The sequence below is a fragment of the Tachysurus vachellii genome, chromosome 9 (genome assembly GCF_030014155.1).
Source record: "Tachysurus vachellii isolate PV-2020 chromosome 9, HZAU_Pvac_v1, whole genome shotgun sequence".
Classification (NCBI taxonomy): Eukaryota; Metazoa; Chordata; class Actinopteri; order Siluriformes; family Bagridae; genus Tachysurus; species Tachysurus vachellii.
This window is the reverse complement of record NC_083468.1, coordinates 17,417,151-17,535,391: the sequence shown is the minus strand read 5'-3', so window position 1 is coordinate 17,535,391 and position 118,241 is coordinate 17,417,151. Positions and strand designations below refer to the sequence as shown.

The window sequence follows — 118,241 nt, the reverse complement described above, 5'->3', positions numbered from 1 at the left end:
GGAGGGCTGAAAATGGCTGTATAGTATACTATGACATTTAGTATACACTTAGGGTCCCTTGGGTCATTGGATATTAATATCTGAGTAATACAACCATCCTAACAAAAATATTTAACATGTATTTTATTAATTTCTCAAGAAAAAGGTCCGTCTTTCTGCCTGTGCAGCATGATTAGCAGGTAATTGGTCTAACGGTTCTTTCATTGCTGGGCAGCAGGATAACATCAATCATGGCAATGTAGGAGGTAATCCATTGATAATGATTTTCAGTATTGTCATAGGTACCTTTAATGTCCTTGGGTTTAAACAATTCTTGCATCAATGTGTGTGTGTGTATTGGGACCGGAGCAGCTTCAAGGTACTCTTCACTAATCTGAAATAATTACAGATTAATTTGGTTCTACTGATTAAATTTCATGTTATTATATATGTCTTAGCATTTTAAAGCTATGTCATCTGTACACAATAACAGCACACATTTTAACAACTAGTTCACCTACAAGTATGTAAAGGCACTTTTAAATAAATAGGAAAATAATTGAGACTAAACAGGAGAACTGATGGAAATGTATAAGCAAGGATAGGAACATAAACACCTACACGGTCTTATGAGGATGAATTATAGGCAGTATACATTTATTTCACTGTGTGATGGATAATTTTCCCTGTATTACATTAAATTTAATTTATAATTGCAGGAATGTTTAATATATCAAGACACATTTTCTCATCATTCCTGGAATCTAAAGAACAAATTTCAGTAGCACATCCACCTCTTTAAAAGAACACCTGTACAAGGAGTGATGAACCAGCCTGCTTTGTTTTAAGTGGTTACAAAACTGTGTTTTTTCTATAAGTATTATAAACGTGTGGGAGTGAGGAACTACATACATAATAAATAGTAGATGTTCTGCGGTGTGTACAAAGTAAGACCAATCTCACAGCCATTTGCTTTTCTTTAATTTACTCAGTCACCCCACTGAACTCTGAGACTGAACATAAAAACCTGAATACTACTTTGTCAGGCACCAAAACATCAGAAAGTATGATTAGAAGGAACTTATTTTAACCAATATATGTCCAACAAACATGTGTAGGTCTCTGGAGTCAGGGCAAAACCACAATCTTCTTCTCCAGTTTCTGCTGAGGGAAAATAAATTTCCTCATGACATCATCAAGTTCTTCTAGGGCCAGTTGAGCATGTAGTACAGCCACCTCATCCGAGTCAGAACGCACCACCCACTTCAAAGCCCGATACAGCTCCAAAAGAACATCTCCTAGAACCTACAGAGGGAAAGAGAACACAGGTGTCAGGTGCTGAAACAGTAAAGATTTGAGAAGAAGTGGTTTCCTGCAGTACTAAGACAAAAAACAGAACAAAATCAGAGACAAGATCAGGATCTGATGAAGAGCACTCTCATTTGCTTTACAAACCTTTTCCCCATATCATTAGTGAATGCAACAGCTGCATCCATCCATCACTGTTCCGATATTGATCTGCCAAGACACCTATCTCAAATTGATCCTTAGTACTACTGAAATGCCAACATGTCAAGCTTTTCCAAATGGTCAAGTGCTCTATTTACAGAATGCTAGGTCAAGGGTCAAGGTGGTATCTAAGGTGATGGCTGGTGTTGTAAAACAGGTCAGATGGATAAAGGTTCTTTTAATGTGTAGTTTTGTTGACCATGCTACAGCCAACAGACCATCTCTGGAAAAAAAATCAAATGGGAAGCAAGTGTTTGGACAGCAAAGGCTCCATGTTTAAACCAGAGCTCCAGCTGTTCTGAACTAATCCCTGGCCATTCATAAAAAATGTACTTTTCATACTGTCTGATGGTTCTACCTTTGTATTAAATAAACAGTATTACAGTCTGGATTAAGATTTCTGTATGAGGATGCTGTGCTTAAAACCTTTTTATAATACAGTACTACTGAATTCTCTAATCCCATTGGCTAAAAGGTGTTGCTATGTAACAGCATGGTAGGGACGGGAGTACTGAGGAATGTTATTCTGTTTGTTCAAACATGTTTTCGTAATATAACAATTTGCATACCAAATGCTTTACATAATCTAATATACAGATTAAGGTGTGATTGTTGATTTAGTGACATTTTCAGTAAGAAGGTAGTTAATAAAAATTTAAAATGGCTCATGAGAGAAGCACTATTGTTGCTGTCTAACTTTATATTGAATAATAATTGGAAATCACTGGCAAATTGCTGTGGCAATAAAACACTGCACGTCAAGCTGTTACAGAAGAACAATCAAACTTTGGTTTTAAAAAAAAAACATTTTTTTTTAAATATTTAATGTTTTTAACAGCACTCTGTCATGTTTTATTCATACTTGTGGATGTGAATCATTTTACTTTATATTGTCTGTGCAATTTCTAACATCCACTTCACTGACAATCCCCTTCTCTATTGTGGAGTTCTTCTTAAAAAAAAAACAAAAAAAAAACCTTTTTTCAAACAGAGAAAGAGTCTATAATCACTGGAGTACGGGTTAATTACCATCTTCTGACTAGCTGTCAACGTGAAGCCTAGACACCAGAGACATGAAAGCTAAAACACAATACTTCCCACTGAAATTTGCTAATAGCTATGTGCCATGTTCAACAATAGCAATTGTAGCACGGCTGAAAAGCAGTAGTAAAAGTGTTGGCACAGCTGGACCTTTTGTCCTCAGAAAAAAATAAAGCTTGAATATCACTAAAAATACTAAAATAACTAAGATCACTAAAAGTACATCCTAGTTTGCTACACTGCAATCAGTTTCATTTAGTTTTTCAAAAATGTCTCACTAGAATGATACCCACATAACATTATGCTTTGATATGATTTATCATTTGAAAATGAACCACAACAATTAAACTGGAAGAGTCACAATTTCTCCTGAGACATACACAGTCACAAACTCTTCTAAAGCTGCAACTCAAGGTATCTCACCATTGCTTTATGGGGTTAAAGGTTTCACCAGTGTGCTGAATATTTAGCTGTCGCTGGGACACAGGGAGCAGTTCTACTCTGTAGCTTCTGGCGCTGCTTACACATGACACGTCTGCATTGTGCCAGTAGCCCTTTATGTCACTTCTAGTGACATTTGAGGCACAGGAAACTGACCACAGGTTTCTTTCTTTCTCTGCTTTAAGCAACCAGATTATGCACTGTTTTAAACAGACTCAACTAGTTTAAAATGCACCCACAATCCTTTTGTGGATAGATTAAAAAAATTTAACGTCTCACTGCTTCATATTTCTTACTGATTAAAATCCACCATGATTCTTCTTTTTCCAGAAAGTTTTGCATTAAAGTTTTGTATTATTTATTGTATTCATTAATTAGCCTTTCTAACATTCTTTTGGTACTGACTCTTGTATTATTCTAACTAAACTGTGCAGGACTTCTAGTCATTTGGTTATTAATGAATATATTTTATATTTATTTTTATCTATATTTTATCTGATGTTTGCACACATTTTATTTGTAGTCAGGCTAATGTAAACATCACAATGTAATAAAATTCTCAAATCTGATTGGTCAGAAGGTGTTGCTTGATTTTGATGGTGCTGGTTGAACAGTATACAGGTTGAAAGCACTCGTTCACAATGGCTTGCATGAAAGACAATCTATGTAATTAAATCTGATTGAATTAAAATGTGGGAAAACATACATGTTCTGGAACAAAATGTTTAACATGTCTAAAAGGTGTAAGCTTTTTATTATGTTTTACATGTCAAAATTAGCATTTATTTATTCTCCTGGCAGATAATTTGGCTTCTTTCTAAAAATAAATGCTAAGAAGTAAAAAAAAAAAAAAAAAAGATCTGCATAAGTACGAAGTTAAAAAAAGAACTTTGGGTTACTTAACGTAATCCCCGGTTCTTTGATAACAGAGTGAGGTGTTTCACTATGGGAATCGCTTTGGGCGTGACCAACTACGGAAGCTCTTATGACACCACGTCTGTCTTTGACAGACAGTTCGACCTGCGACCAGGCTCCGCCTTGCCTATATCAGCCAGGTCGACCCCTGTCTACGTCATTAACGAGATTTCTTCCCGTCCAAGTGCAAGGAGGGAAGTGCTGGTGAAACACCTCACTCTGTTATCAAAGAACCGGGGATTACGTTAAGTAACCCAAAGTTCTTTTTTTAACTTCGCTTGGTGTTTCACTATGGGAGATAAAGACAGCTCCCGGACTGCACCCATACTACTGTTTCCAAATGGGTACAGTAGTACCAGCTCCCAGCACTGCCCAACTCGCCCCCAAGCAAATGTCCAGAACAGAAACTCCTCTGAGTAAAGCCCATGATGTGGCCATACCCCTAGTGGAGTGGGCTCTCAAACCCTTATGGGGCTGAAGACCCCTGCAACCATAAGCCACAGATATCGCCTCCACAATCCAGTGGGATAGCTGCTGCCGAGATAATGGCTTCCCTGTGTGAGGAGTAGCCCAAGACACAAACAGCTGGTCACAAGTTCTGAAACCAGCTGTTCTGTCCACATACGCCTGAAGAGCCTGCACTATAATGTATTAAGTTTCTGCTCCTCCGGAGAAGAAAACTGAGGAGGATGAAAAGCCGCCAGTATGCGGCGTGCCCCCTTCATAAAACGACTTATTAAAGGGTGCTGGCCTGCCGACTTTTCACCAAAACCTACATGGCAGCCTGAAATAGCTGCCAGGTACACCTTAATGGTGGAGAAAGCCTTCCGTTTATCAAGCAGATCTTGGAGGAAGCATAATATATCTCTAACAGAGCCCTGAAAAGGAATAATCACTCTCCGCCCACACCATTCTTCAAGAACACGCCATTTATTGCTATAAAGAACGCGGGTAGAGGAGGCTCTCGCACTCTGTATAGTATGTATAACTGACGAGGGCAAGCCAGCCGCATTCGGATTCCACCTCTCACAGGCCAGGCCCAGAGGGCTAACATGTCCGGATGAGGATGGCCCTTTAAGGACGCGTCCGTTGTCATAGTTACTCTCGATGACACCGCCCCTAAGGGAATCCCCTACCTGAGCATCACAGGACTTTTCCAGTGACTGAGTAATTCGATGCACGCATGATTGACTCTCATGACAGTCGGCTGAGATGCTGGCGAGAACACAGATGCAAACGTGCGATCCAGCGCTGAAAATCCCTCATTTTGAGTAGCCCCAAATGCACTACTGCGATCACCGAAGCCAAAAGCCCCAGCATTCGTAAGCACAGTCTGTACTGGACCACTCTGAAAAGCTATTCTCTCTTCCGTCAATGTGACTTGATACGAAAGGGAGTCCAAGTTGAGCCCTAAATACTCTGTATGTTGAGAGGGCACCAACCGGCTCTTTATCATGTTTATCCTGAAACCCAGTTCTCTGAGGTGATTCAGGACAATCTCTGCGTCTTTTATGGCTTGCTCTCTTGACGACGAGCATATCAGACAACCGTCTATGTAAGACAATATCCTTATGCCCTTGCCCCTCAACGGGAACAGGGCTGCCTCCACACATTTGGTAAAAACCCTCGGAGCTAACGACAGCCCGAATGGTATAGTTTGAAATTGCTGTGCCCCGGTATGCAAACCTGAGGAATTTCCTGTGTGAGGGATAAATGTCTATGTGGAAGTATGCGTCCGCCAGATCTATCGTCTATGGTGGCCGAGAAGTGCAAAACACATTAACAAATCCGAAAACACATTAACAAATCCGAAAACACATTAACAAATCCGAAAACAAATGAACAAATCCGAAAACAAATTAACAAATCCGAAAACACATTAACAAATCCAAAAACAAATTAACAAATCCGAAAACAAATTAACAAACCCGAAAACACATTAACAAATCCGAATACAAATCAACAAATCTGAAAACAAATTAACAAATCCAAAAACAAATTACAAATCTGAAAACACATTAACAAATCCGAAAACACAACGACAAGTCAGACAACGGAAAAGGTAGGTATAGTTTGCGAAAGGAAACTTATCGATCATCAAACAAAGACACCTGTCATTCACCTGTACATCTTGAATGACAGGTGTCTTGTCCAATGATCGGTAAGTTTCCAATGATCGGTAAGTACCTACCTCTTCCGGGTTGTCTGAATCGGTGCACGAAACACTAACAAATCCGAAAACACATTAACAAATCCGAAAACAAAAGAACAAATCCGAAAACAAATTAACAAATCCGAAAACACATTAACAAATCCGAAAACACATTAACAAATACGAAAACACAACGACAATTCAGACAACCCGGAAGCGGTTGGTATAGTTTTTGATTGGAACATGTACCGATCATTGGACAAGACACCTGTCACTCAAGGTATACATGAAGTTCAACAGTCTGCTGCAGGGAAAAGTTGGAATGGATGGATGGAATGGATTACTGTTGATTAATTCTGTTATTTTCTTATATTTAAACTGAGAACTTTACACATTACACATAAGATTCCATACCTGTATATCTTGAGTGACAGGTGTCTTGTCCAATGATCGGTAAGTTTCCATCCAAAAACGATACCTACCGTTTCCAGATTGTCTGACTTGTCGTTGTGTTTTCGGATTTGTTAATTTGTTTTGGGATTTGTTAATGTGTTTTCGGATTTGTTAATGTGTTTTCGGATTTGTTCATTTGTTTTGGGATTTGTTAATGTGTTTTCGGATTTGTTAATTTGTTTTCGGATTTGTTAATGTGTTTTCAGATTTGTTAATCTGTTTTTGGATTTGTTAATGTGTTTTCGGATTTGTTAACGTGTTTTCAGATTTGTTAATGTGTTTTCGGATTTGTTAATGTGTTTTGCACTTCTCGGCCACCATAATCGTCACAAACCAATCGTTTGGGCGAATCAATCGACACAGCACCTTATGTGTCAGCATTTTGAATGAATACTTTCTGAGGTGCTTGTTTAATATACGCAGATCCAAAATAGGACGGAGGGCTGTGCCGCCTTTCTTCGTAACTATGAAATAACGGGAATAGAAGCCCTGACGGCTTTCCTCCCTGTGTACCACTCTGATTGCCTGCTTGTGCAGGAGGGTTTCGATTTCGGCCGTCAAAACACGAGCCGATTCTCCCTCGGCCACTGACATGATCAGCCCGTTGAAACGAGGCGGTTTCATTATAAACTGGAGTCTGTATCCCCGTGAAACTGTTGCTAAAACCCACGGATGAACCTCGCATGCACGCCAGTTGGCTATGCGGGCAGAGAAAAGGCCCCCGTATACTTCCGCCCCGCCATCGTCGCGCAGTGATGACATCATCGCATGCGCCATGCGGGCTCTGGCTGACAGGGAAGCGAGCGCTGCCCCCAGCGGTGGGACTGGGGGATGCATTTCGTGTCTTTGCATTTTTCGGGGTTTTTTAAACATATCGCCCTCGGCTGTTTACCTGGCTGCGATAGTGCAACATTTATTGATATGTTTCTCGAGCCTGGGAAGCATATCGCCCTCAGCCCGTGGCTTGGCTGCGATAATGCATGTTTTATCATCAATTCCCCTGTGTGTGTGAGTGCTTGGTGACACTGCACATGGCTCTGACCTCCCTCTTTTCTCTGAACTGGAGGAGAGCGAACATAATGAGCCCTTATCAAACTTAGAACAGAAGGGCTGAATTCCCGCCTTCTCTTCGCCAGAGGAGAGAGAAGGACCGAGGAAAACCTGTGTGTCAGGTCGCACGCTTTTTCTTCCTTTCTTCGGGGTGGGGCAGACGGTTCTTAGCCGCTGCGGCCGCAAATGAATGCTTTCCCCATGGTCCGGAGCCATCCAGACGCAGTCGCTGACCGACCTGTCCGCTGTGAGCAGGTCTCACAGCTCTCGCGGTCATCGGCCTCCCTCTCGATGCTGCGGCTGCTGCGAAGCCCTGCCGCATCGGCTGAGAGGGTGGTCGCGCCACCTGCTTGCGTGGCAAACAGAGGTGAAAAGCCTCATCCTCCTGTTTTCTGAGGGTGCTGGTTTCTCTCATTTTCTCGAGAGCGGGCCCGAATAAACCCTTAGTCAGGTCGTAAGGAGCATCCATCACCTCCGCTTTCTGAGCGTCGTCCAGGCCTGACAGGTTTAACCACAGCGCTCTCTCACCTGACACGGCCAGGCCCATTACGTGGCCGCAGCCCTGAACCTCAGGTCGTTCACGACACAGATTTTGGCCCGGAGTGCCGGGTTCGGTACACCTGAGTCCAACTGCTGCCCCATCTCCTCCAAAATCTCCGCTTGATATGCTGACAGTAAAGTCACAGCATTCAGCGAGCATACGAACTGCCCCGCATATTTGTACATCCTCTGAAAGGTCCGTCTTACAGACGGGTAAAGGTCTGAAAACGGTCCGTCTTACTCGGCAGTGAAAACTGCAATGAGGAGGAAACAGATTGTCGATTCAGATGGAGGCAATAAGCCACTGAAGGCTCCACTGCTGGGGGTCCGGCCAACCCCAGCTCCTCCATCCCTTGAATCTCCAACATTGAGTGTCCCTTGGAGGGGAGCTTGCTCTTAAAGGGGCTAGACCAATATTGAGACATCTCCTTCATGCACGCAGGCACGGCAGGCAGGAGCTGTCTCGCTGGCGAGTGGGTCGGCGGCAGCGTTTTCCCATCGTAAAGGTCTCTCACGGCTCCTTCGACAGCTTTGGCATCTGGCCAGGCTAGATCCAGCTTCGGCACGGCCCGTTTGCACACCTCGTGCAGGCTGCTGTCAGCAGGGGGGCTGAATCGTTCGTGCTAGGTGGTCTAGACTGTTGGACTGGGAAGGGGGAATTGTCTTCCTCCTCTTCGTCATCCATGCCCAGATCGAGGAGGTCAGAGTTAGCATCGCCATCTGCGTCCTTGTCCCCCAGTTCGTCATCCACCTGCATGAGCAGGCCATCGAACCGCGGAGGCATGTCCGGGGATTCGGCTTCCATAATGTCCGCCCAGCTCTTGCTAGTTCGCGGCAGATTAGCTTTCACCGGCAATGACACACAGTGAGCGCATGTCTGCGGGTCCGCTAGCGACGTCTGAGCGTGCTTTGGGCCCATACACACTATGCACATAGGATGAGGGTCCCTGCCCAAGATGGTAGCTCCACATGATGATGGAAAAGGGCGGGTTACTTAAGTCTTCGACTCATGCCCTTTGGCGGGGGTAATCACCGTCGACATAGCGCAGTCTAAAGACTCGTCACAACACGTTAGCCTGTTAGACTTTGGATTAAACATTCGGTAGGTCCGCCTTGATGCGTAAACTGAAGCAAATTAGATGTTTCCTACCGCTGTAACTAAATACGCAGCAGGAGATCAGAATAGCTCACCACGACGCGGATGCTATTCCAAATTTAGGGTTGTCACTCACCACAATCCCTCTACTGATGTCGCGTTCGGCGACGGAATCCAATGGCGGTCCGTCTATTGAACAGTTAAGCGAGATCAGCAAGTTGGGATGCGCTGAGAGAGCTTGCTGCAGTCTCCCACGAGAAGAAAGTGCGAATGACGTAGACAGGGGTTGACTTGGCTGATATAGGCAGGGCGGAGCCTGGTCGCAGGTCCACCTGTCTGTCAAAGACAGACGTGGTGTCATAAGCGCTTCCGTAGTTGGTCACGCCCAAAGTGATTCCCATAGTGAAACACCGAGCGAAGTTAGAAAAAGAACAGTAAATTGGCAATAAATAAGTCTAATAATCATATATGTTGTTTATAAGACTCTCATAATAAGAAATATTATTTTATTTATTATATTAACAAGTTTGCCTATATTAAAGATATTGCTAAAATGTAATCTTTTTTGCATCACAACAGAATACCTTAATTTAGCTAGACTAGAAAGCTGTGTGACTGGCCAAAGTAAGCCACTGTTTGATGTCAGTTTCAGTGTAAACACACCGACTGCCAGTATTAACTCCCCTAAACCATTTCTCATCGGTTAACATTTCTCTGGGTAAACTTCTGCTTTCTTTCTCTCGCATAGACTCTCCACACTCTACTTCAGTCCAAGTAAACTATATTCATCACAGTGTTAATGATATAATCGTATAAAACTTCATATAACCAGAGATGATGCATCTAATTTAGTATGTACTATTTACATGAGCATACTACATGTAATAAGAAATACAATAATGCCACCAACTGGATGCTGTAGTTTTAGTTGCTGCATAGTAGTGGCCAACAGAGTGGACTAAATAATAGGAAAAACATCTTAAAAAATACAGAAAATTAGAAAAATCTCACATTGTTTGACATAGGGGTGAGCTAAATGAGAGACTAGTGGCTTTCAAACCATCTGCCTCATCCACACTTCTAAAGCTGCATGCTGAATCATTCTCTTCAACCATGTTTTAGACACAGGTGTACCAAGACCAATTCACATCGAAAGGGTTTCATCCTGATGCTTTTCTTCTGCTTGGGGCCTCTATACTTCCTGCTGTTGTGGATGGTCTCATCACCTCCCCTTAGCAGTTTATGCCCTCATTTCACCCTTTTTCAGGGTATAATCTCACCTGGATTCTGTATCTTGATGACTACCCATGTCCAATCCAGGACTCCAATCATAATATGCTCATACTGACAATCTGTTCAATAATACAACTGTATACAATTGTTGTATAATTGTAGATAGTATTATTAATACTACTACTACTACTAATAATATATATATTTTTTTAATCAGTGTCATACAGAATAGAACAGGATCCGTTTTGTGTCCGGTTCCTTTCAAGGTTTCAAGCACACTGTTGTTTCAACTATTACCACTTTGTGAGTTAGACTGGAGGAACGATCACATACATTATGTACGTGAGTTTTAGGTAACATTTCATGTTTTATTCAACACAATATGGCATTTTATGATGATTACACTAATTCTCATATTCACCCACCTGAGTGGATTTATCACTGAGGCCTCTCAGTAATAAAGCAATGACGTGGACTGCAGCTCTCCGTACTTCTGCCTCTTTTTCTGTCTTTATCAGGGACGTGAGACACATGCTCAACTATTGAATTAAAAAAAACAAAAAAACAAAAAAAAAAAAAATGCATTTTCATGAATGCAGTACATAATGCAGTAGACTCCAGTGCTCTACTCCATGCAGACACAGTAATGAAAGTCTACTGGGTCAAAGATTACACACACTCTTACACCCATAGATGAGAGTAGCTTGTTCATGAATAAGCAACCCTGTTATTCACAGTGACAGAGCCGCTTATTCATGAAGAGCTCCGACATGCCCCACCTCTTTACTACTGAACCTCGGCCATGTCCAACCGCTTACTTAAAAATCTGATACATAGAGAGACTAAGTAAAGAAAATGTGTACAAATTCACATAAATATCTAGTCACATGATGTACTGTATTTACACAGCATAGAAATAAAAAGCATACTAAACAGACTCATGCTAGTAAGGTGGATCTCAGGTATTGCTAGCTCAGTTATCGACAGAATTAGACACATAATAGGTTCAGGTTTACCCCCCGTCTTTCTTTTTGCCCCAGCATAAAATAAAAATTAAAGCAATGGGGAAAGGTGAGGCAGTTGTTATTAAAAATGCATAGATATAATATTTACAGTCAGGTCCATAAATATTGGGACATCGACACAATTCTAATATTTTTGGCTCTATACACCACCACAATGGATTTGAAATGAAACAAACAAATTGTGCTTTATCTGCAGACTGTCAGCTTTAATTTGAGGGCATTTACATCCAAATCAGGTGAACGGTGTAGGAATTACAACAGTTTGCATATGTCCCTCCCACTTGTTAAGGGACCAAAAGTAATGGGCCAATTGGCTTCTCAGCTGTTCCATGGCCAGGTGTGTGTTATTCCCTCATTATACCAATTACAATGAGCAGATAAAAGGTCCAGAGTTCATTTCAAGTGTGCTATTTGCATTTGGAATCTGTTGCTGTCAACTCTCCAAGATGAGATCCAAAGAGCTGTCACTAACAGTGAAGCAAGCCATCATTAGGCTGAAAAAACAAAACAAACCCATCAGAGAGATAGCAAAAACATTAGGCGTGGCCAAAACAACTGTTTGGAACATTCTTAAAAAGAAGGAACACACCGGTGAGCTCAGCAACACCAAAAGACCCGGAACACCACGGAAAACAACTGTGGTGGATGACCGAAGAATTCTTTCCCTGGTGAAGAAAACACCCTTCCCAACAGTTGGCCAGATCAAGAACACTCTCCAGGAGGTAGGTGTATGTGCATCAAAGTCAACAATCAAGAGAAGACTTCACCAGCGTGAATACAGTGGTTTACCACAAGATGTAAACCATTGGTGAGCCTCAAAAACAGGAAGGCCAAATTAGAGTTTGCCAAACAACATCTAAAAAAGCCTCCACAGTTCTCCACAGTTCAACATCCTATGGACAGATGAGACCAAGATCAACTTGTACCAGATTGATGGGAAGAGAAGAGTATGGAGAAGGAAAGGAACTGCTCATGATCCTAAGCATACCACCTCATCAGTGAATCATGGTGGTGGTAGTGTCATGTCATGTATGGCTGCCAATGGAACTGGTTCTCTTGTATTTATTGATGATGTGACTGCTGACAAAAGCAGCAGAATGAATTCTGAAGTGTTTCGGGCAATATTATCTGCTCATATTCAGCCAAATGCTTCAGAACTCATTGGACGGCGCTTCACAGTGCAGATGGACAATGACCCAAAGCATACTGCAAAAGCAACCAAAGAGTTTTTTAAGGGAAAAAGTGGAATGTTATGCAATGGCCAAGTCAATCACCTGAAATGAATCCGATTGAGCATGCATTTCACTTGCTGAAGACAAAACTGAAGGGAAAATGCCCCAAGAACAAGCAGGAACTGAAGACAGTTGCAGCAGAGGCCTGGCAGAGCATCACCAGGGATGAAACCCAGCGTCTGGTGATGTCTATGCGTTCCAGACTTCAGGCTGTAATTGACTGTAAAGGATTTGCAACCAAGTATTAAAAAAGTGAAAGTTTGATTTATGATTATTATTCTGTCCCATTACTTTTGGTCCCTTAACAAGCGGGAGGCACATATGCAAACTGTTGTAGGAATTATGCATTATCCATTGTGGTGGTGTATAGAGCCAAAAATATTAGAATTGTGTCGATGTCCCAATATTTATGGACCTGACTGTCTGTATACCTCCTGTGCCAGTGGGCCGAGGGAGAAATGTAAGCGCTGACACAGCTCCCCCAGGTTGGAGAGACAGCTGGCACGAACGCTGCTGTCCTTGTCTCGTGTGCCTCTCAAAAATGCCCCAATCAGTGGGATGCCATAGTGTGGTGCAAGGTCACCTGAAATGGAAGAGTGACCCCAGAATAAAAACAAAGGTAAACAGACACTAATTTATAACAGATAAAGATGGTGGTGTTTTTATTCTGAAAACATAAAAGCACTAAACACTAAAGCTCAGTGAGTAAGTAACAGATAACAAGTAGAAATTAAAAGGTACGAACACCACAATGTGTATTGCAACGGTCTGTGGAGATGGAGATGTAAGGCTGTAATGTATTTTGACTGGTTCCACCACAACCCTGACCACATTAAAGCTGTTATGTAAGACAAATGAATTATTTTTTTTTTTTTTAAATTAACTGTTTGACTTTTATCATATCAGCTGTAGAATAAATGTAAAGATTTTGTGTCATCCAGACTGAAAATCATCTGAATTAATCAGATGAAAAATTAAAATTAAAATTAAAATTTTGTAAATATTAGTAGGTAGAAAAAAAAATTTTGTATAATGGCCATTTTTTTTATCATAATCCTGGGACTTCATGTCTCAAGGTCTCTTTCAAAATTGGAATGATGAAGTTCAACTTGTATTCATAACTTTAGCCTGTTGTTGGTGCTAGAGTGTTCAAAGAGCACAAATTAGTGAAAAGTCTTTAGACCATGCCAAATCAGAACGTCCATATATCCATCTTCTATGCAGTTTATCCTACACAGGGTCACTGGGAGCCTGGAGCCTATCCTAGGGGAGATAAGGTGTTGGACTCCATGAACTGGGGAATCAGTATATCAAATTTCATTTTAAAAATATGCCTGCAATAGACCTACTTTATTCATGTGTTGTTAGGCATGAATCAGCCTCCTCTTGTTCAACAGGAATACTATTGCTATACCACAAAGCTTTTGGACAGTGGTAGCTCAAGTGGTTAAGGCTCTGGGGAGCACCGTCACTGCCACTGTTGGGCCCTTGAGCAAGGCACTTAACCCTCCCTGCTATGCAAAGGAAGAATTTCACTGTGCTGTAATATACATGTGACAAATAAAGGCTTCTATTCTTCTTTACTAGAGGATATCAGCACTATAATACTTTTTTCTTACCATGACAGTTCTATTTCACTTGTTTATGTAGTGGAGTGGCCAAATTCTAGGTATACAGTAATCCTGAAGGGGCATTTTTACCCCTCATGGACTGCACCTCAGTCTGTTACACACTGAACACACATCAGCTAGAAATCAACACAAAATCTAAAAAGAAGTATACTTTTCCATCTCCTGATCCACCACAACCTAGCCCTACAACTTGCAGAGATTTAACCTTGTCCATCCTGTCTTCCCAAAATATTATGCTGCTTAGTTACTAATATTTCCTCATTTTAATTTGTTTGTTAATTAATTTGTTTCATATCTTAAAGCCGTTCATGGCAGTTTTATTTAGTGGTCTCGTTTTCAGTGACAGCATATTTTCTGGTTTCCTATACACAGAGCTGCTCTACTTTACCAGCTCTGCAATGGACACTTTTCTTTAGAGATCTGAGTCCCAGTCACACAACACAAGCCAAGGCGCTGAGAAAATAAACACAGCACAGAGTCCACAATTTCTCTACATCCTTGTGTGAAAATGTGAGAGTTACTTAATGACATACCTTATGCATGAGTAAATGGCTAAAATGGTATTAGGAAAATTGAAAGCAATTACTTTTTTGGAAAAATGTATTCTTTTAAGCATTGTGTTCTTCTCTTTTCTTTTCTTTTTAAGAAAAACTTGAGGGGCATTACTGCTACTTTTAAGTTAAACCTCTATTGTCCCGATTAGTATGAGTCAATTGTAATTCAGGGTTAAATGCTTGGTATGTGGGTCCAGTGAGCACGAGTCTCTACAGGGTCTCTGTTAATAATGTTTCTTTACAATATTGATAAGTTTAGAATGAGCATCTGTTTGAGCCTATTAATTAATCAAACAAATAATTTCAAGACACTAGAATGGAAACTTCTGAAGCAGCACCTTCAGGCTTTGATATTTAGCAACCATAATCTTTATGTTAATAACTACTGTAGAAATGTTTGTGTTAATAGACATAAATTATTTAGATAATTTTTACTATTTAATTGCATCATGCCAGAAGCAGCAAAGTTTAAAAGAGTGGCATAGAGACAGTGAGACAGTTTTGGGTTGCTGGTGTAGTGCAAAGGAGCTGACGGGGGCAGTCACAATGTGTGTTTTTGGAGACGGAGTGAAGCAGCTGTTGGATCTTTTGAGAGCAGGTTCTGTTAGATGTGAGGAACAGTGCCAGACCGAGACACCCAGGACCAGGCTGAATAACACAGACACAAAGAATAACCCCATGCTTCTGCCAGGAACACTGCACTACCCAAAATCTGGCACAGAACATAAGAAGGGGGGGGAGTTAAGAAAATAAGCTTCGGCTCTGAATTAAAGATTAATATTAAAAGTGTCTGCTTGAGTCTACTTTAAAAAAGAGAAAGAGATGCGAAACACTAAGATCATGCATCAGAGAGACAGGCAAACAATGGATTACAAACTGTACCCACCCATTGATCTACTAGCCCGCATCAGTGCCTCCCCCACCTTGAGGCGTGTCTCCAGACATTGCCCCCTGCTGGAGGAAGCTGCATTTGGAGTGGCCTGATATTCTACCAACAGCCGCTGCAGGATCTGCTCAGGAAATGAGTCAGCCAAGAGGACCAGGCCTACACACACACAAAAGACAAACAGACATTGAAATAGGTTTTCATTCAGCCTTTCAGATCCCCATACTGCTTTAGAAGGACAAACCATTGTTACTAAAATGAATGAATAAAATCAATAAGAAGACTATAGTCAGGAACTATAAGAATAATAAAGAAAAAAGAAAAGTTTTACCTGTGAAAAATGACCAGATTGAAATTAGCACTTTATTGCATCTGGACAAATATAGCTAATAATCTGCAGTAACTACAAAAGCTAACAAGCAGTAAATATTACCCCAGAAGTACTGCAAAAATTGTGCTGTAGTGGAATTCATTCATCTCATTTAAGGACAGAGTTCACTGAAGGATAAACTCTATAAATTCTGTTCAGGTATGGTTAAAAATACAAGCACAATGTACATTTTTACATAATTCACTGTAATTATTATGTTGACTGTTTTCTTACAGAAAAACCCAACATAAGTACTTCTGTGTGGTTATGAATTACTGATAATAATTAAAACTAATATAACAAATTCATTTAATCTGCAATATTTTATAAACAAGTGCACTATATCCATTAGGGTATTCTGCCAATTTAAGTGTAATTGTAATTCTCTTTTAGTGAATTTCACTACACCAATCTCTGGCATATTACCCAGGATAATAGCTTACAGGATAGTAATTATAATTACTATCAAACACTTTTTCACACCATGTGGGTTTAGTGTTTTCTCTTAATAACAAGAACCTTCATTTAAAACCTGCATGTTGTGTTTACTTGTGTTATCTTTGACTAATATTTAAATTTGTTTGATGATCTGAAACATTAAAGTGTGACAAACGTGCAAAAAAACCCTACTCCAACACTTTTTCCACACCACTCTCTCTTATATATAATAATTATAATAATTATAATAATATTATATATATATATATATATATATATATATATATATATATATATATATATATATATATATATATAACACTTATATATATATATATATATACACATATATATATATATATATATACACATATATATATATATACACATATATATATATATATATATATATATATATATATATATATATATATATATATATATATATATATATATATATATATATATATATGTGTGTGTGTGTATATAAAAAATCTAACATCTACCTTGACAGAAACAAAAATGGAGACTATTTCCCTGTTAGTGTACTTTAAAATTTCAAGGCAGCAGAGAACAATTTTTTTTCATCTCAAGGACCCTATATCAGAAATGCTGAAATGTGTTTAAAAAAAGAGCTCTCAGCACTGAGCAAACAAAAGCTTTTCTTCAGCTGATGTTACAAAATTTAGTCCCCAGTGTCCTCTCAAGTACATTTGAGGTTGGTATCCACATTAATAATGCAGAAAATAGCAGTGTCTGTTCAAGTTTAGCTTGGAAATGTAAAAATAAATCACCTCACCAAAGCAGAAACCTTCTACAGCTCATTAGTATGCCTGGCATAATATGGCATAGTATGTCTTCTTAAAGTAAACAGTCTTTTTTAAACTTGTTTTCTTATTGAATCAACAGGATTTAGAGGTAACAGGTAGTGTGTATAGATTAGTCATGTGGCAAAATGATAGTATTACGCATTATAAAATCCTATATACACAAACACCCCTTAATATATACTATATCTGAGGTATGACTGCTTAATTCATTGTATGAGTCTGGTAACAAAGCTACTGTTTACTGATGTTTTACACTAGTGTGGAAAACTTTACATTAAATAAACATTATTCTGCTGGGCTATAATTCACTAATAAAGTAAAACTTTAGTTTGATCACTGAGACTTTTTCACTATTGCAATGCTTTGCTCTGACACTGACAACCAAACATGGACAAGGGTTCGCTATTAAAGAGTGAACATGTGAGTATGATATGTCTTTATTTTTGACTCTCATAACTTTCCTAAATGTAGTGCATTTGGATATGGCCCAATTAATCAAAGTATGCAGATTAAATCTCTCACTCTCACATAATTGTGTATAAAAGATACTTGGGAAGCAAAAAAACATTTTTTTTACAGAATTAAATCTATTTTCATTTAACATCAATTTCACATACCTTGAATGGCAGAAAGGTACACAAATGAGTCTTCATGCTCCAGGTTCTCCAAAAATATCTGAGAAAATGCAGACACTGTGTCACTAAGTACTGTGACAAAATTAAGTGAAAGTAATTTGATTATACTTAACAGTTGAGCAAGGCATTACCATTTTTAGAACATATTTAAGATAAACACAATAATGAATACTAATTAAATTCACTGAACTGGCTATAATTGTTTTTTTACGGCTTGAGTTTACTGAACATTAGAACCCTAATGCACCAATATACTCTTTTACAAACCAGTACCGTTTCCAAGTACCAGTATCAATTATTATATTTTTTTATAAGTTTATTACTTGATCATTTTACACCAACACTGAATTTGAATGCATTGTACAGCATTCCACTCTTTACAATCTAAAATAATTATACTCATGCACCGACACACGTGTAAAGCCATGTAGAAATTTAAAAAGACTTAAAAACCTTAAAAAGACAGGATTTACACGGTAACAGTAAATCCTTCTTCTGTGGCAGAGTGTGAACTAGATGTGTGCAGGACTGTTTGTATATCCCACACCAACCTGTAAAAAAATATCTAACCAATCCCATCTGCTCCTGCAGTTATTATTTTTGTACCCACAACTGATAAATCTAATAAACTCAGCTGGTTCTGTTTCTGGAAAATATAAAGAAAACATAACCATGATGTCCCTGACTGCAAAAGGGTGTGCTGTGGATTTTTGGTAAAAATCCATTGGATTTTTATACAATGCAGTTGGCTATATACGTGTCAAATAACTTGTTTTGTCCAGTTATTGTGCTAAAATGATGTTTGATATGATATTTAACCACATCTAATCAATCTGATACACTTCTGTGTTAATGAATATGGTCTTTCTTTATCTTGTGAGATTTTTAGCTGTTTGCTTGCTCCTGCTCACATGAAAGTAAAAAAGAAAAATCCAGGGTCCTGAAGCACAACTCTACTGTAAACCCACAGCAGGGAATCGCATCATAAAGAATATTATATTAGTTACAGGATAACAAGCAATACCCAGTAGACCCTAGTGTGGCTTCAGGGAATTTCTTGCCATCATCTCCACAAACATCTGTAATGCATATTTCTTTTTATCACCAACACCAAGAGGAAGGGAGGTGTGCCCTTTCACAAGAATAGACTAGTCAACCAGTGTCGATTACACTACACAAGAAAAGAGAATTAAACCACAGAAAAAACCAAAGACAGAAAAATGTTATTAATTACAGTATTAATTACTGAATCTAAGACTTCACCTATTGCAAAAAATCCATCTATCAAGCACTTTGAAGGAATTCAGTTCTTCTTGCATTCAGTGTTTTGAGAACTAGGACTTTTACTAACCAAAGAATCCTTGAGGAACCATTTTTTGGCTAGATGCTTAGCAACAGACAGACAATCAGAAATTGAACAGCACATGCCTCACATGTGTTTTGTACAGTCACAGAAACCCTATGTGTTATATAAGCAGTAGTTGCAGAATTTAATGGTAAAACAAAAAAAAAATAAATAAAAATGTAAAAATAAATAAATGGAGATGAACAGTGGGTCAGTTGGAGCAAATGTTTGGGAATGTACAGTGTGAAATGTCTGATTACAAATACCTAGGAATTGAACACTGGGAATGAGTAGCGTGAAACATGAAACGAGATAACCAAGGTTCCATTTACTAATTCTTTCAAGTGTGAAAAACCATAAATAATATATGTGATTCACTATTGTCCATTTATCTCAGGTATTCGTGGAGTCTCATGTTGGTACTACTACTTTTTTACTCACCATTAGAAGCTTGTCTCGGGCTAGTAATGCCTCCTTGGTTCCCTCTTTTACACACTGTGTGAGTGCCCGCAGAGCCATGGCCCGTGTTGGTACATCAGGGTCACAGGCCTCCATCAGCCACTCAGAAAAGACCTTTTCTGGATTGCTGGCAGCAGACTTCGGTCTAAATGATTTACATTTTTTTTCATCTATATGCTGAAAACTCTTGACTTGCTCCCTCACTATTGCAGATGTGCTAACTGTGCCAAGACAAGCTGTATTTTGAGAATGTGATGGCATTGAAGCAGTGGATTGTGCACTGACTGAACAGCAGGTAGGTGGAATTGTAGGTGACTGTTGACCGACATGCTGCAGCATCTCAATGTTCTGACTAACATGAGCTTTTGGGCTGTCTGAGGCGCCACTAGGTTTGACAGGATTTCCTTTGGTCTGGCTTGTCCCTTGATTTTTTGTTTGAGCATAACCACTATGGCTGTAGCATTGTGCAGCATTAGTCACAGAGTCTGAATGATAAGCTCCTCGTGTAGCTATTGTAGCCCGCAGATCTGATGCCAGCTCCTGGATCACCGGCTCTGGATGTTGCTGTGAAATCTGCTTCAGAGGTGACAGCAGCCTGGCCATAGAGGAGTAGTCCTCTGGAGATAGCTGAAAACAAACACAACCTTTTACCTAGGAAACAATTTTATACATAAATAAATGTTAACTTGACCCCACATTGGCTTACTTTAACAGTGCCCTACTCTAACGTGCTCTTACTGTACATTTAAGGAAAATTCTGTTAGTATTCTGGAACAGAGTAAAATTGCATTTTTTGACTGATTTGTTATCATACTACACACATTTAAATATACCATAAATTAATGTTTAAGTTTTTAATTCATTCATTCATTGATTCATCTTCTACCGCTTATCCGAACTACCTCGGGTCACGGGGAGCCTGTGCCTATCTCAGGCGTCATCGGGCATCAAGGCAGGATAAACCCTGGACGCAGTGCCAACCCATCGCAGGGCACACACACTCCCATTCACTCACGCAATCACACACTACGGACAATTTTCCAGAGATGCCAATCAACCTACCATGCATGTCTTTGGACCGGGGGAGGAAACCGGAGTACCCGGAGGAAACCCCCGAGGCACGGGGAGAACATGCAAACTCCACACACACAAGGCGGAGGCGGGAATCGAACCCCGACCCTGGAAGTGTGAGGCGAACGTGCTAACCACTAAGCCACCGTGCCCCCTAAGTTTTTTATTTAAGTTTTTAATTCACAGATGGCAAATATGACAAAAATATAGTTGTACCTAGTTCCCTCTTTCTAACTCTGTCCACTGTTGGCGATAGGCATGAAACCACACTGTAAAACTGAACAATTACAGCTATAAGATATTTGACCTGCACTTCTGCTTTATTCTAAACTCTTTATAAAAACCAACCAAATGGTGAAGCTGTTGGTGAACCAAATGGTGATTTGACTAAGTCAGTGAAGCGTATTCTGGCAAATTAATTTTAAGTCTTAACCAGTTTTTACTTGTAGGTCAGTTTTTCTCTACTCTCAACTGTGTGTAGTGTATGAACGCAAGTAGGAAGGAATGTGAAATTGTTATGATTGTGGGCTCCAGCTTATCTGCCTTAGCAGAGTGAAGAAAACAAGTGATGCAAAGGCAAGAAATAAAATTGAGGTGAATAGGACTTTAAAGGTCAGCAACAGAAGGAAGGAGTGAAGTAAAATAAGGTTTAAATATGACCAGAGAAGCATCTTTATTTATTTTCTGTGACACTTTCCCTAGTTATGTGCCAGTTCATCTCAATCCTGGATAAAAACAAAAACAATAGCCAAAAATGTGTTGCCTGCAAGTACACTGTATGGCTAAAATATGTGGACGTTTCACCATTACACCCATATGTGGTTCTTCTCCAACTGTTTCCACAAAGTTGGAAGCACACAATTGTCCAGAATTTCTCTATATGCTATAGCATTATGATTTAGCTTCCCTGGAATTAAGATGCCAAAACCTCTTGCAGCATTGCAATGCCCCTGTGCACAAAATGAGCTGCATAGTTTGTCAAGGCTGGAGTGTCCAACCTCATTAATGCTGAATGAGCAGACCAAGATGGCGCCAGTGTACAGTGATGCCTTGAGATATGAGTTCTCTGACATACAAATTTTTTGAGATAAAAAAAAATTATTGGCAGTATGGTTCTGTTCTGGACAAGAATCCACGCGCCCGTCCGTGCGCATGCATGGACAGAGCGGAGAAAGCAGCGAAAATAGAATAGACTCCCGTATAACAGAACCACTAATCAAGCATAGTATTAGATATGCTCGCTTACGCGTTTTTGGAAAGTAATAAATGAATGAATTAATAAATAAATAAATAAATAAATAATTGGAGAGAGAGGGAGAGAGAGAAAAATATGTGATTTATGACGTAAACTGGTACAAAGAACACAGGTTCCGGCATGGTGGAGTCGGGGTTGGAGGAGGGAGTTTAGATCGCGGCAGCTATCTGGGAATTTAGATGGTCGGGTAATATGGATGTCGTGACCGGATTGGTGCGCGTTGTGGACAGCTGATTAACAGCTGATGCACACTTGACGACGTGGCCTGCCAGAACTAACGCGATGCTTGATTTAAGTTCGTTAATTTTAGTGAAGTTTAGTTAAGTTCCATTTAAGTATAAAGCAGCATTAAGAGTGTACAGTACCGAGTAAGTGAACGAAAGCGAAAGTGTACGTACAAGACAAAATTCCTCCTGTTTACTCCTCCCTCAACCTCTGTGCGCATCTTCCGTAAAGTAAAACCAGTTTATTTATTTTTTAACATTCTCTTTTATTACTGTATGTTTTTATACAATATTTGTCATTTATAAATACAGGTACTATTCATATTCAAAACACAAACAAAACAACTGGAGTGGAATTTTGCGAGCTGGAACGGATTAATGGGATTTCAATTCATTTAAACGGGGAAAATTGTTTTGAGACACGAGCAATTTGAGATACGAGCAAAGTCACGGAACGAATTAAACTCGTATCTCGAGGCATCACTGTATATGGCCGGCCGTCTACTGCTCCTGGTTGTATGGATGTGCATCGTGTTTTTATTGACTGTTTTAAATACTGCAGACTCTCTATTGGTGTATGATCGCCAAAAACTTCTTAACATTAGATCGGCTGTTGAAAATTCAGCGATCTATAACGTTAATCAGGGTGGAAAAAACTACTCGCCCCCTCCTCCGCTCCTGTACGGATTACCTATCTTTGTCGGACCCTATGCTCTCCCAGGAGGAAGAAGGGACCTAGACGCCACGGTAAACGCGGTGGTCTACTGGTGAGAGCTAGGACCTTGATGGCCTTGTTTCCAGGGGCTGATCCCCGCTGGATTTTGTCAGAGCTTGGCGTGGATTGTTGCCGGTGTGTGCTCCGACGCTCCTGGAGACCCGCGTGTGGGTGGCTGGTGCCAGTAACAGTTTCCGGCATGGATGGGAAGCCGTCGGCAAACATTTATCGGCCTCCTCATTTTAGAAGAGGTGGTGTGGACGTCTCTCTCCTCCGATCCTTTGAGCGCGCACCTCCGTTGCTGAAAGACCCAACCCCATTGAGGTTTTCCTTGGTGAATGCTAGATCACTAGCCAACAAGTCTTTGATTTTGAATGACTTTTTCACTTCCAAGGACCTGGACATGTTGTGTGTGACGGAGACGTGGATTGGTGTTGGTGAGTCAAGTGTATTTTCAGAAGTCGTACCTACGAATTGTACTTATTTTAATTCTCCACGGCTTACGGGTCGAGGAGGTGGAGTAGCGGCTATTTTTAAAGATCACTTAAACTGTCGTCATCTGTCTGCTTACTCCTTTTCCAGCTTCGAACTCAGTATTTTTGAACTAAGCTTGAGTTATCCGGTGTTGTGCACTGTTGTCTATCACCCACCCAAATATAACAAAGACTTTATTGAGGAGTTTTCAGATTTGTTTGGCTGAAATTATGCCAAAATATGATTGGGTCTTAATTGTTGGGGATTTCAACATCCATGTGTGTTGTCCTGTCAAACTCTTGGCTAAAGCCTTTCTTAATCTGGTGGAGTCTTTTAACTTAACTCAGCTTGTGGCTAGTTCCACACATGTTTGTGGTCATATCTTAGACTTGGTTTTATCATATGGCTTGCCAATTGGTAATGTTGAAGTCAGTGATGATGTTTTCTCTGATCATTTACCTGTTTTCTTTGAGATATGTATTACCTGTGATCCTAAAGTGACTGCTCCAACCCGTCACCATAGAACAATTAATTCTTCTACCATTCAATCATTCTCAGAGGCTTTTAATGCTATTGACGATGACTATTCAAGGTCTTCATACGACCTTAACACTGATGATCCGACTTCATTGTTCTCTTCAACTTGTCTTAATATCTTGGATACTGTGGCTCCTTTTAAGATGGTTTGAGTAAAACCTAGAACCCAACGATGGCTGAACGCTACTACTCAAACTGTAAGGCTCAAGTGTAGAAGGGCGGAACGCCGCTGGAAGAAGGATAAATTGCAGATTTCCTTTGATATTTTGAAGGAGAATCTGCTTAAATATCAAAAAACTTAAATCTGAGAAAAGTATCTTTCTAGAGTCGTCTGTAATAACTCCAACAAGCCAGCTATGCTATTTAGCACTATTAACTCGGTTTTTAACTCGGTATTAACTCTAGAGCCTTCAGCCGAAAAGTGTGAGAAATTTTTAGACTTTTTCATTGACAAGATTGAGGCTGTTAGAGCTAATATTTTGCTCCCTTCAACTTTGCTCTCCTGTTTTTGATCAGTTTGAGTCGTTGTCTCTTGATTCACTGAAAGAGACCTTTGTTAAAATGAAACCATCCTCATGTGGTATGGATGTTGTTCCTCTCCGTCTTTTTAACGATTCTTTTGAAACCATTGGTCCTAAAATTCTTGCAATTGTCAATAGCAGCCTGGCTTTTGTAACCAATAATCAAGAAATCTCATTTGGATCCATCAGTTTTTGCTCATTATAGACCTCTCAAAACTCCCATTTCTATCCAAACTATTGGAGAGGAGAAGTTGGTATATGGACAATTAAATTAATTTTTAGATTTACATGGTACTCATGAAGTGAGCAAATTTATCTGCCCTTGAAGTCGCCTTGATTGTTGTAACAGCCTTTATTTAAGTATTAGTCAGGCCTCTCTCTCCAGACAGCAAATGGTCCAGAATGCGGCAGCTCGCCTATTGACGGGCACACAAAATCAGGAACATATCACTCCCATTCTCGCGTCTCTTCACTGGCTACCTGTCCATTATAGGATTCATTTTAAAATTTTGGTGCTCTGTCAAGAGCACTAAGGTCTGCTGACCATTTTCCTTTAGCTATTCCAAGAGTAAAACTGAAGAGCGGGGGGCCCAAGCCTTTGCAGGACCGGCCCCGAAGCTCTGGAACAGTTTGCCTCTCTACATTAGACAAGCTCAAACACTTGAGGTCTTAAAATCTGGCCTAAAAACTTATTTTTACAGTCTGGCGTTCGATGCCATGTGAGAGCTGCTTTCTTTTATTGTTTTATTGCATTTTAAGTGTTTTTCTTTTATGGCACTGACTGTTTGTATTAATGAACATTAATGAACAATATTAATGATGTTGTATTTACAGCACTTTGACAAACACTTGTTTTTTTTTTTTTAAAAAGGTGCTTTATAAATAAACTTTGACTTTTGACTTTCAACAAAATCTAGAAAAAAGACATGCTCCTTTTGTGACACACAAATGCTCATCCTGCATCACAATGCAAAGTAACACACTTGGATGAAACTACCCTCATTAACATACACAAGCTGACAGATTTCCAATGCTGCTGTGAATGACAAAGGAGAGTATGGACAAATTTGTTCCCTGAACTCTGGCATGGGTGTGGCATGGGTGGGATCCAAACTTCTGATCTTCTGTGGAATGAGGAACACTTTTTCTGGTGCACCACACAGGAGCCCATACTCAACTTAACAGTGTCCAAAACAAAGAGACTTTGACTGTGGAGAAACCCAAAGGAACTGGTGGACCCCATGTAAAAGGATGGAAAATATGGAACCAATCAATCATATAATAATATAGTACTATGAACTGCTTAAATGGAAAACTAGAAAAATAAAGCTGAATTACAATATGAAGTAAAGCAACTTCAGCTCTGGCCTGATCCCTCTCTAAACTCCACCTATGAACAATAGGAAATGTATTTCATGTATTCTAATAAAATTCCTATTCTATCTGTGTTCACTTTTTTACAGCTCTGCCTGCAAATTATAGCAACATAGATTCATTTGCTGTAGCTGAAACTAATTAGTATTACATTTTGTTCTCTCTGAAATCAAACTGCACTGAGGACACCATCTCTCTCGCTCATCAACTGAGGTTATTGGCTTTTTTGATCAAATCATGAAACTGGCCTAAGTACATAGCACTGATTAGGGAACAACTCCAGGGTTTGAAATTGAAGGTACTATACCTGTGCAGCTCCAGACAGCAGCGTGGCCACCAGCCCCATTCCCATACTTAGAGTCTGACTCTCGACTGAGCTCTCTGAGCCATGTTCCAGACTCAGACATGCCCTCTGTAGCATGGCCTCTATGAAGCTCACCACCTATATGAAATGAGAAAGTATTTTTTTTTTCACACATACTCATATTATGGGCTGAAATTGGCTGAGTCCCTGTATGACTCTTGGCAGGCACAGAGTGCACAACACACTTTACTAGAAATAGCAAAGGTATTGCCAGAGACCAATAAATTCTGTGCTATTTTTAAGATTAAAATGTGACAAATGCCCTAAATCCTCTTAATCAGGGCTCCCAATAGAACCAGGCCACCACAAATACAGATATAGTCATTCAAGGACAGATGAGGGTTCTACAAAAAGAAGCTTAAATGGCCAACAAACACAGAGCATGCAATGCTGCTAACACCAAATTAGGTAAGGAGAGGTGTTATGTTGTATATGGGTTTTAGATCAAATTTGGGCAATTGGTCTATCTAGAATCATATTAAGAACTCAATATGGCTTAAATATGGATTAAGTAGTCGTTCGGGCACGTTGGGTTGGAGTGTTTTGGCAGTGGCACAATGGAGTGCCAAAACACTCCAACCCAACGTGCCCGAACGACTACCGCCCTGTAGCACTGATACCTATTGTCATGAAGTGCTTTGAGCGGCTGGTCCTGGCATACCTGAAGGACTCTCTGCCATCCACATTAGACTCTCACCAGTTTGCCTACCGCAGCAATAGGAGCACAGAAGATGCAGTTTCCATGGCACTGCACTCTGTGCTCACACACTTGGACAATAAGAACACTTACACAACTGTTTGTTGACTTCAGCTCAGCATTTAACACCATCATTCCATCCAAGTTAATAGCCAAATTAGTAGATCTGGATCATGGGCTTCCTGACCAACAGACCCCAGCAGGTTCGATTGGGCTCCATCTTCCCCAACACCATCACACTCAACACTGGTGTACCACAGGGCTGTGTGCTGAGTCCCTTCCTCTACTCCCTCTTCACCTCTGACTGCAGGTCTGTGAATGGATCTAACTCCATCATCAAGTTTGCAGATGATACTTCAGTGATCGGTCTCAACACCAACAATGATGAGACTGCCTACAGGGAGGAGATCCAGCACCTAGCCACATGGTGCAATGACAATAACTTGCTCCTTAACACCTCCAAAACAAAGGAGCTCATTGTGGACTTCAGGAAAGAGACAGGAGGCACACACGACAACATCCACATCAATGGGATGGCTGTTGAACGCGTTTCTAGCTTCAATTAGGGATACACATCTCGGCGGACCTGTCCTGTGGACACTAAAGAAAAATCAGCTCTCCTCGGATATCCTGGTGAACTTCTACCGCTGCACAATAGAAAGCATCCTGAGCAGCTGTGTCACAGTCTGGTATGGGAGCTGCTCTGTTGCAGAGCGCAGGGCATTGCAGCGGGTAGTGAAAACCGCCCAGCGCATCACAGGGACTCCACTTCCTACCATGGAGGACATCCACAAGAAACGCTGTCTGTGTCGAGCTCGCAGCATTCTTAAGGACTCCTTTCAACCTGCCCATAGACTGTTCTCACTTCTACCCTCCGGCAGGCGTTTCAGGTGCCTCCGGACCAGGACCAGCCGACTAAAAAACAGCTTTTTTCCTAGAGCTGTCTCTTTACTGAACTCTGCCCCTCGCTGATCCTACTGTCCTTCATTCTACTGCCAACCTCCACCCCACACACAGACACACACCTCACACTTCGTTATTGCACTAATGGACTGTCTACACAAAAACCTATGATCACTTTTGCTCATTTCTCACCCCACAATTAGTTATTGCACTAATGGACTGTTACATAAAACTATGCTCATTTGCACACTTGCTCTTTTTTTTTGCATTGCTGCTCACCATTGCCTTACATTGTATATACCCACCTAATTTCTACTCATAGTAACAGCAATATATTATATTATGTTCATAGTACATATCCCCCTGTATATTTCGGTTGTAGTAATAACAATATATTGTTTATAGCACACACCCCTCTGTAAATTTTAGTTTATAGTAATAGACATCTGTATATTATATTCATAGCACATATATATTCATTTGTATATTATATTCATAGAACATACATATCTGTAAATTACTGGTTATAGTAATAGCCATATATTTTGTTACAGCACATATCCTTCTGTAAATCTGTATATTATGTTCATAGTACACACACATCTGTAAGTCCCTTCCATATTACCACTTTATTTAACTTATTTAAATCCTGTAAAAAACTGTATATCCTGCACTTGCTACTATTGCACTCTGGTTAGACCTAAACTGCATTTTGTTGCCTTGTATTTGTACATGTGTAATGACAATAAAGTTGAATCTAATCTAATCTAATCCAATTAAAGTGCTTCATCTAGCTTTGAAGTATAAATCAGACAATCAATCACACACCTGTGTAACCTTACGCAGTAGCTGGGTGTGTGGCAGAATCTCACACATGACAGCTAGAGTCTGTAGGAGAGCCAGCCTCTGATCATAGCCACTCACACACCCTGTGAGGTGTTTCTCCAGCTCCAGCAACGTCATGGAAGATGTGTCTACATCCTTCTCAGGCTCCTGCTGCTCTGCTGCCAAGTCTGTCAGATCCTGTATAAAGATAAAAATTGTTACCTTCTTTATTGTTGCAGTATTTCAGTATTCTAGTTCAAGCAGTATCAGAATTCTTTTTAATCTGATTTTCTAAGAGATATAAAACTACATTGTAAATGTATGTAATTCTGAAATATATTAAATTATAAATACAATTCTGTGAAAATTATAACAAATATGATAACATCGCTGTATAGCTTGCACTTGTACTGTTTTTATGCAATCTAAAAACTACTAAATTAGAAATTCTGTTTGTGTACCTGACTTTATTTACAACAAAATGTTTTCAAATTTTCAAACAAAATTGCTCATTTACTGCTCATGAAAATGAGGGAAGTTTGTAAAATATGAAGGGAAAGTTCATGAGAAAATGAGTGGTGAGTTACACCACCATTATGCCTTTCAAACATACCTGCAGGAGCGAGAGTAAGAATTCTCCAGGCAGATCTGCATCCTTCATTTGAGCCAAGAGCTGCACAACACACTCTACTTTCCACTGATCCCCTGACACTTTCTCATACAGAGCATCATCCTCATCACTGTTTACATTGGACAGACCAAATGATTAGATATTTTGGAATAGTGGCCTGATAACACTTCATAACCCTGTATATCAGTCACCTGACTGGGTCTTTTCGTGTGAGCCTGACGCCTCCTTGACTGCCAGGTGAAAAATGGTAGCCAGGCGCAACTCCACCTCTAGCTCCACCTCCCTGCATGACACACAGGTGTTTGAGCAGTAAAACTGCTGCTGATGGCTCCACATGAGACAGGTACCACTGCAAGATCTCCTGACATGGGATGCTGTTGAAGATAATCCACATTAGGGCAGTTAGGTTTACCATATATTATAATATTACCATAACTCCGTCTTTTACTGACCGTAGGTGAGAGACATTTTGGTTGGTATAACAATACAGGCTGACGATTGTGGGAATTACTTCCCCAAGAGCGTTTAGCAGCTTTCCTGTTGGGCTGTTACCCACCACATAGATCTGTCAGAAGGGAAAAATTGCTATTGTTAAAAGTATAGATTTATAGATTTAGAAAATAATTTATTTTACAGTTGCACACCAAGAAAACAAGAACTATAAAGAAATAAAACCCTTAAGTAGGATGAAAGCTAAAAAATTTATTTTACTGCATCTAGTGACCAATCATGTGGCAGCAAAACAACACATATAATCATGCAGGTACAGGTCAAGAGCTTCAGGTAATGATTGCATCCAACAGCAATGTGTGATCTCATCGACTATGGCTGTCACACAGTTGTTGGAGCCAGAAAAGCTGTTTTTAATATATTTTTAAGAAATCTGCTAAAACTCCTGAATTTTTCCCAAAACAACCCAAATCCACAAGATCATTCAGTGAGCAGAAATGGCCTTTTAATGAGACATGTCATAGAAGGGCTAATCTATGAAGTTCATAATCTATGAAGTAAAATAACAATTCTTTACAAACATAGTGAGCAGAAAAGAACCTAAAAACACATATCACACTTTGAGGCAGATGAGTTACAACAGCAGAAAACCACATCAGGATCCACTCGTGTCAGCCAAGGACAGAAAGCAGAGGTTTCACTGGGCGGTTGAAGAGTGGAAAAAGACCAGGTGATGTTTTTCCAATCTTTAATTGTCCAGTTTCAGAGAGCCTGTACCCAAACCATTCCACAGCACTGATGAGACTAACTGAAGCTTTTCAGCAGTATTCTACATGACTTTATGCATTATGGCTGCCACATGACTGGCTGATTAAATGTGTAAATGTACTGGTGCTCCTAATCAGTGTATATGCAGATGTACTTAATAGCACCAAGCAGCTACATGCACCTTTGGCAGACAGAGAAACAGAGAATGTATTTGTACCTAAGACGATTCGATGAGTAGAATTCTATCTATTATTAACATTTTAAAAGTAAAATAACAGTTGATCACCCAGCTCTACAGGAAACATGTGGCAGATGATGATGATAATTAAAATATGTCGCTAGATTATTGTGATTAGTGATCTAGCAATCATGACACCATAGTAATACATTTCTTACTTTATACACATCCTCCACACAACAAGTCAGCGCAGACTCAGGTACTACATCTTCTCCTCCAATCCATTCTGCTTCTAAAATATGAAAAAAAATAGCAATGTAAAATATAATAAAGGAAAATATAATAAATTTTATTCAGGACGGTGAAGATTCAATGTCTACTCCAGTAAAGATTTACCGTGATGACTTGGCACCATCAGTCATGTAACTGCAGGCTTTGCTGGACATTTTAACAGCAGAGAAATCTATACTCAATCAGTCACAAGCTATTTAAAGAAAACTGCAGTCTCTACACACATGAACACACACAGACCTGGGACTGATGCACACTGCTGTAGAGGAGAGAGGAGAGGAGACAGTAAGAAGCGCTGGGCAAACTCAGGCTGACCCTCCACCATGGTAAGCACCACCCTGGTGGCAACTCGCTGGAACTGCAGTGCCGTTACCTTATCCTTAAAATGGAGAAGACCTAGAACCTAAACATGCCATGGTAATAAAATTAGAGAATTAAAGTGCAATATGATTCCAAGATTGTGAGACTATCAAACCAAAATATAAGGAGTTTTTTATTGCTTGAAATTATATATCACTAAACACAGCCCACAACGTACAGAAAGAGCTGTGTGAATATGATGGGAGTTAAACATGATTTAACGATGTGTACACAAGATGACCACCTTGTGTATTGGCAAATTGATTGTGTATGCGTATACTCGTCTTCTGCTTCCACATGGTGCCAGAGCAATGTAAATTGTTGGAGTCGGTATAACTGCATTTGACAGAACATTAGCAACACTATTTACTAGCCTTCACAATTAAAAAAAAATAAAAAATAGAAGCACCTTGTTGATAAAAGAGTTCAGAGGAAAATGGCCAGATTGGTTTACCAGGAAGGATATAATAACTCATATAATCACTCTTTACATCTGTAGTGAGTAGAAAAACATCTCAACATCCACAAAACTTCAACCATAAGGTGATGTTGAAGACCAGATTAGGTTGCATTCCTCTCAGCTAAGAACAGGAATCTGAGGCTCTCATGCACACAGCCTTGCCCAAACCGGACAACTGAAGATTGGAAAGAATGTCATTTTTTCCAGTCCACAACTGTCTAGTTTCAGTGATTCTGAGCCCATGATAGCCTTAGGTTCTTTGTTTGCTGAAAAGAGAAAAAACTGATGTGGCATTCTGATGTAGCTCATCTACCTCAAGGTCCGATGTGTCATTCTGAGATGCTTTTCTTCTCTCTATGATTGTAAAGAGTGATTATATAAGTTTACATTAAGTTTACATTAAGTTATTACAAACTTCCTTTCAGCTCTTCTCCTATTACCCCTCCCTTCAAAGAGATTTTTCAGCCTGTAGACCCCGCTCACAGAATGTTTTTGTTTTTTTACACCTTTCTGTGTAAACGCTAGAGACTTATTTTTTCATGTTTGAAAATCCGAATAGATCATCAGTTTCTGAAATATTCAAACCAGCGCATCTGGCACCGAAAACCATGGAAAGTTTCCATAAACCAACTCTACAAATATGCATCCCAGTAACCTGGTGGCTAAGAATGTTTTAGCTTTGATCTGCACTCTAGCATTTACACCTCTTAGTCTTCCAGATTCACATTATGTACATAGGATTTTATATTGTGTGTACATAGCATGTTGTGTTATTATTACCTAGTTATCCTAGTGAAACGCAGATTTATAAACTGCTGTCTGTTTCGGCATTTTTCGACAAGTCATGCCATTTTTCACTTGAGCACTAAATCCATCTTTACCTGTGGACACACTTGACTGTAATAACTCTCAGTAGAGAGCGACTGTTGGGGGCAAGTCGCCAGTATCTTGGCTATAGCATCACATTTTCTCCAATCTGAGTCTCCACCTAGTGGACAAAATCATGGAATACAAGCATGAGGTAATTCAATACAAAATTAAATAAATCCTACAAACAAGTAAACCCATATATTGTATTATACCCACAATATAACAGATTACTTTCATGAATAAAAAAACATTGTTGCCTATCTGTAAGAAAAGTCCATAATACTAATATGAAAAGTATTTCAGCTCAATTACAGCCTTAATTACACCATAACTAAACCAAAGTATCTTTAATTAAGGCTTTAATTATTTATACTCTGATATTTAAACAAGATTATTCCTATTATTTCACACTACTGCCTCCTTAGCACCAACACTACCTCCCAATCCCTCCAGGATGGCCCTGACCACAGCTTGGACCCCATGTGGCTGCATCAACCGCTCAGAGAGCAGCTGGCCACAAAGACGCCTCAACCAGGCTGGCGCCTGAGACAGCCTAGAGCTGGGAACTGCCTGGAATAGAAGACCCACATAAAACAGTGAACAGGGTGCATTTATGAAAAACTCAGCTCAAAAATGAAGAAACAACATACCTTGAGGCCCCCTTGAAGAACCAACAGTTCCTTGATAACAAGTGGCTGATAAACTCTTCCCAAAAGACTCTTAAGCTCTTGTTTGCACGTCTTCCGCTCTTCCACTGTGAGGCCCTGTGAAAAATATTAAATACTAGAAAATACTCCAATATTAATGGAGGTTGAGTTGACAACCCCAAAAATCAGCTAGACAATGTACTTGTCCAACTGTAATTAATGCCTGCTTCAAAAACAACATTTCAAGAGATTTTTTTTTCATGTCCCTGAATGTACTATTCTTAACTGGTTTTTAACCTGATTTACCTGTGTAAATCAATATCCATCTGTCTTTTTTTTTTGTTTAAAACTTGTTGGTTTTTCCCATTGTGATAAAGAACAATGGATTTTGCAACAATGGGACTTTATGTATGAAAAAGAACCAATAAAAAAGGAAGTAATACATTTTCTGAAGACTGAGAATAAAACAAAAAAACCAGACTTTTTTCCAGCTTATTTGGAAAAAGGATGACAACTTATTCTGATTTATTTAAAACATTTTTACAGTTATTTTACTGTACTGTATGAGTAATTTGGCTGTATTGCAGGCAAGATGAGAATACAGTTTCTTGTTTATAGAACTGTTGCATAAAAGCAATTTCACATTCACAATTGTGCAGTTGTTCTGAATATCAGCTGGATGTGAATACATGCAGCACTGGGCATATGGCCTCCTGATATTCACTTCTATAGTAATACTTCAAGTTACACCTGGATTTGGGGAAGGATGTTTGTTATTGGAAGAAAATTCATACTTTAAATGACAAAAAAAAATTTCATAGATCTGTCTCTGGTCTGAGACAAATTTATTACCTTATTATTCTCTACACTGTCTCCTTCAGGCCGATGAGGCCGATACCCTAACTGGCATAGCGCTGACATCAGGTCACCCAGGTGGCGAGTAAAGACCAGAGTGGCCAGGGACGACAGAGCAGCCACTTCAAGAAAAACAGTAGTGGTTATAAGAAGTCTGCGTTCACATGGTGGGGCCACATCGCGACGCACTGCATGCTCCACAGCAACCCCAAACACAGAGCGTAGTGCCAGACTCACCCCCACCCCTGGTACCAAGTATGGACACAGGCCCAGGGTGACAAGAAACTGTAGCACAGTGCCTAGGGTCTTCTGTTGAGCTACACTAAGGACATCTGGAGGTAATGGTGGAGCTGCCTCTGAAGCACGGGGGTTTAGAACAGCAGGACTTGAGTCCCGGTTAAAAGCCTCTACCAGCCTGGTGAGATGACGTGCCAAGCAGAGCAGCAGGAGCAGGCATTCCTGTACAAAGCTCCAGGTTGGGTCCTCAGTGTGACCACAGAACCATTCTGTCTCACTCCTAACTTTCTCTAGTAAACGACAGGCCTCCTCCAGCTCTCTGTCATCTAACATTCGCTTCAGGTCTGCCAGATTCCTCTGGAGAGCAGACACAAGCACTTCCTGTTGGGTTGTTTGTGGGCCTCTCCAATGGGCCTCTGTAAAACGAATAAGCAAAGAAATAGATAAATATTAGGGAGAGGGAGAGAGAGAGAGAGAGAGAGAGAGAAAGAGAGAGTGACAGAGAGAGAAAAAGAGAGAGACAGAGAGACAGAGAGAAAGACAGAGTGGTGGGCGGAGAGAGAGAGAGAGAGAGAGAGAGAGAGAGAGAGAGAGAGGGAGAGAGAGACACACACACACAGAGGGAGAGAGAGAGACCCACACACACACAGAGTGGTGGGCGGAGAGAGAGAGAGAGTGAGAGAGAGACAGAGTGAGAGAGACACACACAGAGGGAGAGGGAGAGGGAGAGAGAGAGAGAGAGAGAGAGAGAGAGAGAGAGAGAGACAGAGTGGTGGGCGGGGAGAGAGAGAGAGAGACACAAACAGAGTGAGAGAGACACACACACAGAGGGAGAGAGAGAGACCCACACACACACAGAGTGGTGGGCGGAGAGAGAGAGAGAGAGAGACAGAGTGAGAGAGACACACACAGAGGGAGAGGGAGAGGGGGAGGGAGGGAGGGAGAGAGAAAGCAAATTTAATTCTAATAAGACGTAATCGGGGAAAAAAAACATTTTCAAAATCTCCACCGTTGAGAAATAACAAGATTGATTTCAGCAAACAGACCCTGACATACCTGAAATAGGTTTGGTAAGGACACTTAGTGCAGTTATAAGAGCCGTAGTCATGTTTGTCAACAACACAAGCTTAGCACATGGGAAACACTGTCGCGCGAATTAAACGTCATGACTACGCATGGTCACTAAAAGAAAGAGGAGGGGATTGATAAATTAAAAGTCAGAAGAATGAAAAATTAAAGTAAAAGTCATAAGTGTAGGTCCAAATCGACAAACACGCAAACAAACAAATAAATAAATAAATAATTACGTCTCCACCTACCTACTATGGTTAAATAGAATGAACGTGGCGTCTTAGAATGTTTATTACAAGTTTAGTATATGTTGTATGAGGTTGTATTTTTATGTATCTTTTATTATATATTATTTTTTGTTTTAAATAATATTTATTTATGATGGATAACACAGAGAGAGAGAGAGAGAGAGAGAGAGAGACAGAGAGAGAGCGACACCGAGAGAGAGAGAGAGAGAGAGAGAGAGAGAGAGAGAGAGAGCATATACTGTATCATGCAGATGGAGAATAGAGGACGCAACCAAAAATAGGAATACTAAAAAAGGACAGATGTTTATATTTTGATTTGTTTTCATGTTTTTCTATGAAATAATTGTAATGACAATTTGAGCTTCAAAAAGACGGGAAAAGCAGCAATAAAACGACACTAAATCTAGTCCACTTATTTTGTGTATTTATGGTTTCTGAACAACGTTCGTTGAGGAATCGATCAAATCGATATTTTCAGTTCTGCATGACCAAAATATTTGTAATTTTATTATGAGATTATTAAGTACAGTTCTGTGACGGCAAATACCTTTAGATGTCTTTATTAGCCATAAATAGAATACAAACTTGTATATCACATCATATTAAAAACTTTTATATTATAATGCCCAGGAACAAAGTATTATAAAACATATTAAATAAAATATTACTGGCAACCTATTAGTTAAACAAATAAAAATAAAATAAAAAATAAAATAAAACTTTAAAACAAAACTTCAAAACAGAAGTCACATAATTTAAATAAATAGTCAATAAATTATCACATAAATAAAATCTGAATATACAGTAGTGTATGTACGACAACGTACCCACCTACATCTATGATTGCATAGTAAATTCATGCTGAAAATGCAGCTTATGGAACATATGCACAGCACGCAGTGCTGTGTACGCAAAAACAAATAATAACAGTTTTGCATTTTAAAACAAACACAACCATACATGAGACACGTCTCTACATTTTTGTCTTGGTTATATGCTGATGCCTCTACAAGAGGTTATTGCTTGGGCACGGCGCACGTGCAGGCGACCGGGACAGTTTTATACACAACATTTAAGGAATATTTATCCGGATCTGAGGGACATGACACTTTCTGCAGGAACATGACGCGCTGCTCCACCGGGACCGAGTTGTAGTCGGTGTTTTCAGAGCCGTCAATGATGCAGCCGGAACAGAGACACTTGGCAACTTCATATACTGAAGGGATCATGTCAGGATCAGTCTCAATTCTGTGGGGGAAATCAGACATAACGTCAGGTGCTTAATAACTGTATAGTGGGGATTTTTTTTTTTTTTTTTTTTTTGTCAAAAAACACTTAAAATTGATTAAGGGTTAATACGAAAATATTAAATCATCATGAATCACAAATATCATATGATGCATGTGTCACATGTAGTTTTCATTTCTGCAGTGCACTTCCTTTATTCGGTCTGAAGAGTCCCAATATTATTATTATTATTATTATTATTATTATTATTATTATTATTGTAAATGTTGCTATAATTGGTTGGTTTTAGTTTCACAGTGAACATAATTACACGAACAAAACACCAAGAAAACACTAGCTGAGAGGTGTGTATTAAAACTCCGACTCCTAACAACGAATTTATCCAAATTATGACGACAGAGTACAGAAATCACACACAGTAAAAACATTTCACTTTTTCACTTCAGCCGAACCGTACAGCTCTACAGCTGTTACCGAACCGGGACCACATGTCTAGTGCAAACACACAGAGGCGCAAACCTCACAAGATATTCATGCTCAATAAGGTCTAGTGCAGTTCGTTTGTAATTCGACCCAAATGCAGGAAGTGAACCACACCTGTCGCGACACGAGCTGCTAAACTGGCCCAGAGCAAAGAGCTCACGCTGCAATAAAGGACTAATATAGCCTTCATATTTGGACCAACGGACAAAAAAGAGAAAAGAACCCTTGGATTCGCTACACAAAGCAAAATAATCTAGTCATCTCGAGTCTATAATTATCCGGTAGTTCAGTTTATACAGCCCCGGCGCTCTGAGAACGAGCCTTACCTGTCGACAGGTCCGGTCCGACCAGTGTTCCTGCGCATGCGCACGTAACTTTTGTAGTACGCCCCAAATTCACGCTTCTTTAATGTTTTAATGATTGAGTAATTTCCTGTTTACAAAACCACCTATCAAAGTATTCTCCATATAACTTCATGATGGAAACAGTGTCATGGCAGGACAATATCCACTATCAAATTACGCCACCATAAAACATATATATATATTTGTATATATATATATATATATATATATATATATATATATATATATATATATATATATATATATATATATATATATATCATTTTTTTTTTAAATTCACAGTAAAAGGTATAAATTAGACAACATAGAAGACCTGTGGCATTGTTTTATGAAGATCAGTACATTTAAGTAAGTTTGTGGTTTCTGTGCACACTTGGGTTTGTTTACATTTTTACGCCGTATTATTTCTGCCAGGTGAATAGAGCTTACGAGTAAACTATGTTTTCACATGTACACGCCCCTTGAAAAGGTTTCCTTGCTTTTTGGTGTATTTAATTACGTGCACTGCGAAACTAAACCAAAGCAAACTATAATGCATATCTAAGCAAATCAGAGGACTCGGATTCCGGTAATAGTGGTGAATGCGCAACATGATTTCTCTCTATGAGCAGTAACTTAGTAAACGGAGCTATGCGCAATGTTATGTAACAGGCTATTAAAGTTTTAGTTAAGAATGAAACTCACGTTGATTGCCAAGGAGACAGTGACCGGTTCTTCAGATCAGAAGAGAAGGCCAAGTGTGTGAAATCAGCGCAGGACATGTTGGATACAGCACGTCTAGCTCTGTGTTCAGTGTGTCTGCCTGTCCGCCGCAGGAACTTCTTTGCCTGGATCAGGAGCTCATTTTTAGGCAAACAGCCTTTATGCTTTTCTCCTGTCGCAGCATCCACGAGAAAAAGGAGCAAAATTCCGACTCTCAAACAAGACTGAAAAAGATTAATAAACGAAATGCAATTAATAAAATGAAATAAAATACAATAAAATAAAAAAATAAAATTAAATAATATAAAATAGGCATTGTTATGTTTCATACAAAGTTTATACAACTTAAATAATAAACTTTATATAAATAATAAATACGTCTACTGATATCAGTGTGATATCAGTCATGCTGCAGGAGTCAAATCACTAGACTGTACTTTACTTACCCACATCTTTAGTTTGGCCTGTTAGTCCACATCAAAGTGCTGAATGATACAGAGCTGCAAGTAGTCGAGCAATATATCTGCTCACTTGGGAAAATCCAACGAATGAGGAAATGGAAATATAATATTACTTCAGTGCTTCCTCTTCCCCACTACATATCTCAAGCACAATAGCCATCACTGAAGACTGTTTATTTTTTTTATCTATAAATTTTTCTATTCATGTAAAAAGTGAGTTACTCTATGGTAATTGAATATGAAATTTCTTCGTTTGGGAAATACATTTAAAAATATAATTAACGTTCCCACCACCTGAGTTTTATATTTTGTTGGTTTCATGTGATTTATTTATTTTACATTAAACTTGCAACTGCAACAAAGGATGAAACTGAATTCATGTTTAAAAACGTCACCACCAATAATTCTCAATACAAAAAATTTTATTAATTTTGGTTAACTCAGATTGCTGAGTTGATATTACAATGAATGGTTAGATGTCTAGATCACTTATGTAGGTCATGTGCCAGGTGTATTTTCATAAATATATATAATACATTTTGTAGTTATTTGTTGTTTAATATTAGATTATTGCATATTACTGCTGGTTGATATTTTGTTCAGATCAGATTAGATCCTTCTTTTGCTGCCCCATTCTTCTGCCCCTCATCCTCAGATGGCACCTCGGTATTTTTTTCTCTGGCCTTAACAAAAGCTGGTGCAGGCCCCTAGTCAGAATTTCTTTTCTATATTTATAAATTGGATACACTGAGATGAGAAACATTAATTTCCCAAGGGAAATTATATGTAAAAAGGAAATTTGAGGGCCAAAAAAATTGTATATTATTTTCTGTACTGTTTAAAGAGCACCCAACATGCTTTTTTCTGAAAATCTTGGTGATCAGAAACATTACTGTACGGCTCAAGGAAAAACTATGGTTAGAAGTTCTAGATTTAACATAGCAGATTTATTGCATTTATTTCTAATTACATCCTTGGGACTTTCATCCTCTTGGTAATTTGTCAAACAGTATTATCAAAAACACAGCAATAAAATAGTCCTTCTGTTAGCACTGACAATATAAACCACATTAATCGGTGTTAACAGCTTCCCTTCACCACTGAACAGGTAATTTGTGATTTTCCCCACTGGCTCCCATCTAAACTCCTAACAAATGCTTTAACACGTCAGCTTTTGCATCGCAACAATCCCATACTTTCACTGGACAGAAACTCTGTTCATTAATTCACCTTCTTCCATCAAACTCACCATGCTTAATAATCATCAACCACCCACTTAAGAGGTTTAAAACACTTTATCTATGTGTTGATTGTTGAAGTGCAGTCATCCATTGGTTTTTAGCCTAACTATACATTTGAATACTTTCCATGAATAAACAAAACAAGAAAAGTCATATAAGGATTCTCTTTATCAAAATAGTTTATTTAGAAGCTTTCTCTGTCACAAAAAGCAAGATATTATTATTCCTTATCTCAGAATGTCCCAAAGACATACTCCTACACTTGTCTAAAAATAAGGAACAAAATAAAATACCATTTTTACGTGAAAACCTAGGGGACAAAAAAACAAAACCCAAACAAATGTAGTCTTATAAAAGCAATACATCACATCACTGTCATTTGTTCTCTAGTTTCATAGATGTTAAGAGGTGTTTCTCTTCAACTGGCTTATAATATTTGTACACGATCAGATACAGAACACAGTCAAAATGCAAAACATACAGAATTGCCGAGAGCTCAATGATTACGATGGGGTCGGGGAACTTTGAGTTCTTCAGAGTGTCAAAACCTAAGCTAGGCAGGTGTGCGCACAAAAGCAGTCACTCTCAGTAAGGCAGTCTGTCTTGATGATGAAATTTATAGCCTTGGATCAAAAGACCAAGACATGGACTTTTTAACAAAAAGTAAATAAGAGGGAGCGAGAACAAAAATAGGCGAGACAGAGGCAGAGAAAGAAATGAATAGAACATTTTTTGTCAGCAATGACAATGCAGTAAAGCTTCCATCTTCTTGCAATAACAGATTAAGAGTAAACTGTCACCCTACTACAATATCACATCAATATAAAATAGACAACCTCTCGCTGAGGGGAAATGTGTGAATAATGTAGCAGTTGTCATTGTGAGCTACTTGGATGTCTGTGATTTTTTTAAACTCAATGACAGATTTTATCCACTTCTAAAGAAGACTGCACGTCCTCAGTGCCTAATGGCTTGAAATCAGATTCTGGCCTATTCCTTATTTCCCCGGGATTTTTGCCCTCTTGCGGGCGATAGCATCTTCCACAGCCTTCAGTTGCTTCAGCAACTCCTCACGGCGGGAGAGAGTGCTGCTGGGTTTGCCCGAGCCTGAAACCGGGGCTGGAGATTTACCAGCTGATGCTGTGAGGCCTTTCCCAGTAGACTTAGGTGGTGGGGACTGGGGACGCTTCCTGGAGGAAAAATGACAACCATGAGGAATCAAAATTAAGTCATTAAATTATATTTAATCTTTGAACAAATATATACACCTTTGTTAAATTCTTAGTGAATATTTATTTTTTTTACCCATGGTTAAGCAGCATAATTTGGGAGGCTGTTATGCTTGTAAAAAAGAGAATTTGCTAACTTTATATTACCCTGCTAACATTATAGTAATAAATGTTCTGCAATAAATGCTGTTCTCTAAATAATAACCATCTATGGTCATTCACTGCACAATAGAAAACAACCAGCACTCTACAGCCATATTCATTACAATGTGAACAGAAATTTAATCATCTCTCTAGAAGCTGTAACCCTTGATGGATGTTGGTCAACCTCAAATTTTTTTTTAATCTCATTTACTGGGCCTGCAGTGCAGCAGAGGGTAGATACTTTACTGAAGCTGTAAGAACGTGAAAACTTTTTCCAAATGTAAGATACATCTGTACTGATGTGCTAATTCTAAATCAAGTATGTCTCATCTCCATAAAACAGGTATAGGAGTGTAAAATTCAGTCAAATGCATCTGTATACCACTATACAATGTTTGTGTTTTCATTGACTTGTGAAGCTTACGTATGCTAATTTGACTGGTGGGCTGAGACAAACAAACTTTGCATGGAACCTGAGCACCAAGTGTTATCTAGAGTGGCTACAGCTGAAAGAAAGTGTGTGTGAAATGGAGAGGGCAGAGTGCTGAAAGGTAGTAATCAGAATTTTAAATCAAACAGCACACTGATGGATATCGTTAAGGAACCACAGAGCCAAAAAAAAAAGCTAATTTTTTGATGCTTTAAAAAAAAAAGGTTTCGTGTTATTTGAAGAGCATTTTGTGGAGGTGAGAAAATATCAACATGGCTGACATTTATAATTATATTGATAGTCATATTTATAATTGCTTTCTATCCAATTATTCAAAAGCTCAAATTTTTGTTTCCTGTATAATTTTGTATCAAATCCTGTGCAACCACATGTTATATTTATAACAAAGCATGTGTGCTCATGAGGGGGAAAAAGAGAAGTAAAGTTGACCAAACAATACAGGTATTTTGTTTTTGACACTGTTTAATTTCTCTGTCTTTGATGAGCAATTCCCTCCCATATAAAGAGTGCGTCACTGTTTGCGTGTTCTGCCCATACACAGACTGTATACACCCCTGGGGTTTCCCATTTTAAATAATAATCCTCTTTCAAAACAAAAGGCTGGAGACTCAGCAAATATTTTCAAACCATGATCAATGCAGACCAGAACATCATAAAGAAAGATGAACAATATTCATATCCTTAATTTGGTTGTGGAAATAATTCATGTTGCATCATGAAGGTTGACCTAAGTTTGGTAGATTTAGTTAGACTAATATAAAGGAAGAGATACATTTTTCCCTACGCTGGGAATTTTATAAAATGGCCACAATTAGTGTGCAATGCATGTGCAGCACTGTGCTTTTCTATATAAATCAGCTAAGCCAGATAAGCCAGGGGATTTGCAGGGTCAGATGATGCTGGAACTTTAAATAAGATTCAAAGTCTAAAGAAAAGAATTCTGTTCTTCATTTATAAAGAACAGAAGTCAGGGAAACTCTTCTGTTGTACAGAAGGTTTGTGAACAACTGGTGAAATCAGCCATAAAGAAAGGAATTTATTAAGTACAAATATAACAAAAAGTACAAACCTGTCTCCCTGTGGAGGCATGGGCCGAGGGCCCTGACCTCTGGGCCGGTCCATTCTAGGTGAGAGTGGGGAACGCCCAGGCCTTCTGTCTCGACCTATGACATATTAGATTAGATTGTGTTGTGTTAAGTATGGTGGTGTGTGCTTGCCACCAAAAAGAACTGAAACTGCTGACCAAGGTGATGCTTCTTCTAGGTAGGATTTCCTTCTGGAAATCCATGTTAACCAAGTATGCTGGTTTTGTGTGTGTCTGACACAAAATTTCATAGATAGGATTTATACACTGGTTTTTCCTAGTAAATAATCCTTATAATTGGATGGGCAACATTATCATTATCATGTATATACCAAATATCTAAATTATATATAGCAAACTCATTCGCATTCCATTACATTCATTGCAAATTGTTCAGATCTGTTTTTTTATTCTTGCATTTTTATTTATCCTTATTGTATCATTTATATACAGATTTATAGTTCTATGTTTTTTCTTTTTCCTCTTTATTTATACTTCTAATTGAACCTACATTTTTATTAGTGTATTTACTTCTCACTATAAGGAACAGTCGTAAAACCCATTTTACATGTCATACCATATATGTTTATGTATGTGACAATTAAAATTTGAATTTGAAAATCCTCTCACCTCGATCAGGAGACAATGCCATTCTCTTGCTAAGAGGAGATGTTGGTCTGTCTTTGTCTGCAGGGAAATACCTTTTTCTATTGCTTCTGTCTGCTTGTTGCTACATACAGGGTAGAAAAATAAAAGGTCAACCTCTTGGGTGCTATTTAAACTAAAGAATGTTAAAATAATCTTAATGTAAGCAGCTACCTTGTTAAGTAAGGTGAGTTTGATGTCCTTATGTGAACCATAGCCCCCTGCAGAACTCATGGGTGGTGCGTTCATTGGGTGCCCTCGGTTTCCAGGTGCGGACCTGGCCATGCCAAGGTCAGGCTTTGGTGGAAGGCCAGACTGATCAACCCTTTTCCTTTCATCTTTAAAGGTCTCATCTTTCTTTGTGGGCTTTCCTACACAAAAGACAAATGCAACCCATTTCACAAGTGTCAACCACAGCTATCTGAACTAGGAGCAACTGTGTATTAGTGAACACAATTCTGATTGGTTTCACTGATATGATTTACTGTGAATACTGATCTGTAACAAAAATGTCATTCAAATAGCAGTAACAGCAGTCATATTTCTGGGGGTTTAGTTAGGAATGTAACTAACAGGTGTTGTAAGTAAATTGTAAAAATCTAGATAAGTGAAAGTTCAGATAAAACAAAACCTGTGCTATCTAGTACCAAATTAATTTTGACCTGTCTGGCCCTAGTAACCAATCTGGATCAGAGTGCATCTTTCTTTGAGTGTTAGCGCATCAGTCCTGTACCTCGTTCTTTATTGGCATCCCTGTCTCGTGGTAGAACTTTCTCCTTGCGTGTGTGACCTGGAGTGGGTGACCGGGAGCTAGCTGAGGACACAGGGCTGGCTAGGTCAGCATACATATCATCAGAATCAGCACTGCGCACAGAGCTGCTGCTGGAGGAGGCAGAGGACACTGACGACACACTGCTTACTGTCAGAGACCTGAACCATGAACACACACAAAGTCAGTTAGCTATCGGAGTTTTGGGTTAAAGAGAACAAGTTGTATGTACAATGTTAGCAGTCTGCACCTGGACTTGTGGGATCCAGACCGAGAGTGAGAAAGAGAGGCGGAAGATGATCGAGATCTGGAGCGAGAGCTGGAGCCTGAAAAACTGCTGCCACTGCCACTCACACTGCCACTTAATGTTCTCCTAAGAGAGAGCGAGCGCGCGAGAGAGAAAAATCTTAAGAAATTGTCTGAATTTCAAATATAGCATTTGCTCCAACTGCAAAATATGAGACCATGAAAGACTGCATCCATCTCTTGTTTCTTGCAAGGAAATGTGTAGACACAAAATAGCAATAACTTTGTTCTCTGTGGTGCTGTATTATGCCCTGACTTGCACTCTGACTCCAGCTCCCTAACAAACTGGGAAATAAAAAAAGAATTTGGTGTACTGTACTTTTATGATGTGACAAGATTATTTTTTTCATAAACTTTGTCCTGGGAGATGAAATTACGTTAATCAAAAATAACAGGCTTTAACAGTACAGCTTAATGCATGTCATGAAATGTTGAAGCATCTAATTATCTAAATCATCAGCAGCCTATTTGTTAGAGTAAGCAACACTTGATAGGAATCACATTCCCAGTCAAAGAATTAAGTACCATATTATTTACTTTTAAGTAATCATACTTATTTAGCTGGCAACAAAAGTGAGACCACCCTAAATGATAACAGCTGTACTTCATTTAACCATGCAAAACCATGTCCTATTCATCATGTTCATGTTTTTGTCTGCATAATAGGACCATACAAACTTGTGTATCTGTAATAGAGCAGTTCAAATTTGGTGCTTTGAGTACAATTCTCCCATACTGACCACTGTGCCTCATGCCAAAGAACTCTAAAGAATTAGCATTGTTGCTCTCCATAAAGATGGCCTGGACTTTAAGAAGTTCGGTAACACCCTGCAGCTGAGGTACAGTACAGTGGCCAGGGTCATAGAGAGATTTTCCAAGGTGGGTTCCACTCGGAACAGGCCTCACAAAGGTCGATCGAAGGTGCTGAAGCTGGCTTCAAAAAATAAACAAACAAAAAAAAAAAAACAGATGTGTGAGTGTTACTAGCATTGCTTTAGTGGATGCAGAAGTGGAAGGTGAGCTTGTCAGTGCTCAGATCATACGCCGCACACGGCAACAAGTCAGTTTGCATGGCCGTTGTCTCAGAAGAAAACCTCTTCTGAAGCTGGCTCACAAAAAAGCCCAAAAAACAGTTTGCTGAAGACAACCTGTCCAAGAGCATGACTTACTGGAATCATGTCCTGTGGTCTGATGCGACTAAGATAAACTTGTTTGGCTCAGATGGTGTCCAGCATGTGTGGTGACACACTGGTGAGGAGCACGAAGAAAAGTGTGTCTTGCCTACAGTCAAGCATTGTGGTGGGAACATCATGGTCTGGGACTCCATGAGTGCTGCTAGTGCTGAGGAGCTGCACTTCATTGAGGAAAACATGGATTCCAACATGTACTGTGGCATTCTGAAGCAGAACCTGACGCCTTCCCTTTAGAAACTGGACCCAACAGTTTCCCTACATGATAATGACCCCAAACACACGGTCAGGATAACAGCTAAAGGAAATTCTGTATGTTTCTAGACTTTGAGCACTTGAGGCACATCCTCAAGCGTAAAGTGGAGAAGTGCCTTGTGTCTAACATCCAGCAGCTCAGTGATGTCACCATGTCAACAACCTGTGCAGCCCTGGTGAATTCTATACCTAAAAGGATTAGGGCAGTGGTAGACAATGGTTGCTCACACAAAATACTGACACTTTGGACACGTTTTGACATTCACTTAGGGTGCACTCACTTTTGTTGCCAGTTATTTAGACAATAATGGCTGTATGTTGAGTTATTTGAGTCATCAGAAGACAGAAAATCTATACTGATAAAGCTGCACAATGATTACTCTAAAATATATCCAATTTTAAAATAGATCCAAATCCAATTATTCCTTCTGATATATACATATAATAAATATGAGGGGTTACTCACTTTTGAGAGATAGTGTTTATATATATTTATTTTTGCCTTGAACACTTTAAATAAAAAAAAATATATATATATAATTTTATTATATTATATATAAAATTAAATAAATGGTCTGCCCATATATATATATATATATATATATATATATATATATATATATATATATATATATATATATATATATATATATATATATACACATACACATACACATGGTATTTAAGGTGTTAAAGGCAAAAATAATAAAAATACCCTAAATAAACCTTACTAATTGAAAACAGAAGACAGGCATGACAGTCATCATTATGGCACGGGACTCAGGAGTTCCCTAAGGGAAGTCTCAGTCAAAGGTTAAATGAAACATAATAGTTACTCTGTCAACAAAGAGTCAACAAATGAACATTTACACAAGAGCTCTGGAAAGCCAGGAGAGACGTGATTTTCCCCCTAGAGTCAACCAGAATTCCCACACAGGGTATTCCACATATCACACTCCCACACGCACACACAGAACTCTGTGTCTTCTCTGGATACTGATACACAGGATTCATGCAAATGCATCCATAATTCACATAGCACACACACACACCCACACACTAGTACATCTACCACTAGTAGAGGAAGAAAGAAATTTAATTTGTGTTCCCACTTTCAATTTGCAAATCTGTTCCATTTGTAAACAGTTCAAATGTGTTAATAAAAGGAAGTCACAGGCTCACACGGGCGCCCGCGCACACACGGGTGCACGCGCACACACACACACACGCACACACACGGGCGCACGCACACACACGCACGGGCGCACGCACACACGCACGGGCGCACGCACGGGCGCACGCACACACGCACGGGCGCACGCACACGCACGGGCGCACGCACACACGCACGGGCGCACGCACACACGCACGGGCGCACGCACACACGCACGGGCGCACGCACACACGCACGGGCGCACGCACACACGCACGCACACACGCACGGGCGCACGCACACACGCACGGGCGCACGCACACACGCACGGGCGCACGCGCACGGCCGCACGCGCACGGGCGCACGCACACACGCACGGGCGCACGCGCACGGCCGCACGCGCACGGGCGCACGCGCACACGGGCGCACGCGCACACGCGCACGCACGCACACGGACGCACGCACACACACACACACGCACACGCGCGCACGCACACGCGCGCACGCACACGCGCACACGGCCGCACGCACACGGCCGCACGCACACGGGCGCACGCGCACACGGGCGCACGCGCACACGCGCGCACGCGCACACGGGCGCACGCACACACGCACACGGGCGAAAGCGCAGGCACACGGGCGCACGCACACACACACACGGGCGCACGCACACACACACACACGCACACGCGCGCACGCACACGCGCGCACGCACACGCGCGCACGCACACGCGCGCACGCACACGCGCGCACGCACACGCGCGCACGCACACACGCACACGGCCGCACGCACACGGGCGCACGCACGCACGCACACGGGCGAAAGCGCAGGCACACGGGCGCACGCACACACACACACGGGCGCACGCACACACACACACACACACGGGCGCACGCACGCACACACACGGGCGCACGCACGCACACACACGGGCGCATGCACGCACACACACGGGCGCACGCACGCACACACACGGGCGCACGCACGCACACACACACACGGGCGCACGCACGCACACACACACACGGGCGCACGCACGCACACACACACACGGGCGCACGCACGCACACACACGGGCGCACGCACGCACACACACGGGCGCACGCACACACACGGGCGCACGCACACACACGGGCGCACGCACACACACGGGCGCACGCACACACACGGGCGCACGCGCACACACGGGCGCACGCGCACACACGGGCGCACGCGCACACACGGGCGCACGCGCACACACGGGCACACGCACACACACGGGCACACACTACCTGCGAGGATCGTGTGGCTGTCTGTCTTTTCTACGGCCCTCCCTCACATTGGGTGGTTTAGCTGGTTCTCTAGGTGCAGCTGGTCTGCCCACTTCACGGATGTTGGGAGGTTTAACTCCTTCTGCTAAAGGTTTCAAAGGTTTGCCCGGCAATGAGGGACTGGGCATCTTCTTGGAGGAGCCCTTGTCTCTGCGAGGAGGGGGCAGCATACCTGGCTTCAGCAGGTGCCTTAAGAAGAACAGACATTTGTTTTCATTTGCATGCAGAGAACAAACATGCTGCTTGGTACTTTTGCTAGTTCCAATTTCAGCATGAGCCTTTTGATATGCATAGTGTGATATAGCCAAAGCAACTAGTCTATGAATGAGTTAGTGTGAGTGAATATATTAAGTGCATAGTAATGACGATGTGTGTGTGTACCCTTTCATTGCTCCAGGAGGCTGCTCTGTTTTATTCTTGCCAGCGTTCCTCTGACCAGAAGGCGTAGGGGAAGGTGATGACGTAAAAGATCTGGATCTTTTAAAAAAATTAATTGAGTAAAAGATGAATTATATTAATGATTTACCAAAAGTGTTTCACAGAAATCACAAGATTGGAACACTGGGTATAGAAATTAAATTTCATGAATGAAGATGACAAGTAAATTTCCTGCATCTCTTCCCTTTAAAAAATTAAAAGATTGAAATAAGAATGTACTGTATTTTTGGTGCACTTCTCAGTGTTTGTGTTAGAGTGTGTGTGAGAGTTTCTTGCCTGGAACGGCTGCCTGTAAAAGAGCTATGTTGGGAGGAGTGGGTGGAATAAGAGCTGAGAGATGAAGATCGTGATCGTGACCTTGAGTGTGAAGAACCGGAACCTGTGTATGAAGAAGACCGCGATGATGACCTGAGGATATACCATTCAGTTAGTTCTCAGGTATATTTAACAGACATACCACAACCCAAAACGAAACTTAAGGTCTAACATTCACATTACCGTGACGAATTAGAGAGCGACACAGATGACCCAGAGGGCCTATGCCGCCTGCGTCCACGAGGTGGGGACCCCATGAGGCCAGGTCTTCGCCTCGGAGACTTTGACCTGCGCCAAGGGTCCTTCCATTCATCTGGCCGCTTAACCATGGGCACGGTCTCCTTCTTTGGCTGTGACTCCATTGGCCCTCTGGAGAAAAGGAATGGATACACTGAAAGTTTCAGGCTTTTGTTTGTCACTTCTACATTTGCTGGGGAAAATGCTGGTTATGAGCACAAGACAGAAGTGCTAAATCACAGTGATGCACGGATTCTCTGATAATGCCCCGCTTTAACATAAGTTTGTATTTCCACAGTTCATAATACCAGAGGAGAGAAATAGTGGGGAGGAAACATATGAGATCATTCCCTTGCACCAAGCATGTGACAGAAGTATAAACATACACCCACACTGCTGTTTTAAGGTGGCTTTTCAACATTCACCAAATTGATTAGAAAGGAATCCATCAAGATCTGTTTTGCCAGCATCTACCAGTAAGCGGAAAAACGCACTGTTGATTTAAAGCTTGTCAAAGAAGAAATTGTTTTATGTCAGACAGTGATGAAGTAATAACTAAATAATCCAGCTAAACTCTCCGCGCATGGTGTGGGTGGGTGTGGGGGTGGGGTAATATTATAATGCAGGTTTCAAGAGAAACCACCAACAAGGAAGATCTGAGGCAGATACTATTACATAACCATGGTTTCCTGATATTGTTTGTTGGGTAACATTCTAATGTCATTATGAAGATAAAACCATTTCAAAAACTGTATTAAAAAGTGTTAATCATCATTAAAATATGATGATTAACCTTTATGATGATTAACTCTATGCTTTTTTTGGGGTCATTTTTGGGTTAGTCACATGTTAATATGACAAGATTATATCACGCAAATGGTCACGACAAAGTATGAATGCATATTACATCATGTTTGTCAGTCTTCTGAACCAACATTCAGGTAATTATGGTTACATTTTTTCTAATCTTTGATCACTTAAAGAATCAGCAACAAGGAAAGAAAAATAAAGATGCAGGTAGGTCTGCCTGTTTTAAATATATATATGTATATTTATCTTCCAAAAAGTGAGTGTGCTTATAATAACGGGGAAGTCTATTTTAAAGGAAAAGTTCATCTCAGGATTTCCCCCATAAAAGCAAAATGTGTTTTTCTTTTCTTTAAAGAAGAAGAAAAAAAAACAAAAAAAAAAAACAAACAAACAAACAAAAAAACACTTTCAGACAGCAATAATAGCTCCTTTGTTTTATCAGACTGCCATTTATTTACCTTTAAAGCGTGATGAAAAGAATGCAGAGTACTTTTGGGAATGTGTCAGATGTTCATTAATCCAACTCATAACTGAAAATTTGGAACATGCAATCAATTACAAGAAATGCAGGAATTTTCACTTTGTTTCATAGCCAAAGTGTCTTTGTGCCCATCAAGTCTGCAGTCACTTGCCTGGGAGAAATTCCTTTAGAGTGATGCAAAAAGACGCAATCTCAATGGCGGCAGCACAATGGTGCTAAAAATAGAAACCACGGACAGAGCTATTTTTAGAATGTAATAGAATCTGTTCTCAAACTTTCCTCATTGTGTGAGTTTTGGGGCTGGAGGGAATCATGTTTCAAGAATTCTGTTTTGTGAGGAACTAGATACCAAAAATAACTCATTAAATTACAAATTGCAATACAAGAGTACAGCTAATAAATAAAAAAAAAATAATAATAATAATAAAATAAAATAAATAATGCATTTGCCAGTGCAATTAATGTAGCAATAGTAGAAACTGCATCTCTGGACCTTAGAGTTGAACAAATACTTATAAACTTCAGTATAAGCTGATATGATTTTATTTTTATGGCTTAATGATTGATCATTTTATGTGCTATAAACAAGATATTCACAAGTAGTTCAGTAAAAAAAATCAAAGTGCGCTGTTGCTCGTATGCTGTTTTCTTCTTCTTTCGGGTTTTCCCGTTATGGATCACCATAGCAATTCATCCGTTTCCAACTTATGTAAGATTTCAATCATTTAAAATCAGAAATCATCAGACTCAAATATCAGGGTAGAGTCTCTTTTTCTTTTTAAAAACATTTGATCCAAGAAGAAAAAAACAAACAAATACAAACTCCAAGATGCCTTGGGTTTATGTTTAACCAGGAAAATGTAACTCTCCAACCCCCGGGTATATAAAGTCAGGGTGCTAAATTAGAAATGGTGAGAACAGAAGGAGAGACACTGCAGGTACACATTAATACTGCCATTACAAAAGAATGTAGTCAACATTCAGACACACTCACTTCACACTCACTGTAAAGTTTGCTGTTTTACCGTTACCTACCTGACTTGTGGCTAATAAAATATAAACACGTGGGCCTCCATAGCTTTTTCCACACTTTGTACACCTCACGAAAACATAACGGGTGTCTGCATTAAATAGAGTTTTCTCGTTGGGTCTCAAAACGCACTGCTGCCACCAGCAAACAGTAAATGCTGTTTTTTTGTAGCATAACCGTCGTAACAAGTTTTTTCGTCTTCTTTTTGATTGCAATCTGAAAAGCGCATACACCAAAGCATTCTCCATTTCAATTACCCCGGAAATGAGGTAAAATATATTTGCATTTTGGGCGGGAGTAGAAAGATCGGATTGATTCGCCAAGACGCATTTGTAAATGGAACAGTTTTAACAAATCAGATAGCTATCGGATCAGAGAAAACACATGAAGTGACCAGGTGTAAAAAGGCCCTAAAACTAAACCAACATACATTTATGCAATGTACTACAATGAATTTGAATAGATCACTGCTTTTAACCTCTTTTCCTGTTAATTTTTTATTTTTTTTGATAACTTCCTATTTAAGCCAGTACCATTACCTGTAATCTTTCACAAAATACATTTTGGTAACTGGTGGCACATTGGGAAGTTCCAGGCAGAACTATCTTTGTATCTCATAACCCATTCATAAAAAGCAGCAAGGCTGTCACTTCCTTTCCACACCCTTGTTTCAGCTGGGTACTACTTCTATCACAATTATGACACTTTCACTGCACCTTAGTGATGTCATACAGTGATGAAATTCAGGTAAGGAAGTAAAGAAAAGGACAAACGTAAAGTTAAAGTCCAGAATTACAAGATACACTATTTCAACAGTTAGCAAGACACAAAGGGAGACATGCTCATGAGTTAACATGGGAGGGGGAAAAATCTGCAATTCAGCCCTGTTGTTTCCAATGGAAAGTAAGAAATAAAAGAAATACACATTTCACTAAATTAATAACTCTGCTAATTATTCTGACATTATGAGACCTTGCACTTTTGTGGTTACAGTTAATGATGACTGACAGCACAACCTCAGAGAAACACAGATATCTATACACTGGGTGTCGCATTGGGGTCCTAAAAATGCGTCAAAACCGCCGCCATCTTTGTACGGTGCACCTTTACCTCAAATGCATGGACGATGCCAGAGTTCTGTGCTGCATTTGGTTGTTCAAACGAAAGAAATATAAAAACCAGACAGTAAGGGATTACATTTCACAAGTGAGAATGTGTTTTATGATATTGAATGTTAGGAAATTATATTTCTTGTTCCGTTGGTTTGTTTTAGTCCTTGATTAACGACCGCAGCTAATCCATGCTAGTTACCCTTTAGTTTTTGACAGTTAGGAAAACAGACAATGTTTGTAGATTCTGAAGCTCTTAATAAGGACATTAAAAATTGACCCATGCTTTTTTGCTTAAAGGTGAAAACCCAACTTTATGTATGTTTTGTAAGATTCCCTTATCTGTCAAACATATTTTATTAGATTGTCCTGGACTTAACACAAGCAGAATGCTCTTTTATCAAGTTACTTCACTTAAAGACATTTAATGACATTATGTCTGAAAAGGGTTTGGATTTTTTTTATCTTATGTTAATAAAAAAATTTATAATATGACTTGCTGTTTATATTTGTTTTGTTTTTATTGTATTTATATGATGTGTGTTTTTGTAATTGAATTTTTGCCATGAAAATAGCTTTTGATTGCTGCCATGGTATTAAATAAAATAATCTGAATCTGAATCTGTTTGTAGATTCCCAAGTGATAAACAGAGACGTCCGTCATGGACAAGTTGCAGGGACAGTAAACACCTTTTTTTTTAAAATGGTTAACTAAGCTGACAGTCCTGGAAGGATGTCACCAGTTAGATTGGCAGTGTAACACACAAGTTCAGCCTCAAAGTCAAACTATGTGGGTTTTTTGTGGTTTATGTGACTTTAGTACATACTTATTTAATGTTGCAAAAATATTGCGGGAAAAGAATAAATAAAAGATTCAACAGTCTTTGGCACCTCAACTATCTAACTTTCACATTATGTTCTTCTCAAATTTGTGATTTGCTTCCACCTGCAAATTGCTTTGTATATCATATTTAATAATCCAATACAATTTAAATGTTTAAATGAACATGTATAGTCACACCATTGTAGCAGTGTTGCATGCAGTAGGCTATAAGGTAAGTAGTGATTGTTCATTTGAAGTTTATGCAAGTGGAAGAATGTAACTAATAAACTTACACCTACTAGCACTATGCATTATATTGTGAAAAAGTAGATTATCTTAATATCAAAACCTTAAATTTTCTCTGGACTTAATGATAAATACATGTCTGACCTTTGGAACTACCAAAAAAAAACTAGAAAATGGCATTCATGACGATTTATAGTGATTGTATTTCTTTGCCTACATTGACGCTGATGCATTAAGAAGAGGGGGTCCACTGTACCAAGATGGCGGCTCAGTTGACGCATTCGTTCCAATGTACTTCCCTATACAAGGCGACATCTAGTGTACATATCTGAGAGAAACAGCTAAATGTTCCATTCACGTTAAAAACAAAATGCAGTTTTACATATACACAATTAGCACAGTGTTAGAAAGTCACACATTCAAAACACAATCTGCGTAACAGTTGTATGTTGTTGATTTTAGATACACCAGGTCATCCAAAGATATTTAAAAGGTCAAGTCACCTGTCTGCTTCCTCAAAATGGTGACATGGTCACGCCATTTTCATGTCAGAATGTGTGTGCTACTTAATAAACTGTTTATGAGGTGCATTTGGCTAAAATTTATAATTTCCAGCTGGATAAATTCCTTGTTTACAAAGGGCTGAATAATAAACTGACATGACAGGAGTTATATTTTAATGCTTTAACCATTAGTGAATAGTTAATTATTATATTATGTATATTTTCATATTTCATATAGTTTTTTATAAAGTTTATACTTTCTCATTTTTTTTTTAAATGCTTATATACCAGACAGCTGCATTTCATGTGTATGTGACAAAATTTGATTTGATTTGACTACAAATAAGATTGAAGTGCTTATGTTTCATGTGTAGTCCTTCTCAGTCCAATTGACTTTAAAAGTGCAGTTTTTGATTTATAATTTTAAAAGAATACATTTAACAAGTCTTCTGCTTGATAATCTAGATAACTAGACAATAGTCTGAAAAAGTCTGCTGAAATTCTCCCTTTTCATAAAATAAATATATGCAAGTGATAAACAGCACAAGAGTATCTGCTAAGCAAGCAGAGCTGGTTCTATACAACTGCAGTACTTTCTACTACTTATTTTTTGCAAAAAGCAGCATAGCATCAAGGAGTGGCAAGGGAATTTTAATTAAATGCTCAGACGTATAAATGACCGTACCATGAACAAGAGAAGTGGGATAATCAACTTTACATGTGCATGCACACAAATCAACACACAGTTACATTAGACCAAGACTGAAACTGTTCCACCTGTGTGGCAAGTGCACGCAAAAGCACTTTGACCAATTATTGATTGGTTCAATAATTTGTGCAACTCGATTGGTTGAAAATAACCAAAGAGTCTTGAATTAGTAGCCTACAGGACTAATGTGTTCGCATTTCAAAACAAAGCTTGTGTCAAGACGCATGTTTGTGTATAATCTGTTAATGGCCCTGCTAAGCTCTAAGCCAACAAGCTTAGAGTACATATTAGTCGTATTCAAATCTGACAAATATACAGAAAGTAACAACTGACTGATTCAGATACAAGCATACACATTACGGAAACCAGTGTCAGTTCTGAGAAGCATATAAGGCTCTAATACACTTCCTGTATATTATCCCTGACATGGTGTATTAAAGAATTTAAGAGGTCATCTCCTTCTTCTCAATACCTGGAATATTATATTGAAACCAGACCTTTTCCCTTTCTCTTTTAGAGCAACAAAAGCCAGGGCGCAGCCTAACAGTAAAACAGGACAATGTCGTGTAAAGTCAGAGGTGCCAACATGCGCCAACAAAAAGAAAACCCAGCAGGGTTCACAAACACAGCCGGAGGAATAGATCCACAGTGATGAGGAAGAGAAATGGAGCTTACCTGGGTGGCATACTGATAGGTGAACGTGGTTTAAGAGGCTTGTCCTTCTCTTCTTTCTTCTCACGTGGTTCCCTTAATGTCCGTTCTCTAGGTCTACCTTCTTTCTCATCTCTTTTCAGTCGGTCTCGCTCCCACTCTTCCTTTCTGCGCAACCGCTCTTTTTCACGCTCCCGCTCTCGCTCCCTTTCGCGCTCCCTCTGTCTACGCTCTCGCTCGCGGTGATCTCTCTCACGCTCACGTTCCCGCTCTCTGTGCCGCTCACGAGGATCTCGCTCTCGATCCTGAAACAACATATGCAGACACCTATTAAAATAATGTTTTTTCAACGAGAAGGTGGACTTTACACAATTTAATCTCGTCAATGGTTTGGCATTTGTTTTAATACTGTCCACTCTTTCATACTTCTGCTAAAAGTTGATCTTACATTGTAGTGATATGGCAGTGGGGTCTCTGTGTACTGAACTCTGAAGTTCTCATATTGGCCACCTCTCCAGAAAGCCTCCATTTCATAGTCATAATAAGGATCAACATATGGATCACTGTAACAGAGTTCAGACTACTTAGACTTGAAAGCAGTGTTGAGACAATTACATTAAAAAAAAAAGTCAGTAACATTACTTAAAGGCAGGGTCTCCGATTTTTGAAAGCCAATGTCGACCAAATCACCAAAACAAACACACCCCTAACCCAATTGGGTCCCACCCCTGTATTGATAGCTCCGCTCACACATACATACGCAACCCAGGCAAATAATGGAAAGAAATGTGTCTTTATCATAGCAGAAAGGAAGAACAATACGATTGCAGATAAACAAACAAGCAAAAATGACAAGCATAATCATGCAAACGACGGCATATATTACTTCTGTAAAACAAAGCAAAACCAACGTTACTCACCTATCGAGAAGGAAAAAAGCAACCTCGGCGTCTTAAGTAAAGTTGAACTTCCCGAGTCAATAACTCCTGAGCTAAACGCTGTTACTACACAAAATGCGGTTGTAGCTGCCTCTCTACATTACTACGATAGAAAAGAGGTGTTATTTGTGTAGTAACAGCGTTTAGCTCAGGAGTTATTGACTCGGGAAACTCGGATCTGTGAATATGTGACCAACTTCCCGCTCCTTCAGTTCTCTCCAAGCGCTGGAAAGCTGATCCTATATTAACACGGGTCCTACTTCTTGCCTTATTGTAAGCCTTTCTTCACTTTCTTTCTTTGTTTTTATCCTCCATTTCAATGCTAAAAGCGCTTTCTGCTAATGTCACACATGCCCACTGAACACTCTCTCCACCACATATTGACAAGCCCCGCCCCTTTCTGCTCATTGGCTACACGTTTGTTTTACATTGCATTTCTCAAAAATCGGAGACCCTGCCTTTAAGTATCTCTCTATACAAGTCATATACAAAATAAATCCATTATTTCACAACAACTTTAAATCAACAACAAGATGCTTACCTATATGCTGGGTCTCTGAAGTCCACTTCACTGCAATTTTGAAAAAGAAAATTCACTCAATTTGAGGACAAGACAACGTCATATGATGTAAACAACAATTACACACTAAAGACCACCATCCTTGCAGGAAAAAAGGGAATAAATGCAAAATATTTAACAGAATGTGGCATTATGTACAGTTAGGAAAAAAATAAATAAACAAATAATAAAAAAAAGGATTATGGTTCTAGGCTTTAAGAGATTTGTCCACTATCTGATGCACCTTGCCAAAATGTTTTGTTATAATAAATGACTATACATTTCACAAGCTCTTAAATAAACTTTTCTTGTCAGATATTCTACTTTTTGTAGTAAGAGACATGGGTTATAGGAATTGGTGTTGCCTGACCCTGGTGAGCTCAATTAAAAGTCCCGAGCTAAAAATCCCTGTTGAATTGGTTTATATTTAGCTTATCATGTGGTTAATTTTTTACTGTATCAGTCAAAGCTCTAATGTCAAGAATAAGAGGTGTAAGATACACAGTAAATCAATAACACTGGAAAAGTGAGGCTTGCTAATGCAAACTACAGTTTTTTTTAGGTGTAGTTTAGGTTTCATACCCAGGATCTCTGATTTCCCTGGTAATGCGATAGCCTCGTTCCCTGAAGAAGTCGTTTTCTTTGTCAAATTCCCATTCATCTTCACCAATGGTGACATTGAACCGTTTTTCTTCAAAGTCAGGCTCCTGTTCTTTGCGTATTGTGGCTTTCTTTAATACCTGAGAGAACCAAGGTGTTACATTTGCATCATAAATACCACCACCACTTCTCAACTAAACAATCTCAATAATCAAGGATTAATAAAATACAGTGGGTAAATAGAAAGAGGATGCACAATACTATAAAATCAACAGTCATGAATCTCACTGATATAAAGACAAGATGATTTGCATAAGCACAACAACATTTAGCACAATATCACACAGGCATTAGATGGGAAAAACCTAAAATCCACTGCACAAACTCAGGTCTAATTTGAATAGTTGCAGAAAGTCCAACTATTATCTCTTATCAAAATCTGATCACAATAATGCCTCTAAAATTCCCTTTAGGACAGCTGACTTCGATGAAAGGTGTCACGATTAAAGTTTTCATGAGATTAACATGAACCTCTTTGGCATGTCGGAGACCTCTTTCCCAGGCACTCTCCACTGGAGGCTCTGCAGGTGGTGGAGGAGGAGGCAACTCCTCTACAGGAAGACCAGTCTACAGAACACAAAGTACACATACACACAAAACGGCTTTCAGACACATCGTACAAAACAACCTGATAAATGCAAAATTCTTCCAACACATCTGTATTCACAAAGCAATCATCAGATTCACTACTGATGAACTTGTTTCAACATGCTAATCTTTCTGTAGAAACAAATCACTTGCAGGGACTTGTATGGTGGAAGCCCCAAAGATTCTAAACATAATAGTAAATGATTAGGATATCCAGAACATTTAACATATTTAGCATTAATGATCATTTATGAACAAAATGTTACTTATTTAACAAAAGGGACGGTTAACAGGTCTCAAAGGAAAGTCTTGAGCCTCAAGGCTTTGTAACAAGTTGTCAACTGGCAGCAAGTTTACTGTCTTACACTTTCAGGTTTTCCAACACCATGTCAAGACAAACAGTGTGGGAGTGACTGTAATGGTTTTATAATGTTTAAAATAACAGCAACACCGCTGTGGATATCTTGTTTACATTATATTTAATGTACTGTTAAAAGCATGACATTTCTTAATAAACTGAATCTTGTTGGTGTTGGTAAATTGCAGCGGTGCATCAGGAATAAAACACTATGAGACAGTTTTTCAATAATCAACTGGTGATAAAGTCCTCTGCAGGCAGTTATTGATTAGTTTTCTATAATGGCATGAGGAACAAAAAATCTGTGTACATGAGGTAGAACAAAATTGTGCACCTTTTTATCCTAAACAAAAATGACCTGACTTTTTTGGATTCACTTCCGTGCTCTCAGGTTAAACCAGATAAATCTGAGTTGCTTGGAAATGTACACCAGCAATGAAATTAACATAAATGTTATATTTGTTTTTACTTAATACTTGTGCATATGTCACAGTAAAAGATTCCATTCAAGCAGTGCCAAAAAGGCCAGTTAATTGGGTGGGGAGAATTGTTTACTCATCCTATAGCACTGGAAAGTATACATGAGCGAATGAAAGAATAATTACAGCAATTTGCTAGAGTTCAGAATAATAAGTGATTCAGTATACATAGCATGCTTATGAATGCTTAACCAAATTAATATTTAATATTGTCTGATAATTAACATCAGGAAAGTACATGGTACAAATCCTGCCGCTATGACGTTCAAATGATTAACTCATGAAGCGTGTTCTGTTAGAACTGCGTCATTTCATTGTTCTTTGGCATTTCTTCTGACAGCTGGAATTAGCTTAGACTCACAGTACTATCAGTGTGTGCGTAAACACAAATTGCCCGGGCATACGAGGTGAAAATGAGGTGGTGTGGTGGAAATAACTGGTGAGCTCATACCCAAGGGTTGGAGGGCATGAGTGGGTGAGGGCCCCCAGCTCCAGGAGGAGCTCCATTTGGAGAGAAAGGGTCTGGCTTAGAGATGAGAGAGTAGTTGCCTTTGTCATTGACTCCTGGATGGATAAATCTACAGATCATGCCCCAAGTGCAGTTACCTAACAGACACAGAAATCATTAGCTGTAGTATTTTAATGTAGTTGCATGGACTATAGACACTATTTTAATACTGCTGCTAGTCTGAGTGTTTAAAACATATCCATTACAAAAGTTAAAGCTTCGTTGAAAATTTCACAGGACTCAAACACAAAACAAATACCACGGGAAAGCTTCAGTTGCATTTATCTACAGTTAAGCAATCTTAGTACGATAACGCCACCTTGTGTACAAGTAAGTACATGCTACAAACCAACATAACACTGAATCGCCCTGTTGTGCATTAGATATTCAACAATCCACAAAATTCAAATATGATCTGATATAGCTGTCACAAACCAAAACATTTTCTACACAGCAAAAATAACCTCTCTGTCTCAACATTTGGGTAATTCAACATGATAAAAATAATAACTATAATCATAACTTAATTCTTTGTGATCCATTCAACTGAAGCTATGCATTAGAACAGGGGTGTCAAACTCATTTTGGTCTGGGGGCCGCATACAGCTTAATTTGATCTCAAGGGGGCCAGACCAGTAAACTCATAGCAAAATTACATAGAACTAACAATAAGTCCACTTTTTTCTTTGTATTAGTGCAAAGAAGTAAATTATAAAAATCTTTATATTAAATGAATTGTCCTTTTACAAAAATATATTATGAACAACCTAAGTAGTATGTGCAATTTCAACAACACTTTTACCCAGTTTAACATTTATTTAAGTGCATTATGCATAAAAACTGAACACAGTTATTGTACAATGGTGCAAAACATTTCATCACAGGTTTGTGGAACTTAAAAACACTGTCCTGCATGTTAACATAAATCAAACATCAAAATATAGAAATAGTTTAATATCCAATTTCCAATTCTGGGAAGCAATTCTGAATACATGAATTGACTCCACACACTTAAAATCTTAAATGGCAGCTGTTTTAAAAAGAAAATCTTTGTAAAAATTGTTAATTTATACAGAAGTATGTATGTTTTTTAAAGTAAACAAATTTATTTTATCAATTTTCCCCTGAAACTTAGCATCTTTTAGCCTGCACAAGTGCATAAATATCAGGCATTATGTCCTGAGTAGCAGCCAATTTTAGAATCTCATTTAAAGGTAGGGCCTCAAAAATCAAAACAAATGTGTAGCCAATGAGCAGAAAAGGGTGTGTCTTGTTAATATGTGCGGAGAGTGTGTTCAGTGCGCATGTGTGACATTAGCACAAAGCGGTTTTATCATTGACATGGAGGATAAAAACAAAGAAAGAAAGCGAAGAAAGGCTTACAATAAAGCAAGAAGCAGGACCCGTGTTAATATAGGATCAGCTTTCCAGCACTGGAGAGAACTGAAGAAGCGGGAATTTGGCCGCATATTCAAAGATTGGAGTTTCCCCGAGTCAATAACTCTAGCAAAATGCGGTTGTAGCTGCCTCTCTACATTAATACAATAGAAAAGAGGTGTTATTTGTGTAGTAACAGCGTTTAGCTCAGGGGTTATTGACTAAAATGCCACTCAGACCCTGAAGCTCAGTACTACCATCTGCTGGTAGTTCCGCCAAAAATGAAAAAATTATTTTTTTTCATATTGCAGATTTATCCCCCGGGCCGGACTGAACTCCCTGGCAGGCCCGCGGGCCGTATGTTTGACACCCCTGCATTAGAAGATTGAGCATGGGTAGATTTCAGCAGTGAGACTCAAAAACCCATTCTGCTCTTAGACTGTTCTTCTGTTACAGGCACATAGTTCTGTATAAATCCTGCATTCTCCTCTGACACAGTGATTTCTTTACCCTGGATTGAATCAGCAACGAAAGGCCGCAGCAGGGGTTTGCTGTGTATTCATGTATGTGGTGTGCAGAGACTGACACAAAGGACTGATGCAAAGGATAATATCTGATATTTTACTGGTAGAAGCACTGGTGTATTGTAAATACTTATGGCATATTTGGCTGCACAAATTTTGAGCCACATTTCACTGTTCTGTTACACCACTAAGTGTGTTTTCACCCGAAATTATATTATTTCAAATCAGAAAATTGAGACTACCTTTCATAAAGAACCTGCAGATAGGTCTGGGTCGGATTTTTCTGTCTGTGGGGTCCTTTACTTCACCTTCCTCAAGATCATCATCCTGAAACAGTTTCAGCCACAGAAATAAATGTTTTTTTTTTTGTTTTATTACAATTCAAATTTTCATAGAAGCTATGCATTTGAAAGTACATCTGAACCACATCTGAAGGTTCTAATTAATTAGAATGAATGATTTTAGAAATTAAAACATTTTCTATTAGGTCTGCTTGCTCTGCCTGCACAATCAGATAAAGAACTGTACAGCACACGGATTTAACATGTGCATTCAAGTACCTAGCCAAGCCTGTCAATCAGTGTCAATCACTGCTGTATAAATAGACAATGTGAATGGAAAAAAAGCAGTCATTATCCTTAACCTTTTTGTTTTTCTTTTTTTTTTTTTGGGCCTTTTTAAGTTAACGCCCACTAATTTTTCAGGGTCACATATTTCCCTCTCACTTGGGCACACACTTTTGTGTGATGTTCAGTGATTTGGCGCCTATCGCTACCGAGCCATTTTGTTAAGTGATGCAACATCATGGTTTTCACATATGAAGCACATACTGTTCATATCATGAGTAGGTGTCTGCTGCTAAGCAACTAGCTGTAACATTCTAACACATCATTTCAAACTGTAAATGTATGGCACTGTAAAACCACTGCTAACAGGGTTTCATGAAAAAAGCGTTGCTAACCCTATTGTGAAATGCAAATGTGAAATGTTCCTCGACACAGGTTTAAAAGCTGGGTTTAAAACAATGATAATGTGTTGTTAAATAATGTGTGAAAATCTCTATAGAAAAATAAATTGGCATTAACTAAAGCACAGCCACAATTTCTAATTTAACCTCTATAAACATACAGTAATAATGTCAGAACACTTACATCAATCTCTCCTTCATCAATCTCGCCATCATCTTCGTCTTTCTTTTTATCACGAAAAGAATCCCTCCTACCCCTCTCTTGGCCTCTTGACTCTTCAGATGTTTTAGCCTGAGTATCAGGGGGCAAGATCAGTTTCCTTTCCTTCTTTCTCTTCTTCTCCTCCTCTTTTTCCTCCTCATCTTCATCACCATCCTCTATGGCAGGACCCTTCTCTGTGTCCTCTTCCTCTGCTGCGGCTGTGCTAGGCTCCTCAGACACTTCCTCGTCATAGTCAAGCTCGTGCTCATCCAAATCTCTAGACACGGAGGGCGAATCCTTCAAATCGCTGACTACCATTAGCCTCCTCCGTCTCCTTTCCTCCTCATCATCATCTTCTTCATCCAGCTCTTGACGACTCAAGCTGGACCTGGTGGTCACCTCTCCTCCATCATCCTCGTCTTCCTGCCTGATATCTTCCTGCTCTCCATCAGCAGGAGTGAACGGATGATCTAGCTCTGGGGAATCAGGGTCTGGCGATCTGGGTGTCTCCAGGATCTCGCCCTCTACTTCCAGTTCAGCTGATCTGCTCCGACGTATTGCACTCTCTTGATTGTGGACCCTTACATCTCTATGCATTTTGTCATCTTCTAAGTCGGAAATGTCCTCTTGAGCCCCACCACCTAACTCGACCTGCTCTTCATCATCAAAATCTGAGTCTGCATCTACTTCATCATCATTCAGTAACTCGCTATCAGAAACCCCATTACCTTCCTCTGTAGGGGACTCCGGTGACTCCAGAAGCTCACTTTCAGAGAAGCCCTTTTCCTCCTCATCAGGGGATTGTGGAGACTGAGTGGGGCTTTCGGGGGTGTCCATCAGTAAACAACCTACCATTAACATAATTCAAATACATGCAATTAGTTTGACACACACATAAAGTGCACATCCCTGATGGTTAACGTCAGTACACAGTGGGCTGTTTTTTTTCTGGACAGTGTTTAGGTCTATCCCTAAAACAAAGGCAATTCTGAGTCTGGTTGGTTGGAGTCTAATTGCTGCAAACAAGATTTATTAACAAAACAATTCCATCCAGAATGACTAATTTTAGAAGAAGCAGTCTTTACTTCAAGGGCTCAACAGTGGCAGTTTGGCAATGCTGGGGCATGAACCCTGACCTTCTGATCAACAACCCAGTGTCTTATCCACTTAAGCTAATCTTCAATTAAAAAAATTGTTTTTGCTGGTCCCCTACATGCCATTTCACGTGTCAGGAATTTACTACTTTTTCACAAACAGATCAGGTTTCATAGCTTCACCTTTAAAGCTCTCATCGCTATTAATGCATTCATGCTGATCATCTCGTACATCACTAGTCTAACAAATCTGTCGTTAAGGGTCATAACTGCACTGCATTCTAGAGTGAAGTAGAGCTTTCGTTCTACTGCTCGAATTTTCATTACTATAAACTAGTGATTGAGAAAGGACGCGTTTGCTCTTTTGTTCACGTTAGTGATCATTATTCCTTATGTTTACATTCGATTAAACACCGTTACTAATATCCATCTGTGACGTGTGAACTGGACACTACTGATAATTTCTCAGCAGAATTACAAAAATACCACCAACCAACACATTATCAACGGCAGAAAAACATAAAGCTATAATTTTACTGAACAGAGAACAGTGTTGACATGAAAGTTTTGCGTGTCATGAAAAAAAAGACACGCTTTACACGTATACTATAGTTTTACTTAACTGTTACAGGGTGTGGTTAAAAAAAATAACAACCCAAAATGAAGTTATTAAAGACCCTGACATGTTACCGTTGAACAGCCCGTTAGCTTGTTAGCGAACAAGCCAGCTAATGAGCTATCCGCATCCAGAAACGCCCAACTTCACACAATGCATACTTTTGCAAGACAGAGATAATGGTAGCAATCATTTGGAATGAGGTTACCTGCTAGGTTTTATGGCAAGTGACATGAGATGGACGACCAAAACGTCAATTTTCAAGCTAGCCGACTAGCTGGCTAGCTTAGCTAGCATATTTGCCAATGAGGAGCCGTCTGTCGTTTCTCTGGCGGTGAAGTAGCTTAGCTGGCTAGCCCGCACCAGCAGGCCCGAACGCGGCCCGCACTTTATTACGGACGATAACATGGACAATAAGCAAAAAACTAACTTCATATTATGTTTATTAAGTAACCGAAGAGAAACTCTTTCGCGTTAGTAGCGGTGTTTGCGTCTTTCTGCCGCGCAGGAGCTGAGCTTCTCTGATCCAAACTGGTCAGCTTCATTACCCACAACAATAAAGCGCACTTTCACAAAAAAAAAGAAAACAGGAAAAAAAAAACCCTGAGAACGCTTAAAACACATTCGGTCACCTTTCAAACCACAGCGTCTTTGGAGACACGGTCTCGATGTTGGGAGTTACGCGGTCTCTCTCCCTCAGATGCGATATATAACCGAAATCTTTGACGATTTCCTAAATGTTCTTTAGCGGAGAAACGCACAAGCTCTGCACGGCACCGTGAGAGCAGCCATAACTCTGACGTCATCAACAAACGACACGGAGCCGGTAGCGTAACGAAACAGAACGCTAAACTGTTATAAACTGTTTTTAAAAGACGTTTTGTTTTTATTGTATGCTTGTTTTCAATGCACTATTTTTTAATGCACTAACAGAACAACATATTTATCAATTATAGAATACCCAAGTTTTGTTGTTGCGGTGCTTTGCACTAGGTGGCGCGATTATAATAAACGCGTCTGTTTATTCGTTTTTATTATCCTCATTATTATCATCATAGATATCTACCATAGATATATACACTAGATGTAGCCTTGTATAGGGCAGTACATTGGAGCGAATGCGTCAACTGAACCGCCATCTTGGTACGGGGGACCCCCTCCTCTTAATGCATTAGCGTCCATGTAGGCAAGAATGCGATTTCTAGTTTTTTTTTGGTTCGTTCCAAAGGTCAGACATGTATTTATCATTAAGTCCAGAGAAAATTTAAATATTTGATATTAAGATAATCTACTTTTTTACAATATAATGCATAGTGCTAGTAGGTGTAAGTTTATTATTTACATTCTTCCACTTGAGTAAACTTCAAATGAACAATCACTACTTACCTTATAGCCTACTGCATGCAACACTGCTACAATGGTGTGACTATACATGTTCATGTACATTTGCAGGTGGAAGCAAATCACAAATTTGAGAGGAACATAATGTGAAAGTTAGATAGTTGAGGTGCCAAAGACTGTTGAATCTTATTTATTCTTTTCCCGCAATACTTGTGCCACATTAAATAAGTATGTACTAAAGTCACAAACCAAAAAAACCCCACAAAGTTTGACTTTGAGGCTGAACTGCCAACGTAACTGGTGACATCTTTCCAGGACTCAGCTGAATTAACCATTAAAAAAAGTGTTTAGTGCTGCAACTGCAACTCGTCTCTGTTTATCACTTGGGAATCTACAAACAGATTCAGATTCAGATTATTTTATTTAATACCATGTCAGCAATCAAAAGCTATTTTCATGGCAAAATTCAATTACAAAAACACAAATATCATATAAATGCAATAAAAACAAAACAAATATAAACAGCAAGTCATATTATACAATTTTTTATTTTAATTAACATACAATAAAAAAAATCCAAACCCTTTTCAGACATAATGTCATTAAATGTCTTTAAGTGAAGTAACTTGATAAAAGAGCATTCTGCTTGTGTCCAGGACAATCTAATAAAATATGTTTGACAGATAAGGGAATCTTACAAAACATACATAAAGTTGGGTTTTCACCTTTAAGCAAAAAAGCATGGGTCAATTTTTAATGTCCTTATTAAGAGCTTCAGAATCTACAAACATTGTCTGTTTTCCTAACTGTCAAAAACTAATGGGTAACTAGCATGGATTAGCTGCGGTCGTTAATCAAGGACTAAAACAAACCAACGGAACAAGAAATATAATTTCCTAACATTCAATAACATAAAACACATTCTCACTTGTGAAATGTAATCCCTTACTGTCTGGTTTTTATATTTCTTTCGTTTGAACAACCAAATGCAGCACAGAAGTCCGGCATCGTCCATGCATTTGAGGTAAAGGAGTACCGTACAAAGATGGCGGCGGTTTTGACGCATTTTTAGGACCCCAATGCGACATCTAGTGTATAGATATATATGAATATTATCCTTTCATACTTCTAAGCTATTTCATTTCCCAAAGGATTCATATGAATGTTCTGTCTTCTGAAAATATACACTGATATAAATGAGTGTTTTATAGAAAACATCTACGCTTGATTTGTGCAGCTGTTTATTTATAAATAATTTTAATATTTTCTTTCTTTCACTCCTGCAGAAATGAATCGTATACACGAGATTAAAAACACTAGGTGGCGCTAGTGCACAGAAAGCGTCTTCATTCATTTGTATTGTTCAATAATAGTTAAAAGAGCGCATTTTGTCAGCGCCTGTGCTGTCTCCAAGATGATTTTTTTCTGACCGCGATAAATACTAGAGATTTCTTCCATATCTGTGTTTTTAACAGCGGAAAGAGCAGGAGAGAGGTGTTTTGGACAGTGTATGGGATCTGAATACACACACGCACACACACACACACGCGCAAAGAGGAAAATGGTAAGAGACCCTATATTTACTAAAGCGTTTTGAAGTTACATGTCTATATGAATCATTTATATAACTTAGGCGTAGTGTTACTTTTTTCATTGTAATATCCGACTGATTTTCTTTTCTTTTCTTGTGTAGTGATGTGGACATTTAGTTTTGATTAATTGCAGATCTTAGAAGATTAAACTAACAATCAAATAAAATGTAAATTTTATTATAGATAAATTATGGCTTGGAGTGTAGCTGTACTTAAACATTTAATAGCTCTACAATTTGTTCAATGTGTTGCTTAATATAAATGACAAATAATCAATATTTAGTTGTACACATGAGAGCATTAGCTGATGTAAATGTCTGACACCCAAATGGTTGCAATTACAACATAATAAAACAACATGTGGTTAATTATATAATAAATGAATATTAAGTATTCACTCAAATATTAAAATAAAACAAATTTCTGATACGGGATTTCAGTACTGTCAGTCATCAGCAATGAAAAAAAAAACTGAAACATCAAACCTTTTTATTATCATTTATATCCTTGTGAACACAGAAGCGACAGCACAAACATTATAAAAAGAAAGAAAGAGAAAAAAGATATTGAGAGAGAGGGAGAGAGACAGAGCTCTCAAGAGCTACACTCACTAAGGAGAGCTCAGCTGAGTGATTGACAGGTTAATTCATATCACAGTCTCTCATAAACATGCTTGGTCCTCACCATCAATTTCAATCTCTGAATCAAACTTGTACCCGCTGCACAGCAAGAAATTGCTCTTCGCAGAACAGTTGCTAGCTTAATGAGTGCATTTAACATCTGGGATATAATAACAAATGCTAGTGTAACTGTTTAGATCTAAAAATAATCTGAAGTGTTAATGAGAGCTTGAATATAAAATGTGTTTTTTTTTCTTTTGACATATCCCCCTCATTAAAAGTGTATCATTAATTAGGTAAATATTAATTAGTGTACTGAAATATGTCAAGAATATCTCTGCCCATGGTCTCACCTGTTTTGTAACACAACATAGGGCTGGTTAATCTACACACATCCACAGGGGTTTGGGTTGAACGGCTTTTTATTGTCTAATATTTTTTTATACAAGGGACAAGATAAGTCAGAGGCAGCTGAAAGGAGCAACAGATGACATTCTGCCAGTGCACATAAACAATTCCAAATTAGGTTTGTTTTCTTTCTTTTTTAAATATAAGCTCAGAGTAAATTTCCTTAATCTATTTTTCAGCCTTTATGCTTCCTAGCGCTTTATAAGAACATCCTGTCTTCTGAAATGTACACTGCTGTAAAAGGGTACAAATGGTTTGAAACAGCTGTGCTTGGTTTCTGCAGATACATTGTAGTGGTGACTTTATGATTTTGACATTTTTTGTTCTGCGCACCTAGACTTTGTCCCTTTTACCAAAACATACTGTGTATGTACATTATTGAAAAAAGTAGTTATTGAGGGATGGGAAGGTGAGAGGGACTTAGAGAGTGTGTTGTGTCTTTTTACTCTTTTAATCAGCACTGTTTCAGAATGCTGCAAGGAAGAACAGTTATATGCACAGGATTTATCTACTAGTGGACAAGCACAGTTATTGAGCAATTAACACAGGGCTGTGAAATCCTCTTAACAGTATTGGAGATTGGCATTTTGCCCATTGACTATTGAAATCTCTATTTTCAGGGGGATTGATCGGATGGACGATTGCATTAACCAGCAAAAAGACATACAAGACATTAAATGTGATGCCACTAATGGAATTATGGCTATTTAACCAAGACTATTGGAAGAATGTTTAACATACTAATCATAAACAAATGAACAAACTTATGCTTTGAGTCTCTTAGGCACTATTCCCACCTTTTTTGCCCTATATATATATATAAATATATATTTATTGCTGCTATATTTTATTTCACATTCAGATTTGCTTTTTGAAATCCATACAAATTCCTACATTGCCCAATACACACTCAATAAATCATACAGGCTCACGCAAGCCCCAATAAAACATGGCAGAAAACATGAGCTCCAAGATGGAGAGTAGCTCCGTGTCCAACATCTCCCTGCTGGGCCAGGGAGACTCTGTGTCCAAATCAGTGGAGTATAAGACCATATCAGTGTTTTTGGTGGTTCTGGTATGCGGTGTGGGAATTGTTGGCAACATCATGGTGGTCCTGGTGGTCCTTACTACACGACACATGCGGACACCTACCAACTGCTACTTGGTGAGCCTTGCTGTGGCTGACCTGACGGTGCTGGTGGCGGCTGGGCTGCCCAACATCTCTGAAAGCCTCATGGCCACATGGGTATATGGGCAAGCCGGCTGTCTGGGCATTACCTACCTCCAATACCTTGGCATCAACGTGTCTTCCTGCTCCATCACAGCATTCACAGTGGAGAGGTAGGAGAGTGAAAAGCCTAAGTGACCATTAATATTTCATGCTTACACTAGATGAAAATAAAACACATATGCCATGAGAGGAGCTCTTTTATCCTTGCAAATGTCAAAGTTATTCAGATCTGCTGGGGTATTTATTCAGTTTGGACAGGTCTTGAGTTATTAGTTATTCACTATAAGGTCAGACCTGGAAAGATAATGAGATTTGATACTTTCTCTTTATTAAGTTTAACATAGCGAATTTATCCAGGCAAACAAACATGATATAATAAGTCAGCTGTAATTGAATTATTGTTCTTGTCTTGTTCTCTCTTCTTTTCTCAGATACATAGCCATCTGTCACCCAATGAGGGCTCATACAGTGTGTACAGTCTCTAGGGCCAAGCGCATCATTGCAGGGGTGTGGGCCTTCACCTGCATCTATTGCATGCTTTGGCTCTTTCTGGTGGACATCCAAGTGAACAGCGATGGACGCGTCCAGTGTGGGTATCGCGTCTCCCGAGACCTCTATCTGCCCATCTACCTCATTGATTTCACCATTTTTTATGTCATTCCACTGCTGCTAGCTATCATCCTGTATGGCCTCATTGCACGAATCCTCTACCTGAACCCACTGTCCCACCCACCGGATTCAGGCACCATCGCAGCCCCCACGCTCAGAAGAAGCTGCAAAGAGCCTGTGGATGCAAGCAAAGGAGGTCGTCAAGGACGACCAAAAAGTGCACCCTCATCTCGGAAACAGGTGTGTGTATGTTTGATATCTATACTCAGACTAATGCACAAGGTCCCCAACAAGATTGTACTGAGTGTTGTACTGAAACGTCATAATTAATACATAATCACAGCTAATTGAGCTGATCAGGAATCAAGATTATTTTAATTCTATAATGTTTGCTTATAAATAAATGTAAAAGGTAAAAAAAAAGACAATTCTCACTTAAAAAATTGCTATATTTATTTACATATTTTAGAATTAAATGTTTTGGTTTTATATTAGAAATCCTAACATTTATGTACTTATAGAAAAAATAGATTCTTAAAGGGGGTCTTTGGTTTGTCTTCTGCCTGATCCCTTAAAGTTTGCTCTCTATGTGAAAGCCTACATAAGTGCTTTCAGGCAGGAAGAATTTCAGTAATAGATGTTTCTATATTTTTCAGAAATTTATTTTGCATTTATTAAATTACTGTTATACTTTTATATTTCGTGTACATTTTTCATACCATAGTATAAAAAGTAATAAACAACAACATCAACAACAGAAGAGACCATTTAAACAAGAATCACAATTATGTTTATGACAATCATCAGCCAAAATTTCATATTGTGATGAAAACTAAACTATACTAAATTCATTAAGAGAGCTCTTTGTCTTGTACTTGCTTCTACCCTGTGGGGCTCCAAAAGGGCAACACAAGACAAAACTTGTCACTACCTATGACAGAACATGGGGTTAGTTTAAATATCACCATGTGCAGAGGGTGAAAGGGAATACCTGTCAGATAAAACCTTGGCTACAAATATCTTTAAAATGCTTTAGAAAAGTATATATATATTTAAATGTGTCACATTTCAGTACTTGAAATGACGCTACACATGTAAATTCCTTTAGAAAATGTTTTTAAAGACAAACACTATGGTTGGACACAGATTTTTGGGCATAAATTCAATTAGGAAATGAATTATTTAATAGCCTTATGAATACAACACACGTGAGTGCAGTGTTCACTGTAGGTGAAGGATACAGAAGATACCGAGTTCCAGACCTCATTAGTTTCAGAAGCATTTTTTTTTTTTTACCTCCCACATTTGTCTACAACAGTTTTAAATTCACTGTGAAAACAGCAACATCCTGATGATGTAATGACAGAATGTAGCCTGCTAAGACTCAACTGTCCTCAGAGAAGGACTTTAAATTTGCCCATAGAATTAATCTCCTGTTATATATAGAGTAGGAGCATGGCCAAAATGGAGGATGATTTCAAGTGCAAAAAACAAGAGAGAAAGATTGTTAAACTGCATACCAAAATATTTAACTAAATAAAATATAGTCTAAGTTGGAGTAGTATGGAATGAAGAACATGGACCTGCAACGTGGATCTTGCAAATTATTTAAATTTCGGTTTCAGCTTCGGTGATCACTCTGGGTTCCAGTTCTACTGTATTAAATATATCTCAAAAAAGCAGCGTCCTCCCTCAGTTCCACTTGAACATGAAAAATATAAATTCAAATATCAGATAAACTCTTTATAATTGCAACTAATGTTTAACCACAAACATAAAAATATAAGAAGTGTTTGTTTCAATGCAAAGTGAATGTTTGCATATGTTTGTGCACATATTTATTTTACACACAGCTTTGACCATGCATATGCAAAGCAACTAGCGCTGAAGTACAAAGCCATAAGTGTAACGTGTTCCCTCAGGACTGCTTTATGTAATGGCTTATTATGGAGTGTTAATAAATGCAAGATTATGTATGTATGTCACTTGGCTGTTGATATAACCATCAGCTGGGACCTGCTGGAGAAGGACATGAGGTATACAAGCTTCCGTGTGCATGGCCAAGTCATTTGTACCATATGATATTTGGCTACAGGCACATTTCAGAGGGGCATTAGGGATATAACGGGTATTTCCCAACTGTCACTGAGTAGGATTGTGCCCACTTTGTGTTTGATTGCCATAATTTCTCTTGGCTTGACATATTCATTTTTCCTATACACCAATGCACAACAGGACTTCTGATGTGAAATGTGAGATCAATGCGAGGTTCTTTTACTCCATCAGAATTGGCTGCTGGTCACTATGTCATTACTTTGTTTTATTGTCATGAAATATTGTAGCATCTACATTCACAGGCTACAGGCTACTGAGAAACAGAATAGAATACTCTCTTGAAAAAGGAAGTCAAAGGACGGGTGTTGAACTCTGCTATACATGATTGTACTGTACAGCTCAAGTTTAAAACATTAGCTATTAGAATTTAACAGGAAATACCTTAAGACGCACATGATTTATTTATTTTTGCTGTTTTTTTTAGTTCCATCCAGTTTTCTGCTAACGGCAAAAAGGCAATTTATAAATACCTCAGGCAAATCAATTTGTAGAACAGCTTAAATGAGATATGTGAATCACTTAAACGTTTACTGATTACTCCTACACCTGCCATTAGACATGAGTTACAGGTAAAAAAAAGAAAAAAATTCTGTTCTTTTTTAAGTTTCACAATAGCAGGTAGCAATTATTGTCCATAATAATTGCACCCATGATACCGTTTCAGTAAATAGGGATTGTTTCATTTAACATTCTGACTATTGCCATATTAACAACAGAACCAAAGATGATATATGCTGCATTTATTTATTTGTTTGTTTGTTTGTTTATTTTTTGCACAGATTATTGGCTTTGCTGGCATTTTTTCAAGCAAGAACAGCTCACACACTCAAAAAGACTGAACAGACGTATTGGTTTTACATTTTTAAGTGTAATCAAGCCTACACCTAATCATAATTATTACTCTAGTAATTAAAGGAAATATTTTGGTCCTTTTAGTTTTACAAATCCAAATAAAAAAGTTTAAAAAATATGAAAAAAAAAACATTGTATTTTTTGTAAAAAAAAAACCATTTTTTGTGTCTGTTGTATGATTATGATAGTTTTCAGTATTATATCATTATTAGGACATTTTGTTCTTTTTGGTTCTCACAAACGGTTAAAACCCTGTTTCTCACACACGCACGCACACACACACACACAAACACACACACACACACACACACACACACAGGCCCCACTCGCTTTATTGCCTCTTCACGACCAGAGGTGAATTTCAGACCAGCTGTCAGTCTGTTGCCAAAATGAAGACTTACTAGAACTTCCACTGATCTTGTGTGGGTGAGTGAGCCCATATGACAGTTTTGTGCTTGCTTGTGTGCGCACTCACTTGCTGATGTGTGGCATAGATCATAGATTAAAGAGGGCTCCACTTCAGAAGAAGATTTGCATATTATTATTTGTGGTGCTCAGTGAAGTACGCTTAATGCTCCTGATGATTCTGCTCTCACAGATCAGGAATAAGTTCTTTCCCCCCACCTCATTTCTTTGTTATACCCACTTTTCCTCCACACACCCAGCCACTTTCATTGCACAATTATCTCATCAATTATTTCCCAAAGTTCAGTAAGCTTCAGGATGTTCACAGAACTCCAATGGATGGGCATAATCACCAGATATGAGAGAAGTTATCTGTGCTGTGAATCAGATAATACTATTGTTAAGGTAGCAGTTCCCCTTTATTTAGCTTAATTGTAAGCAGCAGGCTGCTTTGTTTGTGTCGTGTTAAGACCTTGATTCTGGCTGATGAAGAATCACAGTAACCAGAGGTATTTGTAAATGTCACTGTTAGTCGCACTCATTATCTAGCACTGTGATAATTAATGGAGCTCCTCCCAGTCTCATGCAGCTTCAATTAAAATGTGCTGAGAATTTGTCACGACTATCGAAGGTCTCACTCACCAGTTGTCAATCTGTCTGTGGTGTAGGATGACAAATAGCAATTAGCCTCGCAAGATCCATTTTATTCGCATGTCAGAGATTTGTATTGTTGGTTTGACATTTTCTGTTCTCCAGGGTATTTTTTACTTAATTTAATGCAGTGACACCTAACAAAAAGGAGCCCAACGATCTGCCAGCAATAAGCAATTCAGCTGAAAGTGTGTGTTATTCAGAAAAACAAAGGAAATAAGAGGGCAGGAGAAGACTTCTTTCACAGAAAATGGTAAAATAAAAAGAGTGAAGAGTGATGCATGCTGGTGATTCTTTTACAGCCCTCTCCCTGAGGTTATACAATGCCTCTCTACTCCCTGTCTCCATGGCCACAAAGCCATAGGCTGTATGACTGTGCTACTGTTTCACTCACTCTCTCACTCGGTCACTCGCTCAATTGTTCGCTCACTCACTCACTCACTCACTCAATCACTCACTCACTCACTCACTCACTCACTCACTCACTCACTCACTCACTCACTTCCCCACTTGTTCGCAGTCGCTCGTGCTCACTCGTTTACTCAATCACTCGCTCACTCACTCACTTGCCCACTTGCTCTCATTCTCTTCCCTCAATCCTTCACTCCTTTACTCACTCACTCACTCTTTGACTTTCTCTCTCCCTCCCTCACTCACCCCGCTTACTCATTCACTTACTCAAAGTCTCTCTCTTCCTTCTTTCTCTCTCCCCCATCCATAAGCTCTTTCTCCTTGTAATGTGAAAAACACTTATGTTTACATACACACCTAACAATTCAGGCACAAACTTTCAGTGTGACTCATAAAATAGGTCACGTCTCAGGTTCAGGATTTTTTGTAGCCTGTCAAGCTCTCGGGGACCAGGTTCAGTTTATTTGCTGTTAAATAGGGACAAGGGATGAAACTATTGATAACATGGTTGAGCTTCAGCATAAAATTAACAAATACACAAAATGTATATTTGCTAGAATCCATACTAATGGAATGAGGATATTAAGAACAATGATTTACTTAAAATGCATTTGGTTAATTTATGTATTACTTTTAAAAATGAATTTCAGTCTACTTATCTGGGTAGAATTATGTAAGGTTTTTGTGAATGACACTTTGCCTACAGTATGTCTAAAATTTCAGGGATATTTTCATTTTAGCAAAAAATGTCCATACAATATCAACAAATTGACCCCCAGTATTGTAATTAGTTTTACAGGGATACATAGCAGCATTAAAAGCTCTTTAATATCTGCACATAACAATTGTCATGTGGCACACTTTTGGTATCAAGTATTGGGTATTATTGTTGACATTGTTGCATCATAATGTTGTTATGGGTACTGTACCTAAGGATCTGAGAACGCTGTTCAGACAACAGTGCAATGCTTTGTACTGTAGCAACTTTCACTATAGAACATCATTATCATGCAGCAGGGTTTCAATTTGTTGTTACTATCACATGTTGAGTTCAGTAGACATTCTCTAGAGCATCATTTGAAACACTTATCTTGTTTCATTTATTTCCAAATTGACATGGAATTTAAAGTAATAGGCCAAACTCAGACTTTAATAGGAACACCTGAGGCTTTCTGAGAAGCTCTTAACCTGTATCTGCATGATATATTGCATTGCGATGCTGCCACATAATTGATTGATTGGATAATTATGCGATCAAGCAGGTGTACAGCTGTTCCTATTACAGTGACTTTACCATATTATACTCTGATATATTCATAGTTGTATGGATGCTATCACTATGTTAAATGGTATCAAATATGTATTTATACAAAAGCAGTAAGCTGAGCTGTAAATCTGAATGAGCTCTAGCATTTCTGTCATCTAGCATTGCTGTCAGTAAACGTAGCACTGTGTGAGCTGTGTTATTATCTGCCATTGTTTGCACTCTTTATTAGCCATATGAGCTTTGTATCCGCTCCCAGCTACAGCTACTGAAAGGAATACTGCCCATTTTATGTCCGGTGGATTGCACAGAAAGTGGTCATTGTGTCCTTAAAGTAGATCTAAAAGCATATGTAAACAAACTGAGACTATAAAAAAGCTGAGCGATGTCGCTGTGCTCAGTGCTCCGGACACACTTAGCAAAAAGCACAGCATCAATCCCTGGGAGTTGCTCAGAACAAAAAACAGAATCAATTTCAAGCAATAAGAAACTGGTTCTAATGCAGGAAGGAGAAATAAATGTGTATTATCCCCCTTGGCAACCAACATTTCAAAGTTTGTGCTTAGAAATTTTAATTAATTAACAATACATCTTTAAAATAAACACTTTGATACTACACCAAGGTCCTCACAGTGGGTATTATTAAAGAAAAAAGGGCACTTTGCACTTATTCTTTGGATTCTCAACCTGAGTGGTACAGTTATGCCATGATAAAGCCCTTCTAAATGTGCACTTTGATCAAATGTACAGATTATGGTGAATAACTTAAAAAATATATATAGATTAAAAGCTTTATAACTAAAAGCTATAATACAAACCACCCTTGCCACTGTACAATATTTTCCTGGTCACATATAGTCTCAGAATCATCATTAACCTACCCAAACTGTGTCATCTCCACTCTCCTTAGGTCACCAAGATGCTTGCTGTGGTGGTGGTCCTTTTTGCCCTGCTGTGGATGCCATACAGAACCTTGGTGTTAATCAACTCTTTTGTCAGCACCCCATACCTGGACGCCTGGTTCTTGCTTTTCTGTAGGACATGCATCTACGCCAACAGTGCTATCAATCCCGTAGTTTACAACCTGATGTCTCAAAAGTTCCGCTCTGCATTCCGTGGCCTGTACCGGTGCCAGCAATTAGTCAGTCACCAGCGAAGCCCGTCTTCTGTCCAGACCAGTTACACTGTAGCTAGAGATCCTCGAAGCACTCACTTCAGCAATGGTACCAAGGAAACTGTCGAGAGAATCAGCTGCACCAATGCTAACCAGCAACCAAGCATGGAATGCCCCCTGAGTCAAAAGAAAGAATCTACAGAGATTGCCGGTATTGACAACATGGATAAGCTACAAGAAAAGACAGATGAAACTGACACAGTCAAGGATCAAGGCGATATTGCAGAATTTGTCTTAAAAAACGAAAGAAAAGCAATTAAAAAAGAAGATAATGGTCCTGGCTTGGAGAACAAGAGTGATAGCCAATTCACTGATATAAGAAAAGATATGGAAAACTGTAATAATGTTAACAATGACACCACTCCAGACATTACCCATTCTAAAGCAGTGAAGGCTGTGGCAGCCTCTGATGAGATGAAGCCTGCACTTGAGCAAAATGCTACTGAATTGCTGCACAGCATGTTGTAATAAAGCCCCTAATGTTTCATTCTTAAAGATCTTCAAGGGAAATCATACAGTGGTGGGAATTGTATAGATTATTGCCCTGATTTGATGCTTGTGGTTAAAAAAAATCTGAAGATTAATGTAAATTTCAAACAGGATACAAAACCGCTGCATGACTTTGCACTTGCTGATGAGATGTTGGATGGGGGACTCGCCAGCAACACCTTTCCCCTTTCTACATTGGCTTAAAAAGATTTTTATGTGTTCTTTTCATCCATATTATATTAAAACAACTTCCCTGATCTTTCTGGAAGGAGAAAAAGAAAGTAATGAATCCAACCAAGTGAGTCCAAAACCTACTTCCGGGAGATCAGAGCTACAAGGCGCTTTTATCTGATAACATGGTCTAGAGCATCAGGTCAGCACAAACATACATCCATGTTATCCGTTCTGCCAACCGGAGGAATTTAGAGGCTGGCACTGGGCCAGAGAAAGAGCAGAGAGCATGGCCAGGGGAGCTGACATGTAATGCATGAACATTTGTTCAAAATAAAAGCCTGTGCTTTAGAACATCTTGATGGTTTACAACTGTTTCATCTGCCATCCTACTCAGAGGCATGATTAAGTCCACTAGGTAGCTTTTGTGGAGTGGATGCAGACAAGAAAAGGGAAGAATCAGACATCAATTTCCAGACTCATCTCCATTTATTTATATTGAGTACATGGGACATTTTAGGACAAATTCTGGTTTAAACTAAAGAAAATGAAGAGATATATCCTTTGTGTGTTTGTTAAGAAACACTGAAAAACACTGAAAGGATTTGAAAGCACTTCTTCGTAACCAGTGCCAAAATATTTATTTAAATGTTTCACATTTATGTGAGAAGCAGCTATATATATGATTTTTTTAGCCATGAATGCTAATTTAATGACACTGTAATGACTTAAGCACCATCATGCATAAATTGCCTTTTTAGTTGTTCTTTTACAGTCTGTTCCATTTTGTAATTGCTTTATTGTGACGCCTGTAGAATATGACTCTCTTGTGCTGTTTCTTTAAAAGGAGAGATTAAGAAAAAGATCTTGAAATTGTTTGTCACTGGTTTTGTGGTTTATTAAACTAATTTTAGCTGTGCCACACTTAGAGTTCTGCCTGGAAGTCGGAATTTTCATTTATCTCATAGGGCATCTTGTTAGATGAGCCACCACCATTCTGCTCGTCGCCGCTTTAGTGCTTGAGCTATTATTTCTGTACTGTCACATTTCATTTGATAAGCAGTGAATGAAGCCAGTACTAGTGTAAAGAGGCTCATTTCAGAGTGCTAAAGTGGAAAGTGTGTTATGCTGATGTCTTTGCCACGCAATGCTGTTTTTCTGATTTTAATTGCTTTGGTGACAAGGATAAAAAAACAAATAAGTTTTCTTTGTAGGCTGGAAAAAATGCATGGCTTTGCTGAGGATTCTTTTAGCAGAATTGAATTTGTTGGCATCACAGAAAACCCATGAGCAAAGATATAACACCTTTGGTGTGCTGCTTGTAATACTCTCTTTTTAATCCACTTGATAGTTGTTCAGTTCTTAATGTTAAACTCCTGAAAACAGACTTTGATGTATGTATGAGTTCTGTGAGCAGCTCAGCCTGCGTTTATTTTTACATGCAGAAATTACAGTATCATCATCATCATCATCATCATCATCATCATCATCATCATCATCATCATCATCATCATCATCATCATCATCATCATTATTATTATTATTGTGTTTACACCTGCTTCCTTTTGCTGTCTTTTGCTGTATGAAGAATAAAGCTGAATAGATGCATACATGCAAAATATGAGCTTAACGAGTTCATTTATTTTTATTTGCAACATTCAATGTAAAACACAGAGATGTGAAATAATCTGAATGAATATGTTCTTCAAAAACAAGACTAATTAACTATTAAAATTCACTGACTGCTTTAAGTCAACAAAGTTTATTCTGGTACTAAAATATAAAAGTATATAGTTTACTTAGTTGAATGGTTTAATCTTACAGGGCTGTATTCAGGCATGAGTTATAAACAAGTAGTAAGGAGTTCATACTGCGGTTGCCTGCACACATACCTGCACACATCAGTATTCAGACCTCAGTAACTAGGGATTTAAGGTGAGTGCAGTAATTTATTCACAATATAGTAGACTCCTATGAGATATCTATGATTGTTAATTTCACATCCTTATATTGCATTAGTCTTCTGTTTTTTGTTTATTGAACTGCCCCTTATTGACTTGCAGTTAAAAAAAACACCCCACTCTCCACATTTTCCTTCTTGAGTCTGCATTTTCTATCAAGAAAAACTTCATCAATGTAAATACTGACATACAATAAGTCATCGACTGAACATGACTCAAAATTACATACACCTGCTGAGATAAAAGAGAAAAAAGTGAACCCTTATAACTCCACATTAGTCCATACTTAGCCTGCTTTTATTATAATGGCCAGTATACATAAGTTACATGTGTTCAGAGTCGTGCTGAAAATTAACTGGGTTTCTTGTCCAGTTTGGGGCTCTAATACCCATAGCCCACCTTCACCCTATATTTGGTTTAAAATTGCTTCCTCACCTGCCTTTTGGCTTTTTTGCAGGACAGGCAGTATGGAAAGGACTTTTATTCAAATAAGAGATAATCATCAAACTTACAGGTCAGATAAAAGACTGGCAGAGACCCTAATATTAACCTTATCCAGAAACTATAAATATCGCAATGCACTGGACTGAAATGGTGAGCATGCGCGTGCACACACACACACACACACACACACACACACACACACACACACACACACACACAAACACAGAGGTTTTAATTGTTCTACTGACAATAATGATGTTTTGATACTTCTAAAGTTAGTCCTAAATTTTATTTATTTTTTGTATTTTTTTAAAATAACAGCTGCAACACCAGCCAAATGTCTAGCAATATCAAAACTCTATGGGGAAAAAAGATTTAAAACATCACACACAGATAATGTTACATTCCTGTAACAAAGATTTTATTATCCACAAGCCAGAGCACATCATTAATCTATTATTGTTTTATCACTGATGTGGTGCACATTTATTACTGTTAAGATTTTGGTTGCTTTTCCCATACTCTATGTATCCAAAAATGCCATGTCTGTATGCAAAACACCACTATAATTTCAGAGGAATTATATAACTCATTCGCAAAGTTTCAGTCTTGATACACCTGAACTTTTGAGAAGCAAACATCCCTAATTTCGTAATCAATAAGATGAAACAGCAAACAAGCAGTGGCTATCCCCTTAATCTTGCTGTAGATGATGGTATGTATTGTTATATATAACTTAATGTAAAAATAGCACTATAATATGACTGAATACAGCTGGCATGAATGTATGTGTTGACGTGTGGCCTGGCAGCTGGTTGCTAAGGCTACATTCTGTTTCACTTCACTTTTACACGATTAGACCGGAGGGTTGTAGGCACAGAAGATAAGGCACCCCTGAATGGATTTCCAATCAGGTGCGGTGGGACTAATCCCATCACTGATAAGCCATCACAAAACTGAGGTGTCATTCAATGAGATGAGGCTCATGGGCACAACAGCTGTCTGCCACCACATGCTTCTGACCCTCTGAGCACTCCATATTAAAAACTTAATAACACGTATCCGTTATGCTGGTTTTGATCGTAATCATTTCTGTCCTTTTGTTCCCTTCTTTGTCCGTTCCATGCCTGAATCGCATAATTATGAGTCACTGCTGAAAGTCATATTCAGAAGTTGAAAACAGCATTTAAAAAATATTTTTTTCTGATGTTAGAAAGCTTTTGGCCAAATGGAGAAGATGGACAGATAAAACTAAGAGTTCCTATTTCGATAGAGTCTCTTCTCTTTACCCTGATGACATTAGATCACCTGATCCTGCTGATGTCAGATGCTTCGGAGTCAAGCCTTTTATCATTGCCACTTAGAGGCCAGAATGTAAGGCATGTAGACGGTCTCTTCGATTAAGCGGAGGTTGTGATCCAGAGAGCTGCTGTATTATTTTCTGTTTTTAAAACTACACTGAGAGAAGAGTGCCTTAAAAACACCACTTACGTGTATAATAAAAGGGAACTAAGTGTCTCTAGCTCAAAGGCTTATACAGACATCTTGACATAAATCTATGTACATGCCATATATTCTCCTTGGTTCACCCAAGATATGGGCTGGGAGAGACTGAATCAGACAACCTCTACTTAAATCAATTTTAATGTTACTCATATACTCAACTTTTATACTTGATTATATATTCCTGAATACACACAAATCTGGTAATATGGAATGGATACTGACGGTTGAAGACCTACTTATTCATGAAACACTTCAACTAAGCACTTCTTTCCCTGTTTGTTACAAAATAATAATAATAATAATAATAATAATAATAATAATAATAATAATAATAATAATAATAATAATAAAAACACTGCAGAAACTTTGAACAATGTTTTAAACTCATGGTATCTTAAGTATGTAACCTAGTGAACCAGAGTTAATGTATTCAATGTCAGAGACTTAAGCACTTCTGTATGTCGCTCTGGATAAGGGCATCTGCCAAATGCTGTAAATGTAAATGTAATACTTTCCACACTTGAGCCAAGGTATTTTCTTTTGTCCTTGCATGGGTTTCCTTAGATTTCCGAGTGGATTTACAATCTGTCAGAAGTGCAGACTTAAAATTGACTTTCCTGCTCTAGCTTTATGTTGAGCAGGAAAGGTATGCTTAAGCACAGAATCACCCATAACTAACACACTGAAACTTATCAATTTACCGAGAAATCAGGTTCAGGTGAGTCAGATTTTTTGGTTCAGTTCATAAATAAGAGATGACTGATTAAGCTGCCAAATGAGTCTTTGCTTTCAAAACAAAAAACAAAAAAACAAAACAAAATAAAACTTTTTAACCAGTGATTATTCTTCCTTTTAATGAAGAAAATTTACCAACATTACCCCAACACATTATATACATCTAAAAACCTCAAGGTGTTCACTATCTACAGGTAAAGAAATATTTACATCATATTTGAGGGAATGACACCCTTTTATTTAGGTTGACTCAGCATTTTAATGAAGTTTGATAAATTGAGACTCTTTAAATAAATTGAGATAAATTTTTACTAATTGATGGTTTCATCAATTTTTTTTCTTTCTTTTTTTCTTCTCTGTATTTGTACATTGTGTTGTGTATATACTGTATATTATATTATGTCTATTCTTCTATATATTTGCATTTCTTTCTCTTTGCTGCTGTAACAGAGAACTTTCCCCATTGTGGGACGAAGGTATATAAGGTATAAAGGTATATCTTATCTTATTTAGGGCTTTCCTTTCCTTTCCATTTACATGTTTGCAACTTTATATATTTTTAGCATACTTATTCATGGTGTCAGTATTTATGTTGGTCTAAAATATATTCAGTATTCTCCAAGCTCATACTGAATATTTTCTAAAATGCAGTATGAATGGTTTAAATAAATATCACTAAAAGGTAAGCAACATTTTATAATTAACTTCTTGTAGCAGCCATCATAACACAGGATTAAAAAAATCTAAAATAAACATCAATATCCATCCATCCTTTTTCTGTACTTTTTATCATATAGGGTGGTGAGAAACCTATATTCTCCAGTCTACCATACATAAAAATAGCCTTTATTGTGCATAAAAGCCATCAATGCATATTTGAACCATATTTGTGCCATGTTTCATGCATTCTTTATGCTTTTAGTATTTCCGTTCACCTTTGTTTGTTTTGTAATTTTGTGCATATTGTGTTTCTGTAGAACATCTTATGTTACGATGCCACATTTTATTGCAAATTTCATTTAATTTCTGTTTAGCAGTTACACTTGAATGGTTTAGTAACAGTTTACCTGTATTATACAGTACAGAACATTTTAGTACAAACTTTGTTTTAGATGTATGTTTTATTACTTGTCCATTATTGAGTCAAAAACTACACTTTATATTTCCAACCATTACTTTTCCAATTTTAACAAAGAAATATTACAGAAAATATAATAGGTTACATGTGACACAAAACACATGGTGAACACTGTAGTAAAAGTAAAAGTCTCCAGAAGAACTGTGACAGATATAATATTCATATAAAACTGTGGAAATTCTACCTAAAGCTACTTATGTTTTAAAAAACAGGAAAAAGCAAACCAAAACATTAACTTTGCTTTATTTATTATTATTATTTACTGCCCTTACTAGCATTTTTTTAAATGTTTTTAATGATTTTTTTAAAATGTTTTTGTATCTGCAGTGTCCGTGCTTCAGTTCCAAGAATTTCCTTCCCTTGACAAAATACAATACATCTTTAACACGCAGCAATGCAGTGACTCCCTTTGGTCATATTAGCTCATGTTGAAAAGAGGTTTCCATAGAAGCAATTAAATTAAGTAAAAAATGTAATTATATTTATAATTATGTGTATATATATATATATATATATATATATATATATATATATATATATATATATATATATATATTAAAACACTAATCATGCACCTAAACATTAGCATTAATCAATTGCATGAGGATTAACTTATGTCTCAGTCCTGCATCTGGTAGCGCTTAATACGGTGGTATCTTTATACTCAGACCAGTGTGCTCGAGCATAAGGGTATGTTTTTGAAGTAGACAACAAAGCATGTCTGTAAGTCACTCTACATAATTTTGCTAAAGGGCAATAATGGATATAAAAATGTAATTGTTTTTAGTGCCTTAGAAATAGAGCCTGTTCTCAAAAGTAATGTTTTCAAAAACAGATTTTATTTAATATTAACTACTGCTTATAGCCAATGGTCTTTCATTAGGAAAAATCAGGCTCATGGGATAACCTCTGGATATAAAACTCATCAACACCTTTCGGTACATATATTCTTGTACTTAGTCTTTTGGGATAAAAATGAAATCAATGCAATATAAAAAGACAAATCTCACTTAAAGTTTGGCAAATAAATCTATAAATAAAAAGTAGCTTGTGTGAGCCACTGATCAAATCACAATGATCAAAATTTTAATTACCTTCACTGCATTATACATTATACTGCATATATGAAGATCATTACAAAATGTTTTACAGGGTAATTCAATTGTAATATCCCAATGTATTTTTTTCTTTTAAACCTTTATGATAAAATGCTTACATATCAAGGGAGGATACAGTGGCTTAGTGGTTATCACATTTGCCTGCAGTGTTGCCATGTCCAATTCCCACCTCTGTCTTGAGTGTGGAGTTTGCATGTTCTCCACGGGCTTTATGGGATTTCTCCCCAGTCGAAACACAGTAGGCTGACTGGCACCTCTAAATCATTTATTGTGTGTTAATGGGTGTGTGATTGTATGAGATTGTGCCCTGTGATGGTTTTACACCCCATCTAGGGTGCTTCTGCTTTGTTGTGCCCCTGGGATGCCCCACAAGCATGTGTATAATAAGTGGTTCAGAAAAAGGACAGATGGATGGATTAACTGTCAAACCTTGCCTGAGGATATAATGTAATAGATCTATATACAGTATATATATATACATATATATGTAATCTAAACTGTCTTATGTGATTTTGCATATTAATTATCTTGATTGTAGACTGAACACTACAGTATATTCTTGTGGTGGAATATTGACACATTTTCACACCTCTTTCATGCCTACAGAAAGTACTAGTTCCATTCCTTTAGTTGATTTTAAATACCTTATATTTGCCTTAATTCAGCAGTGCAATTTCCAATGCCTTAATTTTTTGCTCCATTTAATGTTTTGTTTTCTTTTTCATGGAGGATGAGAAAAATATGATAATCCCTCTAAGCTTTCATGGCATGTCAAATTACAAGAGGGATTTTTTGTAATTCTGAAAACAAACGCTCATTAACAAGTGAAATGAACTCTCGGTTGGCTAACACTAATGTGTTCTGCTTACTTTGAAGGCCTTTATTTGGTTGCAATAAAGTGAACAGAATGATCATATGAAGCCACAAGAATGGCACATTTTTAAATAGAATTAATAAGAACAAGTGCAAGACTACCGCCAACAAGAATTGTTCAATTTAAAGTTTTTAACATGAAGAAAAAATTTGATTTCATACAATTAGTGGAGCTTTGGAGGCATTAGAAAGAGAATAATACCAAATGCATTTTTACAGTCCACCCAGATTTCTGGATTAATTTGCTTGTTGTACGTGTATAAATTCATCCTAATTAAAGATTACTTGTTTTTGGTTTGGATCTTGCCTACTTGCTTCTGAATTATAATCATGGATTCTCTTATGACTAAGTACTCACTGCTTATGTCACTATTCCCATATCTCTAATGATTCCAAAGTGTAAATTCTGCATAAGTGTTAACTTTCTTTCCAAATATCAGCAAGAAAAATGTCAAATTTTAGCTAAATTAATCTACAGGACATTTTTCTTCTGTGATGCTATTTAAACATGTGTTTAACAAGAACCTCAGGAGGCATTTTAGTTGAAAGTGAAATGAAAAAGGAAAACAAGGGGTCATTCTTCATTATAGAAATATGACAGTCAGGGAATATTAATAGATGCAGAATATTCTGTTCTTCTTTCACTTTGTTCTTGTTCATTCCTTTAATGTTTTTCATATTTGGACAGAGAATGTAATTAATCTGTTATTACACCATTTATCTGTTTTAAATGTGTCAATTATTACAATGATATAGAAAACCTGTAGCTCTTTAAAGAGCTTAATTAATCTGTTATTGAAAATATTCATTTAGGAAATAAATTGTGCTTTCTTTCACACAAGCTGAACCCAATTATAGAGTTAATGTAATATTATTATTGTTTATACCACCAAAGTGTTGAATTCTCAGGTGGCTTTCACCCACAGCCACATCACTGATTATTTTCCCATTACAGCATGTACCTGCTGTGTTTAATTCCTTACATAAACAGGTCACATATGATTGGCTTATTATTTAATTTTTGTTTTATTATTGAATAACTTTTAAATAGAGAATTGATAACTCTTGAACAAGTTTCATTTGAAAGGTAAATCAATAGTTAAATTGATCGGTAAATGAGAATTGCTGCTTAACTCTGCATTGCATGGACATGGTAACACACATTGTTCTTGATAAGCAGTAGTTTAACCAGAATCCTCCCTTGAACAACCAATTTTGGTCCAACGATTTATCCAACCTTGGCAATTTGTTCACTCTGCTGGAATCTCCTGCCTTCCTGCCACTGACCCAGTGCATAGCTCTATAAAAGACAACTCTTGGGCACAGACTCTTTGAATATTGGGATAGCTTGCTGCATACATTAAAGAACATCTTAAAATGTACATCTGGTGTTACACATATTAACACTTTTCAGTATCTCAAGCTCTCCAACCATGAATGAGCACTCTTATTTTCCCACTTATCTTCACTTGTATTGATATTGTATTAGGGGCAGTACAGGGTGGATATTTGGCTGTCTAGTGGTGTGTGTGGTCTTCTGTAATTATCAGCTTCTTGGCATATCAATTCCATTAGGCATGGTACACTGCAAGGCCTGAGCCCCACTGCCCACACACCTCTGTACATATTGACCCAGAACAGTGGGAGTCAGAAAACACATCTACAAAAGAGAGACAAAGAAACCAAACATCTAAAATAAACCAGATTACTCCTTCCTTCGTTTTCAACTCTTTCACAGAGAGACAAATATCAAAACGACAAATCAAACATGAACAAAATCATAGTTCAATAAGATCTGCATGATTGTATATGACAGTGTTTGTGTATATTATGTCATTGACAGATTTTGGTTAACCATTCTTACTGACTAGAAAGTATGTTATATTGAGTGAGTCTGTATTTAATTCTTCAGCTAAGACTGAGGAATAACTGTGCTGTGTGAAAGGGTGAGAAATTTATACGTTCAGGCTTCAGAATTCATTTATTTATTCCTCTTCAGTAACTCCTTCAACCTTATAAGAGCCAAAAATATAGAGCCTATACTTGTAACACTGAACCATAGCACAAATTAGACTAAGTATTAGCTCTACCTTCAGTTCAGGCCCATAGACTTTTACTAACTATAATTATGTATATATCCTACAGTATGTAGCTGACTGTCCTTTTCTGCATTTGCAATTTCTACTAAGATCTGCCTATTAATTGAATCATCATAGTCATTTGAACATATAAGACACATTAGAAGTGATTAGAAATTTATCACTAAGGAACAAAGGAAACATAGGCTCATAAAAGTGGAACTCACACAGGAGGTGAGTTGATTGGACTACCTCAACTTCTATAACCAGAAGCTGTGATGTGAATGGAGAACTGTATTGAGTGCAAAACAGTCCTGCTTAAAATGATTAGCTAGTTTTCTCACTTGGTTTTTTTTCCAATAAAAAAGGACTAAAAAGTGGCAAAATCGAGCAACAGAGTCACTAAGTTAGCAAAACATTTTGCAAAACACCAAGGATAAGGCAAAGCATTATCTCTGTGTCCTTTATGTTCACATGATGCTCTACAGACCTCTAAAAAGGCTCTGTGACTTTTCTTTAAAAAAATATCTATGAACAGGTGTAGGCTCGTGCTCAAGCCTCTGCTAAAATCCTTGCTCTTTGTAAGATGTCTTATATCTTCTCAAAAAGACATAAGGTGCAGGGCTAAGCAGGAGATCAGACTGAAGAGATAAGCAGCAATGGTATAGCTGATATAATCAAATCTGACAGTGGGAATAACCAAGAAGTAAAAGAAAAGTGCTAAATGCTAAATGCTAAAGTTGTGGAGAAGTAACATGGTACTGGGATCTGAGAACTGACCATCCATTAGTACAATTTTAAATTAATAAAGTCTGTGGGTTTCACAAAGAAATATTAGTATAGCATACAGGTAATGTTTCACCTGCTCTTCTAATTCATTGCTGAATCACAGCATAATAACTCCCTCCATTCTGCAAGAGTGATAGAGCTGGAAATGTCATATCATTTGGCATTTCCACTCTCCACAGGGAGCCAAAGAGAGCAGCTTAATTTTGGCACTACATTAATCATACCATTACCTGCCACTTATATACTATCTGTGTGTGTGTGTGAGTCTGCCATTACAAGAAGGTGTAAAGGAATGTTCCTTGAGCCAATATTAATTGATTGCATATTTTAAAAACATTATTTTTTTTTAAAGTGATAGAAATTAAATAGGAAACTAGGGATCACTCTTCATTACAGCAATATGACAGTCAGGGAATATTATAAGATGCATTCTTCATTAAAATATTCTGTTCTTCTTTGAGTTTGTTATTGTTCATTCCTATGATGTTTTATATATTTGGACAGAGAATGTATTTAATCTGTTATTACACCCTTTTAAAGAAATGCAATGAAATTAACAGTGCTATTTTACATGAAACACTATCTAAAAGTATCAGAATGGCCCTAAATATTAACAAATTTGACTACAAAAATGTTTTTACATTCAGTATTGCATAGACTTCATGTATTTTAGAAGGTTAGTCTATGTTTATTTTCAAGGATGTTGCCTTGTTAGGAATGGACAGTGAATGCCCTTAACACTACATACAATGAACAAAAAGGTACACAGGCCCTCTATTGTATTTATCCAGCTTTAAATTCTTTGAAGAGGTCTTAATGGTAAACAGATAGCTATCATTAACAAAGCTTACCCACACTTGAGATTGTGATCTCCTCTTTTGATCTGAACACTTGAATTGCATATTGAGAGTAAAATTACACATGCATTGGTCAGTGCTCTGATCTGCCCTCCCTGGTCTAGTCACATTGATTGAGCTATCTGATTTACAATAGCTATTGTGGGAAGTTGTAATTGAGTTGTGCAGAGAGTGAAAATAAAGTGTTGGCACATTGGTGAGTGGACAGGGTTGGCGGAAGGCCATCTCTGTAATGTGAAAGGACCCAAGGTTGGCCATTGTGGACAAAAATGCTTTATAGTCATAAAGAGAAAAGCACTTACACATATACACATATACACACTGCAAGAGGGACAGTACAGCTGCTCAGACATGTGATGAGCTCTAGCCTCATTCTTACCAGGCTGGGGTTGGCCCTTTAGAAACCTGACCAAAGAAATATATCACAAATTCAGAGTTGCATGCATGCACAAAGGAACAGTTCCTACATGGCGTCTTAAGTGAATTAATACATTCATAGAGCAACAAAGAGATCATAGACCTACATTAATACATGCGACAATTCATACCTGCTGAACTTGTGGAATAAGATGGAAATGCATCTTCCTTGTGGTTCAGAATTGTAAGGTGTTTCGCAAACCTATAGAGCAAAGCAGGAGAAAATAATGAAGCAGGGGAATTATTTTTCCAGCTGAGTGAATTCCCAATTCCTTAATCCGTTAAATCCTTGCTTATTTTACTGGGAAATTTAAATTCCAAGAAGAATTTCCATTTTCTGAAATACTTTTTAAGCTGAATTTATACCAGCAAATTTTATACATTTTATATGATATAGAATATTCCTGGTTTCCAGAGATTCAACCAGTTCCCACTAGACTAGGCACTCCATATTCATTCATTCCTTACTTTAAAATACACATTCACAACTAGGTCCAATTACAGTCACCAGTTATATTTAGAAATTATTTTACACCATTTAATATGGGATACATATTAAACAGAAAATTTGTGAATATCTCAATGCTTTCCTTCTATTCAGTTCAATTAAATTTTATTTGCATGGATCTTTTTACAATAGACATGATCACAAAGCAGCTTTCGAGAAATCTATATGTGTTGAAAGGGTGTCGTGAATGTTGTGAAGTTCTGAGATGAGCACAGGACATTCTTTATGATTACAGTCACAGTTCTCAGGTTTAAGTCTACAATATCCAAGTAAACTTGAGGCTGAGGAATTTTGTAAATGCAAATATGGATTAGCTTTTTGATATGAAGGTAGACATGCTTAGATTTTAAGGATGAAAAAAGTTGTTACAGACATTACAATATCATCTGCTTGCAAAAACAAGTTTTTTTATTTACAAATGTACAATGTCTTAACCATCCTGATATGTAAAAATTAAAATCTCTCAAACTATGTGCTTACAGCATTTATATATTGCATGTTCTCACTGCATGTTGACAGATGTGAGAGTGATGCAGGTGTTTTGCATTGCAGTGGCAGACATGGAGGCTTTAGTCATGAGTGACAGATGCAAATATTTGTCTTCCTGGAGAAACAGTGTTTGAGTCAGTGAGTAATTGGCAGAAGGGAAACAAAAGGGTGAGAAGTAGAATAAAAAAACAATGCATCTAATTAGTTCTGGCATGAAAAATGTAAGTAAACACTATTATCATGGTTATGTTTGCATTATTTTAAAGTGTGTTTATATGTAAACTGAGTTGTATATTCACTGCAGACTACTACAGCACAAATATAGTAAGGCTCAAGGTATTGCAATTTTTAGATAATGCAATCTAAAACAAGAGAGTACTTAAAAGATTTCTGGGCTTTTTTGCTGTCTTGTACTGTTTTCTTATATGTATCAGTTATTTAACCCCTAAATGGTCGTAGCCTCCTATACTGTTCCATCTCAAGTGATTTCATTCATGTTGCTAGGATAAGAGATCACTCTCTGTGGGAAGATTTAATGTTGGCACAAAAGCATTTTTTAGACCGCTTTCTGTTGTGTACAGTAGTTCTGTTGCTGATGGATAGAACTTTCAGCACAAAAGGATGTGTGTGTCTATTATACAATTAAGATTGCATTGATTTACCTTAAATTATTCTCAAGATTTCTTGTTGTGAAGAAATAAGACATTGGGCTGTCTGTTACCAAAACAAGCTTGCTAAAAGCAATTAGCCAGTTATAATCACTAGTGCTGAAAGATGAGACATGAAGTGCTGATTAAAAACATTTCTATGAATGAATTTGCAGTATATATATTAAATGTCCATTTAAAGTACGTCTGCGAAGTAAAGTACATAATGAGACTAGGGAACGTATCTGAAATTGGATGCTTCATTAAACACATTTATAGCTGTCTTGTCAAAACACACTTACTTGATTGTTCCAAGCTTCACCTTTGTGAGTATACCATTCAGGGGACTGTAAGTGAGGGTGAGAGGCTTTTACACAGGAGAAATGCTTTTGCACATCATGCACTCTAGTCTTTGATGACATCACACATGCTTTTAAACTGGCCAAAGGCAGTATAGGTCCTTTGGGTGATTTTCTTTTCATTGAATTTCTTTTCCTGTGCTGGTATAACTGCAGTGTTGAGATGTGGATACATTACTGAGAGTGGAAACATTTGTGATATTGCACTTTCACAAGAGCAGTCATATCACAACATCAGTAAGGCATTGTCTCATGCCCATCTCCATACAACATGTCTACATTCTTTGTCTTTTTAAGGAGACATGCATAAATGTTTGCCAGCAAACTCAAAATAGCATATAGTGGGTTTATTTATTACATATACAAAGTAAACTAATTACTAATTTACATTAATAAATTTACATTTCCATAGGTGTCTGGGGAGAGGGAAGTCTGGGCATCCCTGCTTAGGCAGAAGATGGATGGATGGATGGATGGATGGACTAATTTACATATATTATTAATAGTAGTAAGAAAATTATGCAACTTATGTGGCTGAAGGTAAAACTATTTTTTTGCTTTAAATTCTGTTGACCCAGCAGTTACATAATGCCTGATTACTCACAGTAACAACCCCAACACTCTACAAAAATAATAAGACTACTCATTAGAATTGGTGATTCAAATTCAACAGTTACAATTATTCACAGGTTATGAATGTGTTAAATTGTTTTTCTGGGTACACTATTCGGATCATGCCAACTTGAGTCTAGTTCATTTCTATGAAGTTGCAACATTTTTTTCTTGAGTAAAAGAATGGGAAAGGATTTTTCAATAGCATCTAATTAAATAAATAATTATAACTATTATATTAATCATGGGCATGTTAGATTAATTTAAAAATGTGGCTACCATCTTTATTATTCAGCAGCCTAGAAAATAGCACTTGATCCAGCACATTCTCAGCTGCTACAAAAAGTCACTAGGCAAGAGTTGTTGTCACTGGCAGCAACCAAGCACTCAATTGCTGACACCATCTACAGTGCCAGAAGGAAGTATCAGGGGCCACTGGGAGAGCACATGACTTGCAAATGAGGGTGGACCTTGGGAGATTCCTTGAACTCTTGACCAACACCAGCCAAGATAAATTCAAACCCAACCTTGGACTCAGCCACAGACACTTTCCTCTCCTCTCTTTCCTTAACCATGGATTTTCTATGCCCTCTGTGCACTAAACCCAAGAAAACTTCTTGATCTTCTCCTTGACTGTCCGAAGTGTCCGAAGTGTCAACAATCGAAGAGAACTAAGACCATCTGAGAGGAAGTGGAAGATATCACAACTTGATGCAGATCTTGACTCTTAACGTACACTCCTTGCCAAGTTTTCCTCAGAATTGACTTCTGCCAAGACTTCTTTCTACAAGGAAAAGCTTGAAGCTTCTGTACAAGTCCCCCATAAGCTCCACATCATCATCTCTTCTCTACTCAACCCCCTGACTCCACCTGCTTCATCCATCCTGACTGCAGAAGACTTCTTTCTATCACGAGAAGATAGAAAAAATGTGCAGGACCTTCACTTCTGCCCCGACTGCACCTACATCTCACAGTCAGGATTCCCCGACTCCTTTGTTGTGGCATTTCTCAACCGTAGCAGCAGAAGAGATTTTACAACTCATCCGGTCTTGCAATCCTACCACCTGCCCATTGGATCCACTCCCTTCCATCTCGCAAGACCTTCTGCCCTTCAATACCACTATCATCAATAATAGCATCTGGTCATGTACCAACTACCTCCAAGAGAGCAAGGGCTATTCCAATCCTGGAGAAACCTGCTCTGGATCCATTAGACATCAGTAACTACAGACCGCTATCACTTCTCTCTTTTTCAAAAATTCTTGAACGCATTGTCTATAATCAACTGTCTGTCTATCTCTCACAGAACAACCTCCAAGATCCCAACCAGTCTGGCTTTAAAGCAGCACAATCAACAGAGACAGCCCTTTTGGATATCTCTGAGAAACTACAAGCTGTCATCCGTCCTTATCCTCCTAGACCTTTTTATACGGTCAACCACAAGATTCTCTTGTCCACACTCAGGAATCTTGGGATTTGCGGATCAGCATGGGAATTGTTTGCTTCCTACCTGGAAGGATGCTCATAACAGGTAACATAGAGGGGAGTGACATTTGTTTCATACAGACTCTCCACTGGTGTCCCACAGAGCTCAGTACTTGGTCCTCTTCTTTTCTCCCTGCATACTCACTCTCTTGGTGAAGTTATTTCCTCACACGGGTTCTCTTACAACTGCTATGCCGATGATACACAACTTATCTTCTCTTTTCCAATCTCAGATAACACTGCTTCTGTTTGGATCTCAGCATGTCTGGCAGAAATATCATTGTCATCGGTTGCAGTGAAATCCTAGCAAAACTTAACTTCTGATCATCCCAGACATGATCTTGCAATATCCCTGCATAACAATCTGATCTCCCCTTCAGTCACAGCTAGCAACCTTGGGGTAACCATGGACTATCATGTCGGTTCCTTCTCTACAACATTAGAAGGATTCAGCTGTTTTTGTCCACACAGGCTGTTCAGGTACTTGTTCAGTCTCTTGACATCTTAAGACTGGAATACTGCAACTACTGCTGGCAGGTCTACCTATGAACGCAATTTGTCCTCTGCAAATGATCCAAAATGCAGCTGCAGTTTTCAACCTGCCAACCCCTGCAATCCCTCCACTGGCTTCTGGTAGCTACACGCATTAGATAAAAAACACTGATGCTTGCCTACAAAGCCAAAAATGGACCAGCTCCCTCTTACCTCAAAGCCCTCATCACTCCTCGCACTGCACCTCGCACCCTCAGAGCTACCAGGACTGCTCAACTGGTCCCACCATCTCTCCGGGTTAGAGGTAAGTATACTACAAGACTCTGTTCTGGCACTAAGGTGGTGGAATGAACTTGCCCTAGGTGTCCGGACAGCTGAGTCACCGGCTATTTTCAAATGACGGTTGAAGACCTACTTATTCATAAAACACTTCAACTAGCACTTTCTTCCCTGTTTGTTGTATGTGTGCAAAAAAAATAAATAAATAAATAATAATAATTTGAACAGTGACTTAGGCTCATGGTATCTTCTGTAGCCTAGTGAACTAGAGTTCATGCATTCAATGATAGACTTGCCAAATGCTGTAAATGTAATGTAAATAATAAAGGATTCATCTTAAATGGGAGAGATCCCAATTCAACATCAAATCAAATGAATTTAATGTAAGTTAAATATGAGTGAAATCCATAATGTCTTTTTTGAGGACAATATGCACAGCCCTCATTAGTACATCTTTAGATGCATTTATTAATTCAGGGGTTTACAAATATAAATTGGTTTGAAATATTCCTTGTTTCTTGAGGATTACCTTTTTGTTTGTTTTTTGACCTGACATTATGAAAGAAGATTCTTAGCAGCCAATGTCAATACATATACGTAAAATAATAAGTTCATTCATGTATTGTACTAATCATGAGGTTATGTTAGAAGGTATTCTTGTCAAACTTTGGCAATGCAAAAAGAAAAGTCAACACAACCAAAACCTAGACAAAATTTTGCCAGACCAATAGCAAGACTGTACAAGTACAAATGACAATATTGAAAGTCAGAGACAGGTCCAAATAAATAAGGGTTTTCATAAAAACCCAAAGTTTTCATATGAACATCCAAAACACAAGCATTGAAAAGAAAGCAGTGCTTATGCCAATTCCAATGCAGTTATTAACAGTGTTGTAAAATAATAATATTATTAATCAAAGTATGAATAAATATAGATAATAAGCAGCAGGTCCACTGGGAAAGCATTTTAACAAAATAATTCACACAAATATTGTGTTGAGTTGCAGAGGGTCTCCTGAGCTGATAGCAGATAGGGCACTGGTCCATGACACTATTGTAATGGTTGCATATGCCAACCTGGCTTTATAAATTAAACATAGAAGTAGTTCACAAACAGTGCTTCCTGGCTGCTAAGTAAAAATAAGTGCTGTATATTCTGGTTGCATACATTCTGACTCTTACCACTTTTGCCACTGTGGCCATTGTTTAGAAGGCTCATATTAGGCTCATACAGGGTCCAATCTCACATCTTGAAAAAGATTCTTGTTTGTCACCAAAGTGTTTGGTACAGGACAAGATGAGCTTGATCCAGCTGTATGCAATTGCAGATAAGTGACACCTAGTGTAGTTTTCTTTTACTCTCCTCTCTTCATTTCTTTGCCGCTTACCTCTGTCCTTTTCTCTTTCATTCTTTCATCTTATCCTTTTTTCACCTCCTTTCATACTCCTGATGACTCTTTTATAAGATATAACAATTGATAGATAGATATACAGAAATAAGCAGAGAGCATCTTCATGTATATTTGACTCTCTGCTACACATATTAGTGTTTTGTGCAATGTCATTCCTCAAGATGTCCCTTGAAGGTTTTAAATCATTGTGAATTATTGTATGGAAAGCAGTTTGCATGGCAGTTCCTGCAGTCATCATTTGCTACAGGGGAACAAGCCTCTCTCTCATTCAGACTAATCTTTAGTTACCCTTTAATTAAATTAAGACCTATCAGAAAGGCTTACCCAATTATCTAGGTCATGCTTGAGTTTCCTTGTCACACTCATTGGATATGATGCACATAAGTATACATGTTCACACAGAGGCAACATGGAGCATCTGAACCACTCTAGGCAAGGTTCTTATGGACCTGACACATTCAAGGTAAAATTGAGTGCGAAAGACATGTAGTGATATTTAAGAGAGCATGTGAGAGAAAAAAAAGGTAAGAAAAGCATAGAACAACCTGTTCCCTTAATGACAGGCTGGCTGTTTAAGAGCACACTAGGGGAGAGATAGCTTTTAGGAGATAATTATATGAAGCATTTGACCTTGCCTGCTCAGATCAGATGTGTTAGAAAGCCAGTGCACAAAGATGTACATTTTATGGTGTATTAATGCAGATTAATTATTAGCATGTAATATGACAAAGACCCAGTTTATATGCCCAAACAGTAAAGGCAACTACATCTATTTTACAGGTTTTTTCTTTATCATTCATTTATTGGCATTAATGTTTTCAAATGTCTTCAATAACACAATTAAAGAATCACACAAAAAAAAATCACCAAAAACATTGTCTTTTGGCTTACATATTAATATATGAATACTGAAACTTGCTTTATGCATGACAATAAATGACATTTAATTCTTAAATATTAAATAAATGTTACATTTACTCTACATAGCTGTAGATCCTTTTTCAGCTCTGTTTTTATGCATGTAGTTGTATAACTAATGGCCTCTGAAATATGCACAGCCCTCATTAGTACATCTTTAGATGCGTTCATTAATTCATTCATTCATTTTCAGTAACCATCTTATACCAGTCAGGGCTGTGCATCCAGGGTCCAATCTGAATGCTGGCCGCAAGGCAGGAATAGACCCTGAGTGAGATTTTACACTGAGAACATGTACACAGTTCTACACACTTATTTACACATATGGCCAATTTATAGTCAATTTTTCACTTACCCATACGTTTTTGAGATGTAGGAGGAATGTGGAGAACCCAGAGTAAACCCACACAGAGCTTTGAGGTGCCAAAGCTACCTGCTGTTCCACCGTGCCACCCTCCTAATCTGCAGTTTATATAATATTATTTTAAAAAAATAAATAAAATGTTTGTATCTTCTAATCTTTAATTGAGATTTCCCTGAATAGTTGTAATCATCATGATATTTAACAGAGAATAAAAGCACAAATCAAAAGATGAGTGAGTATGGTTTTGCTTATAAACAACCTATAACAGCCAAAATATATTTGCTAGAAGGCACTTTCATTGTGAGTCATTCAAATTTTACACCAGGCTACAATTACAGCTGTTTTTGTACATGGTTTTCCTGAGCTGTATGCTTTCATTCTGCCTTCCATCCCTGTCATTGCTCTCTCAGCAGATCCCCTACCAGGTAGATTGCGTCTTGCGCTGAAAAAAGCAGCACAAAAAAATCTGTATATTTGAAAAAATTGAGAGGACATTGATTTATGTTTCGAGCTGCACTGAGTGAAACGAGGAGAGACAAAGTATCAGCAGTGCCTCTCCAAGCTGAGAGAGCAGGGACGGACAAAGACAGCCTGCTGATCAATGGGTGGAGAGAGCTGAAGGAGGGGATTACCTGTGGTTAGAGAAGGAAAAGAAGGCTACAGGGTTGCCATTGTTCCCTTATCTTGAAGGTGACAGTGGTTGTGGAAAATAACCGCACACAAGCAATCAGAGAAGAGAAAAGGCACACACCTAGCCAAAAACCCATGGCACCGAAAACAAGCTTGCACAAGACACCATGACCCAAAAGTATAGAGACACAAAAGCTGGCAAACTCATTCAGCTCTCAAAGAAATCAATCAGGTCAGCGAGAATCATTTAGATATTTTCCACCACAGAGTTCATAATACTGTTAATTGTTCTCCCAGGTTCCACAAAAATGTCCTCCAGGTTCTCCTGTCTGAATTGTACCTAGGTTTAAAAGAGTATATTTGTGCCTTGTGCCATGTGATGGACTGGCATTGTATCCAGGCTGTTTTCCTGCCTCATGCCCCTGGCTTAAAGAAGACAAAAGAATGAATATATACAATAAAGGTCTACTACTGCTCACAGCTATTTACAACATTTACTGTAAGTTTTTATTACAAATCAAATAAGCAAAAAACTGTTTCTTATTTTTCAGCTTTTCAAATCCACAGTAATAACTAATTTGTACTGAAACCATAACCAGTTGTCTTTGTAAATAAGTTGCACTGATTCTTCATACATTAAATTAAAGGAAATTGATGTCATGTGTAATTTGTTTGAATGCCAATGAAGGTGACATGACTGGGTTTTGTTCTTTTCCTACAAACTAAGGTTTTAAGATGAACTCTAATTGCATTCCTAATCCAAATAGCTAATTCTCCTCTAAATCTCACATCAACAAAGTGTTTCATTCTGCAGACCCTCTACTCACATGGTGCTTTTGTTTCTTGCACCATTTTGTGTAAACTCTAGAGACAGCTGTATATGACAATTCCCACATTTTCCCTATTCTGATGATTGATTTGAGCATTAGCTGAAGCTTTTGTCCTGTATCTGCATGATTTTATGCATTGTGCTGCTGCCACATAATTGGTGGATTAGATACCTGCCTGAATGAGCAGGTGTACAGGTGTTTCAAATAAAGCGAGCAATGAATTTATAACTGAGAACACCTTTCTTCTGCATCATCCCTACACTGCAATTTTACTGTTCAATCTAAATGAGTGAAGCTGCGACGTGCAGAGAAGCATACATGTTGACCTGAGTCACTCTAATCTGTGGGTTATTATACAAACATAGTGCAGACAGCCATTAAAACATATTGCTTGGGTAAAACAAGCCATGCTTCAGTTTTTCTGAGCAGTTTAAAGTCTCCATCCTTGTTATTATGCATTGCAGAATATGCATTGCAGAATAAAGTATTGCAGGTCAACGTGACACAGGTCACTGAATAATTTCTATTGAGTCCTCTTATTTCTCTGTTATTACTGGGAGTCCATTCTGTTCTACTGTAATGACTTTTGCTAACAGTGAATTGGGGATAAATATATGTTCAAGTCACACTGAACAAAGGCAGGCTTTAGAAATAGTGGAGTGATCTAATTGGGAGCTGTCTTGAGTCAATTTAAGTAATAAGTGAGTAAAGATAATAATGGCACATTAAAGCTCTACAGTAATAGAATAATATATTTTAGAATGATTGCTCTTAATGCTTATAATGGATTTTTTTAGCACATTCGCCTCACACCTCCAGGGTCGGGGTTCGATTCCCGCCTCCGCCTTGTGTGTGTGGAGTTTGCATGTTCTCCCCGTGCCTCGGGGGTTTCCTCCGGGTACTCCGGTTTCCTCCCCCGGTCCAAAGACATGCATGGTAGGTTGATTGGCATCTCTGGAAAATTGTCCCTAGTGTGTGATTGCGTGACTGTATGAGTGTGTGTGTGTGCCCTGCGATGGGCTGGCACTCCGTCCAGGGTGTATCCTACCTTGATGCCCAATGACGCCTGAGATAGGCACAGGCTCCCCGTGACCCGAGGTAGTTCGGATAAGCGGTAGAAGATGAATGAATGAATGAATAAGAACTTAACAGGCATTTCCAGTGTGTACTATTATGTGTACACAGTAATTCTTTACATGTTACTAAATTGATGGGGGCATGGGTAATGATCTTGCAGGAGGTTTAGTCATTTAAATAAAAATAATGCATATGCTAATATGAGTAGTTAAGTAGTTAAGTCCTAGTTTGAAACTGTATAGATTGTGCATGACTGTATTGTTTATAATCTGATGTTCTGTAGCATGGGATAAATTTTAACAATATGTTTCATTTGAAAATGTTTTCCTGTGCTAGTGTTTAGTTTGGGTTAATGCATATTTTTTTCCAACACACCATTCTTAATCTAAATCATCTTTATTAATATTGAAAACCATAACATTAATATAATAAGTTAAAAAGATGTTAATTATTAACTACCATTATTAATGGTTACTCTTGTATAGCTCATGTGGCTTTATTACTTTACAGTCGTATGCAAAAGTTTATGAACCCCTGACAATTTCCATGATTTTCATTTATAAATATTTAGGTATTTGGATCAGCAATTTCATTTTGATCCCTCAAATAACTGAAGGACACAGTAATATTTCAGTAGTAAAATGAGGTTTATTGGATTAACAGAAAAGGCACAATATGCATCAAAACGAAATTAGACAGGTGCATAAATTTGGTCCCCCCCACAGAAAAATCACATCGATATTTAGTAGAGCCTCCTTTAGCAGAAATAACAGCCTCTAGATGCTTCCTATAGCCTGTAATGAGTGTCTGGATTCTGGATGAATGTATTTTGGACCATTCCGCCTTACAAAACATCTCCAGTTCAGTTAGGTTTGATTGTTGCCGAGCATGGACAGCCCGCTTGAAATCACCTCACAGATGTTCAATGATATTCAGGTCTGGGGACTGGGATGGCCATTCCAGAACATTGTACGTGTTCCTCTGCATAAATGCTAGAGTAGATTTTGAGCAGTATTTTGGGTTGTTGTCTTGTTGAAATATCCAGCCCTGGTGTAACTTCAACTTTGTGACTGATTCCTCAACATTATTCTCAAGAATCTGCTGATATTGAGTGGAATCCATGTGACCCTCAACTTTAGCCAGATACCCAGTACTGGCGCTGGCCACACAGCCCCACAGCATGATGGAACCTCCACCAAATTCTACTGTGGGTAGCAAGTGTTTTTCTTGGAATGCGGTGTTCTTTTGCCGCCATGCATAACGCCCCTTGTTATGACGAAAGAACTCAATCTTTGTTTCATCACTCCACAGCAGCTTATTCCAAAATGAAGCTGGCTTGTCCAAAAGTATCCAGTTATGCGTTTGCATACCTCAAGCAACTCAGTTTGTGGTGTGTTTGCAGAAAAGGCTGTTTTTGACCGTTCTCACCATCCTTTACCTTTGCCAATCCAATATTTTATGTGGCCTGCCACTTCTGGCCTTAACAAGAATTGTGCCTGTGGCCTTCCACTTCCTCACTATGTTCCTCACAGTGGACACTGGCAGCTTATATCTCTGCGATAACATTTTGTAGCCTTCCCCTAAACCATAATGTTGAACAATCTTTGTTTTCAGGTCATGTGAGAGTTGTTTTGAGGCCTCCATGTTGCCACTCTTCAGAGGAGAGTCAAAGAGAACAACAACTTGCAATTGGCCACCTTAAATACCTTTTCTCATGATTGGATGCACCTGTCTATGAAGTTCAAGGCTTAATGAGCTCACCAAACCAATTGTGTGTTCCAATTAATCAGTGCTAAGTAGTTACAGGTATTCATCCATCCATCCATCCATCCATCCATCCATCCATCCATCTTCTACCGCTTATCCGGGGCCAGGTCGCGGGGGCAGCAGTCTAAGCAGGGATGCCCAGACTTCCCTCTCCCCTGACACTTCCTCCAGCTCTTCCGGGGGAATACCGAGGCGTTCCCAGGCCAGCCGAGAGACATAGACCCTCCAGCGTATCCTAGGTCTTCCCCGGGGCCTCCTCCAGGTTGGACATGCCAATTGGTTGGACATCCGGAACAGTTGCCCGAGCCACCTCAGCTGACTCCTCTCGATGTGGAGGAGCAGTGGCTCTACTCTGAGCTCCTCCCGAGTCACCGAGCTCCTCACCCTATCTCTAAGGGAGCGCCCAGCCACCCTATGGAGGAAACTCATTTTGGCCGCCTGTATCTGGGATCTTGTCCTTTCGGTCATGACCCAAAGCAAAGATTGACTGGTAAATAGAGAGCTTCGCCTTGCAGCTCAGCTCTTTCTTCACCACAACAGACCGGTATATCGACTGCATCACTGCAGAGGATACACCGATCCGCCTGTCGATCTCCCGCTCCATACTTCCCTCACTCGTGAACAAGACCCCAAGATACTTAAACTCCTCCACTTGATGCAGGAGCTCTCCACCAACCTGAAGGGGACAAGCCACACTTTTCCGGCTGAGAACCATGGCCTTGGACTTGGAGGTGCTGATTCTCATCCCCACCGCTTCACACTCGGCTGCAAACCGTCCCAGTGCACGCTGAAGGTCCTGATTTGATGAAGCTAACAGGACAACATCATCTGCAAAAAAGCAGAGACGAAATCCTGTGGTCCCCAAACCGGACTCCCTCCGGCCCCCGACTGCGCCTAGAAATCCTGTCCATATAAATAATGAACAGGACCGGTGACAAAGGGCAGCCCTGCCGGAGTCTGACATGCACCGGGAACAAGTCTGACTTGCACCGGGAACAAGTCTGACTTACTGCTGGCAATGCGAACCAAACTCCTGCTCCGGTCATATAGGGACCGGACAGCCCTTAGCAGAGGGCCCTGGACCCCATACTCCCAGAGAACCCCCCACAGATCACCACGAGGGACACAGTTGAATGCCTTCTCCAGATCCACAAAGCACATGTGGACTGTTTGGAAAAACTCCCATGAACCCTTCAGCAACCTGGCGAGGGTATAGTGATGGTCCAGTGTTCCACGACCAGGGGATTACACTCCTCAGCCTCCCCGGAAAGGTCTATGCCAGGGTACTGGAGAGGAGAATTCGGCTGATAGTCGAACCTCGGATTCAGGAGGAACAATGCGGTTACAGGTATTCAAATCAACAAAATGGCAAGGGTGCCCAAATTTATGCACCTGTCTTAATTCGTTTTGATGCATATTGCACATTTAATCCAATAAACCTCAATTCACTACTGAAATATTACTGTGTCCTTCAGTTATTTGATGGATCAAAATGAAATTGCTGATCCAAACACCCAAATATTTATAAATGAAAATCTTGGAAATTGTAAGGGGTTCCTAAACTTTTGCATACGACTGTATGTACACAGGAGGATGTATAGGTAAAGAAAAGTGGACAATAATGACCTGATGATCTGAATTCTCAATTAGCTAATTAGTTAATTAATTAACTGACTAATTTTGATTAATTATATTCACATTATTTTAATGTGAATGAGTTGCCATGATAGTTAGATGATGTTTCAGGGCAACTGTAGCTATGTTTGTGCTGTGTGTCAATACCTGAGGAATCCAACCAGGAACGACACGCTGGTATTTTAAAAGTCTGAGTGGGTGGCAAATGGAGCATGCTACAGCACTGGATGTTTAACTCTACAGGGTGACTGTTGACAGGTACTTAGTTGAGTGTGTGTGTATGTTTGTATATAACTTAGTGGAGAAAAATGCCTGCACAAGGTTAGTGATATCTAACAGGTTTGACTTGATGTTTGTGCATTAATGAACTACATTAACCGGATTATCTGGCTCTCTTAAAATCCACACAAAGATAGTAAGACATATTTAGTCTGTGTGGTATTTCCACAGCAGTTTTCCATATGCTATGCTGTGATTTTTTTTTTTTTCAATTTGCCCTCAACACAATTTTTAAACCATACAGTAAACCGGTATATTAGTTGAGTCCATTTTTTCAGTTACTCGCTCCAGTAGTAAGCTGAATTTACGTCTTCTTCTGAAGCTCCAGTAAATCAAACAGTGCTGAATACAGTGTATCCTCAGGCCGTTGCCTACTTGACTGCTTCAGTGATATGTGGGATGAGAGAATTGCAAAAAATGAAGTGTTCATAAACCAAAATAGTGAATGTCAGCACTTGCTCACCAGTTTTACTAATTGAAAACTTTGCGTCTGAAGAAAAATGGCGCTGTAAACAGTGACTGCAATATTGTTCAGCCCCAGGTTTTTCTGTTCCCAGGAAAAGAGGGATCATTAACAGAATCTCAGCTATTCTGTGAGTGTGGAGAGTCTTGGCCAGTGAAAGTAGCAGATGCCCTCCTTATCTTCCTCTAGCTCTCTGTTGGTTAGACTGGTCCATAGTAACCCCTGGTCAGATGTAATACTGTTTCTTCTGGCAACAGGTCAGTGTAGAACTGTGGTTATTCAGATGCCAGTGAAATAACAAAGGGCTAGTTTCTGAAAAACTGATCCAGCCATAATTTACAATACTTTGCTCTGTTAAAATATTCAATGCAGCATCACACGTTTGTGGACAACTAGGCCCTCGTTTAAAATCGATGAAATGCTGACTAAATCAGGCTGTGACCTTAATATTTGTGCATTATCATGAAAACCAGCTAGCATCACACTGTATTTTTAAATTCCTTTTAACAACACAGCAGGCAGTTCTCAGTGAATATTGCCATTATAATTAATGCAAAATTTGACCTTTTTTTCCACTCTACACTTTCAGTTGTGTTCATTAATTCACAATCATGTCTAGTATCTTACAGCATTTTACACTGAGCCGTAAGAATGAGATATCTGCAGCCTGTCTATGGATTGTCTAATTAACAGTATAATAGAAAGAAAAAAGTGGTGGGACCAAGTAGATTGAAATGAATCATTTTTCATTGGGCACCCAGTGACAGACTTTTTGGAAATGACTTCATGAGAGAGTTCAGTGACCCGTCTCCCTATTTCAGGATTATTATTTTCATCTAAAACATTTTTTGTTATCCCATAGGATATAACTGAAGAAAAAATGCTGTTTACAAATACATTTACGGCATGAACAATTAAATAAGCTTGCCTAGAAGGTTTACAGGACATCTCACTGAGCCTAGAGGTTTGCAACAAGGGAATTAGTGGTGCAAATTTTTGCCTGACAGAGGTTTTTATTTTCATGTTGGATTCAGATATGAAGCTTACAGGAAAATTAAAGGCTGCATTCATTAACAAGAACATGAAATACTGTGGGATACATTTACAAGATTCATTCATTCATCCTTCATTTGACTGCCCTGTCAGGGTCACAAGGTTTTGGTTTTCAAATTTAAAGTCCAATTCAGATTAGCCCATTATTTACACATCTCCTCAGGTAAGAGCATAATACAGATACAGCATACAAGTACAAATATTTGGAAGTCTAAATAGATACAGGTTGTTTTACACCCCTAAAAATCCAGCTTGCTTTGGAAGTGTTATTGAGGATATTCTTCACCTCACGCTTATAGTCTGTTGTTTGTGAAAGATCTTCAGGCAAATAGAAAATTCAACTTGGATCATTTTCAGAACATAGATCTCAAAAGAGGTCTGCCTATCTATCTTTACTACTGTAGGTCTGCAGGCACTGATTATTATGTTATTGGTTTTGTTTTTACTATCATTTTTGCACTCTCTCTGTCTCGCTTGCTTAACTTTCTGTCATCAGTTCTCATTGTGTTTCTGATATTCACTTGTGAAAGATCTGGAAATCCTATAGACATTCCATCATCATGTTTCTCCATATTTCACTGCAGCTTTCTGCCAGTCCTGCCTGATCAGTCATGTCTCACTTGTCTGGCAAGCAGCTGAGAGTTCTGTCACATCTAATTTCTTCACTTGCCAGTCACTTTATGTCTTGTGAGCTTGATATTGAATAATTTTACAGGGTCTTGGGTCTTCTCCTAAGTAGAGCAGTAATATAATGGTCTGCTTTGAAAAATGCTTTCTTTGTTATTACAGGCAGAGCGTTCACCTATCCATCTCTTTTTTTGTGGATACTTTAAAGCATAAAACTACACAGCACAAGTGCAATTCTATTATGACAAGTGCAGAATTATAAATATAGTGAACACGGTAAACCTTCAGTTAGAGTTACATTATTGCCATGATTCTCTGTTGCCTCTCAGGGTCTTTCAACTGAACCAGAAATGCAGCTGCATGACTTGTTTTTAAACTTTCTAGGTTTTGTTATTCCACACCATAGTTATGCTCACTCCATTTGTTCTTGTAGATACCCACATCAGATTTAATACATTGATGAAAAAACAGACCACCACCCACTCACCTTAAAGCACTTATCACAATCCACACTGCACCACGCTCCCTCTGTTCTGCTATAAATGCTTGACTAGTCCCACCGTCTCTCAGGGTGCAAGGAACGTATGCATCACATCCTCTCTGTTCTGGCACCTAGAATTAACATCCCCTAAATGTCTAAAGACTTCTGTAAGATGTACTTATACTAGAACATAAAATCTAAACTAAAAAAACACAAAAAATCTGGGGTTTTTTTGTGTGCTTTTCTTCATATACTACCTCCCAAACAGAGTTTTTTTGACTGATGTATTCTTAGTTTGTGACCTTGTAAATCAAAATCAGCATGTATTCAGTGATAGAGACGTCACAGAACTTCTATAAGTCGCTCTGGATAACAATGTCTGCCAAATGCAAATGTAGATGTACAGTAAATGTATTGGTGTGCTTATCCATATTCAGTAATCATCTTCAGTAATCACTTTATCCTGGTCAGGGAAGGAAGTATCTTTAATGTGATTTCAATCTGCAGTCCCCTCCAAAAAGTACTGGAGCAGCAAGAACAGTTGTTTTATCACTGAAGACATGAGACAATAGATCAGGATTTTATCTTTCATTTCCTGATATTTACTCTGAGATGTATTAGAACATGTTACTTTTGTTTAATGGAACAAGTGATTAACACATGTTTTAGGTGTGACCTGAATGATTGCTTGCTTTAAACAGTAAATAGCTTTGAATACCTACTCTTGGGTTAAGATTTGGGCTTTGTTGTTAAAAAGGACAAACCAGCAAGAGATGGCAAGATGTCTGTGGGAGAAAAAACAAGTCATTTTGAAAAGAGGGAAAATTAATCAGAGCCTTTGAGCATTGCCAGTACAACTATTTGGAATGATCAAAACATCACGTGTGTAATAATAACAGACACTGATCTGGTTGGCCAGGGAAAATAGTATTAGATGACTAACATTGGGAGAGCTGTGAAAAAAACAACGACACAGCAGTCAATGACATTAACAACCTCCACAGGACAGAGGTCAAGGCATCATGATCTACCATGTACTGTAAAGAATTTGCAGAAATATACCACTAGATGCAAACCACTGTTCTGTATTAATAATTATAAAGCCAAACTAGAATTTACAAAGAAATACAGAGATGAGATTAACCTATTATTCAGTATCCAAACACAAACAATATTACTGTGAAAATATCATAATAAATATTCTTCTAAATATTCAGTATATAGTACACGTTACACATTACAGTGTACGTTTTGTTCTTTCCACTGGCAGTCAATGAAATTTGAAATCTGATTTGTATTAACACTAAAGCAGCTATCTGGAATTTCATGAATTAATTTATAAATGCAATTTTATTATTTATTCTATTACCAAGTTCACTCTGCATGTATGCACTCTTTACAGGCCCTGAGACTCTTCCCCTCTCTTTTGGTTTCCTTCTCTGTCTCAATCCTATTGGATTTTATTCCCTCACTGCTTTCTGTTTCTCTCTCAAAATAACTCACCAGATTTCTTTTCTCTTGGATTCTGTCTGGTCTTTCTTACCCTCCGTCTGTCTCTCTGTTTGCTGTTTCATGTCTAGAGAGTTAATTATGATTAGTTGTTCTTGGATTTCTTTTTTTTTTTTGGACATTGGGAAATGTGAAGGGCAGTCTTTATTATTATTATTATTATTATTGTTATTGTTGTTGTTGTTGTTGTTGTTGTTGTTATTGTTGTAATTATTTCAGGATCTATTTATACTTAAGATTAAATTAGTCCTTTTTTTTAATCTCCATAGGCTGTTTGTTGTAGAGATAATTATGAATATATAGTATGATATAATTCCACTCTAATTGTTGTATTATTGATCTAAAGACTACAAATTTAACTTAACTTTCGTCAAAATCTTTTTTTTTGATTTTTGAATAAATTGCATGTCTTCTCAAACAATAAATATATATAAAAAAGTATATCAAACCCTGAATTATCTGAATCTTCTCTATTCCTCAGTCATGTCATGTCAAATATTCCTGAAATGTCAGTTTAGGTGTCATTATGATATATTATCATAATAATGACACAGTGAAATAAAAAAATGAATATGAAAAGACCAGATTTAAATAGACAACAACTCAATTACATTAATAAGTGCATATTTCTTTAAAAGGATTAAAGAAATTCTTTAGAAATTTCTAATTCTTTATCCATCTGAAAACATATATGATGTCTCTTGTTTTGAAAACATTGTTCTTTTCACATGTAGTGCCTTGCATTAAAGAAAAAAGAAACACACAATGAAAGGACAATTTAATCTCTATTGTGTATTATTATTAGTCATTTTGTAGCTAATTAGCTATATGTGATTGAGAAGGAGTACACATGTCACTGAGACTCGGATTTGGTGCATGCATTCAAATCAGTATTATACAAACATTAGTTAAGAATTAATAAATGTTTATTTGTGGACCTTATAGTGAAGTGTTACCAGACAGGAATCTGTCATCTGTCCAGACTCAAACACTCTTGCATTAGCTGGGAGACAATATCTGCTTCATTTGCATTCACATACAAACTGCTTTATGGTTTTTCTGTGTACGTACATATATTGTAGTGCATGTAATCACCTCATAATGGGTTTTTTTGGGAGGGTAAGTTTATCTCTTGCCATAACAACATTAAAGGAATATTATATATCAAGGAACATAACATTAAAAAGATATTCAGCAAGCATGAGGTACTAAGATAAGACAGAAAGAGGAAATGAGATAGAGAAGAGAATTTTCCATTTCAACAACAGACAGGCTATGTGTATATATTACAGCCTCCTTCTAACATTATTTCTGTTTTTTGTTTTTTTTGTTTTTTTTTGAGAAAATGTGTGTGCATATGATGGTGTTCAGTATTAGGAGCCTAGAGACTGCAGCATGACCTCAACGTGATGCACAGACGCTGAAGTCTTATTTAGCTGGACGTGCTTTAGTCTGATAATTTTCCAATCAAGCAGCCCAAAGTAAGGCTTCCATTGTATCTCCTAAACCCTGGCTTTAAAAATAGTGCACAGGTATTTCTCCTTTTTCTAATTTCCTGCGTTACCATGGTGACTGCGCTGCTCAAACATTTAGGTGGACAGAGATGAAGGCTGAGTGTTAAACAAAGAACCAAGTTTAGCAAAATGATATCCGTATGTAATATATAATAATAACATTGCTATTCTAACATTTCTGCTTCTGAAGATGTCACATCTAGTGTATACTGCTGTATAGAAAAAATAATCTAAAATTGTTTATTTTTCTTGTGAAGATAATAAAATACAATTAAATCACTATGCAATATAACTTAGTGTCAAAAAATAATAGATATGGTGTGACCATTTTCAGCAACCTGAGGTACCGTGTAAGACTCCAAATGCTTGGATAAAGCATTGATTTGGAGGTTAGAGTCTGCTGTGCCCATTCACACACTTCAAGCACTATTTCCATTTTAAGAGCTTAAAAAGCCTGGCTAACAAATCTGTGTTCATTATTTCATACCCGTCTTATGTAAATGCAGTTCTTGTAACGTCTTTTGCTATTTCAACAAAAACTAATAGCGTATGTAACATCTCTCCCAGTCCTCATTAAATCTAAATGAGGAGCCAAGGGGGAGTGAATTGCGATACTTTTTCGTTTCTAAACTCATCGTTAGTTTCTGGATCAGACAGGATACACTTGCACCAACACAGGTCACATGTGCAATGATGAACTGTGATAATTGTTCCATTATCTGAGACAAAAAAAACTGCCATGCTTAATGAGCCCTGAATAACAATGTCTTTCCCGGAATTAGGGGTGAGAATCGTAAGATCATGAGGAGCCTCTCAAGTTTGAGCCATCTTATGATACAGCCAATTACAATTACAGTACACAATCTTTAAATGAATAGAGGTAAATAAATTCTTATATTCTTATTTACAGTTTCTGTTTCATGCCAAAAGTACACAATGCATGCTCGTACTTTAGTTTTTCTCCAGTTTTACATGTCTGGTATCTGCATCTCTTTCTGTGGTGCTGTTTGAGTTTGCGCCCTGGTGTTCGTTGACACGGACCTCCTACACACCAGTACTTAAGTGGCAGAATGCTTCTGGCCTTGATATTCTGAGCAGCAGCAGCATGAGTGTCTACAAAACATGAACTGAATGCAGGACCTGATCACTTTTGCTATGAGTCTTAAGACTTCTGCACTTGTTCTTTGACTACGCAGTGGCATCTGAAGCTGCGTCAGCCAGTAAACTATGACTTGTGAAGAAGCTTGAGGGCTGACAAATGTATTTGAATGCGAATGTTCTATATTTTGCGTATGTATTTAATTTCATAGATGAACAATTTTTTGTTAATGGTATTTCTTTGTTTTGACTTTGCTAGGGATGATTTGCCTTTAAAGATAAAAATAAAAATAAATACTTATTAAAAAATAAAACCAAAAAGAAAAAAAGGGACAAAGATGAAGCACCCATCTTAGTACAAGGATGTACTTACAACTAACAGATATTGTAACTTTCTACCTAGCTTGCGTATGTTACATTTAGCTTGCTGTCAATAGCCAAAATGATTATGAATTGAACTATTTCAACAGAGCATAGGATGCCCTTTTTTCATTATGGTTCATATGTTCTATTGTTTGACTTTACATTAACTCTGCTTTACACCAGGAACATGAGCATAGCAGATTACTGAGATTGGAATGTCAACTGCTGTAAATTAAGCTCATAACTGGCTACGTAATCACAAATCAATCGAAGGAACATCTCTTGAAGGTCCATATGGATCCAGTCCATGACTTATTTTTTTCTTTTTTTTTTCTGTTGTATTTCTTGTAAACCTGGATGTGGGGACACTGCTCTGTATTTACTGAAATAGCAGACAAATGCCTTCAAAGAGTGTCATATCTACCAAGATGTCCTTATATGGTAATGGTTCCCTGCTACCATGGAAATGTATTTTTATCACCTGCTGCTTGTTACTGGCCTCCCGGTGGTCCAGTTGCAGGTTCCAGTGCATTCCCGCAGCCCAGTTTCAATTCCAGGGCAGGGAGCGAACCCGACCACTGGGGAGCTAACTCTCATTGTTGGTCCCAAGCCCAGATAACATGGGAGGGTTGGGTCAGGAAGGGCATCCAGTCTTAAAACCTGTACCGATTCAAATAGGACCAGATGATCTACTGTGGCATCCCTAAACAAGGAAAAGACAAAAGAAAACAACCTCTTGCTGGTTCTCCATCTCTAGTTTGGCTTTCTCCTGTTTTTAGCTTTTGTAAATTATTGCTGTGATCCAGGAGATTTTAGCTTAACAATTTATGGAAGAGTCACAAAAATCTCAGACAGAAGGACTAAAGTAAACTAAATCAAGGCCAGTTGCCTTAGCAACCAACACTTTCACAAATTAACCTTGAAAAAAGTTAACTAGAGTTTACACTGAACTCATCTGTAGTATTAAAAGAACTGGGGATGCAATCATATTTCATTAGTGCTGAAATCCTAGTAGGGGAAATACTTGTGTAATTGTACTATGATTTGTACTTTACTCAATTTATTATTTAAAATTGAACACTTGTTCGGTTACTTAAGAACCCTTTTTTAATTTATTTATTTTTTATAACATTTATAGTACACATTTAAACATTATTCAATTAAGTTGTAGAGCTGTAATGAAGGTTCCTCTGAATTTATATTACAGATATGATCTGTATTATAGCACAAGGAAATGAAAAATAATAGAAGAGTAATTTTTCTCAGACTTTTTTCTAATATTTTATTGAATCAAATATCACTCACTAGTAAGGTGATGATTACACACACATACTGTACATAATTGAGCACAAATGACTCAGAAGACATGATGAAGCCCTATTCTATTTCTTCCTTTCTGTGTAAACAAACATTATAGCATTGGCATTGTATTGGTTGGTAACTCAAGGAGACTTACATCTCTCAAATCTCTGTCACACTCTCCATTCTAGTGTTTTTCCACAGCCGACAGCTAGGCCACCATCTCAAGATCACAATAACAGCTTTTTTCTCTGATGTGGCAGGAAATCAAATGCTGAGGTGGAGTAGCTGACAGATGTGAAGCTGCTTAATTGACCTCCACAAGCTAAACATATTGCAATTAATTTAAATTAAAAAAATCTAAATTCCTTTCCACCACCAATTAATGAGTTAGCATAACAAGAGAGCTAATTAATGACAGAACTCCCTTTGGCACAGTAGATAATTACCTGACCGGGTGGCCATATTTCTCAACACTTCAAAATTTTAACACAAGTTTCATTTTCAGATTTGATACTTGCTGTGTGTCCACTCATCACACATTATCTTAATCATTATTATCATACTATTCGAAAAAAGGTACTACTGAAAATATGCAAAAAAAAATTTATAATTCCAAAAATAATCATTAAGTCCTTTATCCTGGTCAGATTCATAATGAATGCAGAGTCCTCAAAGATATAGGATGTGAGGATGGAATAAACCTTGCCAAAAACACTATATGGCCAAAAGTCTGTGGACACCTGCCCATTACGTGAAAGACACAATCGCATACAAGAATGTCTTTGTATACTGTATGTACTGGCCCATGTTTCATGGCGATGTGCAAAACACATGAATATCCTGGTCAGTTGTCCATAAATTTAATAAAACTTCAGTATCTAATATATAAATAAAAAATGGTACCATGTTATATTTCTTTTTAGTTGAATTATGAGTAAAGTATTTGTTGAACATCAAATGTTAAATAAAAGAAAAGAAGAATTAAGCACAAACTCATTTGAGCATACACTAGCAAAAGAAATGTGTAATATAACCTTAACCTACAGTAGCTATCTATATTTGGATCTGTCTACTCTACTTTAATTTCCCCACCATGATTTATTAAGTGTGCAATCCCTAACAGCACTCTTCTATTTCATTAATATGAAGGTTAACCTCTCTGTTGCTGAGAGACATTGCTCATTTGAAAATGGCACAAGGAGCCCCTGAGTTCATAATAGACAGTTACTCCTAATAACAAAAAAAAAAAAAAAAAACAACAACAAAAAAAAACATTTTTTGAAAAAAAAAAATTTTTTTATTCTTCAGTAGCAATTGAGGTCACACCGATCACTGAGCAAATTTAGAGGTCATTTATTGTTGAACCATCATTGTGTTACATCTACATTACATTGATTGTGTGTGGAGCTACAGGAATCTGACTGAAATCCTAAAAATTTGACTCACTGTGTCACTGAAGACTGATGAATGTCTTCCATTAAGTCCTTATCTTAACTCATATTCATGGTACAGTGTAATTATTTATAATATGCATACTCTTAAAAAAATTGCTTGTTTGGTGCTGTTGAAAAAATAAATACATTTTTAAAAAAATAAATTATTTATACAACATCTGTTAAGGACACATTTTGCCCAGCCTTACGAGATCACACTAATTCAGCCACTCCACGTGCTGCTCTCAGGAAGCACAGGGAAATGCTTCAACACATAATGTATGAAAATAAAATTGAATAAGAGGAGAATATAGACAGGATATTACTCACCAATTTCAGTGTTGGACCTTGGAACTTTAATGTGCTTTTGAATGTATCTTGTATTGGACAGAATTGCCTCTGCATAATTATCTGTTGTGAGCTTGGCTGCTGTGTTGCAGTGCCATAGATTTTCTGAAGGTCCTGATATTAGAATGACAGAAGCAAAGCCAAAGAACCTTGACTGTACATATGAATCAGAGCTGCCTATGTAGTCTGTGTACATCTACTAATGAGGACACTTGAGAAAGAGACATGGTGACTCAATCTTAAACTTAAAACACACAAACTAAAAGAATGCAGCAAACTTGCAAGGTTGAACATTTCAGTATGCTTTTATTGCCCACTTCTACTTGATATTTGTCAAAGTCTAAAATGCTTTGTGTAAAAGATTTCTGTGCTCTACTCCCACCTCCAGCATATGAGCCATCACTACCTGTGAGGAAAAACCATTTCAAGACCACATGACTGTGCTGAACTGGAGGCTTCCAGAAGGGTCCATCATTAAAAATGACCTAGCATGTGAAATAACACCAAACTCTACCCTTCCATCAGACTGAACAACGGCCTTCTCTGCAAGTAGCAGGACTGACAGCTTATTAGAGCACATTTTGGCATCGTGAGTATGTTATCTGAGGGCAGAGAAGTTGTCAAAGTGAGAGAAGGTAAGAGAGGAGAATTCAACCCCAGGATTAAGCCACACAAAACTTGTCATTATTTTTAAAAAAAAACTAGGTACATCTCATGATGTTAAATTGTGTGTGGACATCCCCGTCTTACAGGGGAAAAAAAAAGAAAAAAAAATGCAAGCAACTTCTCACCTTCAATACACTAAATATCAACATTCTGCCACATGAACACGTTTTGATGAACTAGAACGAAACATTATATTTGTATGAGACATTTAGCACATACGTATTTTAACAATAACTGCCTTTATGCTGGGGGGCACGGTGGCCTAGTGGTTAGCACATTCGCCTCACACCTCCAGGGTTGGGGGTTCGATTCCCGCCTCCGCCTTGTGTGTGTGGAGTTTGCATGTTCTACCCGTGCCTCGGGGGTTTCCTCCGGGTACTCCCGGTTTCCTCAGGGTACTCCAAAGACATGCATGGTAGGTTGATTGGCATCTCTGGAAAATTGTAGTAGTGTGTGATTGCGTGAGTGAATGAGAGTGTGTGTGTGCGCCCTGTGAAGGGTTGGCACTCCATCCAGGGTGTATCCTGCCTTGATGCCTGAGATATGCCAAGGTAGTTCGGATAAGCGGTAGAAAATGAGTGAGTGAGAGTGCCTTTATGCTATTAGTAAGTTCCTTTTTTTAAGACATATTGAGCATATTGAGAGCTGCCCACTTGTGTGCCCAAAGTTTATACTTTGCACGACATGTGATTAGGTGTCAGGCTCATGAAACTTCTCTTCATAGGAAATCTAACAAGATTTGCACATCAGGTGATTATGTGGTACAGCAATGTGGTATATACAAAACTCTATAGATAACACAACAAGCCTAATTAACTCACAGTGTAAACGTGGTTAGATGTTGGTTTCTGGCTTCTTCACAAGCTGAAATGTTAAGCATGAGACACAGTGTATTAGTTTTAATGGCAGTGCATTCAACTAAACACAAGTGTGCCAAAACTTCATTCGTAAGTTGAACTGAACCAAACGTCGCTTTAATGGCACTTGTCCCCAACGAGTGAAGTCTGCTAAAATTTATTAGACAATGTTAAAATACAACCATGACTCATTTTCAGTTATCTCATTTTTATTTTCAACGACTAAATGTTGTGTGCCATGTTACAGTATTAAAAATACTAGGGAAGGTGTGTACACAGTATGTAGTGTGCAAATAAGATGAATAGAAGGCCATCTAGAAATTTTGAGACTATTTTACTTGGATCTTGGTAAAGGAATGCAAACTAAAGTGATGAAGTTTTATTAATAGAATAATAAAAATTATTTCCATGGGTAAATAAATGAAAGCTAATCAGAAAATTTCACAGACAGTTGCTACCTAACCTTCTTTTCGTACAGAGACAGTGCTCAGTTTGAGATGATTACATTTGCCCAATCGATGGTCTACACTATTTTTAGCTCGACCCAGCTTGCCTGTCATGGCATCTGAGTAATAAGAGTAACCAAATTCATGATGGGTACAGCCACAGCTCACATGGTGATGTAAATTGTGACAAAATATTAGATTGTAGGAGGTGAACACTAAGAAGTGCTTTGTTTGAGACAAAGGAAACAAGCCAACCACATCTTTTTAAACTCCTGCTAATGATGCTTCGCCTTCTTCCACATACACAACAATCTAATCTCCCCTTTGGTCACAGCCCGCAACCTTGTGGTAATTATGGATAATCAACTGTCCTTTTCCTCACATGTTGCTAATGTGACATGCTAATGTGTGCTAATGTTGCTAATGTGACATGCTCATGTCATTTTGTTCTCTACAACATCAGAAATATTCAGCCATTTTTGTACACACAGGCTGCTCGGTTACTTGTTCAGTCTCTTATCATTTCAGACTGGACTACTGCAACTGACTGCTGGCAGGTCTACCCATGAACACAATTCGTCCTCTACAAATGATCCAAAATACAGCTGCATAACTTGCTTTCAACCTGCCTAAATTCTCACACACCACTCCACTGGCTTCCGGTAGCTTCACACTTCAGATTCAAAACACTGATTCTTGCCTATAAAGCCAAAAATGGACCATCACCCTCTTACCTCAAAGCTCTTACAGTATAACTCATCGCACTGGACCTCACACCCTCAGAGGTCCCACCATTTATCAGAGGTAGGTATACAGCAAGACTCTTCTCTGTTCTGGCACTGAGGTGGTGGAATGAACTTACCCTAGGGCAGGGGTCGGCAACCGTAAACACCCAAAGAGCCATTTGGACCCGTTTCCCACAGAAAAAAAAACACAGGGAGCCACAAAACCCTTTTGACGTCTAAAATGAAGATAACACTGCATATATCGTTTTTTTACCTTTATGGAAAGTATAGAAAAAAACTAGTGTGTTGCATTTATGAAATCAATGAACTGTTACCGAGTAAACGAAATTTTATTTCTGCAAGCAAACAAAAATATTTTGAACAGTTTGAACTAACCTTAACAAAAAAGACACTGGGTTGAAGGTTACTTTCAAATAAAATGTTCAATGTCTAATTGAGTCCTCTTCGTATTCATGACATCAAAATTTTAACACTTAAGTAAAGTTGGTCACATATTCACAGATTGGAGTTTCCCGAGTCAATAACTCCTGAGCTAAACGCTGTTACTACACAAATAACACCTCTTTTTTTATAGTAGTAATGTAGAGAGGCAGCTACAACCCAATTTTTCCTCAAAATCATCTTTCCTCCGCGTTGGACAAAATACACAAGTCTCTATGTGCAAACGGCTGAGAAACAGATTCGAAAGGACCGTCTGCAAAGTGCAAAAACCCGAAAAGCGAAAACTAAAAAACAGTCAATAACTTCACTGTAATACACTGTACTGTGAAGTCATTGATTTGTTTTATTATGAAAAATCATAAACATTATGCAAAAAGACATTTCTCCCATATAAGTGTTGTAGTATAACTATCAGGACATCAGTGATGTGTGAGCAGGTGACAGTACAGATTATTACAGTGAAGTTATTGACTGTTTTTTGTATTCTCTTTTCATGTTTTGCACTTTGCAGACGGTCCCTTGGAATCTGTCTCAGGTGTTCGCACATAGAGACTTGTGTATTTTGTCCACCGCGGAGGAAAGAACAAAATATGACGCATATTTTGAGCGAAAAAAAAATTAAACACGGTTTATTTTAATGTTACAAGAGCATAATATTAGAATTTAATTTTTTTTAAAACTAACTAACTAAAATAAAATACATTTAAATTAAATATTTATTTTCCAAATCTACAGGGAGCCGCAGCAGTGGTATAAAAGAACC

The 118,241-nt window shown here is 38.3% G+C and overlaps 4 protein-coding genes across 7 annotated transcripts; 1 reads left to right on the top strand and 3 right to left on the bottom strand.

The window, feature by feature from the left end:
• Positions 1–943: 943 nt before the first annotated feature.
• Positions 944–35,700, bottom strand: tango6 (transport and golgi organization 6 homolog (Drosophila)). 2 transcript variants are annotated; one of them, XM_060878018.1, is made up of 18 exons: positions 35,578–35,700; positions 34,282–34,937; positions 33,433–33,546; positions 33,220–33,352; positions 32,794–32,900; positions 31,333–31,495; positions 31,020–31,093; positions 29,858–29,970; positions 29,597–29,779; positions 29,388–29,514; positions 28,778–28,972; positions 26,293–26,427; positions 19,797–20,441; positions 17,993–18,050; positions 15,738–15,896; positions 13,098–13,249; positions 10,835–10,948; positions 944–1,284 (listed from the first exon to the last, which is right to left on the bottom strand). In XM_060878018.1, exons 1-18 carry the CDS (start codon positions 35,627–35,629, stop codon positions 1,108–1,110), a joined length of 3,357 nt encoding a protein of 1,118 aa, XP_060734001.1. In that variant the 5' UTR covers positions 35,630–35,700; the 3' UTR covers positions 944–1,107. The 2 variants fall into 2 exon arrangements, with proteins under 2 accessions (XP_060734001.1, XP_060734002.1); XM_060878019.1 differs by lacking the exons at positions 944–1,284; positions 10,835–10,948; positions 13,098–13,249 and adding an exon at positions 13,444–15,499 and having other exon boundaries at positions 35,578–35,670.
• Positions 35,701–36,446: 746 nt separating this feature from the next.
• Positions 36,447–39,159, bottom strand: il17c (interleukin 17c). The gene is made up of 3 exons (XM_060878627.1): positions 39,085–39,159; positions 38,621–38,862; positions 36,447–37,088 (listed from the first exon to the last, which is right to left on the bottom strand). Exons 1-3 carry the CDS (start codon positions 39,088–39,090, stop codon positions 36,857–36,859), a joined length of 480 nt encoding a protein of 159 aa, XP_060734610.1. The 5' UTR covers positions 39,091–39,159; the 3' UTR covers positions 36,447–36,856.
• Positions 39,160–40,501: 1,342 nt separating this feature from the next.
• zc3h18 (zinc finger CCCH-type containing 18) lies at positions 40,502–65,918 on the bottom strand. 2 transcript variants are annotated; one of them, XM_060878017.1, is made up of 19 exons: positions 65,308–65,918; positions 63,372–64,237; positions 62,463–62,547; positions 60,263–60,417; positions 58,858–58,953; positions 58,309–58,466; positions 57,709–57,738; positions 56,678–56,792; positions 56,254–56,534; positions 49,814–49,999; positions 49,592–49,723; positions 49,259–49,354; positions 48,839–49,066; positions 44,913–45,035; positions 44,627–44,823; positions 44,068–44,264; positions 43,879–43,978; positions 43,234–43,327; positions 40,502–41,530 (listed from the first exon to the last, which is right to left on the bottom strand). In XM_060878017.1, exons 2-19 carry the CDS (start codon positions 64,224–64,226, stop codon positions 41,338–41,340), a joined length of 3,321 nt encoding a protein of 1,106 aa, XP_060734000.1. In that variant the 5' UTR covers positions 64,227–64,237; positions 65,308–65,918; the 3' UTR covers positions 40,502–41,337. The 2 variants fall into 2 exon arrangements, with proteins under 2 accessions (XP_060734000.1, XP_060733999.1); XM_060878016.1 differs by having other exon boundaries at positions 65,732–65,918.
• Positions 65,919–67,853: 1,935 nt separating this feature from the next.
• Positions 67,854–78,911, top strand: trhr2 (thyrotropin releasing hormone receptor 2). Of its 2 annotated transcripts, XM_060878624.1 has the most exons (5): positions 67,854–68,004; positions 69,102–69,178; positions 69,681–70,401; positions 70,723–71,140; positions 77,509–78,911. In XM_060878624.1, exons 3-5 carry the CDS (start codon positions 70,010–70,012, stop codon positions 78,238–78,240), a joined length of 1,542 nt encoding a protein of 513 aa, XP_060734607.1. In that variant the 5' UTR covers positions 67,854–68,004; positions 69,102–69,178; positions 69,681–70,009; the 3' UTR covers positions 78,241–78,911. The 2 variants fall into 2 exon arrangements, with proteins under 2 accessions (XP_060734607.1, XP_060734608.1); XM_060878625.1 differs by lacking the exon at positions 69,102–69,178.
• The last annotated feature ends 39,330 nt before the right edge of the window (positions 78,912–118,241 follow it).

Coding starts and splice junctions, on each gene's coding strand:
- trhr2 (XM_060878625.1), top strand. CDS start 70,010: ATGGCAGAAAACATGAGCTCCAAGATGGAGAGTAGCTCCGTGTCCAAC. Junction 70,402..70,722: donor ACAGCATTCACAGTGGAGAG/GTAGGAGAGTGA, acceptor TTCTTTTCTCAG/ATACATAGCCATCTGTCACC. Junction 71,141..77,508: donor CACCCTCATCTCGGAAACAG/GTGTGTGTATGT, acceptor CACTCTCCTTAG/GTCACCAAGATGCTTGCTGT.
- il17c (XM_060878627.1), bottom strand. Junction 37,089..38,620: donor CTGTCTCCTTGGCAATCAAC/GTGAGTTTCATT, acceptor TTTCCCCCACAG/AATTGAGACTGATCCTGACA.
- tango6 (XM_060878018.1), bottom strand. CDS start 35,629: ATGACTACGGCTCTTATAACTGCACTAAGTGTCCTTACCAAACCTATT. Junction 34,938..35,577: donor CCTTACCAAACCTATTTCAG/GTATGTCAGGGT, acceptor TTCGTTTTACAG/AGGCCCATTGGAGAGGCCCA. Junction 33,353..33,432: donor TTCTTCAAGGGGGCCTCAAG/GTATGTTGTTTC, acceptor CTTCTATTCCAG/GCAGTTCCCAGCTCTAGGCT.
- zc3h18 (XM_060878017.1), bottom strand. CDS start 64,226: ATGGACACCCCCGAAAGCCCCACTCAGTCTCCACAATCCCCTGATGAG. Junction 58,467..58,857: donor GTCTCCGACATGCCAAAGAG/GTTCATGTTAAT, acceptor TGGTTCTCTCAG/GTATTAAAGAAAGCCACAAT. Junction 49,724..49,813: donor TCGCTCTCTAATTCGTCACG/GTAATGTGAATG, acceptor GTATATCCTCAG/GTCATCATCGCGGTCTTCTT.